General features: G+C 38.6%; 7 protein-coding genes and 1 pseudogene across 9 annotated transcripts; 4 read left to right on the forward strand and 4 right to left on the reverse strand.

Annotated features, from left to right (window-relative positions):
• Nucleotides 1–769: 769 nt before the first annotated feature.
• On the reverse strand, nt 770–30,595 carry glcci1a (glucocorticoid induced 1a). The gene is made up of 8 exons (XM_043217403.1): nt 29,859–30,595; nt 18,425–18,576; nt 9,804–9,893; nt 6,721–6,837; nt 6,481–6,630; nt 5,357–5,567; nt 5,141–5,261; nt 770–4,168 (listed from the first exon to the last, which is right to left on the reverse strand). The coding sequence occupies exons 1-8, from the start codon at nt 30,268–30,270 to the stop codon at nt 3,874–3,876; spliced, it is 1,548 nt and encodes a 515-aa protein (XP_043073338.1). The 5' UTR covers nt 30,271–30,595; the 3' UTR covers nt 770–3,873.
• Nucleotides 30,596–31,433: 838 nt separating this feature from the next.
• On the reverse strand, nt 31,434–41,572 carry umad1 (UBAP1-MVB12-associated (UMA) domain containing 1). Of its 2 annotated transcripts, none has more exons than XM_043217405.1 (4): nt 41,461–41,572; nt 41,062–41,162; nt 37,339–37,424; nt 31,434–33,269 (listed from the first exon to the last, which is right to left on the reverse strand). In XM_043217405.1, the coding sequence occupies exons 2-4, from the start codon at nt 41,138–41,140 to the stop codon at nt 32,991–32,993; spliced, it is 444 nt and encodes a 147-aa protein (XP_043073340.1). In that variant the 5' UTR covers nt 41,141–41,162; nt 41,461–41,572; the 3' UTR covers nt 31,434–32,990. The 2 variants fall into 2 exon arrangements, with proteins under 2 accessions (XP_043073340.1, XP_043073341.1); XM_043217406.1 differs by having other exon boundaries at nt 41,062–41,149; nt 41,461–41,559.
• Nucleotides 41,573–41,980: 408 nt separating this feature from the next.
• rpa3 (replication protein A3) lies at nt 41,981–42,966 on the forward strand. The gene is made up of 4 exons (XM_043218065.1): nt 41,981–42,203; nt 42,398–42,472; nt 42,571–42,679; nt 42,762–42,966. Exons 1-4 carry the CDS (start codon nt 42,105–42,107, stop codon nt 42,842–42,844), a joined length of 366 nt encoding a protein of 121 aa, XP_043074000.1. The 5' UTR covers nt 41,981–42,104; the 3' UTR covers nt 42,845–42,966.
• A 7,686-nt stretch (nt 42,967–50,652) lies between these two features.
• Nucleotides 50,653–64,470, forward strand: col28a1a (collagen, type XXVIII, alpha 1a). The gene is made up of 34 exons (XM_043218150.1): nt 50,653–50,773; nt 51,602–52,167; nt 52,687–52,707; nt 52,916–52,975; nt 53,949–54,002; nt 54,086–54,130; nt 54,223–54,249; nt 54,392–54,436; nt 54,523–54,567; nt 56,584–56,637; nt 56,726–56,794; nt 56,973–57,041; nt 57,178–57,246; nt 57,399–57,467; nt 57,557–57,625; nt 57,752–57,820; nt 58,068–58,136; nt 58,270–58,341; nt 58,622–58,690; nt 59,808–59,879; nt 60,186–60,254; nt 60,412–60,480; nt 60,561–60,629; nt 60,716–60,784; nt 60,860–60,928; nt 61,009–61,077; nt 61,176–61,244; nt 61,353–61,433; nt 61,940–61,975; nt 62,061–62,097; nt 62,187–62,741; nt 62,818–62,972; nt 63,421–63,688; nt 63,854–64,470. Exons 1-34 carry the CDS (start codon nt 50,653–50,655, stop codon nt 64,024–64,026), a joined length of 3,522 nt encoding a protein of 1,173 aa, XP_043074085.1. The 3' UTR covers nt 64,027–64,470.
• Nucleotides 64,471–64,603: 133 nt separating this feature from the next.
• LOC122323412 (glycoprotein-N-acetylgalactosamine 3-beta-galactosyltransferase 1-like) lies at nt 64,604–69,862 on the reverse strand. The gene is made up of 3 exons (XM_043217226.1): nt 69,592–69,862; nt 67,150–67,817; nt 64,604–65,788 (listed from the first exon to the last, which is right to left on the reverse strand). The coding sequence occupies exons 1-3, from the start codon at nt 69,728–69,730 to the stop codon at nt 65,660–65,662; spliced, it is 936 nt and encodes a 311-aa protein (XP_043073161.1). The 5' UTR covers nt 69,731–69,862; the 3' UTR covers nt 64,604–65,659.
• A 1,223-nt stretch (nt 69,863–71,085) lies between these two features.
• LOC122323254 (succinate dehydrogenase assembly factor 3, mitochondrial) lies at nt 71,086–78,202 on the forward strand. 2 transcript variants are annotated; one of them, XR_006246984.1, is made up of 3 exons: nt 71,086–71,552; nt 76,242–76,344; nt 77,869–78,067. XR_006246984.1 is itself a non-coding variant. In XM_043216946.1 (2 exons), exons 1-2 carry the CDS (start codon nt 71,278–71,280, stop codon nt 78,061–78,063), a joined length of 363 nt encoding a protein of 120 aa, XP_043072881.1. In that variant the 5' UTR covers nt 71,115–71,277; the 3' UTR covers nt 78,064–78,202. The 2 variants fall into 2 exon arrangements, 1 of the variants encoding a protein (XP_043072881.1); XM_043216946.1 differs by lacking the exon at nt 76,242–76,344 and having other exon boundaries at nt 71,115–71,445; nt 77,869–78,202.
• Nucleotides 78,203–110,415: 32,213 nt separating this feature from the next.
• On the forward strand, nt 110,416–113,078 carry LOC122323983 (protachykinin-like). Its single transcript, XM_043218135.1, is given in 6 exon segments — nt 110,416–110,798; nt 111,797–111,818; nt 111,821–111,898; nt 112,006–112,032; nt 112,431–112,487; nt 112,613–113,078. Coding segments are annotated over 6 exon segments (345 nt in total). The 5' UTR covers nt 110,416–110,684; the 3' UTR covers nt 112,660–113,078.
• Nucleotides 113,079–113,922: 844 nt separating this feature from the next.
• Nucleotides 113,923–120,557, reverse strand: LOC122323430 (annotated as a pseudogene).
• Nucleotides 120,558–126,797: the final 6,240 nt, after the last annotated feature.

Below are 126,797 nucleotides of genomic sequence, written 5' to 3' on the forward strand. Positions count from 1 at the left end.
CACGCGCTGTCCGTGTCACCCAACAGAAAGTTGCTGTAGGTGCGAATATGACTTTTGTGTGAGCTATGCTTCACACGTTGCTTTTCCGTACACTTTTCCAGCACAGTTGGTTTTTCCATTCGTTTCTCCCATAGAGATGTTTAAGGAAAGCCATCGAACAAACCAGATTCCGACCAGATTCAAGAAACTTCGAAAAGCGAACACGCGTTCGAAAACCTAGCAAACAGACAAACAGCTTTAATGAGGAAAACTACAATCCCATGAAGCATTGCAAATTACATAACTAAATTAAAACGATGGAGACATTGAGAACAGCTGTTGATTATGCATACAGAAATGTAAATTTTGTTTTTTTTTTCTCCGTGAACGGCTCAATGCTGCTCTCTGATGGGTGCGTATTTTCAGCAGAATCATGGGTAATGTAGTTTTTCACCAGGACATCTCGTCTTCTGTTAAACATGATTATTTTAAAATAATGCAAACCGGCGGCTTCAACAAAAGCATATAGCACAGATTCAAAACTTTGGAGCTCACAGTAAATCTGTGGACTAAAATTTCCCTACGAAGACAATTCCTGTAGCATTAAACATTATAAGCATTATAAACGAATCATTGAAAACTTCCATTGCTTGGGTGCATCACACCCTTTCACTCATCTTCTGGCATCTCAAAAATATCTCTTTAGGACTAGTTTACAGCTGTAAACTACAACTAGTTTACAGCTATACTCGTAATTGACATTCTTAGGAAAGACGGAGAGGAGACTGGATTTTATTTCTAATGATTATTTTATTTAAATAAGACACAATATTCCTATTATTGAAGTAAAGAAACAGTTGAAGGATAAAAGTTCAAAGTTGAAGAAAGTGTGGCTTTTGATACTGTCATTCGTATACGGACGCGGACAGTGGGCCTAAAACCTTACGCAAGCTCAGCAGCCTCCGCCGCAGGAAAACAATTCAAGCTACAAGGCTTTAAAAATCATTTTCTCGACGTGACAATTGGCTATAGGCAAAGAGCAATCACTAGGCGGGTGATACGCTTCCAAAACGTCCTCAGTCAACATTGTTCCTCTTCAAATCCATCCACCTCCATTCACAAACGCATCTGGTTTGTAGGGTCACAACAACAAAACGCTTTATTGCCATTGCGTGCGAACAGGTCATCCTGACTTTTCACCTGATCCGCAAAACACCTCTCCCAAGACGGCCAGCAATGTGCTTTCGATGGCTTCATCAACAGCTCCAGAAACACACGTGTACGGAATGGAGGTGAAATTATGCAGATTTTGGAGCATTTGAAAGAAAAGAGCGCGATTATTGCAAACCCTTCACTTGCTAAAACTACTTGGTCTTTATAAGGTGCAGCATAAAAGGTCGCACTGTTACTTTTAAAGCCTTTCTTATCGATCGCGTGATATTATGCATTGGTTGATCTTACGAGATGGGTAAATTAATATCGTTCTATCGATTGCAAAAGCACAATACGCTATTGTTTGACGATTTGAAAAATTCTGCTTTCAGACCAGAAGAGACTAATCATACTTGCCTTGTCATTAGTTCCTGCACAAAACGGCGATTATTATTGACAATCAGTGAAAATCATAAAGGCATGCTTTTGTTGTCACAACAGCCAACAATACTTATAAAAATGTATGTGCAATGTGGATAGATTTGGGGTTTTTTCCCGTTTAACTGCAGATGAAAAAACCTTTGGGCATAGATTGATTTAAATATTTAATGCTTGTTTTTTTTTTTTGATTGAAATATATTCTGCTTGTATTAAGCCAAGCTTTTAGGTGAATCTCACGAAAGCTCTCAATTTTCTATTTAATATTCACATTTCAAAATGCTTAAATTAGTTGAATATTTGTTTTAGGCCCATTAAGAGATGATGAGCTCATTTGCAAACATAGATAAGTCAGCTTTTAACAGTTTTTGCAAATAAGCTCTTCACATTTTGCATTGCGACATTAATGACCAATAAGTTCATTAATCCTCAAATTTCCATGTGAAAAATTTCATTATAATTTTTTTTCTATTTTATACACGTGTTATTTGTATACATGGCATTTTCTTTCGAATCACAATGCAATTTTAATGGTCCTAAAAAATAAAAACATTTATTTGTGAAATTCACCCTTTTATTTTAAACTATCACTAGCAGCATGTCTTAATAGCACGTTAAAGCTGGAAAAAATGTTGACGGTTTTGAGAATAAAGATGTAAAAGTTACAAGACGTTATAAAAAAATAACGTCTCAGTCTTACAATGATAAAATGAAAACATAAAATCAAGAAGTGAAGATGTAAAGTAACAGGAATCATACTCCAGAACGGCCTTTACCATTTGTTTTGGGCCCGGTTTCACAGACAGGGCTTCGGCTAAACCAGGATCAGTCCATAGTTTAATCAGGACATTTAAGTAATTTTTATAAACATGCTAAAGGTGGAGACAAAACAAAGGCACTGATGTATTTTAAAATCAGTCAGTGCAAGTTTATTTCAGCTGAAACGGCTAAGACTTGCATGTTAGTCTAGGACTAGTCTTAAGCCTCGTCTGTGGAAGCCGGGGTTGGTGTACTTTGATTTCATAGCGTTATGATTTCATTCTTGAAACTTAAAAGGTTTATTACGGTGTTTCTAAAAGAAAGTAAAACTTTTATTATCAAAATCATCTCACGATTTCAACATGCCACTCAGGAATAGTTCACCCAAAAAAAGTTTGTAACCAGGCTGTTTTCGGTCTCCACTGAAAAAAAATAAAAATAAAAAATACCATGGGAATCAACGGTGACCCAAAGTCAATAGAAACTCATACAGCTTTCGAACTACCCGAGGATGAGTAAATGATGTTTGGGTGAACTACTCCTTTAAACGGCGCCCTCCAAAACCCCTGATCTGAGCTGCACTTTGTCCTATTAAACGGTGAGTGTGAGGACGTGGGACGCGATGGAGCGCAGAGATGGATGAGGTGGAGTTTTACCTGAGTTTAAACCGCGCGTGATGCGCCTGAAGCGAGGTGGGCCGCAGGCGGACACCGTGCAACCGAGAGTGAAAACAAAACCTTCAGGACGTCGACCCCTGGAGTACAGCTCATTTCCCATAACGCACATAACACAGCAGTACACAGTTTTAAATTCAAACAAGCTTTTTCTTTATATATAGACTTCTCATATATAGATATATTGATAGAGAGAGAGAGCTTATTTATACTGTGGATGTTGAAAGAGAACACGACACATAATTTAATGTTAAACATACGATCAGTTTCAAATGCATGCCCTGACACTAGTGAGACCTTCCTGAAAGCGTCAGTCGTCTTTCCCCTCGTAACTCGGTGGCTTTGCGCTGATTATAGTGCTCGTACAAAAGCCACTTTGCTTAAATTTTAAGCACACGACGAAAGCAAAGCTGCGTTTGCTCGGGATCAACGCGGAATCGAACCAGATGGAGGAGTACCACGAAAAAAAGCAAAACGACCAAATAAAAAGTCAAAATGTAAAGTAAAAAAAAAGCAAAACGGGAATATCTGGAATGTGACCGAACTCATCAATAGGCAAATTTAATAAATATATACGATTTTTCCTATGAGACTCTCACTCGTCGATCGAGATAACAGTGAAGCCATTTGAATTTTGGATTTGCATATTCTAAGGTCCTTTCCCAAAAAAAAACGCATCCCGTTCCCGTCCAGACGCCACTCTTCGGCTGCCTGCGCATTTGCGATTCTCGTTGCTATGCCATGCAGATAGTAAAGATTCAGCACAAAGGTGGGGTCCATCGGAGAGAGAGAGAGGAAGAGGAGGAGGAGGAGGAGGTTTGGGTGCTCTACACGGGGACGAGCGGCGCGACCGAGACCAGCTCTGCCGCGTTTAGCTGACTTCAAAGTTCTGAACGATTGTGGACGATTGTGAGGGCGATTCGGGAGGGTCGTCTGTGCTCGTGCTGGTGGAGACCTGAGTGGGCACGTGGTGGTGGTGCTGTGAGCCGCTGCTGCTGGGGCCGGCCTGGCTCTCCTCTCGCTCCTCGTCCTCCTGCTGGGAGCCCGAGTGCTGGAGCTGGGATCCCGGGAGCTTGACGGGGCAGAAGGCAGAGCCCGTGGGGATGAAGTTGACCTTGTTTTTGTCGGGGCAGGAGAAAAGGGGGACGGTGGCCGACTGTCTGGACCTGAGGAAGACAGGAAAGACATTCAGGAGAACGTGCTAAACACTAACGAGCACGGCATGTACTACAGCATTAAGATGCCAGCCATTGGATGTGGAGTTCTCACGATATCAAGGCTGGAAAAATTTGGATATCTGTGATTTAATATCTCATTTGATTTATTTATCTGGTGGTCCTAACTTTTGGTCACACTTATACTCTTAGGTGGTGAAAAAGATGCCTGTAGCTCTCTGTACAAATAAATATGTATATACAGGGCTGTCTGGATCTGTTTTGCACTCTTGATGAAGTATTTAAACCCTTTATTCATGTGTGTTTTTCTTCTGTTTTTTGGCTGATTTGTAAATTGTACCCAAAAAACGTTTTTTTAATTTCCTATTGATTTCTGATTGCGATCATTTTCACCATGTGTCATTAAAATCTATCTATCTATCTATCTATCTATCTATCTATCTATCTATCCATCCATCCATCCATCTATCCATCTACGAACCACTGGCCTGTAACTATTCATTTATAACTAGAAATACATAACTTTAAATTGTCTATTCAATCATTTGTAAAAGATGTATAATTTTCCATGAAGGCCAGAATGCGAAGAAATCCAAAAAAATGATTTAACTCCGATTGAAAGGGAAAATGAAATGCCCATGATACTAGAATTTTCAAAGTTGGGCATGACCACTCGGCTCAGTGAGTTAGCAGGGTCAGAAAAAAACAGGTGAAGAAGAAAAGACACGTGTTGACTGCAAAAGAATTCAATAATAAGGTGGAAATCTAGGTGAAAATCCATCGAATCAAATCCAATTCCAAGAAAAAATGTTCTTTTTGTGACGATTGATACCCGTTCATGCATCACTCTTGAATTAGTAGGTCATCAGAGCGCCGAACGCAACGCTAATAATGCTAATGCTAATAGTGGCAGAACAGTAGTGTGCCATTTGAGGCTCACTACAGAAATCAAAGTCCACTCACGTCATTTCCTCAAACACTTTGATCTTCTCGCAGCCCTCTGGTGGCTCTCGTTTGAACATGTAGCTGTTGTTGGGTTTCGGGGACGAGGCGAATTTAGGCAGAGGAGAACTGCTGCCGCTGTCTGCAGGACACAATTACAACATCCGCTTGCATTAATATCAGACACCTCTCATGATGTAACACTGCCCTGTCTTGGCCTCGCCGTGCGGGTCTGACCTTTGTCTCTGTCGTCCAGCATCTCGTCGGTGGAGTACGGGCTGCCGTCGTGGGAGCGGGCCGGGCATGCGGGCGAGGGGCAGGGCGAGAGGCTGGAGCAGCTGCTGGAGCGCCTCGGCGCTGACGGCGTCTGAGTGTCTATACCACGACTGCTGCTGCTGCGCTGCTGAGGAGGAAACGGGGCCCGTCGCCCGTCAGGGACCTCCAGAGCCTGAGACACAGGCACACAGACACTCAACAATCACACTTCACTATAGCGGTGTTGTCAAAGTTTTTGTTTTTACATCATATATATGTGTATACTGTATGTGTGTGTGTATATATATATATATATATATATATATATATATATATATATATATATATATATATATATATATATATATATATATATATATATATATATACATACACGCATGTAATTATTAAAGAAAAATTATATTTATATTTATAAATTAAATATATTTATTTATTATTATATGCAGAATTTATGCTGTATATATGTGTATTATATATGTAGATAATAAATATACATAATAATTACACTATGTACATAATACATATAGATAGGACACAGTCATATATTATGTGAAAATTACTTTTATTTTGGCTGCTATTTATCGTGATTAATTGTTTGACTGCACTAAAAGAAAGTAATACTTTTGGTCAGCATGAGTGCATTAAAACTAAACAAAAGTATCAGTATAGACACTTATAATGTTAGAAAAGGTTTCTAGTTCAAATAAATGCTGTCCGTTTGATCTTCCTATTCATCAAAGAATCCAGGAAATAAATCCAGAAAAATACGAAGCAGCACGATTGTTTTAAACATTGATAATCAGAAATATTTCTTAAGCAGCGTATTGGACTGATTTCTGAAGGATCACGTGACTCTGAAGAAAACTCAGCTTTGATCACAGGAATAAATTACATTTTAAATTGTATTTAAAAAGCAAACCGTTATTTTAAATTGCACTAAGATTTCACAATATAATAATTTTCACAGCATTTTCGATCAATTACATAGACCATTTAAAAACAAAAAATGCTATAATAACATAAAACATCTATAATTTTTTTCCCCCCACCAAATTCACTCAACGATATGGATTTTTTGTCTGCACCTTGAGCTCCTCTTTCTCTCCGTTGTCTTTGATGAAGACTTTCTCCAGCTCATGGTTGATGCCCTCCATGCTGCTGGGAACCCTGGAGATGGAGGGCTTTGGCACTGTGATGTTGGACAGTGGCATCTGTGCCGACTTCGACATGGACGACTGAACACAGAGACACAGATTCACATTACACTAAGAGCACAGAACGTGCTGGAGGTGTTTAGTGAACAGACTGCTGTAATGTGTGCGGACCGGGGCTTGGCTGGCTGTGCTGACGGAGGTGGCAGTGATGGAGGAGTGGAGAGTGTCCTTACACGGCCGGCCTCCGCTCGGCTTACTGCGCTGCAGCTGGAGCCGGAGCTTGGCGATCTGAGAGGCAGAGAAACATTCAGTCAAGTGTTTTAAAATGAACACATGTAAGCATGTTTAGAAGAGAGGGGTACAGAACTGGCTGAAGACCTCGAGGCGGGACTCAAACTCAAGCTCGGCTCACCTGAGGCACAGCTGTGTCCATCCCAAAACTATATGGTCATAATAATAATAATAATAATAATAATAATAAAAAAAGAAACAAAAACGATATAACAAAAAAATAAAATAATAAATCAAATTAAATAACTGAACATAAATAATAAATAAATAAAACGGATTTTAAAAAAATGATAAAAGCACAGTATTAAACACAAGCATTGTAAGTAGTATTTGATCAATTTAAAAAAAATAAATTAAATAAGAAGACAAAATAGCTGAAAAAGAAATTCAATAAAACAGGTAAAAAAATGAAAAACTAAAAATAAAATAAAATGACAAATATAAATGTGATAAATAAAATAATAATAAAAGGCAAGGAGTGTTGCCCAAAAGTGTCCTTTGGTCTTCCATAGTGAACAAAATTAAATCTTATATATTTATAGCTAAAATAAAAACCAAGTTAAATATATATATACACACACACACTTTGTTTATTTTTAGCAGTTTTGCCTATAAGACTACATAGTGCAGACAGAATAAAACAAAAAAAAAAGAAAGTGAAATTTTATTTTTTTTTTTAAAAAGACATCTTAAATTAGTACTTAAATGAATCTGACTGCTTGCTGTAACTCTGCATACCACAAGAGGTCAGTGCAAAACAGTCCTTTACTAACACAGGCCTGATTACAAAAAAACAAGCTTCCCTGATGTATTAAGATTGGTTACCCTTAGTAAAAAGAATGACAAGAATTAAGTGATACTGAATGTACTGCAAATGATTTTTTAACCCCAATTCCTCACGTCTCGTTGTGACCTGCTCTGCCTTCTCTTGAGATTTCACTTTTAACCTTAATCTGCAGTAAATTACAACTTCTACTGTCGGTACAGAACAAGTCTAGACTCGTTTGTTCCTACTAAACTATACACTAATCTGATGGCTCTTTCTTCACATGCATGTTTGTCCGCCTCCACCTCAGTTTACATGACAGATGCCCATCGAGAAAACTGAGCAGACATGCAAACGACTTGCAAATGACCCGCTCTTCATTTCCTTCAACCAGGCAGCAAAAATCCTGAAACAAACGGCGCATTTGAAGAGCGCAGCGAGCAGAGGGAAGCGCTTAGCTGAGATGTCGACCTGCGCAATTAACCGAAACGACACCGTATACGCTCGGCTCTAACGAGGGGAAATCCTGAATGTGCTCTCTTGTAAAGCTCTGCTAAGTATGTCAATATACACAACCTAAATCCACTTAAGAGGTGTAAGGGCTTATAAGCCACTAAGTGGAAGCACTTGACGTGAACCTGGATAAAAATATGGATGCTGAGGACGTGAACTTCCCAATCGCAGGGAAGGAAAGGCAGGCCCAAACGGTCTTTTCTTGGAAAACCTCCCAGACTGGAAACAGTGCCGTGATTCAGGCCTTGCAGAAAGAGCTTGCTGTGATGAGCTCCTAAGAAGCCTCTGTTATGAACTCTCTGATATGAACACGGTTTTGTGGCTGGAAACTGACATCTTCACTTAAGAATTTAGTAAGAAATAAAAGAATACAAAATAAGGATGCGTGCATCACAGAAATAAGTTACTTTTGGTGTACAAAAAACCTTTTTTGCTAAATTTAACAAACTAAAAATAAAACTAAAAATAAAATATAAAATCATAAAAAAAAAATCATTAAATAAAATAAATCATTTAATTAAGCTAGCATGAAAACTACTATGTCTATGTCTGTTGTTTTTGTGTGTGTGTATATATATATATATATATATATATATATATATAAATAAAAAAATATATATATATATAAAATAAATAAAAAAATATATATATATATATAAATATATAAATATATATATATATATATATATATATATATATATATATATATATATATATATATATATATATATATATATATATATATATATATATATAAAATTGTGAGGTTCGAAAGGTTATATTTGACCGTCTCAACTTTTGGCATGGTGTTAAAAATAACATCAAAGCATCTCAATTTATTAACGTCTCCAGAGCTTGAGCCCAGTGCCACAGCTTCTTCTTCCCGGTGAAAACCGCTAAAGATCCCCTCCGAGCAGCTTTGCACAGGAAGCGCATCACTCTGCACCTGCACGGCTCTCATCTCAAACCAAACAAGCGCAAGAGACGACGAGGCCTGTAAAAGAGCAGTCAGGCCCTTCCATCAACACGCGGCTGCTAAAAACCTGACTTCGGTGCGAAAGAGCACGACTTCGCACAGACGACTCGCTCTGAGAGCCACACGCCTCTATTGTTCCAGAAGCCCGGAGGTGACAGGAAAGCCATAAACTGGGCGGAGGGGGATAACGCTTGTTGCAGAGAGGGGAAGCGGATTGTTAAAGGGGGAGATAGCCTTATCTCGCGCTTCCCTGAATCGTCAGGGTGGGGCTGAGCGCCCGTGATAAGACTCTGCTGCGGCTAGCGCTAGCAATAACACGCCGCGCGGCGCAGGAAGTCTGAAGCCACACAGGAAGTTATATATAGCAGAGGGTGCATGGGAGGCGGCCGGGTCGGCGTGACTGGCAGCCTCATGCAGAGCCGGGTAACGGGGACTTTATTCGCCTCCGCCAGCGTACTTCGTCAGCCACACAGGATGAGGTCATCGCAAGCGCAGAAGTGCAGCGCTCATCACTTTCAGGACAGCGAGAGCTCTGTTAATAGCTGTTAGTGTGATTGCACTTTCTTGTTCTCCAAACCCAGGGGGAAAAAACTACACAGCTGCCTGCGCAAGACACACTTCGTATAGTGTTTCACTGTTAAAAGGGAGTGTGTTTTCAGCTGTGGGAGTAAGTGCGTGTGTGTGTGTGTGTGTGTGTGTGTGTGGTACCTCTTTAAGATGGTCAGAGCTGCCCCAGGACGCCGAGCGCTGGTGTGTGTTCCCTTTCTCTTCCCTCTCGTCACTCCAACATCCAGGAGTCTGAAACACAAAGCACAAGTCCTTTGTTACATTGAGGAGTTCCTATTTTCTTTATATTAAGCTAATTCTAATTAATATGGACTAACTTTAATGTTTTTAATAGCGCTGGCAAAGGATTATTAGGGATTAGTGGCACTCAGAAAAAAAAAAAGCTTTTGTTCACATAATGTATGTGTACTGTGTATATTTGTTATGTATGAACACACATATACAAAATATATTTTGAGAATATTTACATGTGCATATATATTTACATTCTTGTATTTTTATATTATATTATAAATGAACACTGTAACACTTTATTTCAGTTACAGCAATTAGCTGCTTATTAACATGCATATTACTAAAATATTAGTCATTTATTAGTGCTAATTAAGCACATATTAATGCCGCCTTCTACATCCCTAATCCTACCCAATACATAAACTTAACAGCTTCCTCACTATTAATTAATAAGCAGCAAATTAAAAAGTCAGTTAAGTGTTACCTATTCTAAAATGTTACCATAAATATATCTAATATGCAACGTTTTTCATGAATATTTACATGCATGTGTATGCATTTATATATACATAATATAGAGATAACATGTGCATATACTATATAAACTAAAGGTTTTGTTTTGGATGCAACTGATCACGATTAATCGTTTGACAACACTATTTTTTATAGTAAAAAAAAAAATCTTATAAATACATATTTGTACACTATTGTTCAAAATTTTGGGGTCGGTATGAATTTTGAATGATTTTAAAATATCTTATGCCCATCAAGGCTTCATTTATTTTAGCAAAAATACAGTAAAAGAGTAATACTGTTGAAAAATTATTTCAATTTAAAACAAGCAATTTCTATTGCAATGTATGCAAGTTATTCCTGCGATCAAAGCTGAATTTTCAGCATCAGTGCTTCACGCGACGCTTCAGAAAACTAATAAGTTGATTTGCTGCTTTATATAGTTTGTGCGGTTGTTTTCTGAAACGGAAATCTTTTGTAACATTACGAAGGATCTTATACTGCCACTTCAATACAAATATGAATTAAAAGAAAAAAGTCTCGAACTCCAAACATTTGAACATTAGTGCACTGCACACCCTATTTATTCTTCTTGGTAAATCATCTTTACCTTTGGCGGTCCCACGGGAAAGTTTTGTCAGATTTAATTAACTTCAAGGGAAATCTTTGTGCCCTAAGTGTAGTTAAGTAAACACTGACACACTCTGATAAATCACATTCCTATGCATCCTCCTCCTGACCCACACATTTCACACCGACATCACAAAGACTGCATTGTTCCTGCCATAAACAGTTCCTTAATAAACGGTCATCTGCATTCCTTGAAAAACAACACTCTCGCTTACTAGAGTGAAGTCTGCAGGCACACGTGGATGTGATGTTTGCACCCAGGTATGTGATATGTTTAGTCAGCCCAACATGCAGCACGCACACACACACACACACACACACACACACACACACACACACACACACACACACACACACACACACACACACACACACACACACACACACACACACACACACTGTATAAACTAAGAGGGAGAGGCCCTGAACACGGACCAATGGGATTAGCAGAATATGATTCAAAAGAAGTCTGTAATAAAAAATAAGATGATGGCCTCTGTTTTACTGTAAATGTTGACTGTTCAGTTGAGTTTATGAAGAGTTTATGAAAGAAAGTGTGGCTATAGCTATAGTGACCAAACTACATTTCCCATCATTCTTTGTGGCATCAGTAGAATAATAAACAGATATATCATGTTTCTTTGGCACTAAATAGCTATTTATTAGAAAGAAATAGCTCGACGTGAGCTTTATTCCAATCAAAGTAATTTTATTGGGGTCAAAGACGTCAAGATATCCACAAAAGTGATTTTATGCCCATAGAAAGCACATTAAATGTAAGAAAAGTGACTGCTTTTAATGTTTCAAAATACATTTTTGGAGAAAAAAAACGTCAAAATTTGAAATAATGTTACATTGTCATTCAGTGCGACACAATATTGTAGAAATTGTTAAAAATCAAACAACATGCTTCGGACTTGTACATATTAAAATATACAAAAGAATAAGGGAACATTTTACATTTTATTGCGTTTTAAAAATCTTACTGACAAATAGGCAAAATGGAAAAATGGGATGGAAAAATTTAACTTTATTACACTATTTTTTTTAGACATTTTAGTGGATAAATATAGTAAATCAAGAAAAATGTATACTATGTATTTTTGGCTCAGAAAAACAAACAAGCAAAAAAAATGACCAAATTAAAGGATTACATTACATTACATTATAAATTACATTATTTTCCAAAGACTTTTTCATCTTTGACCCATGTACATAATGTCTAAAAAAATATCTTTTTAAAAAGTTAATAAAAATACTGACATACTGACAGAAAAAGAATAACATAAAACAGAAGTAATAAAAGTATTAAGAGAAGAATAAAAAGAAGTATGAGAAGCCTCAATAGCTTTTTTAAACAGCAAGACTCAAAAAAAATTTTAAGGGCTCCCTGTGGACTAATAGATGTGGTCAAAGTGTGTATGTGAACCTTATATATTTTCTAGAGGAAGATGAAAATGTCTCTTTTAAGCAGATCTGTCCTCTGTGGGTGTACTGCTGTGGTCAAAGGCGTTCATCAGCCAAACAGACGTCACACTTCAAAGCCTGGCCTTTGGAAACAGATCGACACTAGAAGGCCAAAGCCAACAGACTTTGAAAACCTTTCTTCTTCTTTAAGTTCTTTTAAAATTCTAACACTGTTTACTTCCCTCATGTTGTTCAAAATCCAGGATTTCTGTCTTATTGCCATTTAATAAAGGAAAGATTTTCTGCACAAATGTTTGGATTGACTTCATTATTTACGGAAAATGAAACCAATGGCTTTTGGACGTTCAAACCTGTATGATGTGTCCTCATGTGCCATGAACAAATAAAATCAGTTATTTTACTATATACTCACTTATATAGGCCGCTTTAACGACGACATAAACAAACGTTACAGGGCATGAGTGCTTTTGTGTCCCTAACTTAACATCCGGTAGACATCCCAATAGAGTCAATAACAACTACAGCAACAAGTCCTTCTAGAGTAGATCGTTCTTTTTTTGATAACAAGCAAAATATGTTTGCTGCCTAAATCAGACTGATTTATTAAAAATGCTGACTGGGAATAACGGCGTTATAACTAAACAGTGTTGCTAACTGCATTATTTTTTTCAGTAACGCATAAACAAATGACTGTTACAACGCTGTTACCGTTACCGACAATAAAACGTGCCGTAACTATAATTTATTATGATATCATTAGAGTGTTATGTTTCAGTCCATCTGAATGGCTGTGTCCCCACTGATTAATCTCACACACGCAAAGATATAGAGCTAAAGCGAAAGAACGAAAATCAAAAGTTCATTTCATGTAACAGTTTGTAATTGTATTAATGTGCTCCAATTCTAACTTTGGCCTGTTTTGTGAAGTGGAATGTCAGGATTTCGAGTATCTAAATTTGTTTTTCCAAAATTATCTGTTTGTTTGCGATTCAACTTGCCCAAAAAAATAATTACGTTAATTTATTACGATAAATTGCCTGCAACAGGCTCTTATGGCTTGGAAATTATTTCATGTAGGCTATACAATTTTTCTAATTTTGTGAAGTAACACAAGTGGGGAAAAAATATCATATAATATTATTATACAGCGTTATGTTTAACTATGACTGCGATTCATTTTAATATGCCAATAAAATAGCAGACTTTCTCAGAGTATTAAAAACTTTAAGCGAAACAAACGATAAATATTTACTTGAAGCTCTCCCGCCCGCAGGGTCTTCTGGGATTTCTAGCGTTTCGATTTTCTCAAGTCTGCGCTCGATGCGTCCTCGATATCTCAAAAACACATCCGGGCGCTAGCACGAGTCCCCCGCTAGAAACCGAACTGAACTTCGACGGTTAATAGTGATATAGAACGAGAACACAGGGGCCGCAAGATCGCTGAAGAACGCATATTGAGAAAGTGCCAAAGTCACCGCTGTTCACCTGATCTGACTGTGTCACTGCAGAAGAAATCAGAATCCCAGCAGAGCCGTCGCCCTAATCTATAGTGCTTTTGTGCGTGCATCAAACTTTAAAGACGAGCTAAAAATGGGAGTTGTTTGTAGTTCTTTGACACCGGTGAGTAATAAAAGGTGAGACCCGAGATGGCCTGTCCTGGTAACACCCACGCTCTGGCAAGTCGATAAAATTATCCAACGTTTTTTAAACCGACTGGTTATACAAACGTATGTATAAAGAACTCCTTGTGACCTTGCATGAAATTTCACACCGAGGAAATATAGTAAGCAGAGAAATGCTTGAGTATCTGTACAGTATCTGGGTGTAAGCAGAGCGGAGCAGCAGAGAGTGTGTGGCCTCCGTTGCCGTGCAGCGGTGAAAACAGGATGCGGCGGGTCATGTGACGCGCTTCAACTCCTCCGCTGCTCTCATGACCCACCAGACCAAATGAACCACAGCACCTGACCTCTGACCTGCACGTGTTAAAGGAGCCATGCTCTGCTCTTCTGTAGCGTTACAGCCCTCTTACAATGTTACTCGAGGTTTTTTTGCACGATAAAGACGACGGCTGATAGCGAAACGTCGTTTTTAAATCTGTATCTGTAAACTATTTATATTTTGAATGAGCTTCTATTTTTTTGGTATGCGCTTTCACCTTTTTTCAAATATTTTAAAATGTTTGGGTTTTAGCAATTTCAGCACTTTAACTAATTTAGTTGTCAAGACACCTTTTCCAAATTTTCATTTTTATTTTTAGGGATTACATTTCAACAGTGAAAAACAGCAATCACTGCATCGGATGCCCATTTTACACAAGTTGACATGATTCTTTAGGGTTATAAAGTCTATAGGATACTTTGGTTAATATTTCAGCAGCTCAGAGGATTGGGAGTAAATGACGACTGCTGTATTTATTCACACATCTAACACCTACACACTTCGATCACTTAATCTGAGACATATTGTCTTCCCCTGCGTCGGAGACGACACGACACTGGGTGGATTTTTATCATTATGGGATAGATGTGTACACACACTTCCAACACACATTTATGTTAGAAAAAAGGAATAGTTGACGACAGGTCGGTGAATTATTAGAAAAATAATGAATACTTGAAAGTGGTGATTCCACCTCGGGTGTGCTTTATTTTTCTAATACTTCAACAGCCTGGAGTCAATTATTCCGCTTATACTAAGGTCCCCGCACCTCAAGACATCAATCAAATGATATAATTCAAAGTAATTGTCTGGTTTTTGTACTTCAAATGCTATTGTGTGTAGGATTGTTTCTTCTGCATCTTGTCAAAAGCCTCTGTTGTTAATTCTAAAACGTAATTTTAGATCAAGTAACGGAGACCTGAATGCAGTAGATAATAACAGAGTTGTGTGTTTGTGAGAGAGAGAGTGAATTATCTGTGCATCTCTCAAAAGTGTTTGGCTAAATAAAACTTGAAACAAAAAGTGAAACTTTAAGTTAATTTTCTTCGCTAACAGCTTCTTTCTTCCCTAACCTCGCTTGTGAGAAGCCAAGTTGTTTTCAAACTAATGCTACAGATAAAGTGGTCAGAGTAGCGACATTACAGTAACATCATTAGCGCGTGTGTTCATGTGTGTGAGTCTCTGGGGGAGAGAGAGCGGGAAAGATAAGATTATGCGCGTTCAGCAAAAAATAAACAGTCATTTTGTGGCAAGACATGGAAATGAGCCGTCTTTTTTATCATATTGAATACTATATTTATTTGTTAATGTGATACGAAAATAACTGCACACCTTAGAACGTTCGTCAGCCAATCAGAAAAGTGAATTCTGCTCGTTTTCTTAAAAACAGCAATAAACTTCTCTGACGCTTTAAGACCCAACAAATGGCAATTCAACATGTTCGATCGGCCAAAACAAACACAGAGCAACGGCGACAGATGAAGAGTGAGGTAACACCAGCAACTGCGTGTGACGGCCGTTAGTCGTTGTCTGTCAGTGGCGTGTGAAAAGGCCTAAGCAGAACAGGAACATTCTGAACAGATGCACAGTGTAGCCGTCTTTCAAAAACTGGGGTAACGGTGGAGGCCAGCAAACACGGGGAACGACATTCCTGCGGCATCTCGTCTTTCTGAATGGTTAACATGACACTCGCTGCATGCCGGAGCACACAATAAGAGGCACGGCAGAGTCATTACCTTTAGACACACTGCACTCCCGCAGGTGCCAGATCTCACCATCAGCGTCGCGGCAGATGGTGGGTGGAACTGTGGGTTTGTGGTGATTGTGTTCCTCCTGATACACCTGCTGACATCTGAGGGTAAATCAGCACCTTACAGTAGGCCAGGTGTGTGCGAGGTACGGCCTGTTCTCGCTAGGGACATGCCATAGTAATCGACTAGTCGATTGGGCTGCTTGCTTTGTAACTAACGCCCGAGATCGACTGATTACGCTTGACCTGCAATGACCTTAAACGTGTGGAAAATATGTACTGGTTGGTGCCCTGGGACCAAAAACGGGAGAGTTGATGGCTTCATCATTGGCCTGATAGGTCACACTGCAGAGTTATCATTTGAACATGTTTTAACGTCATGCCATTTTGAACAATCAAGTGATTTAGAACCATTTAGGTACAAGACGACATGAAAGAGACATTGTGTCTTTTCCTATGTCTGAAAACAAAGACTCAACTGAGTTCTCCTTTATGTCTTCTTGTGCTTGAACAGACAAATGTAATACAAAATAATGCCTAAATATTGAATATTCTCATAAACGCAGTCCCTTTTATCTGAATGCAAATGTTTGTGAAAGATTGTATCTATTGTTGGGGATAACATTACAAGTACATAATCAGAGTAATTAGTGCATTACTAGCATTGAACGCATTACTTTTTACTTTAATTACTTTAAATAAGTTAAAGTAAGTTGTTGAACTTTCTTCTCCTGCATCCTTTTCTTCATGCAATCCACAATGGCTTTAGCTGTGGCCTCTACTATACAGAGATGAATTTACATTTCCGCAGAAGTAACGCAACACATTACTTTCCGTTAACTAAGTAACTAGGTAACCAAGTAACTAAGTAACATAATTAGTTACTTTTTTATGGAATAAAATATAATATTGCACAGCATTACTTTAAAAATAACTTTTCCCAACTCTGTGTGTATCAGTATATTAGAGCCATGCAGTAGGTCTTAAAGTGACAGCAGCAGAATATACCTGCTGCTGTCTGGCCTTAATGTCAAACAACAAAAAGACAAAGAGAAAGTCTCTCACTGCTACTGACTAAATAATGTGACTTTTTAATGAGGATAATCTAGGGCAATTTGGCAAAAAATGTCAAATTCTTTCAGAACATTTGATGGATTCTCGATTGTTTTCTACGATTTTTAAACATCACAACATGATCCAAGTAACTCTTTATTTATTAACCCTCTAAGAGAAAATTCTATTCCAAGTGTACCACATCAACGTGATGTAAGTGTTAAACAAATCACTGATCTTTCAGAAAAAGATGCATAAACTACATTTTATTTTTTATTCATATTGATTGTGATGATTCTACTGATTTAACTGTGAGTCTTATGTGTGCTTTACAGTAAAAAAGCAAGGCAGCTCGTGTTTGTTAATAAGTTACATAGTTACAACTGCTAATCACTACAACCTTTCATGATGTATTACAGTCTGAGCGATTTCTACAATTCAGCTGTTGGGTCAAACACCAGACCCCATATTTAAGTTGTGAAAGTGTTGGTTACCAGTCTGTGGTTAATGGGTTATTTAGTTTCCTACCAAATGCTAAAGGTAACTACAGATTAACTCTTTGATATACTTCTTTGAAAGTTATTTTTGTGGCTAATCTTATTGCATATGTAGGAGTTTCACTTTTAAAAGCAAAATGAATGAGAGAAGAGTATTTAAATAAATCATGCAGCATGATTACAAGTTTTGCCATAGGCTTTTTACTGGTATTTATGCCATTATTTAAAAACAATAAGCATGACTTAAGCCATTTAGTGTTTGACATAAAATAAATATACTAAAATGCATTTGACATTAATGTACAAATACATTTACATATTTACGTACACCTAATAAAAATACCCTTTAATTGTACTAAACTGGTTTATTTGCTAGATTGAAACAACTACTTTTACTAGACTTCAACAGTGCTATGAAATAAATTTATTTTAAAATATATGAACTGCAATAGTTGCTAAAAGTACTGTGTTGGACATAATTGTAATAATGCGGCTGTAGATCACTGGATCTTTTGAATTTCGTAGTTGCATAGTGAGAGTCAACAGCTATTGAGAATAATCAGTTGGTATCAGCTTACAGATATCACAGAAAAAATAATTCCTCAGTAAAAACCCAGAAGAATGATAGAACTATAAATTCTGTCAAGCTAACGTTCGCAAACACAGCTGAACACACAGGCTGTGAAGCCAGAGGGCAGATTTTGAACATAGAGGCCTACCTGTGTGGACTTGTCTTTCATGCACGAGGGGCTGTGCAGGTGGGATTCACGTGGCCACTGCCCTATCAGGTAGGGCCCGGTGATAGCACCCAGGGAGGAAGTCCGTCTGATAGCACCTGTGCTTCGCACCTGTTGCGACTTTGACCTCTCAGCTGCCATGAGGAACAAACAGAAAGAGAAACAGATGGGTGATGAGCAGTTGGACTGGGGTGGTGGTATTTTCCCCATAAAATACTGAAATAATGACACTCTCAAAATCAACTAGTGTGTTTCCTAAAATGTTTGTCTAAATCAAAATGGTCTTGGATTAATTTGTTCTCTGATCTCATTGCCATGCATCCTGGGATTGCCTTGGGCCAAAGGATAACTGCTGATTCTGCCTTAAAATTTCTAAAGTATACTAAAAGGAATACTATTGTTAAAAAAAAAAGTTTTAGGTAAACAATCCCAGCGTAATTACACTGACTCCATTTTGGAATGCGTCAATCTCAAGAGTGTACCTATCTAGAAAGGCACATCGTAATCAATATCTTATCAGCCCGCTCAGCTCATAGCCTATCTACCGTGGTGGAGGTAGACGGGCTATAGATGCGGGTTAACTTGTTTGCGCTTGGTGTTTAAGCAGAACATCAATCCTTGACGCTCCTGATAAAAATACCTCATGCACATCCCTCAGCCCACAAAGATGAAGGAAGAGGACAAACTGGGTCAAGGGCATGCAAACTTATCTAATCAGTGACAGTCAGAGCGTGACACTTTCCTACAGCAGAGATGACAATATTTACACCTCTCCATGGCACTATGAATAAATCATCAGATTCATGGATCACCTTTATGGCTTTCAGAAGACAAACGCAGATATGTTTGCAAAGTGGCCTGATGCTAAGTTCAAAAGGAATGTAGAAGTTTTAAGCCCTGATGAAAAGATATATTACAGTTCACCAATAAACATACTAGTTGGCATTTCTAATGGTGGTTTCATGACTATTTGACCAATCTCCATTGAACCCCATCTAAAGCTTGACATGCTGGACCACCATTTAGACTAACACTAACCGACCCAATCCAGTCTTGATAAGTATGGCTCATGAACGGTGTCCTTAGAATTGCTGATTCGTAACTTCGCACCCTGTAAATAATCTCAAAAAACAAAAAAAAATAACCACGTAACGTTACAACAGGTAGACTAGCACAAGCCAGGCTGGAGCAGCATGGAAATTCAGGATAAATCCAACTGGTTTAATTTACATCCTTGACCTGCAAGTTTTAGTCTGGTGAATTCATGGTGAATTTCGTTATGTTTATTTGCTTCTGTTCAACCCCACTACCAGTAAACTCCCTAGTTTACCCATAGCCAAGCAGTTGGCTGTTGGATGACTAGGTTGGCTGTCCTATCAACCAGCTTCACTAGCACCTTGACCTTTTAGTCTGATAAATCAGACCAAAAAAGCAATTTTCCATTTATTCATATTTACGTGCTTCTGTACAACTACAATAATATACTAGTCAGATATTGGAGGTCTAATAAGATAAAATATCCCTTCCCTATCAACCAGATTCAACACTACATTTTGAATTTTGATGGTTACCAGCATGTCTATGGTGGTCCAACAGTTAGGCTAGCACAAACCAAGCTGGACCAGCATGGAAATTCAGGATAAATCCAGACCAGCCGGGGGAACTTAGTATCCGCTTTAGTCCAACCCCACAACTAGTAAACTCCCTAGTCAACCAAGTAGTTGGCTGCAATATGACTACTTGTCTGTCCTATCAGCCAGCCTCACTAGCAGGTTGACAAGCATCTTCTAGTCTGGTAAAACATCTCATAAGCATTAAAACATTAGCATTTTATCCATTTCTAGTAACCAAAACTGATATAACAGCTGTTGGAGGAATAGTTGTCTCAAACTAGCAAAGTTTGGCTGATCAACCTGATTAACACTAACAAGCATACCCTGGAGTAGGATAGATATTCAGGATGAATCCAGAACAACACATACGATCTTGACCTGTTGACCAGCAACTTCCAGTCTGGTCCCCTCAAAAGAGCAATTTAGCATATTATATCACACTTATGTGCATCTGTGCGACCTTTCGCCGCAGACTGAAAGTACCCTTTGACAGAAAGCACGTTAAAGTGAGGACCCGAGCCGACTGCTTATTTTACAGCTAAAGTGTCGGTTCACACAATAGGCTGTTTTAAGCCCGATGACATCTCACTTAGTTGCAGGTTGCCAAAAAATGTTCACACCTCCCTCAATTATATTATCATCGCCCATGTGTTTGCATGGTGTGAAGCCCACATCAGACGAGCGAAGCAAACATCAAGTGAAACCAACAGAGACAGTAAGAAAGAAACTGAGAGGAGAATAAAGGAGATGAGAGAATAAAGTTAGCTGATGGGTAAATGTCAGAGCAAGCGGGCAAAACGTAAACCACATGTTCTCAAATATGCGGTGCAAATAATTAGATCTAAGGTACTAAGCAGGATTCACCGAATGTGATTACCACTAAAAGACAAACGTGTGTATGAGAGACGAGAGTGTCCTGTTGCTATGGTGATAAACAGGGTCATTCGGAGCAAAGCTAATGGATTACAGTCCATTCTAGAAGAACATATTTAGACTTGGCCCTTATCTCACCGTGTGCTTTTTAGCAAGTACCTAACTAGAGACTGAGTCACTGGAAAATGTAGGTTAACTCCTTATGAAGTCCTGTCGATCTATAAAATAAAGGGATTTCAACAGCTAGCTGAATAGGTTTAGTAACTTTAAAATCGGTGATTGTCACAAAGTGCAAAGTTTTAACGAAGGCGTTCATTCAGGAAATCATATGGTAAGGCCTTTTAACTTCCAGTAGTAACTTCCAAGTGATCTTAGACCTGCAGTTTATATGCTGGGATCGTATCTGATTTTGATGACATGCATTCATTTAAATGTACATTAAAGGAAATTGCAGGCTATCATTGGTTATAGGAATATGAACAAACAAGAGTGCATTAACAATTAATCATTCACAGCAGAACAAATGCTAAAAATGTTTACTTTGCATTGACCAAAATGATTTTCAGAGGTGTTTAATAATTTAGAGTATTATAGTGTTATGAGTCATTTTAGAGCAGAATACTTACGAAAAGATCTCTACGTTCAGATGTGATGTGTTGGAAAAAACGCTAAAGAGAGCGAGTGAATGACAGCGAGCAGGTTAAGAAAGAAGTTGTAAAACAAGCTTTATGCTGAGTTATTGTATAAAAGTTTGGCTCTGACATCTGGACTCGGGCCAGATATAGCAGAGCATTCACAAGATCTGTTAAAGATCTAAAAACAACCTCACTGCGGACTAACAGAGGAATTGGTCTGTAAAAAAACGTTCAACATTTGAAGCTCGTCGAGTTTAAATGGCAGAATACTGTATGTTTCAGATGATGTTCAGCAACGTGCGAGAGGTACGGCATTAAATGTATTGATTGCTGCAGCCTGACAGCTAAGAAAAAGGGCTAGAAGTTGCTACGACAAAACGTTTATTGAAACAGGAAGTTGGGGTGAGATATATGGTTTGTTTGTTTGGTAGTGCTCTGCCGTCAAGCGATAAAAGGTTTTTTCTTGACATAATATATTTCTGTGTACTGTGTATTTTATGTATAAACACAAACACATGCATGAATATATTAAAAAAATATCTGTTTTGTTTTTGCATTGTATATATTTCAATTTATGATATCAAATATAAGAAAATAAATGTGTTTACATGTAAATACTTTCGAAATATGCACTGTACGTGTGTGTTTTAATGTACATAATAGATAAACACAGTACAAACATATATATTACCTAAAGAAAAGTTATTCGGATGCGATTAGGTTAAACTTGGCAAAACGTCGATTGGCTAGTTAGCTAGCAGGCGACACGTTACTGTACTTTGAGTTTTAATTGTTTTCGATGCACGTTTTTTTAGGAGTGCATTAGTTCATGACGCTCAACAACTTAAAAAGGTTCAGTCATGCTACATATTAGCTTCGTGCCGTATGTAGCATGCATGCTAACTGCTATACCAGAGCTCCAACCTCTAATTACAGTAAAAAACTGTTTTTAAACTACACTGTGCAATGCACACTATAAAACCTAATGCTTAAAGCGGTCAGATCTGTGTGGCCCTCAGCAATAATTCAGTAAAACAAGCGCTCATTGTAAACCCACGCTAGCTATGCTTATTTGCGCGTCAGGCTGGTATTGTTAAACACAAGGTGGCCGAGGTTGACTTGGCGCGTGCTTTGACTTGCCCAAATGTTGCTCAGTGAGTGTGGAAGGCATTTGCTCATGGAGGCCTGGCACCGGACTGCTTCCTCTCAGCCTGTTTTACAGTTTCCTGAGAGCAGATGGAAAGAGGCAGGGCAGGTTTATGCCAAAAAGAGATTCAGGAGAGCACACGGACACCCCCACGGCAGGGCAGGGCCGCCAGATTGAGAGAAATAACTTCACTTTCACCCTGACTGCTTCAGGGCCGCGACTAACCCACTTTTTTCGAACCGATTCATCCGTCTGTTATTTCTTTGACTAATCGATGATGCAGTTTTGTCTTGAGACTTCAAAGTCCAATTGAAACGGCACTTATGCTTTAATATAAACATGAGCAATCAAATTTTGGAACATACCTAAAAAATAAAAAAATAAGCCCAATTAATTCAGAAATACGGCCCAAATGTTTTTTTTATGCATTTTATTTTAATTATTTATGAAGAAATTTATTTTACGTATTTATTGTATAGAATATAACAGTAAATGTAAACAAAACGATACTTAAAGAAAACAAAGCATTAAAGTCTCATGCATCATATTTAATAAGGCTTCTAAATTGAGGATCAAAACCTGTTGAGCGTGTTGTCTGAAAGTCAATATATAAATGACATATCAATAGTACTGTTTTAAGATAAACTGAAACAACCTAGGTTTACTTGATTATACGCGTTTTTGTAAATCATAAAAATGTTTATGATCCATCGCCTGAGGAATGTTTGTAATCTCTCAATCGTCATTGCATTGTATTATGTTTTGCCTCCTATAATATAAAACAAATCATATAAATATCCTACTGCAACATGAGGCTAAACAATTAATCTCATTTCTAATTGCATTCGCAATTACATAATAGTTCAAAGTGGCAATTAATTATTTCAAAATCAACCTATATCATATTTTAGCTTTTTTCTTTTTTTAAACAGTTCACATTTGAGGCTTAATGCTGCACAAAAGCGACATTCGATTTGTTATTAGCTTGCTTATTTTCATCTAAAAATAATTAAATCGCGATTACAATTTCAAGGGAATGATCGACAACGATGATATTAGTCGTAATCGAGCGGCCCTACTAAGACAGTTCAACTGAGAAACGTATAACTGATATTTGTCTGATTCCACATTAGCAGTACGCTATGCCTTTATGAAAATGTATTTACTCATCCCAGTTTACAAGCTATCAAAATGTGATCTCGTTTTAGTCGATTTTAATATCATAAGCTGCATCTACTTCCCTATTCTAGCTGGGTTTTTCCCTCCTTGACCATGAGCTCCATATTCTCAGTGATATATCAAACAAACAATACTCAACAAAACCCTGCTTCACGTGGTTAAAGTAAAGCGATATCGCAAAGACCCCTCTGATGTTGATTACAGCAATTACGACTTGTTATCGGTTTTATCCGTGTCTGAAAGCTGAGCGCGTGGCGTAAGAGGTGACATTCACTAAAATACTCTTGCGCGTGCGTGTGTGTGTGTGTGTGTGTGTGTGTGTGTGTGTGTGTGTGTGTGTGTGTGTGTGTGTGTGTGTGTGTGTGTGTGTGTGTGTGTGTGTGTGTGTGGACGAACACTGAAAGACCTTCTGTTGTTATTCACACAATCACATTTCGACAAACATCATCCCAGTACAGCCAGTTTGGCCCGGAGCTGTGAATTAGGTCATATTAGACGAGGGACAGGTGCTTTAGCTCGCCGCACGGTGGGGAAATAAAACGCAGTAATTGCTTCGCTGCGGAACGGCGGCCCGCAGGTTATGATGTCTTCACACGTTTGGAATTCTTTTATGGCATTGATATGATTTAATGGGAATTGATGATCGCCGCTCCCGGCGTTCGCTCGCGATCGGGTTACCGTGGGTGAAGCGGGCCGGGCAAACTCCGTTCGGCGGGCCGTGACGCGTTCAGGAAGCACGTCGTGGACGGCGAGCGTGTGGGAGTTTTAGGCTTTCGGAGGTAAATACGGTCGCCGTCGGGAGTCGATTTGCATCGGAGAAAACACAGAGCTATTGTGCGACATCCATCAGCGCAGGCGGGGGGCTGTCGGGCCGGGGAGAAGCGTTTCGCGCGAGGAAACAAAAACGAAGCGCGAGGCGCGGGGGGGAGCATGCAAATGTGAACTTTTCCCCTCCACACTCTCGAGCACGTTTCGAATCGCAACAATAACAGCTACAGTATTCAGACAATCCCCGTTCACTTTCGGACCCCAAAGCTAAAAAAGGCTGGGATTCGTAATGTGTCTCTGTAGGAAACGTTTAGGGTTCTGCTCTCCATCTCGGTCAGTCTTATAAGACATTGAGCAAACTTTGTTCAGGCTGTCGGGTTTTGTTCTTCCAGATATACCGCCATTAAAGCAAATATTAAAAAAAAAAGAAACGAACACAAATACTAAAACATCTTTTATCAAATTGCTATTCTGATAATAGTTTGTACCTAAAAAGTTTTTTGAAGCAAATGATCACTTGTTTTATTTAATTCAAACCAAAATGATTCAGATTATGATTTTTATTTACTAGTGGGTGCAGGACACTTTTATCAATTATTTATAAATTTATCAACATTTTAGAGCAAAAATTATTCAGACACTTTGACCTGAGGATGTTTTGCTTATCCTAAGTGTTTTGTCTTTAATTGCTTTTTACAGCATAGACTGAACAAACTTAAACATCGCTTGGTCATTGGTTAAATTGGCTAAACTGGTATTATATAAGCGTACGCTTAAATTTAACAGCAATTCTTGGTTGAATGCAATTCATTCTGACTCTTGTCATTATTTCATTACCATTTTCTAAACCCTGACAATGAGAGAAATGTTGAAGGAGTCCGAAAAACATTTTGGTTTGACTGTATATCATGCATATTGAGGGTATGCATAGCCCACTGAATGTTGTTCACGATGTAAGGTCTACAATAAACTGTGCATTTCATTTGCTTTTTTTGGGGGGGTTGGCGAATAAAGCGTTGAAACAACTAACGCGTGGTATTGCATACGCGATGCAAGATTATAGTCATTAGCAAAACCGGAGTCAGAGCTTACAGCTGCAGAGGTTTATTAATAAATACAAGAGTTATTTTAAAAAAAGGCACATGCTCTTTATCCAGGAAGAATGTATATCAGCCCATACAAAGTACGCTACACTTAAAATATATACAACATATCAAGTTAGCAAAGAAACGATGCTATATTTTCACAATGTTGGCATCTTTTTTATTCATTTTATGGACATATTGTTTGTCAATATGTCCATAAATACACGAATATAACAAAAAACTGTATGATAAAAATACACCGTAGGGGTTGTTGTTATTAAGGGTCAGTGTATTTCTGCAAGTATGACGAAATAATTCCATGAAGTCAGTCCTATCTACAATATGGCAGAAACTGTGTGAAGCAGCTGTACTAAAATTAAATATGCTAAAAGTAGGAAACAAGTCTTTTCTGATGACACCGCAAAATGGTTTATGGTGCAAAAAACACTTATATTCCAGAAATAGCCTTTATTTAATAATTAATGCAAATAAGAAGTCAGGGCAAGAAGCAAGTCGGTCTCGAGTTTAATGTGGAAAACCCTGAAGCCAGAGATATTTTCAAACTCAACTACATATGGCAGATTAATAAATGCAATCGATCAGATATCGATTATATATTTCTATTATATACTAGATAGTGTAATTCGATAATGCCTCAAAGCTAAAAGGTATCAAATAAACAAGAAACACACTGTGTTACATTTGTAACCCGCTCTAAACAGAACAGTTCAAATAATAATGGTTGACATGACCAAAACCATTACTGTAACTAAAACAAAACCATGACGAAAGCCCCTGTAAATGTTTGTGGGCTTTATAATAATTTAATGTGATGAAACAAAATCAGAAAAGCCCTTTACACTCAGTTCATCCTCAAACTCATGTAGACGAGTTCTTTATCAGAACAGATTTGGAGAAGTGCAGCATTACTTGCAGTGAATGGGTGCCGTCAGAAAAAGAGTCTAAACAGCTCATAAAAATCCACTCCAGTCCATCACCTAATGCCTCGTGAGGCAAAAACACGTCTGTGTTCCTAAAACTCAAATGCTGTTTCTTGTAAACACTGCTTGATGCATATTTCTCTCTTGACTCAGACAAGATTTTTAAAGGACAAACCAGTATTTGAGCAGATTTTGGCCAGAAGCAAAACTTATAAGTCTTGATGGATTTGTTTCTTACAAAGAGGCGTCTTTTCGCTTCTCAAGATGCTTTAACGGCTGTTCGGTCTCTCTTTCTGACGGCACCCATTCACTGCAGAGGAGTACAATACGTAACACCTGATTATTAGCCTTTCTAGTACAGTCCTTCCTGGCTCAGACACAAAGGTCAAGATGGAAACTGATGAATATAGATGTTCATTTTTACGTACTGTAATCTATTTCAGATAAGTCTAACATAGGCTGTAGAGGAGAGGAGGAGGGAGAGTGTGTGTTTTGTCATAATAAGGCTCTGTGTGTGTGTGTGTGTGTGTGTGTGTGTGTGTGTGTGTGTGTGTGTGTGTGTGTGTGTGTGTGTGTGTGTGTGATAACAGGCCTGAGTCAGACCGCTGCTACCCGTCAGCTGCACTTCAACAGCGCTCCAAAAACAAAACACCGCTCTCTGCCGAACAAGACAAAAGCTTAAGCACAACAGAAGAAATGAAGTACAACACACGGCGTAAACGAACAGCGCTCCACAACAAGACGCTGAGTTACGAGAGCTCACGGGCAGCACGTCCGAAACGAGAGTTACAACTCTAAAAATACCCGTTCGTTTCACTCGCAGCGAAATTCAAGAATTTAAGGCCACAAATCTTTCGCCGCTTCTGTAATTACGAGAAACTCCTGTTAATTAAAACCCCATTTCTGTCAGTGGCTAGTTAACTCTACGTCTCAAGCGCTGTGACAAGACTATTTCTACTGAGATGATTTAGAAATTCTTGAGTAATTCGATACATTCTGCTTTTACAGGTTTTTCTGTTAAATCAGGGATGGGTCGCTTTTTATATGCGCTTAGAAAGCTTAACTAGTTTATCCAGACTTTCAAAAGATTTCCGAAGAAGTTTCGATAACGCAAAAGTAATCAACCTACTTATGAAGCGCTTAGCTAATTATTAAGCTGCAACGTATAAAAAGTGCTTAACTTTAACAACTGTTTAGTGGTGTAGGATTTTTTTTGGATTATGTGAAGTTTTGAAGCAGAAAGACAAGGAAATACAAAGTTCGCAAGAACTATTCCAATAATAAATAAAATCACAATATAAACTTTCCTTAAAAATACACATTTAACCTAATCTCCTGATGCTGAATATTACAAATTAACAATAAAGTCCATATTATTATTTAATAATAATAATAATAATAAAGTCCAACTTTGAAAATGTTGACATGAATATATATATATATATATATATATATATATATATATATATATATATATATATATATATTTTTTTTTTTTTATTTCAAAATTCATTAAAATGGTGGAAAATGATTTGTTTTTCTTCTCTTATAAAGTTAGAAACAAAAACGTCTAAACCAGAGGAACTTAAGGTTAAAGCAAACATTAGATCTGCTTCCTGAATCTCTGAAACATATTTTTTGTAATGATGAGCGCGCACTAATAACAATAACATTAATAGAAACCAGCAGATAAACTGTCATCAGCCACGGTTCGAGACAACTAAGGAAGCAATGACAGCGTATTGCATTTTTGAGCATGTGCCAATTAACATCAGTCAATTAAAAGTCTTTAGCCATATTCCTCTGGCAATTCAGAGATTGCGTCACAACGAGAAACGTGACCTATGTTCCCTGCCGTCTTGATACGGTTTACTTGGATGTGCTCCTTCTCGACCTCCACAAACCTTATGGATATAATCCAACGCCATGGACAGGTGCCCTCTTCTCTGCTACACCGCCTCACCACACAAACACCTATTCATAACCAAAGATCAAAATAATGTCCACCGATTTGTGACATGACAGTCAAACAGTTCTGCCACATGATTAATATAACTGTGAGCGTAAAAAAAAACACAGATGACTGCTGCAGATGTGAAACCATGGTTTCCTTCCATACACGCTGACCTCAGAAACTATTTGGACTCCCTCTCTGGATGTGACTGCATTATGTGCAAATTATATTTGATTTAATAGAATTAATGCCACGAGTTCACCCAAGCGTCCAAATCAACGTACGATCTCTCAACAGCAGACGATCAGTGACCAAAACGCATTCTTGGAGCGTTTCTTTTCGACGACAGTGTTTTCTAACACCAACTCACCGAGTGGCAATGCAGCAAATATGTTTCTTTCTCTTTTTTCTGGCTGAATATCGATATGACAGTGCAGTATTGGGAATGAACGGACGCGTTCCCAGCTGTCATTCTCATCCATTCATCCTAAAATGTGCACTCAGCACATAAGCAGGCCTCAGAAATTGATAAATAAAGCTTTAGGCGCTCAATTTGCACCACTAATGTTTCATAATAATGTGCTGTGAAGCAGAACAGCGGGGTTGAGGTTGTGTGTTTGTGACGAGGCCCCCTGTGTGGCCTTCACACACACACACACACACACACACACACACACACACACACACACACACACACACATCCACTCAGCCTCCAATTACCCACGTAATTCTTTCCATCCCTCCTCGGTAAACAACAGCGAATTAACTACAACCACGAGAAACATATTCGGCCTCGTATAACACCGGAGACACAGAAACGACGCGAATATTAGCAGTCCCGCGCGTGTTTACGTAGCTGCGGAGCGCTAGCTTTAGCAGGAGCTGAGCCCGCGCGGGCCGTGTCCCGATCCCTGCTTAGTGCACTACATAGACGGCTTCTCGCGGGGGCGTGCGCGCCGGACGTCGCTCATCTGTAGGACACACGTAGGCGGCTCGCTGCGTTTTGAGACGCAACCACGGTCATGATGCACAAACGGCGTTATTATTTACCTTCCACATTAACGCGTCGGGCTGCAGCCAACCGGGTTTACACGCGTATAAACCTGAGAGCCATGTAGCGTTTCTGTTACAATAACGGTTATAAATGCAGAACGGGTGTTGATAAACAGCTTGACCCAATTAAATGAGGTTTTTTAAATGAATGGCAGGCCTGTTGTTTACCTCTGAGGACAGGTGAATGAGGGCAGCGCTCCGGTGAGCTCCCGGGCTCCGGAGGAGAGCGCCTCTGCCGCGGGATCAGCCGAGCGTCCAGCGAGCCGCTTCCTGCCGGGCTGCCGGGACTGGAGCTGCGGTGCGGGGCTGATGCTGTCGGTTCGGTGTTGCTTCCGACTGAGATGGAAGAGGAGGAGGAGGAGGAGGACGCGGGAGGGCGGGTTGGGCTGTGCTGCTGATTTCCACGCAGGAGCTGGTAGGGCACCGTGGCACGAATGGGCTGCAACCGGCTCGTGTTGCCGGCGGAGGATGAGGATGCTAAAGAGGAGGAGGAGGAGGAGGAGGAGGAAGAGGAGGCGTTGATGGGGGACCCGTCATTGCTGCGCCTGACCCGACTTGAGTGCACAGGTGATGCTGACATGACTGAACCTAACTATGTGGTAGTTTCACTGCAAAATAAGCGAATAAATTCCTCCCCGGGCATTCATTAACTTAAGTCATTAATTAAACTTCTTTAACAGTTACAGTGTCGGCGCAGCGCGCAGCTCCGGTTTTGTAGCGGCGCGGCTCCCCTGAACGACGTTTCGCTCCTTCGGTCATGCGGGTGTTTGGCTGACGCTGACTAGTCTTTAAAATGAGTTCATCCGAGTATGGAAAGCTAAAAAAAAAGTTGACGCTTATCCCGACTGTCGTGTGTCTCGGCACCCCTCTCGCGCCTGCTGTTACTCCAAATGACAGGCACTTCAGCGGCGCAGTCAGTGAGACGCGTGGGCGGGAGCGTCCGGCGCCCTAGCGGCCTCTGATTGGTGCATCGCGCGAGCGAAGTAAAAACCGATTGGTCGGTCGAAAATGATGGATTTAGAGCGAGCCAATGGGGCCATTGTGGTTTAGAACGTTTGAGATCCTGCCTTGCTATTGGTTGGGATTGCACTAATCTGAAAGTACAAACATTAGTACTAGATAATAATACAGATGGTCAGCGTAACGGACTTAACTGTAAGCAGTGCGAACAGCGTGAGAGGTGCTAGTTGTCACAGGTGTTGCATCTCTAACTATAACGCTGTTTTTTTTTATACAGCTGCTGGGCAAACAAGTGAACCACACCGACATACATTTAGACAAGAGTCAACAAACCATTTTAACTCGAGATGTCTGGGTAAAAACATCAGGCTGGGGCAAGTTGTCACGTGTTTTACATTTAGATTAGTTAACCTGGTCAACTTTTGTTTGTGACAACAGACCCCAAAACCAGTAGTAAGGGTCATCGTCTGAAAGCTAAATAAACTTTCAATTGATGGGACAATAATTGACCTGAGATACAGGTATTTGAAAAGGTTTTGATCTATTTATACTAGGACATTTACGAAAAATCTTAATGGACCATAATCTTTACGTAATATCCTCATGATATTTGGCATAAATGAAAAATAGTTATTTTTTTAGCTCAATGTATTATTGGGTATTGCTACAAATATACCCATGCCATTTCAGAGTGGTTTGTGGTCCAGGGTCACATTTACATCTGTGATAAATCCTTAAATGTCCTCATCATTAACAAGATATGACCAACAAAACATATCAAAAAAAGTTATCAAACAATATTTTAATGAAACAACACCATATTACATGCTCAGAATTAAACATAAACATCATGTGGGATCAGAATCAATGAATTCTGTTCCAGATATGAATCAGTAAAGAATCCAACAACGTATCTAAGTTGATTTACCTAAAGAAGTGGCATTAAATTATTTTATAGACATTTTTATAGAGCAGACACAACACAATTTTGATTACTTCAGTACATTGAGTCTGATACATAGGAGGAAGCTTAGATGACAGACACATCAAAACAAAGACTAATCAAATAGACTTTTTTTTAATGAACAAAAATGATAAATGAAGTGATATCAAGTAAAGTACAGAGGATGTGAAGGAGACACAGCTAAACTCCTGAGTGCATTGAATAGCAGCACGCACTAAAATAAAACCCATTCATTAACCGAAATTCAGATGAAAGAAACAGTTTGACAACTGCGTGGCCTACTCAAACAGAACAGTAAATCCTACTAAAACCCATGTGCATGTTTTTGCAATCAAACTTTGTTCAAAATACATATCTGCCTCCCAAAATGGGGTGTGTCACGTTCAGGCAGAACCCTAAAAATGTCATGCATTAAAACCAAACACCACCATTCGAGGTATGCATATTCACACGAACTGAAAAAAAAGCACACTTTTACAAACAAAGAGATGTAATATTGGCCTATGTACGATGTCTCATGATTTTAAGTGCAATCCATTTATAAGTAACTTAAAGTGATACGTGATGTAAAAATACTTTATATCCCAAAGTAATATACAGAGACAACTCCAAGTAAGCTATATTGTATCCCGATTCCCCTGAAAAGTGCAAAACTACGTCATTGTTCCGTTTTGCACATCCCAACTAACCATTTGACTCAACCAATAGCAACAGTTTAGAGCGGGACTATTTATCTGACTGACTAATAGCAGACAGGAAGTGTTTTGGCTTCCCCTTTAAGGTTTATAGGTACTAAATGAAGAGTTACTGTAAATAGCGGACTATATAAACATATTTAAATATAACTTGTATTTGAATTAAATACTTCTATTACTGAATTATTCATCTTACTTGTGTAAAGATCATGGAGAGATAGATTACTATATAACTACTTTCGGTCAATGATCTTAAAACCGATTGCAGTGAGTCTTTGCAAAAGTAAGAAAAAACTAAAGGAAGGCCAACACAGAACAACCTTATTTCAGCTTAGCATATCATCTTATGCTACAGATTTTACACCCGTAAAAATTTGAACTACATTTGAAAAATGTAAAGTGGCGTGTCGTCTTATAAATACTTGTCTACTGCGCTAAAACGTGGCAGTAACGCTCATCCCACAATCAAGCGCAAGATCCTGAGAGGTGGTAAACCACCTTGATGCTAACTAAAAAGGACGTTATGTTCGGTTGAGCCCAACACCCTTCAGTAAGCCACTGATTTTTTCTCAGCTAAACTAGATCTTGGTTTGTTTAAGAGGCAAACGGTTAAAGAGAATCCTGACAGCCCAAGGGTCGTAGTTCACCGCGCGCTTCGAGATATAACCGACGGGCAAAGAGTCACGGCTCACAAAGCACGGAGTTCTCCAAGGTGAAGTCGTAACGAAAGTGGGCTAGTTTGTCATTTATGTCGTGAGGCAGGGTGATATCCGTTACGAAGGGCAGGCCCGCCTGCATGGCCACGATGTGTGGCGCTAAAGTGAAAGGTATGTCTCCTAGGAGCTCGGGGAGGGCTGGGGCGGCGTCTACGGCGGGCGTTTCTGACGACGTCCTGGCAGACGTGGGCTGGGAGGTAGGCCGAGGCGTCTCTGCATTTCCTCTGTTCCCGGCACTGGATGGCTGAACAAAAAGAAAGAGAATCCGCAGTGAAAACCGAGAAACCGGATCTGCTGAGGAGCAGCACTGTTATTATATTCATCACAGCATGTGTGACTCCACTATTGTGCCATTTACCAAATTGCCACTGTGAGCAAGCTCTTTAAATCCTCATTATTGCTGCCCGAGTTCAGCGTTTTACTCCGTTTCCATCGAGGTTGGGCGATGCGTGTCAGATATTGGTTACTTTATTACTGTTTTGACTGCATTAATGAGTCGATGAATTTGACGCTCTATAAAATCTGCCTCATATCAGGATGAGGATCTCGATGAAGGAGGTCACATGCTGCACCACGACTAGAGCTCACTTTTAACACAAGTAATGAGGCACTCGTGTGTGGATGATAACTGGCTTCAAACTGTTTGTAAATTGGAGCGAATCATTTTTGAATCAACGTAAACAATTCTTATTCAATCCTGCAAGCGTTCAAAAGTTTGGGGTCAGTAAGAGTTCAATTCAATTTATACACTAAACTGATGTGGCAGTCAAGACATTATAATATAATCCGACAAAAGATATTTATTTCAAATAAATGCTGTTCTCTTAAACGGTCCAATTATCAAAAAACTCTAACTGTTTCTTCATATTAGAGGATCATGTGAGTAAATCCTGGAGCTTTGTATTACAATAATAAATTACAAATTCAATACGTTAAGAAACATTTTTAGTGCTGTCAAAAGATTGTGATAAAGTTTTTTTCTTAGCATGTGTTTTGTGTATATTTATTATGTATTCATAAATACACACATATACAGTATATATTTTGATGCATCTACATGCACTTCTGTATTACTTGCAAGTATTCATGTATATTTGTATAATTTGTATTACAAATAAATATATTTAAAATATAAATGTTTGGTGAAATGTTATATTTATATGTACACACAGATGACAAAAATACACAGCGCACGTACGTATATTATGCAAACAAAAGAAGTACATGACTTTCTTCTTTCAAAAAAGTCATATACACCTACGATGGCTTTTTTTCCCTTTTGGGTGAACTGTTTCTTTAATTTATATTGTAATAATAGATACTTGGCATCGTAGGAATCACTTTCTGCTGACCAGAATCAATTCTGCCTTCACAAGCTGGAGAATTTAAAGCGCTAGATGAGGGTGTGCTTAAAATACACAAAAATAAACTGCTGGTGTGGACACAAATATTGTTATTTCTATATAGTTATCATATCAATATCCTAATATAAATCTTACCAACCCCAAACTTTGAAAATGCAGTAGAGCTTGTAGGTAGTGGCGTATTAATCAGCTCAAAAACACCAGTAAGAGACACGGTCATTCCTGGGCGTTATTAATTCAGGTCAAATATGAAACAAAACGCACAAAAAGATGCTATCGGTGATTAAACAAGCAAAGCTTTCCCTTCATTCCATTCCATTCAAGCTTGGTGAGTCTGGCGCTGGTTGTCGGAGCCGTGGAGGTGGTTTTACACTCTTGCCTTTCCTGTTTGTCTTATACCAATGCCAAACACATATCAGACAGAGAATAATCATCTATTAATGTCCGTTCTTTACTGTAACATGAGACTGGTACAGGAGAAGCAAAGCGGAGCAGAGGGGGGTGAAGCAAAACCCAAATAACTAACTGAACTAAGTAAGGTGGAACTCTGAACTTCCATACAATCAAAGTGGATGTGACCGAAAGCTGTCAAGCCTCAAGGCTACAAGAGCACAATAAACGCAGTCCATGTAAGTTGAGCACTATAATACAAGTTCTTTGAAACCACGTGATGAGAAGCAGAGTAAAATTTGGATTATTTTTATCTGGTACGGACAAGAGTAGCTAGGACATAAACCTACCATCTATGAAAACGTGAAGATATGAAGCTGGACGTGTGTGCTGCTAACGCTTAAAAGCATCAGTTTTCAAATATCCCAGCATAGTACTGTTCTCATGTCACATGATATTCAAGCAATTGTGCGAAGATTGCGCTTTATAAATCAAAATTCTGTACATTCGTGTCAGAGTTTTACTGCCTCTAGTGTTTCTTTTGGAGAGCCCAGCGATAAATTCCACTTTTGTGTAGCTCGTAAGACATCTTGTGGTTCCGCCGGGTCCCAGAGCTGCGGATTCATTTCTGAGGATGTCTTCTGCGGCGTTTCAACGGCTATCCTGCAAAGCGTCATTCTGTTCCTGTCAATGTTTGTCCATGTTTTGCATGCGGTGTCAAGTTCGTTCCCCTAAAAGTCAGCATGGAAAGGAAATTTCAGTCATCTTTTGTTCCCAATCGTGAGCGAAACGGCTTCCCAAACAAGGGAAAAAAAGACGTAGGGTGGGACGATTGGACGATCGGATTGATGTTTGCTGATTGCTGCGATGATAGGTTGCTGGAGAGATTCTTGTTTTTCACTGTGACTTTAACATTAAAGCACTGTGCAGTTTTTGCGGCCAATGTACCTGTAATTCAGGAACTATGTGACCTCTTTGGAACTCACCCAAGTCTTTCTTTGGAAACTCACATAACTGCAAATTGTCTTTTACAGCCGTTTCATTTTTTTTTTCTTCATGTGGCTTGTCCATTATTTTGTCCACCTGATTGTAAAACACGCTTTTCCCATTCACAAGTCGACTCCAGTAACTCCAGGCTTACGGGTTCAGCGAAAGCCCCTCTTATTCAAAGAGAAAGGCTGAGGCCGAGCGTCTTTCATTAGCCACATGTCTCCAGGCGGTGCAGCGGAACAGATTGCTGAATGGCAGAAGCACATGTTGGCGCTGTTCAGTCCTGCCACCTGGCACCTGTCACACAACCGCTCAGCCAGCGTAACTCAAGGGGCTCTTTCTCTCTCGTCCAGCACGCAGCATATGGAAATCACGCCGGCCCACTAGCGCCGATTGCTCTACGAGCGATCCTTAAGATTTAATTACTCACTTCGGGGTCAGAATGAAAACGTAACCCGATAAGCGTCTGGATGATTTACTATTCGCCAGGTCGAAGGTTTGATCACTTGAAAAGTGCAGCTCATTATTTCTCAACAAACAAGCGCGCCATTGGCTATGCTGCCATCCAAAGTTGGGAATTTAACTGATGCACAAAATTATTAGCGAATGTTTGGGGTATGGGAGGTGTTTGGGCTATACGAAAGTTGCTAACATTACATGATATGATGTGCAATAACGTCACTGCACTGGGCCGCATCGCAAGCCAAAGCTGATCGTAGCTTCATTGGTTTTAATGGGTCAAGCTTACGATGCGGTTATCCAATCACCAATCATCTGTTGAGCGAAAGTCGCATGACTTTTTTGACGCACATTGAGAAATTCAAGCCCTGTTACTTTCAAACCATCAGACCCTTTTATTGGTCAACGCTTAAAATGAGAACGAACAACTCGAACCCGTTGCGAAATGCATGTGGGGAAATTTGTTCACATTTCCAGATTTTCTGAATCCCTATTGAAATGACTGGAATTTTTTCAACTGAAATAATGAAGAGTGACTGCACCTTGAAAGACAAATATATGATTCTGACTTATGAGCTTCTGATGCCATGCCATGCGAGTTATTCACTGATAATTTTCCCCTCCGGTGAACTGTTAGCTTGTAAACCTTTGTGACTAGATTAATGAGTTTGTTAATTGTTCGAGTTCAATCAAGCTTTCAATGAACCAGCTGACAAACCAGTTCACAAATCACTCCGAATGATTCTCACTGACTCACTGATCCAGGCACAGAAACAAATATATGGCCACTCAGAACTATTTTAAATCTTGGTCTGCTGGTGGCTAATTCGTAGAAATTTGTACGTTTTTATACAATCCGTTCTCGCCACCCTGACGGTTAGGTTTACGGATGGGCTTAGGAGTAGAGCTACTTACAAACGTTAATGAATCATTAACAAATTCATTAAAAAAAACTCATAGTTTTCTCATGAGATCATGTTGGTAGTTGGGAAAACTATAATAGATGGACCTCGCTATCTGTTTAGTATAATGTACATCAAATAGCTGTAAATGTTTGATGTTTGCTGGTGAATATCACTAGATGGATCACTCAAAGTGAAAAAAACTCACCTTAGATGGTTGTACTATTACATTTGTTGCAGGCTGCTCAATGTTCATGGACTGTATCTTTTGTCTCTGCTCCTCAACAGTTTCACCTGAAAAGCAAAAAAGTCAAAAAGAATGAATCATTTTTAAATCAATCAGAGAAGTGCATTATTCAGCACGCAGCGAACCTCACAGCTAATCACGGACCCTTCCTGGCAAACAGCTTGACTTTCAGAATAATTGATTTTCCTTCTCTGCCAAGACAATAATGTAGATTAACTACACTTAACAGGGTGCTTTTCTGATTACATTAACAGATTATGAAGCATTAGTCCATCTAGGTACTTACAGCCACAATTAACACTGTTACTTGACAGAAACCTGCAACACCTTGGAATCATATCCAGACACTAACAGAACGATGTATGATATATACAGACAGGACCTGTTGTTTACATCTCTTCCCTGTGTGGAGCTGCGGATGGTGCAATTCCTCCCTGAAAACGAAACCCAGCCCCTTCCTGAGAACCACAGAGCTGGATGTCTTGGTGAACGTCTGCTCATCTCTGGGGCCTTTACACACACACACACACACACACACAGAGCATGGCTCCTCCCTGTTATTACCAACACCTGCACAAATAAGTCCCTCTGAGATGCTGCCTATTGTTTATGTTCTGGGAAAAAGCTTGTATGACTTGTGTCTAAAGGGGCGTTCACACTGACAGCGATAGAATCACTGGAGGTCACCGGGTCGTGGTGTTGGTTGCTAGTAGCTGTTCCTCCTGGACTGAAATTTTCAAATGAATCATGAGGTGGGTCAGGTCCTCCGCTCACATTTGTTTGTTTAAAATCGCCATCTTCAAATGCCAGCAAATATATAATCTGCTGCAAAATTCTGTCAGCGTTAATTTCTTTTAAGACGTTTCATGCCAAAAGGAAGTAGTGATGCACCAAAATAAATTTCTAACCAAAACGAAATATACAGCTTCCTTTCATTTAGGTTGATTTTAGCTCAAAACCAAAACTAAAAATACATTTTGAGTAACCGAAACTAAATCTGAGTGACTGAACTCTGCTGTTCAGGGTGTCGTGTTTTCAGGTGATAAATGTAAGGGGTCATGAGTTTATTTATTTATTTATTTTGTACCGTTCTCTGAGGTCCACTTAAAATGTTATCAAGATTTTGACATTACAAAAAAAACATAATTCAGAAGCAGTAAGCTAGGTGTGGTGGGGTGTAGACTTCTCCATTGTGTCTTTTCCCGGGATTAAGTGAACATGCAGAACATGAGGATTCACATTAAATAGTGTTTTTGCGGTTTAATATTCACAGACACTATAAATCACCAGACTCAAGCGTGCGCTGCTGTCTATCGGACTGCAAAAAGATATTCATTTTCAATCTGCTACGTTACAGACTGTACTGACAAACTATGCTGACTCGGGAAATGTGATGTGACTGATGTGATAAGCATGTGTGACATGGCAGTTTTAAGGGGCGGGGTTAACTTTATATTAGGCTTATCTTATATTGAAAAACGAAACCTTTTTTTCTGTAGTGTTTATGACTCTCGTACTCTTTCAAAGCGGTACGTTTCTTATGATAAAGTATGATAAAACTAAAGATGAGATTGTGTGAAACTTGACGATACGGCATATCATATTAGTCGATTTTTTTTTTTTAACGCATGCTCTTCTGGAATGTGCTATTACCCGTTTATGCAGCTTTAATAACTATTGCAATGAAACAAATGAGAGCACGTGGGCACATTTCTGGTTATTAAATTCATTCAGCAGAGCTAATTACTGTAAATGGGTAATATTAAACCGAATTAAACAACAACACTAGGAAACTACTCACAGCAATTGCCTTTATAAGTTCGTCTGTAAGAGCACTAATATTTTCTCACTCGAAATATTTCTTTATACAGCCCATGTTGTTATTGTTTGCTTTTTAATCTCCAAATTTTGCAGTCAAAGTGTAAACGCGAACGGAGTGAGACTGCTTTAAAACGCGACACAACAAAGTGACCCCATAGCAACAGTTGCTATCGTACAAATCACATACGGTCACTGTCATTTGCACTTCAAAGTCGAAAGCAAGGAATATCTTTCCCCAAGAGAAGCGGATCTGTGGCACAGATAAATAATGCAACGTAAGCCTATAGTATCCCTTATGTGCTGTCAGCAAAATCACCTCAGCCTCGTCACCCGGACTGAACCAGAAACCCAGGTCAAACGGGCCCGGAGGCGATCCGAACACATGCACCTGATGACACAGAGACATCACAGACCATTCCATTCATGCAGGAAAATAACCTGAACTCGCTTTAATAAAATACACTGCATCACCTAAAAATTAGAAACGGCCTTTTCGCTTTAAGAAAAAGCTAGTTTCATAAACTGTTTCGTTCATATCCGGTAAATCCAGAGCGATTGAATTTGAGTTTGAGTTTATTTCTACCATATAATTCTATCCTGAAGTACTGAGATTGAGACACATGAAGCAAGCTGCACTCTGGACCGGTTTAATTGCATAATGTTACATCACGTACGTTTTTTTGCGTTCCTGTTGCCAAGCGCACTACTTAAACCCACGATGAAGAGTGAATAAAAGAGGTTTCCAACATTAAAACGCACAACGAGTAATTCACTTAGTTACGAAATGAACCTGAGAAAGTACTTACAACTCAAAAATCGATAGAATAATAAAGTTTTATAATCTTTTTTTAATAATACTGCAACTTTGCTTAAAGAATGAGCAATAACATTGTGGAGTTTAGTCCAAATGCACTCATGAAGTCACGAACTGAGCTTTTATTTGCTGTCGCCGTAGCCTTTCTGACATCCTGACAATGCAGATGCAGCAATTAAGCACCAGTTAAAATGAACGCCACAAGAGTTAAGCGACAATCCAAAACAGCAGGCTTTGAATAAGCATCAGCTTCAAATGAAAAGCGTCACGGCCCCTCCTCCGTTCGTTCCCAGAGCTTTCTCGCAGCACGGTTAGCCTAAAACTGGAGAAGCGTTCTAGTTTGCCAAACATCCATCCATCCTCAAATATTCAGTGGTAATTTTCCGTTCCCCGGTTTGCAATATTTCCTCAAACTGCATGGGCACACGGACCGAGCTATTCAGATTTGGCTCGAGCCCTCAGTCAACATATCCTGCACTTTACGAAGCATGGGATCTCGCTTTCCCTTTGACCTACATTCCCTCTAATATAGTTACAATGCAGATTGCATGCTTCCTGTCCGCCAGAAGGGCAAAGATACGTTACCGTGGAGCTGTCAGACAAGCAGAAATAATAAAAAACATAAACCCAATTACTGCAAGTGTGGTTTCTTTCTGTCAAGGACACAAAGTCAGTTTTTTTGGCGGACGGCTGATCATTGACAATTCATATCAACTTTAGGTAAAGAAAACTGGGGCACAACCTCAATACAGGACATACTACTGCCTGATTAATTAGACTAAGTACAGAATAAGCTTTCATATACTAAATGTGAGGATTGATTTATAGCGCCCTCTCGTGGTATAACAGCATTAACCAAACAATGTGTTTAGTTAGGATTATAGTTATGACCATATTTTCGGACTACTGTCTTTGTTTATAGATAGAAAGATAAATACAATCGAGGGACAGATCGGTAGACAGACATATAGATGCGGAAGTCAAAAAAAAAAAAAGAATAACATGTAGACACTAATAAAGGCGCTTCCAAAAACGATCAAATGACTTACCAATGATGACAAACCCATCGGTTTCTCTCTCGGAGGATTTTTTGGCACCATCATTCTTGAACCCGAAGAACTTCAACATCTTGTGTGTCTGTGATGAATTTCTGAGTCACCCAACAACAAACGTGATAGATAGGACGTTACGAGCAGGTTTCGAAATCAATCGAGTTTTACTGTTTTACTGGTTTATTCTATTATTCTAGTATTCGACAACAGAACCGACGCGGTCTATTTGAATGTATGGTTTGGCATGATTTCTGGTGTTTTGTTTTTCCTGGAGAGCTCTAGATAGACGCAAGTTAGCAAGCGTTAGTTTCAAAACAGTCACACGCTGTGACGACACACACAATGTCCGCTAAAATACCGCAAACGACAAAAATACTGCCCAACTTTAAATCATACCTTAATTATATTTAGCTTCGTTTGTAGTATAAAAACCGAGCTGATGTTACTCGACCGAAGTTTTGTTTACGAGTCCTTCCCACGCCGTGTCCGACTGTTTTTTCGCTCCGTGTGGAAACCAAAGTAGGAAGAGATTTGCGGTTTAATACACACACACACACACACACACACACACACACACACACACACACACACACACACACACACACACACACACACACACACAACAACAACAACAACAACAACAACAATAATAATGTCGCTCAAACAGAAATGTGAAAATCGTGAAAAATTAAGCAACACGCACTAGAACTATGTTAAGCTTTTACGTTGTTTATGTTTGCTCTCTTTTCCTATTTATTGTATATATGCTCAAGGAAATGTTACACTGTATGTTGATAAAATTTCTTTCAAAAGAAACGAGTATGTTGATAAAATTTCTTTCAAAAGAAACGAGTCTGACCACAGCTAGGAACTATAGTTAACATGTATTTTGTTTCTAACGTTTTTCTGCGACGCAACGGAAGCGGCGTCGTCGTGGAATACGTCACTTGCTCTAAGTTTTCCCGCGTCTCCGGCGATAGACAGCTTGTGGATCGTTTCGGGTTTTACTTTTTGTGTATGATTTGTCACAAACCTCCACAATGACAGGCGTTTACGAGTCTCCGAAGCCCAGAATTAACGCGTCGATGCTGGCTCAATACATCGGGCGACCGGTCTGCTTCGTTGGACGCTTGGAAAAGGTGTTTTAATAACACACTGCTAGCCTGAAAGTATTATCAGTCGATTTAATACATGAACTCCTCACAGAACCTTCTTACTCTATATAATGGGAAATAAAAGCGAATGATATATGATAGGAGCCTTTGAGTAGTTTTCAGTATCGTGTGCCTATCCGTGCGCATTATGTTGTGTAACAGAGCTTGTGTGTTGACAGGTGCATCCATCAGGAAAGGCTCTTACTCTGTCAGACGGAGAAGGAAAGTCTGCATCAGTGGAGCTCAATGAACCTGTGAGTGATCGGAGCGGTATCCTGCAGCTCTCTCTCTTTCTCTCTGTTATTTAATTCATTAAGCATGTTTTTCTCTCTCTCTCTTCTGTCCCATTTAGCTGGATGAGGAGCTGAGTGGGATTGTGGAGATTATCGGGATGGTGTCGAACAAAGGAGAAATTATGGCTGTTTCGTACACTCAGTATCGAGAGGACAAAATCTCTTTTGGTACCCGTTCTTATACCGATACAGATTCATTTTAGTCTCACTGCGTGCACTTCGATGTAAACCGTTTTCTTTTGTTTTGCAGATCTGGAGCTGTACAACGAAGGCCTGAAAGTTCTCCATGATTTTCCCCAGTATTACCCGTTTGAGGTGTCATTAAGTGGTTGAACTGCACTTTTTATTCGCCTTTTACAGTTTCTTTATAATTCGATATTTACTGTGTTTGTAAAAAAAAAAATATGTAAACATTGTTTTGTTTTTGTTACTTGGAATAAAACCTTTAAACCCTTGGTTGCATTATTAATTGACCATATGCTGACGATATCATTTTGGAATTATTGTTTTTATTTATTTTTTTAATCATGAACAAATCATGGTTATGAGGGAAATTTTAAGAACTCAAAACAGTTTCTGTAATTGATCTATAAAAGCGAGCCCCCCGATCTCTCATTCGTTCAGCCACTCTCTTGCTGTTTGATTTTACAGATTAATTATGGTTAATACTTGATTTAAATATGAATGTACATCTGATGTGTTTGTTTCTAAGTAAGTTTTGAATGTTTAAATGTACATTGACTACACGGATACAAGAAGGATGAGGTTAAATGCGATTTTGTAGTATATTCTGTATTAAATGATGGGACTGTTCATAGGCATGTGCCGAGTAACTGCCAGATAAGCTTATTAAAACAAGTTGCTATGTATTGCCAAAAAATAATCAGTTTTTATCACTTTTATTGAAAATAATAATATATGATGCTGGTCTACAGACATATTCTACATTAAAAGAAGAATTAATTTCATTTTTTCTCCATATGATTTTATTATATATCCTATGCTTGTCTCCGAACATTTCCTGAAAGTGTCTCCAAGCTCAATTATTTTGGTCTTTTTTTTCCCACACAAATATCTCAATTCTGTTTGATTATGCATATTTGTCCACTAGATGGCAGTAAAATGAAAAACTAAACCGGTATCACGTTGTGACTTCGACCAAGATGGCACTTCAAGAGTTCAAATGCACCATTAACTATTAAAAATAAAGATAAAAATGCACTGCCCCCGGTCTATCCAAGAAGCAGATGAGTTTTATTCATCTGAATGGATTTGGAGAAATCCAGCATTACTTCACAAGCTCGTCGCTGAATCCTTGGCAGTGAATGGGTGCCGTCAGAATCTACGAAGACTCCATCAGTTAACAACACGCTGTGAAGGGAAATAAGAAACAAATCCATCATTAAAACGTGTTCGCTTTAAACTGTTGCTTTTGGCTAATCGCTCCACCCATAATATTGCTTTCTACACCGAAAAATAAGTCTGAATGAGGAGATGCACAGGTCAAGCACTGCTTATAAGCAAAGAAAAAAAAGAAGCAGCCTTAGACAAATATGCTGGTGTGTTTTCATGTGAGAGGATAACACTGTTTCCACCGAAGCAAGCATTAAAGTGTGTTATTATTATATACTCTTATTTTGGCCAGAGGTGAAGAGAAAGGTCGTCTTGTCTGAACTAAGTTTTTTTTACATTCTCAAAACACGGTTTATACAGCGGTGACCCATGGGAAACTAAAACCAGACGCCTGGAATTTCCTTCTTTATTAATGCGAGAAAGAGAACTTGTACCATTACAAAATTCATCAATCAGTAAATGACAAAGTGTCAGAAGGGGCTGAATGAGCCAAGCACCTCGAGCAGTCCCTTCAGTACAGCTATCATACTCCCGTTCGTTTATGACGAGACAAACCATCTCCATCAGCATAAACGCTGCTAGAATAAAAGACGCCTGTTTATATGATGATCAATAGGTGCCCTTTGTAGTGCTCACTGCTGTGGCGAGGAGTTGCCTGAGGTCAAGCAGCTGCCATATTGTTGCAAGTTCACACAGGAGCATGGCGGTATCTGTGGCTGGCTCAGTATGTGGAGAAATATTTAAAGAATTGACCGGTTTTCACGTATTGGAAAAGAGTTACATCACTGTTGTAGTCGGTTATATAGCCGGTGCATTTTTAAACATTCGTTCGGATTCATTGAAGAATCAGAAAAAAAGAGAGACCAAATCTAGAAGAACTGTCTCCAAGATGCTTGAAAGATACCAACTTGCAAAGTTGCACCCTGAAAGCTGCTTTAAATTAGTTTTTTCATCTGCTAACAAGCATTGATCAATACTGAAACCGCATTTTCAAAACCGTTTTCATTACCAACATGAATCTAGACAGAGTGATTCATCTCGCCTTCAGAACTCACTCAGACCAGGGAAACGGTTTTAAAATGAGCTCGCTTCCTCATAACACTGCGAACAATTATCATTCAGAAAACATACTTTACATTTAAAATGACACCAAAAACAGGGAGCATTACATAATTAACTTTTAAATCTTTGACGTCTAAATGATTCGTTTAATTACCGGATAAGAATAACATCTTTTTATTCTCAGCACAAAGAATGAATGAGAAAAGCAGCATTTCCATCCTATATTTCTTTTTATACCAAAAACAAAATCCCGTCAACATTTACAAAATTTACTTAAAAAAATATATTAGTGCTTACAGTTTTTCTCAGATCAGAACTGAAACTCTCAAAGCTATTCCCAGTCTTATAAACTAATTGCAGTTGCTTTTTGTACATTCAAGCATCTGCTCCTACATTTTCATTTTCATTTTCTAATAATCACGTTCAAAATGTATTATATAGTCCTCTGTGCTGTACTGGGAGTCAGACCCCTCCAAACATCTGCCGCGAGTTGTGCGAGTGAATCTTTCAGTAAGGAGAAAAATACAGAGAAACTAATTATAAACCAGTTTTCTAAAATAGCTCAAAGGTGCATCTCACGAATATTCGGCTGGAAAGAATATGTAGACAGAGGACGGCACAGAAGTGACTAATTCTGAGAGCGGACGAACGTCCAGAAAACGATCGGGGTGAACGTCTGAGATGAGGAAGAGGAGTGAAGATTAATGGAGGAAGGGTGACAGAGGACAGAGGCGCATATCAGATGAAATAAGGGCTGCTTTTGTGGACCATGTTGTCAGTCACGGCCTCACAATGGCTGAGGAGCGCAGCTAAATACTGTGAGACAGACCACGTCCTCAGTAATTCAATCAATATCCCACACACAGTAATGTGTATTTTTGAAATGGATATATGACATACATAAGAAATGGCTTCTCCATTTCAGTACAGCAACTGCCGTCTAGAGTACCCTGTTATGTCTGTTATGTCACTGTTATGACTATCTGACCGTCTTATCTGTACACAACCCCACGAGGACCCGTTCGGATTGGGCTGACGTGTACATTAACACAGATTTTTTAATATTTGAGAGATGAACTAAGGATTTCGAGCAGGAGACTGGCTTCTGCAGGTGGTGCTTTGCTATTTGCACGAATTGTTTTGAGAAATGCGTTTACCGTTTTTTGCGGATGTCAAGGATGATTGAGCCAAAGCGATTGAGAAAAACTTTAAACTTTGCAGCTTTGCAGGTAGGTTTTTCTAAATGTCACCAACGGTGCTAATCTGCTTTGCGCAATAGTCTTCTTCATGCATTTTCATAACTGAAACGCCCGTGACCAAATATGTGCAAATCTGTTAAAAGTTCATGACCCCGGTGAGCCGACATCACCTTGACCTTTCAATAAAACACACAACCTGCTGACAGAACGTATTTCACACGCTTTATAACGTGTCGTCCTTTCAAAAAAGGCTTTTTTTCTGGCTCGTCTCGGGTTTAAGTGTTTTCATCAGGGGTTTTTTTTTCGCTCCACGGATGTACTCGCTGCCTCGGGAAGGCTTCTGCATATCATCTCCTGACATGTTTAACAAATCACCCGCGCACGACGTCTTCAAGAAACCCTTCGTAGCCCGTGGTCACGCGTGTAGGTTGCCAGGGCGGTTAAACCCTGAACAGCAAACCTCTGCAGCGCTTTGAAGTCGCGTATCACTTCGCACTATTTACGCCGAACACCCAAAGTTCACGCCGAGCGAAATCGAAGCTCATTCTGCGGTTGGTTTTCTTGCCCTTAAAGGCACGGAATGATTAAAACGCCGCTCCATTAGTTTTTTCCCTGTCGTGAATCCCATCGACGCGCCCCGGGCAGCACATTGGGAATTTGCTTCAATTTGGGAGCTCTACTGAAATGATTAAAAATGAAAAATGGGATATGAAGTAGAGCAGCTGAGAGGAGCCGTCACGTTCTTCTAAAACTAACTTGTCAAACTCAAACAGATGCAATTTGTAGAAGAACTGTCATAACATGTCATTCTCTCGCTGTCAGCAAATGGAGTAAATAGCAGAGTAAATTATGGTAAAATACTTTCTAAATGGCTTTATCTTATCACACTGAAAAAAACGTAGGTTTTAAATCATGCAACACGTATAAAGTTATCGTCTCTCAAAAGAAAGAGTCAACTCTGAATCACTGAAGCTGTTCTTAAAACGAGTCTCAGATACCGATCTATATATGATGTCTGTTATAGATCAGCTGGTGATCTATCTATCTTGCATAACGCTGTCTATTATAGATCAGTCGCCTTCACGCTCACAAATGAAACGGCTTTAAATGAAATCGCCAGTTTAAGAGTCAGTCGATTGAACAAATAAGGTTAAATAAATGAATATTATAGGAAAATTAAGGTGTCTTGTTGTTTGGGACTCCCAAAACCAAATACATTCCTGCAGCACTGAACCAACCCATAGCCCTATACATCAATTTATACCAATAAAACGAACGTTAACGGACTCAATAGCTCTTTACGGTAATAATAATATGCTGGTTTACACTTTTTGCAGTCATAAGAAATTTGTTATGGGCCTGTATTATGGTGTAAAATACAATGACAGTTTAACAGAGTCAAACGTTTCACCTTTAAGGATGGGGACGAAAATCATACGGATGTAAATATAAAAGACATATATCACTTGTATCGATTGTCAGGTTTCTCCGTGAGACATGTTGAGTGCTGTTTAGAAATACGGCTCCTGATGGAGTCACGCTGTCAGAATACTGATCTTTACACACTGAAGCACAGCTTAGATGTAACTACACCAGCCCAATGTCTGAGGTGTTTTTAAGCAGATTTATGATTTTTACATTAGAGGAAGCATATATTTGACCTTCCGAGGCATACCGATGACAAATGAGTTTTCTCGTGAAGGTAAGTGAATGACAGCTGTGTTTGCCGTGTTTTTGTCCACTGATGTTCCTCGGCTCCTCCTCCCTGTAAGTCATTCTGAGTGCCTCGTTGCCCTGTCACTTTTTTGTAGCTTTTCAGGCCGAGAGGTATTTCACTCAGTGGGCCATCGAGAGGGTTTGATAGTCTCCGCATTTTTCAAAGAGCCGAGGTTTATCAGATGGGAGGAGGAATGTGCGTTCATGTTCTTACCTTTAGAAGATGACAAGGTTGGGAATAGGGTATGTGACGTGACCGCTTTCTGACCTGTGTGGAGTTCAAGGAAACACTCGAAACAAGTAGATACCAGATCCAAAGTTCGAACACACCTACTCGTTCTCTATTATTGTTTCTGCTCTGGAGAAAGACAGTCGTCGTGGCTGTGTAATAGGCAAACTGAAGGTGATTTGTAGTTATCGTGTCTTGTGGGAAACGTGTACGTCTTCTGAAGGGCAGTAATAAGTGAAACACACATCTTCATTCTTTTCAGAGGTTTTCACCCCTTACTCTTAATGCATTGTGTTTCTGTCTGGAGCATTGCAATGTTTTAACCTTTTGGAAACATGAGTCCCTCGGTCGTGCGCAGTGTAAAAATCATACAGTAACTGCTGGAAATGGTTAAAATGAGCAAAATATGCTGGAAAACCAACAGTTTAACTGTTCAGGACAAACAAGGGACTCATCAACAAACATCTATTATTTGAACTGCAAAGCATGCATGTGTGTGTATTAATATATATATATATATATATATATATATATATATATATATATATATATATATATATATATACACACACACACACACACACACATTCATATTATTCATATATATATATATATATATATATATATATATATATATATATATATATATATATATATATATATATATATATAGGTGTGTTTAAAAGAAAATCATGTTGTTTTTGCCTTTTTAATGTCTATTCATGCCATTTAATTTTTTGGGGAAAAGTAGCCCATAAAATAAAATATGAATTAAATTTAATTTTTAAAAATGTTCATTTAAAAATTTTTCTTATGCTCTAAACAATGCAATGGCATGAAAAATTCTTAAATTAAAAAACTTAAAATAAATGTATACATATTTGTATTTATATATATATATATACATAATAAATAGAACTAGTATACACAAATATATTATGTAAACAATAACTTTATTTGAATTCGATTTATATTTTACAGTTCCAAGTAATTTTCTGTACATTTACAAAAATCGTCTACAAGTTATCTAAACATTTATTCTCTGCTTTTAATTATAAGCCCATATATTTGTTTTTATACATTTTTTTTCTTTTAAGCTCACGAAAACCCATATTCATTCTAAATTGTGGCGCATCTAAAAATTCTTTAAGAATAATCGAAAACTGGACTATTCAATATTTGCCACAATAGTAAAAATAAATAAATAAAAAGCTATATTAAAAAGCCATTTCTGAGGTGAGAGAGAGGTTCTGTTTCTAAAAGAGACGTTTTCCTTTTTAGCTTGAGGACACTGACAGAAATCCAGTTTAGACCTGCAGATTTTCCAGAGGATTTTACATCTGCCCGCAGTTTTTTTTATTAAAGTCAGAGACAAGCTATTTATTAATACTGTATAAGTAATGCAATTTAATTTAAACAAGCCTTCTTTTTTTTTTCCAGGGTTTTTTTTTTTTTTACACTATGTCTGTGAACTAATGGTTGAAAAGACACACATAAAATGTTTGACAGGAGTACAGGAATCAGAGCTGTCAGAATAATCGCCCTCCCTATCCACCGACAAAAGGGGGTTTAACTCTATGAGTCCCAGAGCAGTGAGCCGGTTACTGTCAGGATACTGGCACACTGAGCTCTGACACAGTCTACAGAGGGTATTACTGCATTATTCACAGATTATATGCCTGGCCGCAATAAAACTTTTTGCAGTTCTCCCTCTAGCTCTTTCATACGGAGATATCGCTCACCATGAGGATCTGAGGGACTGGACCTCGGTCACTGCACTGGGTTATTAAGGACACGGACGGTACAGACAGAAGTCAACATTTTGGTAAGTAACCACCGTGACAAATGCCTAGACGGTTGCATGTCCGGATGACATTCGTTATGCGTCACAGCTGCTGGTATAAAGTTCAAGATAAAATAGTATGTCAATGGCATGATTTGCTAAATAATCGATCATTTTATTACTTTAATTCTCAAACTTCTACAGACTTGACTAGAAAAAATAAAAATACGCATTCAATTGCGGAAAGAAGGATCGCATCATTATGCAATAAAACGTAGATATTTCTCAGTTAAATATTTATGGCACTGAGGTGATTTTGTAGCACCTTCGGGGGTGAACTGGACAGGCCACGTGCGTGACCGCCTCGGGACGGTTCACGGGATGTGCCCTTCCTGACCCCTCTGCATTTCTACAGTCAAGGTTTAGGTTCTCCTTGGTCCAGGTGTAATGCATTGCAGCAGTCAGTCGCTATTAATCACTGCAATAAACTATTATCTACTCATTAATATAAACCCGAGTAAAGAAACGCTGATTATTGATTATTACAGTGATTTTTGTCACGCGTTGAATATTTCACAGCTTACTGTTTTAATAAAAAAAAAGACTGTAACCCACAGCCACACCTGGCTGACTGCTTTAATGAACGTTTAATGAAAGTCTGTCCGGCTGTTATAAGACAGGCTAGTGGGCTTTAGTATGGTCGTGATTTACCATACTGTAAAAAAGAGACTATATTAGGGCCATATTTCCTGTTCTGTATCTGATTGGCTTGCAGAGCGGCGGTGAATGAGCAGGAAGGATGCAGTGTGGTGTGATGCTGTGTGTCCTGCTGCTGATACTGTCCTCTAGTGCTAGAAACCAGAACAGAAGAAAAAACAGACAGAAGCCGGACAACAGTGTCATGCAGAATGAAGTCAAAAGTAAGAAACCTCTGTCTGTCTGTCTGTCTCGCTCATCTTCTTTTGTCTACCTGTCTTTCTGTCTGTCTGTCCATTTTCCTCATCTGTCTCTGTCTGTTTTTCTCTTCTTTCTATGTCTAAATCTTTATCTTCTGTCTGTCTTTTTACTTGTCTTTTTGTCTACCTGTCCCTTTGTCTTTCTCCTTCTGTGTCTCTGCCTGTCTGTCTGCCTTTCGTCTACCTGTGACCCGTCTGTTTACTTTTCTTTTTGTCTGTCTGTCTTTTTCTTCAGTCTACTCTTGAATCTGTCTTTTTGCATGTCTTTCTGTCTGTCTGTCCATTATTCTCTTCTGTCTCTCTGTCTGTTTTTCTCTTCTTTCTACACGTGCATTTTTCTCTTCTGTCTTTTTGTTTGCCTGTCAGCCTGTCTTTCTCTTCCGTCTTTCTACCTGTCTATCTGTGTGTTCTGTCTTCCTGTGAATCTTTCTCTTCTGTACTTTGTACTTGTCTTTCTGTCTGTCTGTTTGTCTATCTTTCTCTTCCGTCTGTCTTTTTTTACTTCTCTTTCTCTCTGTCCATCTTTCTCTTCTGTCTGCCTGTAAATCGTTCTCTTCTTTCTGTCTATTTGTCCATCTTTCTCTTCTGTCTGTCAGTCTTTCAATTTGTCTCCCCATCTGTCCGTCTTTCTCCTCTGTCTCTGTCTTCTGTTTACCAGCTTTCTGTTTTCTGTCTGTCTCTGTACCCGTCCGTCTGTCCATCTTTGTCTTCTTCCTTTCTTTCTGTCTTCCTCTTCTTTCTGCCTGTCTGCTCTCTTCACCTGTGCTATCCTCACTTCTTCCCCTCCTGCAGCTATGTTCTGTCCAGTGGAGTTGGCGTTTCTAGTGGACAGTTCGGAGAAAGCCAAAATGCTGTTGTTTGAGAGGCAGCGTGAGTTCGTGTTGCGCTTCAGCACCAGACTGATGCAGCTCCGGGTGTCGGGCTGGCGTATGCGGGTGAGACTCGCCCTCCTGCAGTACAGCAGCACCGTCTCAGTGGAGCACAACTTCCGCGACTGGCAGGACATCGACGTGTTTCACAGCCGAGTGGATGCCATGACTTACATCGGCCACGGCACCTACTCAGCTTATGCCATCTCTAACGCCACTCGCCTCTTCACCCCCGAGACATCGCCCAGTAGCCTGAGAGCGGCGCTTCTGTTGACGGAAGGGGTGGACCACCCGCGCAGCCCCAGCGCTGTGAGCGCGGCCGCGGACGCCAAGAACCACAACATCCGCATGTTCGTCATCGGGCTGTCAGGATCCGCACGAGACGAGGAGGACAACGGTAGGCTGAGGTCTATTGCCAGCGCACCGCCCCAGCAGCATCTGTTCAGCCTCACCGACCCGCAGCTGGATGACAAGCTCTTCAGGGAACTGGTGAGTGTTTAGAGACAGGGCCGTTTTCACCTAGAGGATGTGAAAGACGGACGGGGCGCTAAAATGGTAAGATGCACATTGAACAAGCACTAATCTAAACTCCGCGGGAGATGTAATGCATTATATATTTATGCCCGGTCTCAAAAGAATACGTACCTCTGGGTACATTTCTGCAACACTGTTTTTATGCAGCTTACGGCATGTTTCGCAGCGGTTTCGAAACAAAATATCCACCGTGCCGTTAAAACAAGTGGTTCAGTTGCGTTAAAATACGTGAAACCGCAGAGATATGTACTTATTGGTACCTGTTTTGAGACTCGAGAAAAAGTGCACACAGGTACATTTATGCCATGAGACCAGGTAGCAGCCCGCTAGCAAAATAAAGGTAGTGAAAAGCTATTTGAAACATAATTATCACATGTGAGAAACATCTCAGTTTCCTCAAAATATGTATGTATCAGGTAACGGTTTACAGTTTTGTTCAGTCCGGTCTAAAATGCTCTCTTTTCTCTTTTACAGAGTGAACTTGCAAACACAGTTGTAAGTATAGTTATTTCATAAAAAAACATTTATGTACGAGTGTACGAGTTTGTTTTTTAAAGTAAATCTGATTTACTTGCAAAAAGATTGCAGTCCTTTCTGTGTACCTCACAGAATATTTATTTGAGCTGAAACTGTTTTGGTACAAAATGTACCGCCACATGTTATAGTGCTGGCGTATCTCTGAGGGATTGTGTTTCTGTTACAGTGTCCTCAACCCAAATCCTGTCAGTGTGAAAAAGGAGAGAGAGGTCTTCCCGGAAATCCGGTGAGTATATATCACACTTTTTGTACATATTATATACAATACATATTTATACAATACATATATTTCTGTAGATATTAAAAATTACAACAGCACTAGCATTGTTAATATGTCTTTTGATATTATAAGGAAACTAAAAGTAGTACATATATATATATATATATATATATATATATATATATATATATATATATATATATATATATATATATATATATATATTTATTTTTTTTTTTTTTTTTTTAATTCTAAGTAAGTTTAAAAATCTCTAGAATCACTAGAACTATGTAAAATTTATGTATAATGTATATAAAAATGTATATATATACTATTTCACAGTATTGGTACTAAAAATAACATTCCTCCTGGCACATTTGGGTTTATATAAAACGTCTAGCCGTATCTGTCAATGGTCCTCTGAATACTCTGAATGGTGTTTCAGCACATAGACATCAGACATCAGGTCTGTGATGTGGAGGAAACACTCGGCAGAGCTGTAGTCATGAACAAACAGAGTTCAAACTGTTTGAGGAAGAAGTGTTAAACAGCAGTAATCCTCTCTCGGAGCTGTGTTTGATGAAGCGGTTAACTCCATCGCCCTGAAAGCTCTGCTTTATGGCCAGAGGAGAGCAGGTGGATTGAGGGCGGCGCGTCAAAGACTAGGAAGTGTTTCCCACAGCGCAAGTGTAGCAGGTGCTGAAGCTTTCACCAGGCCTCTCCGTGTTTCACAGATGGGTTAAAGATCAAGACCGGCGGATTATGTAGAGATTAACAAAACAAAACGCCGCGCATCAGCTCTCCATCATTGTCAGAAATCAATCCGCCCGCTCTTATTGAACTGAATGGGAAAGCCTGCACTGGTCAATGAATATCATTCAGTTGCACAAAGAAAAATGTATCTAAACATGTTCTTTAAAGATGTACAATTGAAATTATTATTACGCCTGCTCATTTAGCAATTTCTTGTAAATATTAGGGTAAACTAGGCGATCCAGGATTTGATGGGCCTCCTGGTCTTAAAGGATCTAAAGTAAGTTTTCAGTGCACTAATTCGGTTTTATTTATGGCACGATGCGCTGTTTTGCAATCTGATTTCCTCTGTTTTATCCACAGGGAGAGGCAGGTTTAAATGGACGTCCAGGATTAGAGGGTCTAAGGGTACAATATCCTGATACATTGCTCTAAGATAGTTATGATACACTTTATAGCTGGGTCTCTGATTGATCGAGCTCTTGCTTCTTTTATCGCAGGGAAGACCAGGTTCAAAAGGAGAAAAGGCAAGTGCATTTGAATTCACTTGTTTTTCTCTACAAAATGGAGCTTGCAAGCTTATCAGCAGACGGTGAGAGTGAATGTTACAGATGATATCAGACAGCAGGACAACGACATGAACTTTCACTCTCTGTCTCCGTTCTGCAGGGCGGGAAAGGAGAATGTAGCGCCCCAGGGATCAAAGGAGATCAAGTAGGTTTTAGGAAACGATTCTCTGATCTGCGGACGGTATGCGGCCCCGCACAGTGTCACGACGATCCTGTTTTTTATTCCCACAGGGCCCAGACGGACCTCCAGGACCACGTGGACCACGAGGAGATCAGGTTGTGATATATGCATGAATTTAGAGTGATTTATCGTTTGTCGCACGGTGACAGTTATTCGCAGTACTGCAATGCAACAAAAATGATTAAAAATATAATGTATTTATTTATTTTAATAAATATATTTATTAAATATATAAAAGATATTAAAAATAGTGACATTTATAAAAACATATTTTTAATGGGTAATAAGAAATGTTTCTAGACCACTAAATCAAAATTAATAATGGTTTCTGGAGGATCATGTGACACCGAAGGCTGCTAAAATTCATATTTTTATAAAAAATATATTATTGCATGTTAAGTATATTCCATTTAAGCAATTTAATACGTGAAAACACATTGTAAATTGTATTATAATTACTTTAAACGCTAATGATATTTCGCGGTTCCTGTTTTTACTGGGGTTTTTATGTAGCCTCGGTGAACATAAGAAACCTTTCAAAACATTTTGATAAATCTTTGGACCAAAACATGACATTTATATTTCAGTTTCTTTTCAACTATGGACGACATCAGCAGGAAGTTACATTGGATTCTGCTTACAATGTCTGTAAATCTGCATGCAGACCGAAGAACAGCGCAAGCTTATGATAAAGTCTATGATTATTGTGAAGAGTAACACACCTCCAGAGCGCAGAGAGGAAACGATCAGGCTCACACAGTGGGACGATCTCTCCTGTCCCTGCACTAATGGAATGTGATCGAGGGATCAGGGCTGTTCTTACACTAATGTAACATCGCCAAAGCAGTGAATCCAGGCCTACAGGCCATTGTTCCTCTCTGACGGCTGTCTTTGTTCCTCTGGATTAGCACAAGGACAGGGGTTGCTCTCTCCTGCCCTCCTCCTTCGGTCTCTGTCCCTGTGCTTTTGGTGTGATGACAGCAGCCTCCCTTTTTTTTGACCCGATTCAGATTTATAGAGCTTCAGTTTCCCACACAGTCCATTCTCCGGTGACGGGGAATCTGTCTGGCTGTCATGTGTCCAATAAAAACACATCATAAGTGATGGCACGGCTAGCTTTACTATGTCTGTTTCAGTTTTTGTGAAGCAGCTACAATTTGTGGAAACAAGCTGACCGGTTTGGGTCAAGGTCCACATCATAGAGTTTATGGAGTCGAATTAAACAGTCTGCACAAATATGCGCAATTCTGAAAATGTTATATTCTACATATTCTGAGATAAGACTTTATATGCATTTATTTAGCACATAAGGGTTATTCAAACTGACAGAAACGGATAGGGACAGATTTGAAATGATTTACAGTCAGAATTTAAATGATTGAAATGAAAAGAATTGGAAAAAGGAAAAAGGTGATATCCCGCAATTACGATTATATGTATATACATTAATTATTATTGAACTCACAGTTGCAAGTTTGTATTAATTAATTTTAAGAAAAAAAGTACATAAATTTCCAGACAAAATCTGAATTGTGAGCTAAAAAAAAGTTGCCGTTCTTTATTTTTTTTTATTTCAGTGGCAGAAAAAGGCTCCTACAAAAAACAGCATCATCGTCTGCTAGTTTTTCACATATTTTGTGCATTTATTGATTATTTGAAGTTAGCTGAGCTATGTTGGAGAAAATATTATCACATCCACAGTACAGTAAATGCCCCACATAGGTACGATTTTAAACTCTGAATGTCCTGTAGCCTAAGTGTGTCATATTTTGATAAGTTTGAGCTAGATATAGCTCAGTTCATGAAAAATTGTCAATGGCAGGCCATTTAATTCACGTTACAGACAAATGTAAATTCTTTTGAACTTTTTACCGCCACCGTGCCTAGCTGTGCAAAATTTGGTAAAGATTGGACGAATGATCTCTGACAAAGTCCTATAAGTAGGCTAACTTAATTTAAGATGTTAAGTGTCTGTAATATGGCCCCTGCATCAGTAATACTTTAATTTTTAAAATTCATCAGAAATGCTAAAACACAAAACACACACAGTTACAGCTAACTCAAGTGAACTATATAAGAAACACTAACACTGGAATATGTGCCTGTTGCAGGGACTGAATGGTAACCCTGGAGACACTGGCCCCGAGGGCCCCATCGGATCTAAAGTAAGGAGACTGCCACGCACTGTTATGACGTGACGCGTATTATGAATGATAAAGATGAAAATGATACAACAGTATGACATCTATGCAGGGTGAGCGAGGACCCAGCGGACCCACCGGGCCCCCAGGGGACCCAGGGATGGGGGTTCCTGGTGCGAAGGTAATCAAATGACAAGATACTCTTAAGATTTCTGATTTCTTCATAATCAAATAAATTAGCCTCGGTGAGCAAGAGACTTTTAAAACATTTCAAATCTTACATTTGTGAATGGTGGTGTATCAACATGCATTTATTATTGTATAATTATAATGAAATCATGCTCTTTGTGCTTTGAAAGGGGGAGAAAGGTGGCCAAGGCAGACCTGGGCCGACTGGGCCTGTTGGTATCGGCGAGCCAGGATTGCCCGTAAGTGATATAATCAGTAAAAACACTAGAGGGAGACACACATCCTCATCCTTCAAGAGTTGCACTGTAACTATCAGACATCTTGTACACTGTATATGTGTGTATAATATAGTAATATTTAGTATCTGTTTGTTAGGGCCCATCAGGACCTCCAGGAGTTCAAGGCAACCAAGGGTTTCCCGGAGAGGGTTTACCAGGACCGAAGGCAAGAGTTAACAATAAAAACCTCGATTTAACTTAAAACTCACAAGTGTCTGAGAATATTACATTCAGTTCACAATTAAGTATACTATGTAATAATCGGGGTCTGCTCATTAGCACTGATGTGACTGGTTGCACTGATACACTGTTGTTCAGGGTGACAGAGGATTTGAGGGTCCTAAGGGTGGACGTGGACCTCCTGGGATCAGCATCAAGGGTGATAAGGTAAAGTATCAACTCAGTTTAATAAAAAACGTGCTGTTGCGGAGTGTAATAAGATCCAGCAACAAGACAGTTGTTTCTCACTTGTGCAGGGTAACACAGGGCAACCGGGTTTGCCTGGACTGATGGGATTTCCAGGAGTTGGGCTCCAGGGTGAAAAGGTAAAGAGGAATTCTTATCTCCATCTTATCTTATATCCATAGGCTGCATGCTGCGTTATTTTATAGGGTATAACGGTGCAGCTTCTGTTTTGTAAACGCTTTTGGATATGGTGTTTCTCCCTGCAGGGAGACCCAGGACCCATAGGACCATCTGGCCCAAGAGGCCCACCCGGAGTGGGCATGGTGGGAACTAAGGTACACTGTGCGCGTTTACTTTGTTATATTTGTGATCTGATACAAGTACTTTAATTCTAAACTATCACAAATATCCCTTAAACCACATTTAAAAGAATAGACCCAAAAAAAGTAACTCAACGGTGATTGATATTAACACTCAAAAATGAAATTAGGTACCCTCATGTAAGTTTTTTGGCTGAATTATTCCATTAAGGGCTCTATGTGTTTATATGTAAACTCACAGTACATTCAAATTTAATCCCAGGGTGACCAGGGCTTTCCTGGAGAAACTGGATTGCAAGGTGAGAGAGGAATAGGAGAACCAGGACCAAAAGTATGTACAATTTTAATTCCCTTACTTATCTAAATCAAATATGATCTATTTCCGTATTTTTCAGTGTACCCTACTGAGTACACAGCACCATGATGTTTTGAATAATGGCGGTATATTGGTTGTATGACTTTAGGGAGAACCAGGCCCAGTCGGAGCACCTGGTATTCCTGGTATCCCGGGTGAAGATGGGTCAGTGGGTCCAAAGGTAGGAGACAGCTACTGAGTCACTGGTTTCTCGTATTTTGATTACCGTTTCAATTAAAATGTAACCTGTGGAACAGCTTTAAAAGTGAATGAATGTCATATGCAGTCATATGCAGTTTTAAGGTGTGGCAAAGAAATACCTTTCTCATCTGTTTTCTCATCTGAGCGCAAATATTGGCAAGCATCAAATAAAGCTGTGGGATTTTACCACAACATGCATTGAATTCCTGTTTCTATGTGTTTACTCACCTGGTATTTCTGCACTGTGTTCGTTATGTCAGGGTGAGACGGGTTTACCTGGTGCTCGAGGTCTAGAGGGCTCAGCCGGGAGAGGTATTCCTGGTGAGAAGGTACAATGATGTTTTCTTAGTTACCACAACTGTTTACGTACAGCAAGTTGTAATTGACATGTGGCTCTTATGATCAAACAGTGATTCACAGAATACATTCACTGACACCAGTCATGCTTAAAAAATGGCCATTTCCACAAACTAGTATTTGCTATTTTAGGTTACAGTGCCATTAAATGTAAGCTTTACATTGCAATTAAGTGAATTTATTGATTCAAAGTGAGTTTAACACATGTTGTAACCATTTCTAATATATATCGACAACAGATATTTGTATTTCACATAAAAAAAAAAAAAAAAAAAAATATATATATATATATATATATATATATATATATATATATATATATATATATATATAAAATTTAATTTTAAGAAATTAAATTGAACAAAATAAATACATTTATTATTAATTGATAATAACATGTTTCTTGAGCAGTATATTATGATTTCTGAAGGATCATATGAAGACTGGAGTCATGATGCTGAAAATTCAGCTTTTATCACAGTAATAAATTTATTGTTAAATTGCTGCACATTTTTGATTAAATAAATCCAGATTTGGTGAGCATTAAAAACTTTTTGAAATAAAAGAATATTTGAAAAAAAAAAAATCAATCATATATTTTATACTGTTTTAAATTTTGAATAAAAATCCTAAATATATACTGCCACAAAAAAGTCCTTAGAGACTTTTAAAGGAATAGTTCACACCAAAATGAAAATTTCTGCATATTTTCCTCATCCCAAAGCCATCCTATGTGTATGTGTATGTGTATGTATATCTTCTTTCAGATGAACACAGTCTCAGTTTTTTTTAAAGATGTATGCTGGCTCCTTTAGATTTGTTAATGCTGGTGGATAGTGACCATTATTTTAAAGCTCCGTAAATCAGATATATCTGCTAGTACTGTGACGTAAACCTAACCTATACGCCTCCAGGGGATTATCACATGTCTTCTGAAGCAGATCGATATTTAAATATTTTAAACAAAAGTGTTTTAAAATTATAATGTAAATAAGAGACTGACTGACTGAGTTGGTATTTCCAACCTAAAATCTGAATAATAGTCATATACTGTGTCGCTGTAAATTTTGTTTGTGAATCTCTCCACAGGGGGACCGAGGGGACAGAGGATCTCGGGGTCTCCCAGGAAGTTCTGGAGCAGCGGGACCCCCGGGGGCAAAGGTGCGTGGGACAGTGACAGAGCTTAAAAACATACAATCTGGTTTTGCATTGGGAATGTGGAGGTTAATGTCCAGGTGGTTGTGTTTAGAGGTCTGGAATGTCAGATGACTTTTAAAGAGTTCATAAAAGGTCTTTAGGGTTTGGCTGTACACTTTTATGGTTGTTCATGATCAGTCTTCTAACAATCATGCTGCGTTGTGAGAATATCCACCCATAAAAACCATAAATCTCTCACTATCCATGTTGTCTTATATACTCTATAAACATGTTTTAAAACTAGTAATAAAAGATCTCTTTTATGCCTAGGGAGAACCAGGACGTTTAGGTATGATGGGTTTACCAGGACCTCCAGGTCGAGGATTACCTGGTTCAAAGGTGCGTAAAAAAAGGAATATTTGTACTAAAGTTAAATATCTGCACAACGATTGGTGCCTTTGTCGACAAGGTTTGGCTTTTTGCATTCTAACCGAATGTTATACATTATTGTATGTATGTTCTTTATATTATGTTGGTTGTGTGTTTTTTTTTTTAGGGAGAGCCAGGACCTGCAGGCCCCCAAGGTCCTGTTGGAGAGCCAGGTGTCGGGACTACAGGCCCTAAGGTTATAGCTTCAAAGACTATTACTGTATAGTTTAATAGGATTTTATTTGCCCTAATAAAATCTATGCTGGCATGTTTCAGGGTGACAGAGGAAGTCCAGGGCCAGTGGGGCCACAAGGAATGAAGGGGGAAGGTTATCCTGGACCACAGGTGTGCAGAGGAGACAGAGTCTTTGCTAAGAACAACACAGAAAACAAAACCAATAACATGCATCTGTATATATGATGTATTCTCAGGGGCTTCCAGGGTTGCCTGGGCAGTCCGGTGAAGTTGGGCCTGAAGGACAAGGAATTCCTGGACCAAAGGTATTTGTCAATATACAATTCATTTGAAATCTAGTCTAGTATTTTGGGTTAAATTGATGTAGTTGTTGTTTTCAGGGAGACCGGGGCTCGCCTGGAGCAACGGGCCCTTCAGGGCCTCCAGGGATTGGACTGATGGGTCAAAAGGTTCAATAAAACTTCCTAAAATAAATTTTGCATAGTCTCAGAATATATTCAAAACTGATTAATGCATATGATTTTTATAGGGTGCAGTGGGCCAGCCTGGTGCTCCTGGTCTTTCAGGACCTCCAGGAGAGGGAATTCAGGGACCCAAGGTAAAAACCCTTACTACAGCTCAATCAACTTGGAAAACAAGCAAAACATTTCACCATACAGAAGCTTAGACCTTTAAATAAACATTTTGTGATCACAGGGAGATCCTGGGTTTCAAGGGACCCCTGGTCCTAGAGGGCCTCCAGGTGATGGTCTGCCTGGAGAGAAGGTACTAGATAGGAAAACACTGAATGACTGTATTATGTATGTCAGTGTTGTTAATAGTATGCTACTTTTCAAATGCAATGACAAAATTAACAAAGTCTGATGGTTTCAGGGTGACAGGGGCCTACCAGGTGAACGTGGAAGAAAAGGAGAGATAGGAGAACATGGAATGGCTGGACAAACAGGAGACAAGGTAATACATAGTTACCAGGACCCCATTCAGTTCTAGTTGACATTTGCATGGCTTTCTGAGCAAAGTTGTAGTCAGAACTGGCTACAGTCCAAGTCAAGGTTCAGACCAGAGTAGAGTCCAAGTCCAGAAAACGATGGTCTGAATGAACCACATACACAATGTTTTAGCACTCAAGATAGGACTTGATCTAAAATCCAAGTTCAAATGAGTTAATGTCAAGACCATTATAATATGGTTCCAGAAACTTGTGAGACTCGAGACAGAATTCAGTTTTGAGCCCCACAAAACTGTTTCTGTTTCTGTGTTAAAAGCATGTGAAAAACCATTAACGTTACACCAGAGACATTAAACTCATTTCATGGTTTACCTCCAATTCTAATTTTAGAATTAGTCTTAGGTGCCCATTTAGTCTTTAAGTCTGCTTGAGAAATCACAGGTAGGTGTGTTGAAGAAATACACTTTGCAGTACTGACTCTGTTAATAATAAAATTCAACTTAAAACATAGGGAAAACCAGGAGAGAAGGGAGAGCCCGGCCTATCTGTGAGTCAAAGATTTTTATTCAAACTTTTTTTCAGAAGACTGACTTCTATTGTATAAATAACATATATTGAACTTGATCCCACAGAGAGACCAGGTGATCAGAATAATCCGGGAAATATGTGGTATGCAATCATCCCTGTTATTCAAGCTAAAACTATATAAAGGTTCTGTTTTAGGTGGGGGGCACTTACTTTTGTGCGTTTTCTCTCAGGATGTGGTCTGAAATGCAGGACAAGCCCTCTGGAGCTGGTCTTTATCATCGACAGCTCAGAAAGTATAGGTCCGGAGAACTTTGAGCTGGTGAAGGATTTCGTGAACGGTCTGATCGATCGTGTGTCCGTGAGTCATGAAGCCACGCGTGTCGGGGTGGTTCTCTTCAGTCACATGGACGTGGTGGTGACCAGCCTACAACAGCTGTCCGACCAGGCAAGTATTAAAGCTGCTGTGCGCAGGATGCCGTACCTGGGCGAGGGCACCTTCACGGGCAGCGCCATCCGTCGGGCCACTCAGCTCTTCAGAGCAGCCCGGCCGGGCGTAAGAAAGGTCGCGGTGGTGCTGACGGATGGTCAGGCTGACAAACGGGATGCAGTGAGGCTGAAAGATGCTGCAGAAGAGGCTCACAGTGCTGGGATTGAAATCTTCGTGGTGGGCATCGTGAACAGCAGTGACGCCCAGTATGCAGAGTTTAAAAACGAGATGAACATTTTGGCATCTGAGCCTGACGAAAGCTATGTCTACTTGATTGATGACTTCATGAGCCTGCACAGTACGTATGCCTGCATTCCTTTTAAAACGGTGTAACTGACTAAACACGCTTATGCTAACGTCTTGTGATTTCGCAGCACTGGAGAGTAAACTGCTGAGTCAGATCTGTGAGAGCGTTGACGGACCGCTCTTCAGTCAGAATGGCAAAACATTCCCTCCATTTGAGCCTGAGCCGGTTCCAGACAGAACTGAGGTTCCCACCAGGAGTTATTTCATCACAGAGGGCAAAGAGGTCATTTTATTTTTATTTACTTGTTGCATCAAATGAAGACTATGTAATATGGTTTTAGATATGACATATGGGTAAGTTTTTGTGGGAAATTCACATCATGTCTTTAAACATACTGTAAAGAAGTTGTCCCAGCTAATTAGAAGTTGTCAAGACCCTTTGTGGTGAGGTGAGGTGATTTAAAAAAGTAACTTAAATTTCATCAATTTAAATGTAATGCATGGTCTCAATTTACCAAAAGCAAGAGAATGATTGATTAAAATATGGCCATGATTTAACTAAAAAGGGAATTAAGGCAAACATGTCCATGAATAAAAAAATATAGGTTTTAATTAATATAAAAAATATATATTAATAAGCAGTGAAGCAGTGAAATTTTTACTAAGTATTAAATGAAAAACATGGAAAGAGTGGCCGAATGGCCAGTTTTTAAATACCTCTTTTTTCACAGGATGCACTTCCAACTGAGTTTGAGACCACTTCTTCTCCAGACGACTATGATGATATGCATATTAATAACAACTGGACGCCCTTTGTTGATGGGTCTTTAAATGAGCTTCCTAAGGTGACAGATGCGCCTGCTGGAGATAAGACGAGACAATCCTCCATCTCAGTTGTGGGACCCCAGACACCCATAAACTGGCGGCCTGCTCCAGAAATCGGCCCACCTCCTCGAACTCTACCTCCACCGGCCCCTCAGCCAAACAATTTCATGAAAGGTAAACACCCTTGCTTACAAAACAAATACAGGCCAAGTGAGGCCTACACCTGGTATTAACTGGCATTGTAAATGCATCTTGAGTGTTCACATTTAAATGTAGATTGAAACCTGATTCAGTTCACTTTGGAGTACTTCAGATGTATGCTGTTTGTATGTGTTTCAGAGGTAGGCTGTAGGCAGGGATTGGATCCTGGGCCGTGTCGGGAGTACAGGGTGATGTGGTACTACGACCCGGAGGCCAACGCATGCGCACAGTTCTGGTACGGTGGCTGCCAGGGGAACAGCAACCGCTTCGAGACGGAAGACCTCTGTCAAAACACTTGTGTCCAGACATAACATACCCTCAGAGGGCTTCATTCAGCAGATTCACATCAAGCTGTGTCGACGCTGCATTCATGCACTATGCAGATACATTTTCATTGGCGTACATGTGTTTTACGAGAACAGTAAGGATTCCTGCTACACTGACTGTAGATCAGATATGTCCTTTGGGTCAACGCTATTTTAAATATCGTTTACTAGACTAGTGCTGCTCCATTTTCTAGAAAATAACATGTATATTCAAAGTAGCACATTTTTTCCTAGTCGCACTGAATGTTTTACAAATTCATTTATTTTTTAATATTCCTTCCATAGAAATAGTAAATATTTCTGTTAATTGTGAGTTCTGTTAAAGGAATAGTTCACCCCCAAAATGAGAATTTGCTGACAATTTAATCATCCACCAGGCCATCCAAAATGTAGATGAGTTTGTTTCTTCAAATGCAGTGGTATTACATCACTTGCTTAACAGTTATACCTAATGGGTGCCGTCAGAATGAGTGTCTAAACAGTCGATAAAAATATCACAATAATCCACATGCAATTCACACCACTCCAGTCCACATCTTGTAAAAAAAAAAAGAAAAGCGGTGTTTTTGTATGAAACAAATCCATCAAGATGTTTTAACTTTAAACCATCAAAAATATCCGCCCATAATCCTCTTCTTCCATTGATGAAGTCCATCTACTGATGTTTGGATCATTAGTAAGTAGGGCATGATTTGTGCATACATCTCTCCTGATTCAGACATTTTTCACTGAGGAAAGCAATATTACGCATAATTTAAGTAAATTGAGTAAATTGAAATAAAAAAACTGAAATAGTCTTTCTAATGCATTTTTTGTACATGCAGCTTTTCACTTCACAAGTTGTTCACTGATGGACTGGAGGGGTATGGATTACTTGTGATGTTTTTATCAGCTGTTTGGACTAAGCTGTGTTCTGGCGGCACCCATTCACTGCTACATTTCATAAATTTAATGCGTAGATACACATGCCTATTTTTATTTTATTTGAACGAATTATACGTGCATTTTAATTTTAACCAACGCTAATGTAAGAAGCTAATAACATGTCCCTGCTTTATACTGTAAAAAAGCACTGCACAGCATAACTAATACTGTGTACAGGACAGCATCGACCCACTTCTAGCACTGATCAATAACATCACACATCTGTGTTAAACTCTTAGGGATAGTATTGTATGTTAAATTTGTATTATATTGTATGAATAACATAATTTCCATCAATTATTTCAACAACGTTTATCCATGTTTCATTACTCATGTTTCTTTTGTAGTAATCAAGACTCCTCAGATCAATTCTTAAACGCATTACAATCAAACATACAGTTTTTTTCCTTTATAAATGAATGACACCCGAAATCTGTATTAACCTGTTTTTCTTGTCTTGTATTTTTACGACTACGATGAAGCAAACCTCTGTGTTTTCTAAAGCTATTGTAATGAATGTTTAGTACAAATAAAGTTGTTAGTCTGTAACTTTGTAAAACTTGTTTTAATATTGTATAGAGCAATAACTATAACATACATTTAATGGTACAGTGAAGTAAAGTATACACGTATCAATAAATTTCACTAAAGATTACATTACTTGTTTTTAGATGTCATTTCTGTTGTTCGAGTGCTAATCTGGCTTAAATCTGTATTTATATCCATATGGGCGTAGGTGATATGTGTAATACTCTAAAGTGTGCATTTGCACTGCGTCTATGTAGTGGAAAGAGATTGCTAAATCTGAACAGCATCCAGGGCCCTAAAAAACAAGAAAAAAGACAATGTATTTAACATAAAGATCAATAATATGATTTCCAGCTGAGGTAAATTGGATTTATTTTTAGTATATTCTGCCTATATTTTTACCTGACTAATTGATCATAAATGTGTGAAAAGGGTTGATTTGTTTCAAGGGGTTTAAAGGTCACATTATTTTTCTGTGAATAATAGTCTTATGCAAATACTAACATAGACACCACTTCTAATGAAGCATCACGCAAGAGTTAACCTCTTTTGGTAAGATGAGACTATAGAATTACCAAACATACACGTTCCTGGATCAACATCCTTGTTAAACTTAACAAATTTGTTAAAAGTCACTTAATATGCCCCTTTTTACAATGTCTCAGGTTTCCCCAGAATGTGTCTGTAAAGTTTCAACTTAAAATACCCCGCAGATCTTTTATATCAATTCATTCATTTTAAAAATGCCTTTTTCTAATGAAAGAAATTAGTGCATTTGCATTTTTCATGCAAATTATGATTAGGGTTAGGTACAGGGGCATACATTACATTTAAACAGGGATGTTGTTTTAGGATCAACAAAGTATGTTTATTCAGGAACATGTTTTAGTTAAAAAATCTACTAGTATCTGCCTGAAAAATCTGATATCACCATTTCCATAGAAGTCACCGTTTTCATTGAAGTCACCATTTCCGGGTCCTTAGGCATGAGACTTGGACATGTCCGTGTTGATAAAAGCAAATGAGCTCTTAATAGTGTTAGCATGTGTGAACAGAGGACTTAAGGGTGAAATGTACGTTTCTTTAATGGGTTAGCACATGTTTTACTCACCCTCAGTTTCTGCATCTTAGGTGCATACGACAATCTGAGTTACATTAGAAAATGTCCTGGTTCTTTCAAGCTTTATAATGGCATGGGCGGTTCTTTTTGTTCAACTGTCCAAAAGTAGCCGAATAAGCACATGCATCCATATTTAAATGTGTCTCACACAGCTCCAGGGGGTGAATAAAGGCCTCATTTGTGCATGTATTGTAATAATTTAATTAGTGCATGCATGGTAATATCACCCGCATGGATGATATTATAACATCATTATGTGAGGATGTAAAAGAACGTCTTGTTTAACCCTCCTTTCCTGAACGAGGAACAGAGACATTAAAACACTGACTGATTATGGGAGTCCAATCCAGTTCTTCATCTAGCAAAAAAAAAAAATTCACCAGATCCCTTACAGTCGGTCACTATGACGAGAAGACCTGGGTTGGACTCCCATAACTCTCTGTTATGGGAACTTCCCTCCAACCTTTCCTGAAGTCCTATTGGCTCACACCAGTCTAATTCTAGTCTTAATCCTACCTTAAACATCTAACTCTTACCTCAATGGGTTGGTAATGCTCATAGAGGAGGTGCCAGGGTCGTGGTCTGAGTGTCTGTCTGGGCAGGTAATGATCTGGAGGGTAAGGATGAAAAGTTTGTCTCCCTAAAACGTCCCTTGAATCACCCAGCTGAACTTTCATCGTCTCCATGCATGTTCCCAAACCAACATCCTCAGTTTCCGTGTCGTGTGTACAAAGGCCATCAGCAAAACCCTTCACGAACCTCCTCAGAGCTTCCTTACTTAGGACGTACCCGGCTCCTCCGCTCATGTAGCCCTGTGCGACAAACGGTGCGAACCTACGTCCAAAATACAGCGGCTCCTCCGTGTTGTACTTTGACAAAGTGTAGCGTAAATTCTCAAGGACAACGAATGTGTCATCGTCAGCTTTGAGGAACCAATCAGCATCCTCCAGATGGTGCGCGTGGATGTGCTGGAAGGCCCGTATGGTCTTCCAGTAGAGTTGACTGCGTCCTTCTGTCACGTTGAGCCCTACCGTGGGGAAATCGGACTCCTCCGAGCTCATGTACAGAACCATGTTGCAGCGCTTGCCCCATGTGGCACGAACATGTTGGGTCCTGGACTGCAGGTGTGTGGGCTGAGTCATTACCCAGCACAGCACTCGGACCTTCTGGCTGGACCCCGGCACAGCACTTCTGTTCTCAGCTACTGCGTAACAATATCAGAGTTTAGATTAGAAACAAAAGGAGACTGGGATCAATGGGATGGGAATAACAGCGTTGCAAAGAAACTGCATTACTCATGGCATTATTTTTATCATAATTTTTACAGTTTCCTCGTTACGAAGTCGTTACCGTCACTGACACTAAAAAGCGGTGTTACTATAATTTATTATAGGCTCAGGTCATTCTCATGGACGGATTTGACTACCATTAACTCTTGTTGCCGACACTTTGACTCCCACATGCAAAGAAAGAAAGATACAGAGCTGGAGAGTCTCGCATAAAAAGCAGAATTGACGCTCTACATATAAACAATATTCTTTGATGTATTTTCCGGTGAAATTTATCAGCTTTTAAGAACTGCTGTTTTTTCCGGTAGTGGGCGGGACTAATGCGCTAACAACAATCTGATTGGCTGGCGCTCACCTATCACCATCCCGGTTTTGATTTCAGCAAATCAATTTTCAGCAAATTTGAGCGAACGCGATTAATATTCATGAACCCAGCCGTTCATTAACCTTAGTGCGTTTTATATTGTTTTTAGTAGCAGTATTTGTAGTATCACAATTTTGTTTGTTATCACAATTATTTTTAATTTCCCCCCTTTTTTATATTAAAAAAAAACTAAATAAAATATAATCGCACCACCAGTCCTCAAAAACATATATTCATGGTTACTCTAAATACTAAAGGTCCCATGGCGTATACCTTGTATCCTTGTTTGGAGTTTTATTTTAACTGTTGATGTCCTTAAGAATATATAGTTGTGGTATAAGTAACAAAAAACATCTCAATATGTTTTTATAGCTCCTTTCTCAGGAGCTCTTTCAAAAACAGGTACGTTTTGTCTAATTAGTATTCATGAGCCTCTCTTCTGATTGGCCTGTTTTTTAACGCGCGACCAGGTCAATGAAACATAAAAACGTCACAATTATTTCAGCGCCAGCTAGATGCAAAACTATGCCAGAATCCACGTAAGACGGCCTCAAATTAGTAATATGTTCGTGTGCTTGATGCTACTGCAGGTAGTGGATAAATTGCATTCATTATCTATTAATTAATGATCCTTTTAGACAGTGAGGTAGACAAAACAAAAAAGTGGCCTTTCAAAATATTTTAATTCTATTTAATTCTCTCTTTATTAATTCCTGTTTGGAATATGTTTCTAACCTCTGCATCGCACCGTTATTAAAGGTGATAGTTGACTTATTTAGTCCCAGGCTTTCAAATGAAGACAAGCAAAGGGGACAGGACCACTACAGAAACATGAATGTTTAAAATATTAGTATCGGTAATCTTCTTACATATGCCTACAGCTTTACTTAAGAAGACACTGATTCAGTAACAGAGGATGTATGACTTACTGAGCTCACATTCACTGAAAGAAAGAATGAATGTGTGTTATATGAAGAGAGAGATAGTTTGTGTTCATCTGATGCATGTGTTTGACCTGCTCAATGCATTTTGATTCGTTTTCCCCCTTTAACCAAACTACCGGGGAAAAAAAAGCACTTCTACTTTTTAATACTCGAGTACAAATTTAAAGCTGTACTTTTTTTTTACTTTTACTCAAGTGTGTTTTTGGCCAGATGCTGGTTCTTTTATTTTGAGTGAAATATTTACAGGGTATCTTTATTTTCACTCTATACAGCGCAGCACGAGTGGCATAACTGTACGCCATCTCCTTTCTCTTTCTTTTTCCTTTACTGAGGTTGTAGCTGATCGCACGTGTAAGAGAAGAGAAAAAGCCTTTGTCTTACCTGTATGTTGCTCAGCAGACACATTGCAGTCGTTCACAGCACACGAAGGCATCCTTAAAACGCGCGAATAAGTCATTGAGAGCACGACACTCACTGCTACGCCACTTAAAAAAAAAAAGTGCCTCCTAAATGACCTCATGTCTTACGCGTGTGTGATAAAAGCTGTTTCTTCGACTCATTTAAGCCAATATAACGTCAATGCTCCAAACGTCCTGCCCTTAAACACACAGATGACTTTACAGATTGTGCAACACAGTTCATTTACATCAGTAGCCTGAATGCCTGAGTTATTTTCCCCCATGCACATTACATTATATTATATTATACACTTCATATACGTTCTGTCATTAATTGCTCACCCTCGTGTCAGCAAGGTTATTATCAGGGCTTCAACCATAATTTTACTAAGCTTTTACTAAAAGAAAGCAATGGATTCTATTTACATTAATTGAAGCGCAGATGGCATTTTCTGCTATTTATACTACATATTGCAAGTGGCAGTTATCTGCAGCTCAGTTTTGAAGAACATTTTACAACAGAATGAACTTACTGAGAGTAAATGTTCATTTTAATTCAAATGATTAAATAGACGGCACGGTTAACACCCTTATTGGGACAATAAAGCCCTCCCTACAGCTGTCCTTAACCCTACCCAATTATTTTCAACTTTTGGATTATTTCCTTTTACTCTCGTTCTCATTGAAAATAAATGCTTTTCTGATGTTATTCGAAATTTAAAAAGGGAGAAAAAACCCACTAGAGCTGATGCAAAGCGCCCGTCGTTTTGTAACTTTAATCTTGAGATTTATTTTTTATTATTGCTTGGCCCTAATCCTCCTTCATATAATTACTTTAACAAACGGTAATATAATTACGAATAGGATTGAAATTCCCTACTGACAGAGAGCATATATATATATATATATATATATATATATATATATATATATATATATATATATATATATATATATATATATATATAAAAAAATTAAAAATAAAAATATATAAATAGAAAGTAAATAAATAATACAAAGGGATTGATCAAACAATACCTTTAAAAGACTACATAGTTTAAGGGCTTTTTTATGAATCATGAGCTTTAAGGAAATTAAGACCATTAAATCTTTTTGGAAAAATAAAAAAGCGGGGGAAAGTACATTATGTCTGAGGAACTCGGTTACAAGAATAAATATCGTTAATAATTTTAAATTGAAAAGACATCAATCTTGTTCAAATTTGCACCACCTCATCCTCAGAAAAATGAAAACCAAGGGGTCTCTTAGAAGGAAGAACCCCTGACCTAAAATCACTTTTGAAGCAAATCAGTTAGGTGTATGTAAACTCATTGTACTTCAGATGTTATCTTTTTGGGGCAGGATAAGCGCACAGCCGCCACAGGTACTGATTTAACACAAAATACAGCCTATTTTTGGTTTATTTATTTCCCTATCACAGGTCAGTGGTTCGGGGGTTCTTAGTTGCAATGCATCCCATCGCCGCCAGAGGGCGGCAGCAGCCCCGATAACCCTGACAGAGCCGCGGTGAAGAAGTCCGCGCTTACACAAGGACGGCACGGTTAGGTAACGCGTGTAGCGTAGAAACCTTTTATGATATGTCACCTCTCTCGTGAGCTTCGGCTTTGAGCTTTCAGCACGCTTTTCCAGTCAGACTCGGCGTGAAGTTATGGCTCACGTGTCGGCGGTGCGGGCTCTGTATAAGAGGATCCTGCTGCTGCACCGCTTCATGCCCGTGGACCTGCGGGCTCTGGGGGATCAGTACGTGAAGGACGAGTTCAGAAGACACAAGACCGCCACAGACGAAGAGGCGACGCGCTTCTTGACGGAGTGGCAGGTAAACAGAGACTCGCCCGCTCCTGTCAGACCGTCCCTTGACCGCAGGCCTCGGCCTCTACACCAGCGACAGAGACACATAAAGAGCTGTGTCCTCCTGAAACACAAGTACGCTTTAGCAGTGAGAAATTAGTTTGGATGTATTTAATTTTTCTTTGTATCCGAACTCGATTTGAATTGCACATCATGAATTTGCAAAAATATAATAACTGTAGTCAACACTTTACACCAATTGTTACACTTGCGTCCTTGTAAAACAATTGTAGACTTTAAACTGAATTCTGTCAAACAATTAATCATGATTAATTGCATCCAAAATAAAAGGTTTTTGTTTGCATAATATATGTATGTGTACTGTGTATATTTATTATGTCTTTATGTAAATACAACACATACATTTCACAAATTTGTACGACTTTTTTAAAATCATATAATATACATATATTTAATATATAAAATTTAAATTACATGCGTGTGTGTAATATATATATATATATATATATATATATATATATATATATATATATATATATATATATATATATATGCAAACAAAAACCTTTATTGTAAAGATTAATCATGATTAATAGTCCGTGGCACTAATTTAAACAATGATTTTTAAGTATAAAATAAACTTTAATTGACATTTTTCTAAGTATGCTTATTTTAGTATTAAGAAAGATATTTTAAAGATATATATATATATATATATATTAAAATTTTTTATTTATTATTCTTATTTTGATTTTGTAAATATTTTATACATTTTTAATCTATACTTTTTAGGATTTAACCTTTTAAGGTTTGAAGTAGAAGTACGCATGTACACTGTACGTATGCGAATTAAAACAGTATTTCTGACCATAGATAAAATGACAGTTAACTTTTTTCTATTTTGTGTAAATACACACCAAAATCATTCATTTTAATGTTACAAGTGAATTTAGGGGATGAGCACGTTGTATTGCACAGCATGAAAAAAAAGAGATGCATTTTGAGGGTTGTAAAAAAAGAGATGAGTGTGCATACATTTTAAACCAAAACCGTTGCATTGCAGAAGAAACCGCTCATACAAGAGGTGTTACCAAATGTCTAGTTCCTTAGTGAGTCAGAGAAACGCAGGCCTTCGCTGAAACCTCCCACACGATGGCAGCACCTTCCTAAATTCTCCAGCAGCGTAAACGTAACGCAATTTACCCATAACCCATAACTAACGAACCCTTTTCTCTCAGGGAGCGCATCCGTGTCCAGACACCATCTGCGTACGTCAATTACACGTCCATAAGGGTCCGTGCTTTAAATTCAGCTCTGAAGGGACCGGCTCGCGCCGTTTATGAGCGCGCTGACGTATGAAAGTCTCCGCGACGAATCCTGAGATCAAATTCAAGGCATGAACTCCACTCGAGCGCGCATTCAAGCAGCAAGGATGCAGATCTTCTCTGCCGCTCCACGTCTGAAAACCGGAGATGCTTTTTTTTTTTTAAGTCAAACTTGCGAAACGCACTACAGCTGCTGCAGAGTCTTCAGAGCTCTGACATGAGTGTGTTCAAAGCTGACTCTCATTGCGTTTTCGCAGAGCGAGGACGCCGTGTTCCTGGATAGATAACAGATATTCTCTAAGAGGGTTAAAATCACGCACTTGCCGGTAATGAGAGTCACTCCGTTCTTGTACAGAAGGACATGTACGCTTCCTGCCAAAATGGGCTGCTGGCTGTCGGGAGGAAATTTTAGTTTTTTTTGCACCGTTTCGGGTACTTGCAGAACAAATACGGCAAACACAGACGAAGAAATAGAATACACAAAGTAGACCCTAATGGGATAGTTCACCCAAAAAACGCTCACCCTGTTATGTTCTCTTCTTCACGTTTATCCAGTGCTGTCACACAACGGCTGTGTGTGAGAAGAAAGAGTTTAAGTCATTGACTAGATCGAGTTGAACTCCAGTACAGATTCACTGAAAAGATTAGATTCGAAAAAACGATTTACGAATTAATCCGAATTACGGCTAAAACGTTTCCACTTCTTGTAGTGAAAAGACCGGCCAGGGTATTCATCGTTTGTGTTGCACAGATGAAAGGAAATTACACGGGTTTAAATTAAACAACACTTTAACATAATCAACTTGTAAAACCAAGTATGAACCCAATCAGGGTAGCGTTTTAAAGCTTTCTACATTTATTCCAAAATAATAATTCAAGGTGGCTTAAACAGTTTAAACATTTTATTTGTGAACGTATATTCAGCTGTTCTTTTAATAGTGCACTTTAAACTATTTTAGATTTACTTGACATTACACCAAGCTGATTACTGATTAAAAACTCCCACAGATCATGTATTCAGGTCTCGTTTTGACATAAGAAAGTGGCGAGTTGTTGAGTTTAACCATTAATGCCATTACGTTGCTCATTCAGACCGATTTATGAACATACTCTTGTGCTTGTGCGTGAACCAGTCACAGCCGAATATCACAAGCCACATCCAATCACCTCACAGAAGCATCGCCTCCTCTCAGGTCACCTGCCCCATTCGCTCTCGATCACCCCACACTCACTATAGGTGGTCTCTTAAAACTCAACGGGCTCAGGGGAGGCAAGAGAGACGCCGACTGCTGCTGCAATTTAATTTGCTGGGCAATTTTTCTTTAGAAAATCAAGTTATTTTTAATACACTCCCAGATTCAAAGACAAGGCTTAAGCCTAGTCCTGGACTTAATGTAAATCTGAGCCGTTTTAACTATATTAAAACATGTCATTTTGTTTTGCATTAAGACACACACTAGTAATGCTTTTTTAAGGCATGATTATAAAAATTACTTAAATATCCTAATTGAACTATATGGCCTAATCCTGGCTTGGGCTAAACCCTGTCTATAAAACAGGGCCTCTTCGTAATATAGTCATTGCTGCATTTTTGTGCTATGAATTTATTTGCCTCCTCTGAGAGACTCGTAGGTAGGATGTAACTAGAGTTTGACATTAGCGTTACTAAGCTAAACAGGTGAAACCCTGTAATGGCACAAATAATGGCTCACTTTTTTATTGGATTGAACGGCGTTGGAATCGAGTTCACTTGTGGCATGGCAAAAATACGGTTTGTGCTGACCACAATGTGCTTTAGTGGTTGCAGAGAGCACGAAACCACTGAAACTCAATTTATGAAAAAAAAAACAAACATTTTAGTAGTATATTAGGTCACCACTTAAAAACGTGAAAAACCTGGGTCCAGAATCAACCGGTTGAGAGCAGTTTTGTTTCAGGAAAATAGCTGATGCCTTAAAGCGAATCTCCACCCAGAAATCTGCCATCATTTACTTTTGTAAGACTTCCCCACATTTTACCAAACATCGGCTTATGTGTTGCTCAGAAGTAAAAGTCATATTGGTTTGAGGGTGAGCAGAAAGCTCCTTTAAGATGTTGTCTATGCAGGCAGCTCAGTAGGTTTTGGAAGAACTTCACGCTCTGTCTGCTCAGGTGTGAACGAAGAAGCCCACTCTGAGATCAGATCTGGGAAGGAGACGTTTTTTTTTTTTTTTTAAGAAACCCTTGCCCGTCCGTTCTTTAAGAGGTGAGTGAATCACTGTAGCGCTGCTGGGGGAAAAAAAATGAAAGGGCGACGGAGCCAGGAACAGACGTAGAGCGAGCTTCCAAATGTGATTAGGAGCACTGAGTGTTCACTTTAATCCAGTTACAGTAGAGGGCCCAGGGGACTTCTCATCGCCTAATAAATCGACCGCATTGCAACAGACAAGCTTTCCCTGAGGAATAAAAGAAAAAGAGAGAAACAGAGAATGTGATGGAGTGAATGGCTTTGCCTTTTTCATTTGATGGATGATTGTTGAAAAAATTCCATAGACCTATTTTGATGGGGGGAGCCAGAAAATAATATTAAAGTTGGATGCGACATGCAGAACACCTTAAAATCTTGTGACAACCTGCAGACAATCACAAGACTCTGTAAGCATTTTATTTAACAAACTATTTTGTTGCTGGTAAACTCATGCTTGCCGGTTCACAAACTGTAAAACAGAACTTTAGTCCACTGCATTTGTGTTTTTTTTTCTCATGTTTAAACTGAATGAAAAAACAAACCAGGAAATATTCCACCCACAAGAAGGTGGAGTGCCACAGCATTATATAATTGCCATGGACCAGTGAAAGTTCAACAGTGTTATTTTGGAAAGTAAACAACCAAAACGTTCTCTAGAACACTTGGTTTTGACCAAAGTTTGCTGTAGACTTTGCTTGACGTATGTTGGTGCCTTCTCCATGAACCATCTCCATTAACCTCCGGTTGCTCCTGTGGGATCGTCCCTGTAATAATTGCACTATATGTCACTTTGGATAAAAGCATCTTCTAAATGACTACTGGCATAACAGTAGTTTCCAGGCGATTTTGTACATACAGAGCGGCAGACACAGAGCTAATCTATTTATCTGTATGGATCCTGAAAGTTCTGTGCCCTTGAGAAAGTCAGGCTATTCCAGACAAGCATGAAACGGGTTGCCTGATTACGTCATCACGATGGGAAGCGAGGTGTTTATATTCAGAAGGTGAGCTTCACCAAAAAGCTTGCCATTCAGTATGCCCACATCCCTTCCATTCTTAAAATATTGCTCCTTGGCAAATGTTCAATCTAATTACATTATGTAGAAGAGGAAGCTTCTCAGACAAATGGCTTTTTGCTTCCAAAATTGAATTGCGTCCAAATTCCAAGACGTTAGGAGAGTGAATGAGAGTTCTTAATGGTTTTGTTTTCAGTGTGTTTTTCTGAATGAGTCTCTCTGTAATGTCTTGTAGGTTTGATCGTAAGCAGTCATGACAGACGTGACGGACAAGTTTCAATTAAGATGTCAGAAAACCCAAGCTCGTGTGATAGAATCTGCGGTACGCTGTAAATATGGTTAGTGTTGCAGTCTGGGACTCTGTGTACTAGAGTCTTACAAGGATTGGGGATTTGAACAGTATGTAACAGATCTGATTCAAATTGCGATCTCAGTCACTGATTCATTTAGGAACTCACAATAATTGGTCTTGTATACTTAATAAAACCAATTAATTAGCAATTTGGTTTTAATGATCAAAATGATTTAATGATTTGATTTTTCAAATAAAGTGAAAAAAAAAACCCTGAAGTCTGGTCAAGCAGCAAAACAAAATAAAGCCAATCAACAATAAGATCATTTACTGCCTGATTTCTTTGAAGGTACTATACCTTGTGTGTTTTGCTGTTACTTACTCAGACTTGTGCAAGCAGTGTTTCATAACAGAGATGAGGACATAGTGGAGAACTTTTTGAAGGTTTACCTATGATCTTCAAAATAGTATTTGAGCTTAACTGAGTCTTCGGTGTTTGTAGACGCACTTGTGTCAAAGCTTGATTTACTGCGGTTTTGAGGTGTTCAGTTTTACTTTGATTTTAGAAAACAAACACCTTCCCACAAATCAGCTGGTTTTATGTTTTCACTGGCAATTGTTAAGAACTATTGCATCTGTGAGCCTACATTTACTACTCTTAAATCATATAAGACATCTTTAAGACTTTTACTCAAGTCGTATTGGAATGGCTTGTAATTGAGTCCCCAAGCACTGATTTTCGCTGTAAGGTATATATACTTCGACTTAAGCATTATTTCAGGTTCTTATTACACCTCTGTAAATGAATGTATTGGACCACACTGGTCACATTGTTTGTTCATTTCTTTCATTGTGGTGCTGTACATTCTGTATAAAACATGGTCCCTGAGAATATTTTGATACAGTGCTTTGTCCACGGCAGCAAAAGAATGTAGACCTTGAAGAACAATATATTTGTGCGTCATGAAAATAGTTTGCTATTAAAAAAATATATATATATATATATATATATATATATATATATAAACCAAACTCACAGAGAATGCACTTTGAGGAGCAAGTATGTGTCGACAGTGGAATAACTTTCCAATCTTAACAAAAAATAAGTCTGATATGTTAAGGCCTGTTTTAGTGGTTGAAGTTGAAGCCTGACGGATTTGTAGGACTTTTTGTAAAACTTGTAGACCTGTGCGGACCTTTCATGCAGACGGTAATCGCTAATACAGAGGGAGTGCTTTCAACAGACCGAGAGAGAGCAGTAGGCATTGACCTCCATTAGACCTTAACGGATTCTCTGATCCTTCACATCCCCCATCAACCCCCGTGACCCGCGTTTCATCATGTGAATTGCAATCAATGTATCTCCAACAAAGAGAAATAAATAATTCTGTCACAGTGCGTTACAGTAAATCAATAGCGCTCTATCAGATGAATACCTCACCTGTGCCTGAGTGTAACATCAATATAAGAAGCAATAACAGGCACACGGACATTGAGACTTTGAAGTTCAACAGGTTGCTTACGTTTTCATAAATAACACTCTTATTTTGTCGTCTTATTTTATTTGCAGAACTACAAAGACACTCTACAGACGCAAGTGCTGGAAGCGGTGGGAAACAAGAAATTGGAGTTTGGCTCTGATTTATCGGAAGAGAAACTCAAAGACTTTCAAGATGAACAGATCGGACAGCTTTATGAGCTTATGCTTGAGTCCACAAAACCCAACCGACAGTTTGATATTCAAGAAGAGGGAACGCCAAAGTAACACACCCTCTGAAGGGAAAAAGGACTCTTTATCTCCTCTCTACGGGGAAGTCGTCCCATTGGAACATGTTTCGACTCTCTATGAAGTTCTTTTGTTCATAACTAAGACCGATTATTAAATTAAAACGCTTCAAAAAGTATCTGTTCTTCTTTTTGATGTTTCTGAGGATAAAAGGATCCTGTGGCTTTGTGATCAGCAGTTATAATGAGGATGCTTCAGCTTTGATGGCAGCACCACCTCTGGTCAACATTTCGTTGTGTTTCCACTCATTGTCTGTATTTCTGTGTCACTTGGAGTGGACCCACATATGAGATTTACAGTGCAAAGTGAAGTCACACAAGTATCAGAATCAAAGTCTGCCTTCGCTCTTTGACGCTTGGCACTTATAATTACACCTGTGTTTTTTCAAGCTCATAACATTGATTTTAGCACTGATTTCTGCGGAAGCATACAATTCAATTATAATCTGAAAACATGTTTTATTCATACCGGATGAGGATCGTGTAAAAGTTCCCTCTATTCATTTCACATTGCACCAGCCACCCACTTTCATGCATTTTGGGGAAAAATGGAGAAATTTACATGCTGTAAAGCTGGCAGAAAGGTTTTTCCGAGGTACAAACTAACATGGCAGCACCTATCATGCTCAAAAATTCAAATTCTGTCATTAAATACTCACCCTCATGTTGTTTCAAACCCATTCATTCGTTTTCAGAACACATATTAAAATCCAAAAGCTTTCTGACCCTCCATAGACAGCAACGCAACTGAAATATTTAAGGCCCAGAATGGTAATAAGGACATTGTTAAAACAGTCCATGTGCGAGAGGTACGGTCTCGTGGCATAAACATGACGCACTATTAGCGAGACACAAAATACGTACCAACAAGTACATATCTCTGCCGTTTCCAAAAGAAACGAACAATAGAGGCAGTGAAACTCTTGACACCATTTATTCCTTTCCACTCATATTTACAGAGTTTCTAATTTATAAAGCAATTTTGGCACAATTAGACGTATATCACGCTATGACTGAATATTAATATGCTGGGAGATTTGAAAACGGATGCTTTTGAAGGTTAGCGTCACGCATATCTAGCTTCACATCTATGGGTTTTCAAAAAGCCATTCCAACCTTCCAACCTCTCACACTCCAAAAATAAAAAAAACATAAAATGCCGAACAGGTAGCGATGCTTTTAAGGTGAACTGAACATTTGTTATTGTCACTGGCATCATGTGCATACAGGAAAAGTTTGCAGACACGCTAAAAAGCCATTCTCCAGATAGTCTTTGCCTTCATTACATCTGGCAAAAAAAAAAGCTTAAATCAATAATGCTTCTTTCGCTCTCTGAATTATTAGATTGTCTGAAAAATAATACCTCATTAGCCCGAGACCGTATCTCTCATACACTTTCACGGAAGCGCTGCACAAAAAAGCTCTCTGCGCTGTCAGCTAGCATCAGCTGATTGGTTGAGAGAGATTTTCCCCATGTTGAACTTTTACCAAATACTGCACTGCAAGACAAGCATCTTTAATCAAGTATAAAAACCAATTTAGTCGCTAAAATCAGTGGCTTGTGAAGAAATCGGTATTCATGTGAGAGCATGCATACAGTCTCAATACAAATAACGGCAAGGAACGGTCCAAAGTGTTTTGAATAGAGGCGTTTAGGCGGAGGTGGTTTGTTTTGTTGCACTTAGCACGGCTCCCTCATCACGCAGATTAATTTCTGAACGCCACTTCAATCATAAAACACGCTGTAATGACACAATACAGCTCCTGTAAGTGTACACGAGCCATAAACGGTGATCTCGAACAGCAAAAACATTGCGCAACCACAGTCACGCCGCAGTCATGCTAGCTTTAAGTTTAGCGGACTAAAACACGCGCAAACGGAAACATATTCACTCCATTAAAATGCACAACCCTTTGTCAAGTTAAAAGTGCATGACTCTTGACTGGATGGCTTCTGGCAGGAGAGAAAGCCGATGCATATCCTTGGGGATTATGGGAAGACTTGGAGGTAATCTTTATGCTTTTCTCTCTGAACAGAGAGAAAGCGATAAATCAAGAGCATACATATGGTAACCTTTTGCTTGAGCTTCTCCAGTCAAGAAAAGCTGAACAAAAGAAGGGAAAAGGGCAGAAATCAATGAAGACACTATTCAACACGTCATCTATATACTCTTCAAAATGATAAACCATTTTCTAAACCTTTACATAATGTAAAAAAACTTTTTTTTTCAAAGAGGAATGGAGCGCTTTTGCAAGAAAACACTATTTTTGGTTCAGAATTTCATCCAATGTTACTTGCAGTTCGTGTATATATTATACAAAGTGGCTAATGCGATCAAATTCGTATGACCTCGTACAAATTCCTACGATTTTTGCCAAAAATTGTATGTTTGCGAGTCGCACAATACGCGTGAATTTGTACGAATGAGCTACACCTAACCTCCGGGCCCCAAACCTACCCATTAATGGGGTTTGGACCATTCGTACAAAATCATACAAACGAAGGTCGTACGAATTGGTCGTAAGATATAGAGGTGGCAATTCTATGCAATTATTAGTGAAATTTACTAGCAATTTCTGAATGAAAATAGTAAAATCACTGTAAACCCTTTACTAAACGTTTTCCGTTTGCAGCGTTTTACTCAAGACACGAGCTAGCCTGTCTTTCCAAAGTTAAATATCAGGAATTGATTACTCAAGAGTCCTTGTTAGATCTTTGAAGACGAGGGTAGCAATTACTTCTGGTGTAACGTATCATCATTGGTTTAAGTGACAAGTGGCCTATTGTGCTGAACTATAACGCTTATACAGTGTGTAATTAGCATAAAAGCTTGATTGAGGCCAAACCTTACAGGGAGGACTTGTAAACGTTATACATACACAACTGTTGCTCTGGAATACTGAGAGTCAACAAGCTATAAAACCAAGCGCTGGAAAGAATATATTCAGAGCCAATGAAAGTTTCCAGGTCATAATCAGGCTGAAGAAACGGAGACATCTGACGCTGTGTCTCGGACAAATCAATTTTCATGTGTTGACACACTGCATTATTCATTAAATGAAGCGCTGTTTTATTCAAACAAACCCGGCCCATCGTAAACAATTTGGCACAACAGATGCAGATGATGCGCTTAATGTAGATTGACACAGATATAATGGAAATGAAATAAGATTTTTTTTTCTTAAATAAAAAAACAAGAAAAGACTAAACACGAGGGAGAAAATGACCTTTTATCTTTTTAAAGTCCAAGACGTACAAATGTACAGTAACCTCATTATGAAATTGGTCAAGAACATGTTTGTTACATTAAAACCCAGAATTAATATAATAATAATAATAATAATAATTCTCACTTGCCTATTTTAATGTGCCATTATTTTAATGACAAACGTACCTTCACCCTACAGTTATACCCTTTATAGTTTATAATACTGTATAAATAATAAAAAAAAGAATTTAAATAATATATCACAGTATTTAAATAATATTCCTATTCCACTTAAGAGTATAAATGGTTACACTTTATTTGGTAACACCTAAAATACAATAAGGTTCATTAGTTAACATGAACAGTACTTCTACAGCCTGCATTAATCCTAGTTAACATTAATTTCAGCATTTACTCATGCATTATTAAAATCATACAAGTTGTGTTTGTTAACATTAGTCAACTACGTGTACTTACTATATGATTACTATATTTTATTAATGCATAATTTATTGCTATCGTAATAGTAGCTACATGTAACAAAGACACTTTAAACTGTCACGGTATTAATTACTATTGGCAATTGCAATAGTTAAATAGCCAAATATAACTTTTTCTTTTGCTTTTGGGATGAAATGCGACCCGACGTGTTTCGGTTTTCATTAGATTCTCCTGATCATTTCATCAAATAAATACATTTACCTCGTGACTCACGTCACATATCATTTCATCCAAAAGTTGCCATGAACTTTCTTTACTCCTTTAAGTGCTTTTGTGCCGTATCTCGGTTGTATTGTGAAGTTGCGTTTGGCTTTGACTCTGAAGAGTACGTTCGGGAGGTGACTCACCGCCTCGTTCAGAGACGGCTATTTAAATCTCAAGAGCTTTTCTACACGTTTTTTAAATATCTTCTGCCATCCACCTCCGTTTCAGAGATGTTTATGCAGCGCTGCGCATTGTTTACTGAAATAAACAAGACCAACCCTGTTTTTTCTAAAGTGTATTTCAAAGCACAATGTAAATGAAACGCATTAAAACACACCGCGTGGTGAGAAAAGCACTTGTGACAACAGCTTTAATTGTGCTTTGTAGGAGCACTCTGCTGTTTTCAAGTGTGCGATGTTAAAGGAATACTTTGCACAAACATGAAAACCGTCATCATTTAGTCGCCCTCGTGTCTTCGCTTCACTTTGCTTCATCGGCACGACACAAGAGCAGCTCGCAAAATGCCCAGCACTGAACAACTACAAATAATTATGGAGAAACTGAATTTCTTCATCAGAACAGATTTCGAGAACGCAGCACCTTCGGGTCACCCCGAGATGTAGACGAGTTTGTTTCTTCATCAGATTTGGAGAAAAGCTCACCAAATAAATCCTCAGCGGTGAATGGGTGCCATCCGGAATAAAAATTAAAAGTCCTAACCAACAAACTGGACGGTTCTTTCTTGTAAATGGTGCTTGGTCTGTGTATGTTTCTCTGAATCAGATCGTTTTTGTGAATATTATGGAGAAAGGACTTTGAAAACAAATTATCTGATGGACTGGCACCCATTCACTTCATATATACTGATGAAATGGTACAATTCTCCAAATCTAATGAAGAAACAAACTCATCTACATCTCGGATGGCCTAAGAGCGAGAACAGATTCATCTCATTTTTATTTATGAGTGAGCTATTTAGTCACCATCTACTTTTAATAGTATGGAAAGGCCAGCTTGATTTCAGCTCAACTAAACTTACTTTTTGCTTTTCCCGTCACACAGGTTTAGAAACAACACGAGTCTGGGTTATTTTTACTCTAGGTCTTATATCGCCGACGAACAATCTCAGAAACAGCCGCGATCCAATGCTCTTAATTTGCTTCACGGTGCGTTGAAAAGAGAAAGGGATCTGGACTGTTTGTTGTTTGACCGCAGTAAAAAATGTTGAAATGTTTTCCCCCGCTTAAGGTCACCCTGATGAAATTCATTCACTGTCTGTATTTTCCATTATGATTCAGCTCTCTGCGCTGATTACAGCTTTTACATTTTTGATGCGGCAAATCTTCACAGCTATTTCTATCCTTTCTTTTTATTCTACTCCTAAATCTGCAACACGGGTTCCAAGCAGCTGAGCAATGATCATTCATCCCCCCCCCCTCTTCAGCCGGGCTCTGCTTAGCGAAGAGAATTAATATAGTAGGTGGGCATAACATGAATTATTAAAAGTCAATTATTTAAGAGAGCTTCTGCACGGAGCTGCTGCTCAAATGTGACCTCCACTCACTTCATCTATTATATACGGAGTCGTATACTTTATGATGCTGCCTCAGGGTCAGTAACTCTATATATGTAGATAAAGATGATTTTGCATATCTGCTTATGTAACATAGACAATAACAAATGCGCTTTTCTGTGTTAACGTTTCATTTGAGAATAAAACGGAAATAAAATGTTGTTTTTTTATATATGTATCCTCCGAACATGAGCTGCTACTGCTGATGGAAGGTAATTTAAGTAATTTGAAGCATCTATAAGACAGACATTGTACATATTAAATACATAAATCCTAAGCTAACTATGGCACTATTTACAAATGCAGTCACAAATATGATTTTCAAGTGAAAAGACGTGACTAAAAGCCTCAAAACCGCAGCTGAAGTATTTATTATATACTGATATTTATTGTAATATTTCTCTCTGTTTAAAGAGGTGCTCTTGATCGTATTGAATAGTGTACTTCAAATATTATATAATTAAGATTATACGCGTTTGTCATTTTGAAAAAAGCTATACTTTCAGATAGCAAATCAAGAAATAAAAGAACACTTAAGTGACTTTCATGACTTTCTTAACACTTAAACAACATTTAAGTGCTATTTTAAATGTGTTGAACTGCAATAACAAATGTGTTAATATAAATGAATAAAAAAAAATATATTATAAATGACTAATCTAATTAATATGAAAATACAGCCCCACTTAAATGTGTTAAAAGTACTCTGGAGTTCAAATAATTGCTATTATTATTAATTTAAACTACAATATTTTTTTAATATATTTTTATATTTTAACTGTAAAGTTGTGATAATTGCTATTAATATACATTTCAACTATAATATTTTTTTAAAATATATATTTTAACTAAATAACATTCAGTTAAGTGTCTGAAACATCACATTCCGTTTGCACTTAAAGGTATAATTGAAGAATGTTAACCATGAATGTTATTTTTTAATATTAATGGCTACCGTCAACTGTTTGGTTCCCAACAATCTTCAAAAGATTGGTGCCTAACAGAAGCAAGAAACACTTTGTGGGAAGACAACCCTCGAAGAAATTGTCCACATAATTGTTTTTTTCTTCACAATAATCTCATACATGATCTTATTTATAGGTATAATGCTTTACGCAGTATATGTAGAAAAGTGAATCTTATGTAATGTTACACAACAGTAATAATGAATCATATCGGCCTACACTAATCTGTCCTCCTGAGAACGGAAAGCATCCAGTTGTTTGCTTTCACCGAGGGCTGAGTCTAATCACGGCTGTGTGACAGGCGGGTCACTGAGGAGGCTGATCACAGGATCAATCACAGCCCCGGCTGCTAATAAGGAGTTTAATGCGAGCAGGCAGTGTGGAGAATAGAGTCACCTACCGGATTGACACGCCGTGACATCCCATCAGCACCGACAGATCAATGCATTCCTCATCTGAATCAACCGCCGATCCACGGAGTCTACTGTAAACCTTCACTGGAAACAGACGGTCCAAGCGAGAAGTGAAGTGGACATCGAATAAATCTGAGAAATGTGGTCCTGCCGTATGACGTGCTAAACTCTCTAATCCACACTAAAACCGTCCGAATAATTCCTGTAGAGCTTTTATAACCTCATTAATTAAGAAAGTACGCGGAACATTTGTTCTTTTAAAAACTGAATTTGTCTCAGCATGGGAGAGTCTGAACGAACCGGTGAAGGGTAAAGGTGATTAAACATTACCAGAAAACAGATATTGGAAATCATTTGATTATAGCTAAAAATTAATCTGAAGGTAGTGCAAAGAAATCATCAAATATACTAGCGGCACAAAGCCAAATTGACTTGCAAAGCCGTTTATTTTTAATTAAATGAAACGGTGGCTAAATTGTCTTTAAGGGAAAAATCTTTGCAGGTGTAGTGTTCACCTAGATGTGGGACTAAAACCCTTCTGATTCTCTTCTAACTTAATTTTCGGATCGTTTTGGGACCGAGGCAATCCTTGAATAATATCTCTGCATTTTAAATGAAATTTTGATTGGTCTGTAATGAGAGGCTATTTTAAAGTATCTGAAAACAATGTATTAATGTATGAGCATGCACAAGGCTGATGAATATTCATCAGCGTATTCTAATCAATCTGATATAGACTATGTAAAATATGCCATTAGCAGCTGTCATCTACACCTGCCTATGGACCTCCCATGATGCAACGCGACCCTGATTTATGAAGATCCCAAACACAGGCTGCTCATTTGCATGTGCAAGAAAACAAATTTGCGAGTGCGCTTCAAATTGCCTGAAGATAACAAAATGGCACATTATCATGTATATCAATTGTAAGGTGACTTTTATTGTAAGGCGCGTTTTATTGTGAATGTTAGTACATTTATAAAAAAAGGTTTAAAAAGAAATATCCACTGAGTGGTGTTAAAACACAGGTTCAATATGTGACCCCTGGCACATTATATTACATTGATATAGGTATGTATTGCATCAGTTCAGAATTAAAATATCCACGGACTGCTGCTAAAAGTCAATGCTCTATCATGTTGGAAATATGTCCTACACCCAATCCAACCCTAAACCTACCTGATAGTGTTAACAAACGCAAAACTGATATAAAAAAGTTTTGTCGAATTGTACTTACATGGGATTTCAACCAGAGCTCCTCGCCTACCGAACAAAGCTACCGTCTATGAAAACCCATAGATGTGAAGCTATGTGTGATGCTAACGTTCAAACGCAATGGGTTTCGTGAATGTGTGTCAGTGTCAGGATTAGCATGGGCTGCTCTGGCATTTCTGTAGCATGGATTTTTGTTTTTCGTGGCCCAGTGACCCTGATTTAATCTAAAACAACAGCTCTGGCAGAGCTTAAATGAAGTGTTACTGTTACACACCTCTGCAGGAAATGCGACGTTATTAATCAAGACTTCATTTTAAAAACCCCAGAAGAGTGGCATTCTCTGAGCCTCGTAAGGACGTTCGCACACCCACGATGGCGCTGAATCAAGGACACAAAAGGAGAAGGAACACAATTAAATAAGAGTGGAAAACCAACAAAAGGAATACGTCAGAGCAAAGCATCAACCCCATAGTGAGTAGATCGAGAAGGGGAATGAAGGAGAAGATATCACGGGGGAATAAAAGTAACAGATGAGAGAGACATGGTAGAGGAAGTACCAATTTAATAAAAACTTAACAAAAAATAAGATGTTTATTAAATACGCTTGAAGTTACAGTGATGCATTTTACAAATAAGTTTCTTGTTAGTAATAGGCTGAATGCTAATGCAGTGAGTAAGTAGATGTGTCACAACGACAGCTTTTTCTGTTTAACAAGAAAAAGGTTTCTGACTTTAAGGACATGTCAAGCATGCTTTGCATATCATAGTGAGTACATTCATTCCACTTCTGACGCTATCAGTATGCAATATTTCAGCTTGTTTTATTTCTGTCAAATTTAACTTCAGAATTTCTGGTAAAAACTACATTATCCATGATTCTACATGTCTCGGTCCAGTCCCTCTGAGCCACTGTCTTAAAGTTAATATTACTTAAATAATTGTATATTTTGCAATAAACACAATATACACATATTTTGAAATAAACAGGGAATATTTTGCAAATTCTAATACTAATTGAATAATTTAATTCCATTAGGTCCTTCAAAATGCTCCATGGGATTGTAGTGCTTTCCCTCATTATCATTTTTAACATAATTGCTTTAACATCATTTTTTTAAAAGCATAGTTTTCACGAAATTGAAAAAAATAAAATTTATATGGAAATGCTATATTTCATATTAAAAACAAGAGTTTTTGTTGTTGTTGTTGCATGCTTTTTCATCAACTCTTGAATGTGGATGGAGAGACAATAACTTTCTGTGATACACACTGCATGAAAGGTCATTGTACGCATGTTTAAATGAACGAGACCCAATGTCTTTATGCGAAGAAGTGTAAAAAAAAGATTGAAAATGATGCGGCTCCATTAACGCTCTCACATCTCATTCAAAAAGATACTCAGCCCTGTAGTATGAAGCAATCGCTGACGAGACACACAAGAGATAATTTCCCAACCAAGGCTAACGTAAGGCTTCTCCTGGCGTGCATTTTTTCAATTCACACACAGAGACTGCAGAACAAGCAGGAAGTGCTTTATGGCAGTCAGAGATGGTGATTGCGCCTATTCCTCTCACAAATCAATCTTGGAATATTAATCCTTTTTGAATAATTAACGACAGTAGTTGTACCTGGCTGTTATATCATGTGTCTTATTGAGAAATGGTAGGTTTAAGGGCAGGGGTTGAGTTACGTGCTCATAAATGTGTAAATGCTGTAGTATCAATAACTCTTTTGTTACTGTTAACGTTGAAAAACCTCTGCACAGAAATGCAGAGAGCAATGCCGAGAAAGCGATGTGTTGCACTATGAATTGCCTTGTTACTGGAAAACAATGACACATTAAATTGAGCGAAGTACTTGCGTTTCGGGCTTAGTCTTAGTCTTGCAGTAGATCTTGACGCTGTAAGGATTACTGCAGATGAAGACTCTCGTGACAGGAACAATCATAGACAATTTCCTAGCTATGCTTCCAGTTACCACAGCATTCGGCCTGTTATCGACACATCAGTGAACCGTAACCTCGCTCCACGGGAGGTCACATTTACAAGCCTTCAGAATATTGATCTACTTGTTTGAGACGTTATCCCAAAAGAAATCATAAAGCAAACACGATCCTGATCCAAGGCAAATAACACTCACCCTTCGCATCTCAATTCAAAACGCAAAAAAGCACCTCTGTGGACGTGATAGATTTTTGCAAAGGTCACAGCATTACAAAATCCCCTTTCCTGTTTGCCAGATGACACTACTTGACAACGGAAAGAGGCCAAGCGAGCTTGGGACGGGTGAAGCATGGCTCCTGGTTAATGTGCTGGCATGCACAATATGATTAAAGATCTGCTGCAAACATTAAGGTTGCAGGTTCAGTCCTCCCAAAGGTTGAGTCCGCCAGTGATGGTTTACTGGATCAATATTGTTTGAGAGAGACGCCCCAGGTTGTCTTATGCTGACCGAGTCTTCAATTAGTGTACTACAAGTTGTTTTGGATACAAAGTGCTGGCTAAATGGCTAGCAGCACCACTCCACTCCCGTAAGCATTCATTACTTTACTTAACAATCAATTAGGCTCTGCTGTTACTTTACACTACATATCCAGGGAGATCTATAACCTCCCTCGACACTTAACAAAAGTTCACATTTTCAGATTAGAGTTTGATAAATGTTGTGACATTAAATGGGCTGAGAGCATTACAGCTCTAACACCTCCCATTCCTATTGATTTTTCCTGCTCTAACAGGTGATAAAAAGACCACTGGGCTGATTTCAGCTCCTCATGAACAACTCCTGAAACAAATGTGTTTGGGAAATTGATGTTCTGAAAATGGTGGAACATTATATCTGAGGAAACAGACATTTTGGGGCAATTTGGACATGCATATTTCAAACAGAGGTGCGGGCGGCAATGGCAGGGCCCTTAGGGTACTGCAAAACAACAAAAAGGCAAAGAACAGAAATGTAGCAAAAATACACTTTCATCACCAACGCGTATGGGATTTGATTGCACAGCCTTCTCTAGTATGGTTCAGAATTACAGGTGACAATGAACAAAAGAAAAAAAAACACCATGAGATTCGAAAAACCCAAGCATAGTAATTAAGCTTTAGTAATCATTCATTTAAAAAAAAAACATCCAGTTTCAATAACTGGTTTTGTGTGTGTGAGTGACTGTTTTTCTGTGTGTTTTTGTGCATGTTTGTGTGAGTGCTTGCCACATTGAGAACGTTGTGTATAGGCTCACCCCTTCATTTACTTGTCTCTATAATATGCATTCATTATTACTGGACAAACACAAACCAAAAAATTGCATATGCTGCCAATGAGCTAGCTGCTTTACATTTAAATGGCTGGTTAGCTTCCACCCCAGCGTTTTGCAGCATGTTTTTAGAGCTTCTCAAAAACTCTCCACCTTCCTCAGCTCCACCTGTATATATCTGCTATGGCTTGTATGCTATTTGTGCAGCAGCAGTATGTCTGAAATACTCACAGACCTGTATTGCTTTATGTAACGGCAGCAGAAAGTTCCTGTACTTGCTTGCAGCAGCAGCAGCAGCAGCGATGATCTGCTACTACAGAAACAACCAACAGCAGCATAGATCTCTTTCTCCAAGACCAAATAAAATAGCTTTATCATATCCATCAGCATGCTAAAATCTTCAGAGTTGTCATGATAGGATAATATAATATTAAGTAATATTATCTTCAAGTAGTTCCTTATTAGTAATATATAAATGTAAAATACACTTGAAAAATGGCATTTTAACAGCATACAACTGCATCCATGCCTTCAATCTTTATTTTTAAACGAAGTTCATGTAAATACATATTTCCTTTGGAACTTCTTGTCTTTCACCGTTTGCAAAATGAATTGCAATTCGACTCGTGTCACCGGTGTTTGATCAGATAATACACTTTTCACTTTTTCGGCTGACCCCTCGTGACCTCCAGCGAGCATCGCACGGATGTCAGATGGATTTACAAGGTAGAAACGGGGTTCAAAAGATTTTCTGAAATGTCCAATATCTTATTTTCAGCAGGTGTATTAAGGTGAAGTGCCCCTGGTGGGCTGAGACCAGACACATGGTTATTAAAGAGCGGCACAGGCAGAGTGAGAGTGGCGGCCTGGGTCACATCAGCCAGAGTACTCCACTTCAGCAACACCATTACAGCAGCACACAGAATTCAAAACAGCAGATCGCCATTGATCCGCTACATGGGGAAATTTTCAGCCGAGCGCATGACAGAAAACTTACAAACACTGCACACTACTGATGAGATCTAAATTCTGCGAATAAAGCATTTACACAGATGAAACATTTGGTGTTGTTTTGTACTAATGCAATTCATTAAATGCAATGCAATTAAAAACACGCTAAAATTTGCATTCGTGATGATCAGTTGTGAGATTAGTGCTTTTGTGAAAATTGCTCAAACAAATCAATAATGTTGTCAAGGTGTGGTTTAAAAGTAGGAGCGCTAGATGAGAATATAACATAACTGATAGTCTTTTAATCTTCTACACACGAAATAAACAATATAGGTGCAAGCAGGCAGGCAGGAAACAAAGCCACACATATTAAAGACAACTCAAACACACAGGGATTATATACACAGCCTAATTGACCAAACTCAAAACACCTGAACGCAATGAGACAATTACGAGCAACGGAAAGTAGGGCACACAGAGCACATGGGACAAGAAACAACAAAACGAGTCCGAAGGTGTGACACCTGTATCCTGAAAAATTACCAATAGCAAGCGACCGAAAAGATTCATGCTAAATAATAAGGAAAGCGGGTTTTTCGTTTTGTTTTTTTTTTTTTCAAATGTGCTTCATTTTTTTTACTAACTATATGTACATTTACATTATTGTCTGTTTATTGCATTAAGCTAAACATTTGTTTAAATCAGATTTATTGTAATATATTGAAAATAATACATGGTGCAAATTTGCTTTATGAGTACATTTGTATATATTTTATTGTCACATTGCAGACACTTTTAGTGTCACAGTTACAGATATTTAGAAATATTGGCAAAGGCAAAATAATGAAATTAATAAATACTAATAAATAAATCCATTTTACATAAAAATATTAAAATAAGGATTTGATGTATGTAAGCCAATAAAACTCAAAACTTAAAAACTTATATATATATATATATATATATATATATATATGTTTATATATATATATATATATATATATATATATATATATAGTACTTACCTTTTCTCTACATCTTATCCTGTGATTTATTCGATACTATGTATCTCATTTATTTACTTTTTTCAGCCTTCAGTTTCCTGTGGTGATATTGCCTTTAACCAATTTTTGAGTTATGGTTAGTGACTGTGGGAATCTGTTTCACTTTTATTACTTCTGTGGCAGTTTCTGTATTTGATAAGGCTGCTGTCATGTACAGGTCAAGTGAAGTTTAAATTAAATATGCAAAAACTTTTCACGGGTGTAAATCCATATAATAAAATAACATCTTTAATAACATTAATTGCTGTATATATGATGTACATTGACGCACAGCACACAGTGCTCTTTTGCTCTGAAATTTTAAACGAAAAAAAGCAATTTTTCACTTTATGTAAAACAAGCTCAAGTAAGAAACGGGAGAATTAGAGGGAAAGATGTTTTGTTGAAAGAGTATATTATCGGCCCTATTTTCACAGCTGCAAGAATAGCAGCGACAGACAGGGACGCGTCATTCTTCTCAGAGAGGAACGCCCATTTCACGTCGAATCTTAAAGACATATTCATTCCGTCCCCACTAATTCTCTTGTATTATGTCTCGGCATACTTCAGGAGCTGACAGTGAGCTGAGTCACATGGTCATGAGGATGTCTGTTCAATTGCGTGAGTAATGTGTGTAATAGCGTGTGTGTGTGTTTGCTCACAGGGAAACCTACTCATTACTGCTCTGAAAAGCCCTGCAGGATTCAACAGCTCAGACGGAGAACTTCGAAGGGGGTAAATTAAAAGACGTGTTCCAAAAAGGCAGCCACTGCAATTTTCCAGTCAAGTTCCCAGCTGGTAGTCACGGGACCAACATATGTGACGATACGAAGAGGCGCCCACGGTAGGCGTGTCAGATGCCGTAACAGCACAATGCGATGGAAACACGGAGCTCATTGAAGAGGAGATTATTTAAAATGCAATCCAATATTTCCAACTGTTTCAACTTCAAAGGCACCTTTTACAATTTGTAATATAAGTGTCGGGTGTCCTGAGACGTCTGTGAAGTCTCGTCTCAAAATACCCCACAGGTCACATGTTATATCATTTTGAAAATGCCTATTTTGAGTGGAAAGCTGTTTTTGTGCTTGCCTATTTAAATGCAAATGAGCTGCTGCTCCCGTATACCCAATATTTTTCAGAATAGAGCTGCGCTTTATATTTTACACCTCAAATACTCTGCTAAAAACATTCGTTTGGATTTGATTATCACGTCTGTCGCGCAGAAATCAATAATTGTAAACGATATAGTGTTTTTTTGACCAAACACATCTGAAAGCACACAGAAAGCAGCAGTCACATGAACTAAGTTCTCTTTCATGTATTTCTGTGCTTAAACTCTCAAATACACACAAATGCATGTCAAAAACACACAAGTTACACAGACAGTCAAGAAAAGATTTACAGTTGATTTATAATATACAGTAAATAAATCAATAACTGTTTTCTCTTGTCTCCTCTGAGGCTGGGAATCCAAACAGTGTTCTGTGCACCGAATAAAAATTACTAGGTTGTTTTTTTTTCATGTTTTCTGGGTTGGTAGATGCAGCAGGGACCAAATTATTGCAATTAAACAACATGAAAAAAATGAGATTTTAATCATATAAAATAAAATCAGCTTGGTTGTGCAAGTCATTTCACTTTAAACTACATTAAAGCAAGCTCTAGCTGAATTGAACATAGTGACAGTAAAATGGGCCTTTTCACGCAAATGTATGTTTTCATGCAGTTTGACGCATAATACAAGGTTATGACCTGAAAACATTTTAGCCACAGTGCATGAATAACTATCGTGCTAAAAATGTCTTTTCTGATGTAAACTTGCTCGGTGGCGCACCCCGTGCAGCGATCTGAAGCACTTGGAAACTGCTGTGACAAATACAACAAAACATTCCCAGATTCACATTACTGTTTTGAATTAAACTAAATGCATTTCAAACCCGGTCCCTGGACTTTTTACTTCGAAATTGTTGTGAAATGTGCAAAACAAAGCTAAAAAAACTGAAATGACACGGTGCCGCTACTAAGTGAAACAGCAAGGAAGCACCACTCGCATTATCAGGTAAAAAAGTTATTTTACAAACATCACCATCTCTTTAAAAGCATAATTTCTCTCTTTCGTTTGCTCATCTTAATGTTGCAATTTTTTGCTGAAGTTTTTAGCAGTAGCAGACAACTAGTAAAAAAACAAGATGTAGCAAGATGACCCTTTTCCATGCAGTTGTTCGCATCTGTGCTCCTGAAGTCAAAAGGACGGCAGGGTCGGGAACACGCTTGGTAGCATGTGGCTTGAATAGAAAAAAAAAGCTTTTAGAGGAGTTTTTCTCAACAGGAAGCCTGGAGCTGTGAGATGGTTTCTTAATGGTATGAAACGTAATCAGTAGATCATTTGTTTTTATTTTATCGTCAGTTTTTGATCATCAGTTGTCTGATGGCTTGTCAATCTTGTTTATTTTCTCTTTAGAGAATGTCTTTTAAATTACAATTCAATTCCTGAAATGGGATTTGAAATGGAATTGGAATTAAATCATAAAGCAGTAAGAAAATCATCTAACTGCTTTAGATCTAGTTTATCGTGACATTTTAGAGTACAAATCACCAGTAAGTGATCATACACAAAGCATTTCCAAAAACATCAGATGATCCTGAAGCGCCATATGTATTGATATATTTATTTAAAATCAATTTGTATTTTATTGACTGTGCGTTCAATATTGCAAATATTGCAAATGCATCTCAATGAGCATCTAACTGACCGGATGAAAAGGTTCGATGTGTAATACGAAATAATCCCATGCAATCACACACACGATTTACTAAATACACATATTTCATCCAAAAAGCTGAGTTATATAAGCATATTAACAAAACAGGTTCTGTCATCATTTAATCGTGACATTCATTAAAAAAAAGTTTCATTTAAAACGGATTAGAAGAAATAAAGCAAAAAGTGAAATTACATAACAAGAGATCTAAAAAAAATAAAATAAGCAACATAAACTGCTCAGTCGAAATAAAATAATGCAGCACAGTGCTTAGTCAGAGAATGCACAGAATACACTTGGTGACGGCGCGTCAGAGTCATAACTCTCCTCTCTGACAGTGCATTAAACGTTCGTGTGACTCATTTCTCAGCAGGAAAGCCAAAATAAAAAACCACTTAATCGCACAGGAAGCATTTTACATTTTGTCGTTTTACGCTCCGCGTGCGCATTTATCTGCTGAATAGAATATGGAAATCTCATGTTCTGCTTCCACGCTGGGTAACTCTGCGATTGTAGGAATTACAGTACGTTGTTCGGCCCATATATTGTCTTAAATGAAGCAATAACCTGATCATTCTGACGGAGTGGTGGGTGTTTTAGAATACAAGCACCACAGCGTCTCTTCTCTGAGAGCTGCGTGTGAGCATTACTACTGAGCAACGACAACCGCCGGTTGAAAGACTGGAATCCTTTCATGGTACGCTCTTAAAAAAAAATAGCTTCTGTCGTTGATGGGTCGATGAGCATTCATGGAAACTTTTAAATGCACAAAGGATTCTTTAGAGTGGAAAAGCATTCTTCAAAAGGTTCTACCCTGAGGTTCTGTTAGGAACCGTTCACGGAATGGTTCTTCTGTGGCACAAATACAGCTCTTTTCCTTTCCCCATTTGAAACCGTGCAGCAAAAAATGAAACCCTGAAGTGAGATCTGTCAAGGTTGTGGCCACACGTGCAGAATATGATATGGCTTGTGTAGCCATATCGCACAAATGCATGCATAATTCGGTCCTTATGGTGTTTTCAGCCCGATTTAGTAGGGATTTTACAGTATAACTGTAATGTTTATGACTGTACAAATGTAACAGCTTCCTCTAGGCGGTTGAGGCACGTGTCCTGTGGAGAATGGGCACAGAACGCAACCCAGCATATATTTGCCATAACTGTTAATGCTGTAAAGTCCATAAAGGGTACATCTAAAGCATCGTATCTCATGTTGTTGTGCATTTAAAAAGTGTTTGAAGTGAAACATGTTCATATCAACAGCCCATCTTAATCTAAACCCTTAGTCTGAGAGTACTCGCTTAATCAAGTTTTAGTATAAACCCCAATTACAATTATACAACGTTTCAATGATTTTGGCCTGTACTTCTGATTGCAATATATCTAATTTGGTTAAGTATTAAATTAATCGGCAATTATTTTAAAGCGGTTAAAGGGTAAACATTTTCTGCATAACTGAGCAAAAGCCAAACGGTGCTGTAATTTCTCCCGCGCGACTAATTTAAAAACCAATTTTAATCGAATAAAACGGCTGTGGACATTTCTTCCTAATTTCTTTTTAATCCAATTACTGCAAAACCACACTACAGTAAATGTTTTTAAAATAAATAGGTCCGATTTGAGTTGATATATACCTTCATAAACAGCTGGAATGAGCACTTAAAGGAAGATCTATCCGTTCCCTCCCACGTTGCTCTTTTAGCAATTATTTTTTCAAATGGAAAATCCCAGGAAAATAGAGTTCTGAGAATTCTGAAGAGAGGCTATTAGAGTTCAGTAATGGATCGGGCCTGTTCTGGTTTTGATTCCCAGAGAGAGCAGTGTACAGAGTAATGCCGGAGCATTTCATTGGGAGTCAGACCCGTGTCCGTCGGGAGAATGTTCTTAAAAAAAACAATTATACAATATAACATACCAAAATTTAGGATATTAATTTTCCGTTATATCATTTTGATTTCTGAAGCTCCATGAGAGTCAAACTTTTAGTAGTGCGCTTTAACCATAAAGTTAAACTGCTGCTAATTGCACATAGGTATTTAAGTCCTGATTAAAAGGATAGTTCACCCAAAACATTTACTCACCCTCAGGTCGTTCCAAACCTGACTTTCTTCTGTTAAACACAATGGCAATCCTCACTGAATTCATAGTGTTTTTGGTAACACTTTAGAATACACTTGTTAACTATTAACTAAGACTTTTCCCTCAATAAATTCTTCATTGCTGCTCATTGATAGTTAGTAAGGTAGTTGTGGCACTAATAAAAGGCTAATATTCTAGTAATATGCATGCTAATAAGCAACTAATAGGTTCTTACTATGGAAGTCAATGTGGACCATCAACCGATTTTGGTTTTTTGGCTGAACTATCCCTTTATGTGGGTAAAACCGATGCTGTATAAATATCAGCTAATTGCATTTAATTTAAATGTAAACTATATATTTTATGCAATTGCGATTAACGTGTAATAAAAACATTCAATTTGATTCACATCACACAGTAATTCGTACATATTTTACGAGGTGGCTAATTCGTTACGATTTCGCACGCATTACTTTTTTTGCTAAATCGTACATATTGTACGCTTTGCCAATTCATATGAATCTGTATAAATGACCCTGTCCCTAAACCGTCCCTTCACAAGGCAATTCGTATAAAATGGTACGAGTGAAATACGTACGAATCGGTTGGTATGCGAGTGTGTATTTATTAAGTTAGTCCTGCAAAACGTAGGCTACTCTTTTCTTTAAAAGTATACTAAAGTGTACCTCTTTTTCACGAGGGCAGACTTTCAGATGAAGCTTGCCAGATCAAGAAAGGTTTACTTTTTTGAAAATGCTGTTTTCTTTATTACACTGATCTGTTTATTAAGAGGAAACAAGAGAAAAATCACTGCTGTTTTCAAAGTGCAGTCTGAGTGCTTGTTGTAACGTATCAGTCAAACTCTCTCATAACCGTGAACATCCTAGTAAATTCATTAGCTTGATGCAGCCAACCATGTTAAGAAATATATTATGTGCTTGCATTTAATGTCCAGCGATTTGCCTTCTGAACATCCCAACAAGAACGTCCATGTATAGGAACTGATTTCCAGAGGCATTTATTTTAACTGTAAAGGTTAATATATCATAACTACCCCATTAATTGTTTTACGACGAGTACTTACACTTGTTAGTTTAATTAATCACAGTACATACTGCTACCAAATCATATCTCCAACAACAAAAGCCGACACTTCAAAGGCGTTAGAGAAGCTGCATCTGATACGGCATTTATGCTTCACAAGGTGGTTAATTCGTACGAATTTGTACGACCTCCCTCGTGCAGACTTGCATGCTTAACGCTAGGACGTCAGTACAAATACAGATGAATTTAGACTTGTAAAATCTGCACGATTTAGCAAAGTGAGGTACGAATTCCCACGGGATGTTCATTTTCAGCCACGGAGCACCTCTGATTGGACATCGCGTTCATAAGCTTAGCAGAAATGCGCGTGATTGGTTCTAATGCTCAACGCTGAAAACCATGCTTAAAAAGAATTGCGTTGCAATGTCAGCGAATGTACTTTAAACGTAAACAACTCATTTATCATGTTTCACTTTAATCACGACAGCTGCTGGATTTAAGGTAGATCGATATAAAACCTACTAATTCTTGTCTTCATTTTCGATGAAAACTTTTACCAGATGCAGATGCATGGTTAGTTAATTGTGCTTTAGTGCATGGCTCTCGTTTGCGTGGTTCGGACAGGGCTGTGCAAAGAAAGTGTTATTATCCAGCATTTCAATAAGAAGCGCTTTCATCTGGTGTCTTTGAACAAAGAAAGCAAGCGGCGTCGACTATGCAAGTGACATGTTAACAGTTTAAAAGCTTCTTGGTTCTTGAGGAGCTGTAAACACTTTGTGTGCAAGCAAAAAGGATGTCTGCTGAGAAAATGAATAACATCATTTAACGTGATTATCATACACTGGAGGGAAACGATATTGCAGGCTAATGGAACCATCGGGTCTACAGGCTTTGAACAAAAAGCATCAGATCTCTGCATTATCGCTCTAATATCTGCAATCGGATATTAGGAACGGCTGTCCCAAATAAAATTCATGGGGTTTTTACAAAGATTTGGCCCAAACTATGTTACAATTTGTATTCTATTGGGTTTGGAAGCACGGAAATGCGTGTCGCTGCAAACATCTGTTTTCATAAAGCAGACTGACTTCCTCTTGCACAGACATGGAAGGCACACGGCCGCGGTTTTCGACGTGAGTAAATGACAAACGACACAAAGCGCGTCTGTGTAATGAGAGATTTATCATCCGCCTTGTAGTCGTGTGCTAGAGAGCTGCAACGAGTCTCTCCGGTGAATGTGTAATGCGTCACGTCATTCTCTAGGTATATGTGCATCTAACCAGTGCACGTCACCGTGATTTACGCCACACGAATCAGATGCAGAGGTGCGTGCGTGTGCACGGGCACTCAACATGTTACCGCGTTACGCTTCTGTGAAGTGCATGAGAGAATTAAATTATGCGAAGCTCACAAAACCGTAGAATAAAAGCAGCAGGTTGTCTTCGGACTGTCGGTGTTAGACTTAGCACATCAGACCCTGTGGTTATAAGTAATATATCAATGAATAGTACACTTTTTAAAGCAGAAATCTGGTGCTCTTTTTATGCGAAGACTAGATGTTGACCTAGTGTTTAAAATAGCTCGTTTTAAATGTCTGCTGAATTTATATTAAAATCGTACCTCGAGGCCTTAAAATCGAGGCCTTTTAAAGATTACCGAGACCTCTTATATTGATTTGGCCCACAACCCTGTTACTACGTGATTATCCACTGCATGCTAATCTCAGTTTCTACACAAATTGTGTAAAAGTATTGACTTACATTTAGGTCAGCTATTCAACCAGATACTATTACTACTACTACTACTACTATTAATAATAACAGTAATAATGATTCACCTTTATATTAAACCAAATATAAAAACTCATATTAATAAATATAAAATATTAATAAAATCAGACAAATCTGTATTTTACACTGTGTTATTTAAAACCTTGCATGCTAATTTCTGTTTTTTAAAAAATTGTAAAATGTGTTGACTTGCATTTGTTCAGCTCAACTATGCAAAGCTGTTACCAAGATAAATAAATAAATGTTTATAACCCGTCCGATTAAATTTTTTTTTTTACATTTTCAGCCCTGTTACTTGAACCCGTTTCAGTAATATTTCATTTCTATTTATTATTCATTTACTGACAGATAATCACATAAATCCGAATTTCCAGCTTTTTTTTAAAATATTTTTTTGTTTGTTTGGTGTGAAATGTGTTGCATTTATCAGGCTCAAATAATCAAACCTGTAAATAAAAAGAATGAAAAAATGCTAAAAAAAAAAAAAAAAAAAAAAAATAAAGAAAACAAAATCACAGATTTAGATTAAACTGTATTTAAATTATATCTTTTTGGAAGCTTTTACTGCATTTTTTCCACAAGTGGTCAAACTCGACTATTTAATAACAAGGTTGCAAAAACTAAAATAAATAAATAAAAAAAGATTTACAGACCATCTGTTGTAGTAAAAAAAATCCTTATTTCCCCTAACATGTGCCCTATTCACGGAAAGTGCCCTCTGCTCATTGATAGTCCATTTCACCTTGTAAATCAAATGAACTGAAAACTGAATCAAAGTTGAAATTCTCTTGAGAAGGGCAATATTTTAAAAGACATGAAAAGCTTTCCCAGTTCCTGTCCAATCCATCAGCGTCATGCACACCTCTGCATCCCTCCCCTAAAGCAGTAGCCAAAGGAAACAGTGATTTACAAGCATGATTCATCAGCGCAGCCTCATTAATTAACAAACAAGGAGATCTGCTCTGGTCAAGGGCATGATCAACAGCACGCATCTGCCATTATATCGATACACTCGTTCCTGCAGAAGTAATCAGACAAAGACGAATCTTTTCTCAGTGGTTCAATATCCCTAACAAAAGTAAAACTCTGCATCTTTATAAGCAGTAAAGCGATAAAGCATTAATGCAAGCGGCCTCTTTAACCGCGGACACTTAAATACATCATCCTTCATCTCAATCAGAGTAAAACCTAATAGCGCCTATGGGTTCCTGTTCCAAACTCCGCTGTCATTTTATCATCCTGCCCACTAATGTTTATAGTTTTAATAGTTGTTGGAGTGCATTGTTTCATGCTGGATTCCCAGAGAGTCTTAAACTATATTAGTCATAATCAGCTGAGAACACATCTAGTTGCTACTGGCTAGATGTAATGCTAACAGACAAGACAGATTACAGCAATTAAAAGATTGTGGGCAAATAGTTAATTTTAGACCATTTCGTTCCATAGCCGACTCGAGCTCTACGGGGGCCCATTATCGTCGTGTGTTTGACTTTATTATATTTGCACGGGCTCATTTTGCACTCGAAGCGCTGATGATATCTGATTCATGCAATCTGCAGGTTTTAGAGTGAGCCAAATATGTCGCAAAACATCTTGTTTTAAGGTTTGTTTTGCCGTTTGATGCCGTTTAGGAACAGGCTTGTGTTTATATTACAAAAGACTAAATGGATGGAAACTCCGAAAGCTCGGTATGTCAAAATAGATAGGGCCCGAAACAACACGAGGGTGAGTGATTAATGAGAGTTTGAAATGATTTTGATTCTGTGTGAACTATATCCTTTTAATCAATACCCCGCAGCGTTGACTGTCCGGTAACAAACATCTGTCACGCCCCGGCTTCGTCTGTCAGAAGATACACCTCAAGGACTCGTCGAAACGTCAATCATTGTTATTGCACCGTTACTTAATTTGTCCAGTTTATTAATTATCCATAACACAATAGCTGCTGGTCGTTTTAATTTCGGCCCGGTCACACAGTGCTCCGTCTTGCCCGTCACGTGGATCGAATCTTTAATCTGATGAAGTGACGAGGGACTGTCCTGTAATCTGTTGATGGCAGAATAACATCACTGAAGACCAGTTTTCCACGTAAAAAGCCTTCTGAATAGTGACTATACATAACGTTCAGCACAAATGTTCTGGCCTGGTTTCTTTTCTTGTCTTGATCTATTTTCTTTCAAAGCAGAAAGTTGTGTGGAACAGTTCAAAGCACTTGCCCTCTTTACAACCATCTCTAATTATCCTCAGTAGTGAATGGGTGCCGTCAGAACGAGAGTCCAAACGGCTGATAAAAACATTGCAATCATCCACAAGTTATCCCTTACGCTCCAGTCCATCAAACATTTTAGCTTTCTCACCAAAATACCAATATTATATGTTTTGAACTGTTTTTGCTGATAAACTGCGCATATTTCTGTTCTTATTCAGACCAAACATTTTTCCTGTTGTTGGAAGATAAAAACTAGAATCTTAGGGATGGACTTGTTTCTTACAAACGTTACAAGACATCAAACGTTGAACCGGAGCGGTGTGGGATTATTGTGACGCGTTCATCGGCTGTTTGGACTCGTTCTGACGGCACCCATTCACCGCACAGGACCCCAGAAGGGTTTTGGTGCGATTGGGTTGGAAAAGCTTATTTCGTATGGCAGCGCTAATAAAATCCGCTACTGTGTGCTTCCGTTACAGGTAACAATCAGCGATGACTAAACTGCCAAATTCAGATTAAAACAATCCTCCGACAAAAGGGTTCAAATGATCAGATGTGTACTGGGTCATTAGACGAGGAACAGACGGCATTACAGTCCGCTCTCTAAAACCTAATCACCTCTCCATTTTCTAAAGCCCTCCTCTTTTCCATAGCTACGCTTTATTAGAGACTCACGTGAACAATAAGCCGTCATTTACGTATTTATCATTTTAAACAAGTCATTATCTTTCGCTTGGGTTGCCTCCGCTTCATGAACGGTAAATTACACGCAATTATACATTACATAAGTAGCCCCGGTAGCCTTTTTTTTAAAGAGAATGTGATTTTGTTGAAGTGAGAGTCTCTGATCCTCCGCTGATTTCTTCCTCTCTGAATGTGATGATAAAAAGTCTCACAAATATGATGAACCCTATTTGCGACATTCTCGATGCCTTTGCATACTGATAATTAATAGAAAAATGTTTTTCATTGAAATTTTTAGCTTTGCATTTTTATTATTATTATTGTTTTTTTTTTTTATTAAATTTAAAATGAATCATTTTGCAGCTGACGAGAGAGTGTTATTTTTTTTTCTGGGATTAAATGCTAACAGGTTAATATGGAAAAACAATTTGGTTCATTTAAAAGATGAAATGGTTATATATAAAAAATTTTAAAAAACCAAGGCTGAAACTGTTATTGTCCGTTTCTATGGAGGACAGAAATCAGACACTTGAATGCGAAGAATGATCTGAATTATGAGTTACGTTCTGCTGTCGACCTTGTGCGGGAATAGAAAGTGTAAACAGTTTCTGTGAATGTTTATTAATATAAGGCCTTGATGAAAGACGTTAACTCACCGATAAGGACTCGGTGTCTCTGGCAAAGTTTTGTGGCGCTTTTCAGATCTCAAGGTGACATTTCCCTCCAAACCTGAAGACAAAACACAGGCACAAAATTCATTTTAAAACTCGGCGCATATCCTTGGCTGAGTAATTACTTTAAACATTTAGTGAAAACAACATATAAAAACGGGTGAATGAAATTTGAGAGCTTGTCATTTACTCACTCCCGCATCTCTCGCAGATCTGTGTGCCTTTTATGTTCTATGAAATTGCACGCCTTTTATGTTTTATGGATCATAAAATCAGGGTTTTTTGCATTGACCGCTTACACATGTGATTGTTCCTTACCTAAACGTCATTTTAGAACAGATTATTGTTTTAAATAAATGCTTTTCTTTTGAATTTTATATACAGTTAGGTCTGTTTATTTAGACACAGGCTCAGTTGGTATTAATTTAGCTGCTGACCAAAGAGTGCAGAAGCATACGCTTGAGATTTCATTTGAGGGTACTGTCATCAAAACTGGAGGAAGTTTGAGGAATTATAGCTTAATATGTATCCTCTCTCTTTATCAAGAAATGAGTAATTGGACAGTTGGCTCAAAAGCTGCTTCACGGACAGATGTGGGCTATTCCTTCGTTAGTTCAACATCGATTGCACAAATCGCATGCGTCACATGACCATTCACGCACGTACAGCCCTATTATTTGTTATTATTTTGTTGCCGCAGATCGTTTTCGATCTAAAACGCCATTTTAAGACCGAAACGAACTAGCGCACAAATGGGGGCCTCAGACATTTGTTACGCTTTAAATCAAAACAAATCCATCGGAGAGACAGAAATTAAGATCAGCGTGCACCGGAGTGACGGGAAGAGAAATGTACGGAAGATGATCCAAAGCATACGACATCATCGGTGGCTGTGTTTAGTGATGAGGGAACAGAGGAGTGTAACCTGGGAGTTTTTCAAGGTAAAAAAGCGCATTACTGCATAAGCTGCATTAGACAAAACTAAAGGCGGAAAGAGCTACAAGCTGGCAAAGCAATACAAAAGAGGAAAAGAGGCTCTGGGGATGTCTACGAGTTTGAGACATAGGTTTATGTTTTATTGTTATTATTATGATCATTTATATAACTTTATTTATGATTATATTTATTTGTCCAATTACATTTGAGCCACTGGAAATCGGGGGACTGTCTGTAATAATGGTTGTAATTCTTAAGCATTTTATATTGTATTTTTGTCCAATATAAAGTCCGCAGTTCGTTTTCATCCTGATCCTATTCTGGTGGCATGCAGAGCCGAAATTATGAAAATTGTGTCAGTTTTATGGAACTAAACATATAATGGCTTCCATAAAATGTTTTTAACGCTGAACAAATATTTCTTGGGAAGCAATTCAGCATATTATTATGATTTCTGAAGGATCATGTGATACTGAAGAGAATATGTATATATATATGTACAATATATATATATATATATATATATATATATATATATATATACACACAATATATGTACAATATATACAATATATATATATATATATATATATATATATATATATATATATATATATATATATATATATATATATATATTGTACATAGAATTCTTCCCATTGCTAAATAAAGGAGAAAAATGTGGCACTGCACATTTTGTCCTCTTACTTTCATCCTTAACCTTTTATTTATTAATATATTCATTTCAATTTCATGCGCATTCTCAAATGGAAGTTATCGAGTAGATGAAGCAACATCTTGGAGCTCAGAAGTAACTGCAATTCACACTTAATTTGCACTGACAGGTTTCAGGTTTCATCCCAATTATCACAAAGCATGTCCAGACGCCTTTATATGCAACCCCCAAACAATAAAAGACAGCAATGGTTTCAACAATCACAGAAAGGAGGCGGTCAGAACTCGACATTCAGCCCAATTATTGTGTCATAGCAACACAAAGAACCGTAAACAAGCTATCGGGCGAGACCCGCCGCCTCTGATAACCACTAAAGCCTCAGAAGATGCTGGTTTCACCTGTAACCGTAAGACAGGTGCCCTGTAGGGACTCCTCGGCGGCACAAAACACGAGGAGAATGAACATGTCACTGATGGTTCTCCACGGCGAGGATAATTGGGGCTGGTTGACGTTCACCGTTGGCTGATGGCCACCCCTGTGACGCAAAATGAAAATACGAACCAGACCACAGCATGTGAGAGAGATACGTAACATGCCCTCCTACACACCCCCACCGAGTCCACACACACACACACAGAGCTCAGTGTGTCTGGGGTTGATTGATGGTGTTCCCGTGTAGGACAGTAGTATAATCTCCCAGTGCATTAGCAGAAAGAGACTCCATTTAGTCATGTGTGCCTTCAGTCTGGGAAGGGGACAACGGCATCATATTAAATACTCCACGGCAGGCCTTATCAATCACACTTTTCGAATTAAAGACGTCAAATTTAATTTGATTCATGGAGGAAGACCAAGAAGCACAGCCGGGAAAGACGGCTGGACTCGCAACAAATTGGATCTGCAAGAGTTCGTATATAAAGATGTGCTCATAAGTTTACATACCCCATGTAGAACGTGTAAAATGTTAATGATTAAAAATAAAATGAGAGGGATCATGAAAAACCGATGTTTACAAGTATTTCACGCTGCCGTCAACGAGAAAGGCTCTCAACGAGAAAGAGTCGACTCTTTCGAACGACATTAACTTTATGCACGCTACACGCTAAACTTTGAAGGATGTTTTTATTCGCTTAGAGCTTTCCTGATATTTGAATTTTGAGCTGTCATCTGCAAGACGGATTATTTTGAGTATTTGCTCATCTGCAATACCTCTACAGGACGTTTCCTTTTAGACAGACCTCTATTAAATGTCGTTAAGATGTTTATGATTTAGAGTGCATGTAAAGCTGACATCTGTAAGACGTCTGCCAGATGTTTTTAGACATCTTGCAGACATACTTGTGGCAGCTACACACTGCATACCGAAGCGTCATTTTTAAAGTATGCGACGAGTTAGTAGTTGTATTTAGCATTACTTGTTTTTTTTAACAGTTTAAAGCCACGCGCGCGCATCTGTAAATACACGACAACTAGATCTAGAAAGGTTTGGTGTGTTTTTGGGTGAACGCTCATTGACCTCTGGAGTGATCAAAACGGCAAAGGCAAATTCTCTGCTACAAAAGCACTTCAGCACAGCGGCTCATCATCACTGCATTCCAGTCAGGGAGTAATAAACATGGTTTAGGGTGACTGAAAGAGCTGCCAAACCCCCTCCCATTACACTTGGCAGGGTCAGTCCCATTCAGCCCGCTTCGGGAGTGCAGCGTAAGTGTACTACCTTAATTAAAAAGCCGCTCTAAATGGGAATGTCTCTTCTGCCGAATGGAAATAGGAAATTCAATAGAGCATCCAGAGGACATGAGAAATAAGAGGGAAGTTAGCTGGCCGTTGACATAACAGGACTCATCTTTTCCGCGGGGGAGACCGGACGGAGTCCCATTTGCCCGATTGCTGTATTTTCAGTGAATGCCAAGCATTTCGGGACCTCACCTGAGTGCTCAATGATGCTGTTCTTATTCACGAAAAACACTGCACTACCGCTGTAGCTCTTCATTAACGGGATGTATATCTACCACAGAGAATATATTACTTGAAATGAGGTCAAGAGAAACCGAAGTGGGATTTTTTTTTTCACAGTTGTCTTGTCAAGCAAACAAATCAGAAAGAACCAGCACACCTTTTCTCAATAAGCCAACGTCATATTTTTATGCTACATAAGGGTTTTTGAAAATCAGCTATATAATTTCCAGGGAACTGAGTTAGACAGGAAGGTCATTTAAATTTGAAAAAGATCCTTAATTGGCACAGGACGACTATAGCGAGAAAACAGACTAATTAAATCATTATATAAGCCTCCAGGTGAATAATTATTAGTAGAATGATCCAGAAATGTTGTACTGGGTTTTAAAATGTGCAGCGCCGAATTATATGTCCACTATAATCAAGAGAATTATAAAGAATATACACAAAATACCAAGAATCTCTGAATGGAAACAAAAGTGCGTTATTACATTACAATTGGTTTATAGCTCGATTGCTCACTTCTTACATTGAGGGAAATTGGAGCAAGATTTTGCATCAGCTATAGATCCTCTCCAGCCTTCTGGACACAAGAAGGACAGAGTTCTTAGGAAATATTATTAGACTTCGGTTTCGAAAAGTATGTTTAGCCATGCTTGCGTGTCCATGTTTAAGTCATGATGGTGGTTCTCTAATTTCATCCTAGCACAGCTGCATTTTGTTGCAATCTCATAAAGTCGTGATTGCTGACAAAAATATCCAATATTGCAAACTCCGATGATTGCTTTGAAGGAGCAAAAATAGAAAAACCGAACAAAAGATGACCTGCTGCAGATCAGAAAACTTGGCAATGGTAAATCTTACAAGGTGAAACATTTCTTCCCTTTCTGTTCGTTCAGTTCAGTGCTTTATTCCCATGCTGTATGACAGAAGAACACAAGACTAGAAATCAATGACAGATTACGACAGCTTCACTCGAACACAAAACAAGCTGACCTTCCACACAACAACAACAACCTGCACGCGTTACACACTGGCTATAACACTTGTGCAAACAGATGATCTGAAGCACCAGGCCTTGCTGCCAATATTTGCGTTTGTTACATACTACAGTGTGCTGTGTTGAGTCTGCAGACGCTGTAACGAGAAATAAACTTGTAAAACACAAATGTAATAAATCCCTGTCAAATTAAACGTTGGGCTATGCTTCAGCATGGACCTAATTAAAAAGAAATATAAAAATAATAATAATAATAATAGTCAATAAATTACTGAAGGGCTGGTGCATGTGTGTGTGATTTAAGAAATAAGATAAAAAAATTAAAAATAAAAATAATAATAATAGTTATCGCTTTATTTACCTAGTTGATTGGTTACACTGATAATTGTAAAAAAAAAAATTGTATTACAAATTTATTGAAATGTTAGGTTTAAATATGCAAATGAGGGGATATTTATTTAAATTTGTGCATACATTTCTAGAACACAAATCTAAACACTGGATAAAGTCAGTTTTAAAGCCTTGTTTACATTTTTTCTCTCCTGACTTTTGAAAAACCAAAAACTGACAGGTGCATTAAAAAACGGGTCTCTGCTTAATGCTTTCATTCATTAAACTGATCAAGTTGCAAATAAATAGTCATTTCGACCTTTGCATTCATCAAAAATCTGTTTCCTGAGATCTTTCAATATTGACATTAATAATAAATGTTTCTTATGCAGCAAATCGGAATATTAAAACAATTTCGCGTGACACTGAAGACTTGTGCAATGACTGTAAATGGTATGTAACATCCCACACAGAAAACTCTCATTTTAAGGTGTAATAATATCTCGTGATTGTTGAAATGCAACGGCTTTCAAAGCATCGTACGGACTCTGAACCTACACTCAGGCTCGAGGTATCAGCGCTAGTCAGAACGAACATGAGTCAACATAAACAAGTGAGAAAGTGCCTGTTTCACGCTGCATCGCTCCCATATAGAGTTAGAATTAGAACGACGTCTACAAAGTTACAGAAACACGCCAGGCCTTCAGACGCTGTGAACGGACGATCAAAATCCAGAAACTGAATTTTGTAGTTTTTGTGGAATATTTGGGGCTGGGGGGGGTTTTGTGCTTTGAAGTGGGTTGTTTTTGTGATGGCTGGACGTTGCCAAAAGTGCGTGGGCTGTATAAAATTGCGCTTTATAAATAGAAATAAACGCCGCCTCTTATTCTGGTTTAACAACATAAGCAGAGTAATTTGACCTGCAATCTTCTTTTTTTAAGTCTGACAGAAGGGTAAAAATCAAACCTGGCGTTGTTCAAACGAAAATGAGGTGCACTCGAGCTCTTGTGGGGTGAATTATTTTCTTCGTGCACTGTTTCTACTTTTGAAGTCAGACAGTGGTCATCTGGGGGTAAAACTGAGCAGTGCGTTCTTGTATACAAGACAAAGCGCGTCCAAACCAATTTGTGTGATCCTATTTTGATCTGGATTCATGTATGGATTCATAAATATCGGCGTAGAGGTCTACTGTATAAAGGACTGCGTTCATCTTCTGTCTCTTCTTGAGACACACTTCTTATTAATTCCCTGTCCTCTTGCGTGCTCCATCATCTTGCGAGTGTTTGAGAGTTCGTATTTCTGAATAAACGGATTCAATATAAAGCGGCATTGGGAGCAAGAGTTCAGTTCTCTGTAAACACCGGGGACACCAAACTGTACACAGACACACAGAACGTACCCGAAAAAGCTTTTTCTACACCCAGAGAAATAACACCAAAAGGTGTTCGTTTGATATAACCCGGTTCACAATGGTTACAGGAACAGTTCGTGGTTATTTACTCACCCTGTGGTCATCCGAGATGCAGATGAGTTTGTTTCTTCATCAGGGCAGACCGACCTGGAAAAAAATAGCATTACGCGGTTTGCTCGTCAATGGGCAATGAATGGGTGCCGTCGGGGTGAGCGCTGATAAAAACACCACAGTAACCCACACGATTCCAGTCCATCGTTGTAAAGTAAAAAACGGTTTGTTTGTGCGAAACGAATCATTTTTAACTTAAAACCACCTAAAATATGTAACCCGTCTATAATTCTGCATCAGGAGAGAAATACGCACAGCTCATAGCACACAGCAGACGGACCTTGTCCACGGAAGTAAGCGTTATTATGGATTATTTACTCGTGTGAAACGTCTTGAGGATGGATTAGGTGGGTTTTTCTCTTCACGAGACGTTAACTGACGGTCCGTAGTCGCGTGTGTTATTGTGATGTTCACATCAGCTGTTTGGACAGTTGTCAAAATTGTGAGGAAAACCACATTGATCTGTAAATGAGGCCGGCGCTCACGGCGCCGCTGGGAATTAACCGGCGCGTCAGGCAATCTTAGCAAGAAAAACATTTGCATAGGATATTAACACATGATTAAATAAAGAGACATCATTGTCGCTGATAAAGGCACTCGAGGTGTGAAGGGCCGCTGGGGCTGTATAGTCTCTCTGTGCGCCGAGACGAGTCCTTTCTCATGGAAATCAGCCGCGTCTCCACTTCTCCGGGGTCACCCACCTCCGAGTGTCCTCCTCCTGCTTTCCATCAAAAACACGACCCGACCCTGCCTCCATCAGAGACTCGGCGCTGAAGCGGCACGCGAGCTCTGTGGGACGGAGAAACGTAAAGGTCCTGCTTGAAACCAAAGGGGCTTATAACCTGACGGAGGAGGTCATCACAATTCATTTTTGGGGGTTCCTCCGTGAATCTGAGGAGCATCTGAGGCATTATGAAGAACACGTCGACCTCTAAAGACCCCAAACCCGGTTGTTTAAACACAAAAAGTGGAGGTTTTTCAAAAAGAAAGCTTCATTTTTCTTACCACAAGTCCTACAGAAGCACGTTTTTAATCTCAAAAGAGTCGTGCAAACAAAAAGCGGGCACTTTTAAGAAGGTCGAGACATAGCACTGTATTTCCGGCGCGTCCTGTTTAGTTGCATTTATTTGCGCGCGTCCAAGACCTTTCTAGAGTTGCTCAACCCCCACCCCCTTTTGACGCAAAATAAGTCCTCGCTACGGGACTTCGCGAAACCTGCGTCGAATCAGCCAATCATAACGTCACCTGTCTGCGGTCTACATACTAATCAAGCGCATAAAGTCACGGACCGCCCGAACCGCGAGCGCTTCGACTTCGGCTGCTTCCTCTAGCAATGAGAGAAATATTAAACAGACGAGCGCCATTCGTCACTGCGCGTTTTTGAAGCGGTCTGACTAATACATTTATTTGTTTTATCGATTTTAAGCGTCGGAAGGAAGCCGTCGCCTCCCCGTCGCTTCGCTATAAAGGCGCGCGCGCGCGAGTCAGTCCCGTCGCGCAGGACGCAGTGAACAACTGTTTGTTGCGTGCGGAGGAAACGCGGCTTAGATCCACATTTACTCTTTAAAGAGCTCCGGGGAAAGAATAAGAGGAGAGTTACTGGGTGCAACATGAAATTTCTTTTACCGGCTGCGGTGGCTTTTCTTGTTTTGTGCCAAGTTTTCGGAGAAGAGTTGGGTCCAAAAGAAGACCTTGATTACTGGACGGGCAGCAATCAGGTTCAGGTGAGGTTTTCTTCTTTTACTGAGACCGGACATGTTTTTTTTTAGACTAAACAAAATCTAGCGCAACAGTTTTAGGGCTGGTTTTAAGGACCTTTCATTAGTAGGCATGCCAAAACAAAAATCATTGCGCATTCGTTTTTGTTTTTAATCTCACTGCACTGACTGCATTTAGTATATATTAATAACTGCAAAACAACAACAACGATAATAATAATCACATTGATAATAATCACTTAGTTTTTAACTAGAATGTTTTTTTGGATGTTTTAAATCTCAAAAGAGACAAAAAGTGGCTACTTTTGAAAACGCGGTAGCTGTTAACCACTGATACTGATAGCGTTGAAGCTAGTTATATTATATATAAATATCATTACGCTATTTTTATTACATCTCAGCTTCATAGAGTTTATAATTGACGTGTGCATAATGCATTGCAATTGCTAATTAATTACTGTTTACTACCTATGCACAACATTATATAGTTATCAAGTGGTTGTGCATATCATTGCGCGTTGTTTTTAAGGATTTGGGAGGATATAGAGACACGCATATTTGGTACTGAAGAGGACTAAATTCAATAATTTAGTACTCAACCAATATATATGTATACACACACACACATATACATATATATATATATATATATATATATATATATATATATATATATATATATATACAGTGTAAAAATTTAGGAGAACAATAGGCTCGTGTCGCTGTCCAGTGCTGAACTGCTCGTTTGAATGGAGCACACGTTTCCACTTTGACATTGCGGGTTGGAAGACAGCCAAGCACTTATGTCTTTCATGCATTTTGTGCTTATAAACCGCATCTTTGCAACTGCTGTATCTCGCAGTGCATTTCTGTGCTCAAAAAAACGAGGCCAACGACCATTAAGCGAGGCGAATTCCGCATCGGGCCGAGTGTGAAAGTGTACCAGCGATCTTCCAGAGCGAGTGGCACCTGTCTGACGGTCCATAAATAAATCGTGTTTGCAGGATGAGTGGCTGCAGGCGGATCCTTCAGAGAGATACTAAGACGCATGACGAGGAAACCCCGACCTCATCAGTTCATCGGTCTGATGGGGAAACGGTCCTCCGGTAAGACCCGACGCTAAAAACTCAGATTCAGGATTTTGAGATGTTTTAAGCGAATTATACTGGTTTTGACCTACAGCTCCCATCTCTTTCGTTCTTCCTCCCCACAGCAAACGCACAGATCACACGAAAAGTAAGTGATCTCCACACTAGACGCTTGCATTCGCATAAAAACCCTTCAAGAGATTAACACACACGATTACACGAAGACGCTTAGAGTTTTTTTCCCTAAAAAACAAGTTTCTGCAAAATCCTTAAGCTTTTTACAAATCCTTGATCCTTTGCAGGTGTTTACCAGGATCGGTCGCAGCTTATTAAATATGGAAACTGAAGAGTTTCAGAGACCCACCATCCCTCTTAATACAAAACTCACCTCAAGGTCTACGTTTTCACAGTAGAATAAAGCGATTGAAAAGAAATCAAATCAAGTCGGCACTCTAGACCTCAACAGCGCTGCGTATAAACACATGTCTATTCATCCCTCCCTCTACATACAGCATCTTAAACTCTCGCTTGTCTCTCTGTTGTCTACCAGGGCATAAAATCAATTCTTTTGTTGGGCTGATGGGTAAAAGAAGCCAAGAGGAGCCAGGTAGGAACGGCAAAACCTCTATATAAGGTTTATAATAGCAGCTTAATCAATAATAACAACAATAACTAGTAGTGATTTCAATGTGTGTTATGATGACCTGTAATCTTGACCTTCTCGCTCCACAGACTCGTACGAATGGGGAACAGTACAGATCTACGACAAGAGGCGTTAACGGATAAAAGCGTGGTCACATCCGCTTCCTAAAGGATCATTTCATTCTGTGATGTTCATCGATTCTGACTTTTGTTTCTTTTTTTCCAATTCAGGCCAGAAATAAAAATGATTTGGCGTTGTGGTATTATGGCCGACTCGCACCTGTGGCAGTTCTTTTTAAAAAGGATCAAACGTGTTTTCTGTCACGACATCTCTCCCGGTGTTGTGGAGCATTAAAGCGAAGCGGTGTCCTTTCTAAGATACTCAGAGATTTGTGCTCGATACATAGTGCCTCATAGTGTTTTCACCGTGACTGATGATGTTGTTTTAATAGCGCCGGGCCGGGTGTGATGTCATGTCCTGTCACCGCTACGAGCAAAGGTTTTGCTACCTTGATATCTGTGTGATTGTAGCTTGATATTAAAAATATTTTCTTTATTGGTGGAACTTTAATTCCTTGTCGTATCGTTGAGAGTGAGCGGTGCAGGCCTCGGAGCCCTCAAGTATCCTCTCAAAAGGTGGTTTATACAGAAATAACAAACAACTAAAAAAATCCCCACACATCACGAAAGGCTTCATCAATACCACGACCAGATCGTTTAATGTGATAGCTCAGAATGTTGCACATTAAAGTCTAAAACTTTAAACAGTCACACTACATGCACCATCCTTTACTCGAATTCAGAGCACATTTCTAGTTTAAAGTGATGCTGCACCACAGAACATACAAAAAGGGGGTTGGGGAGAATAAATAACTGCTTAAAAGCAGCGGGAATGTTTTAAATAGCCAAACAATAATTTACTTGGGTCAATTAGCACACAAATACAATCATTAAAGTGGGAGTCCCACTGCAGGAATCTAGGAGAAGTGCATAGTCCAAGGTTTTCAGTCCAGATATTATAAAAACAATTATTAGTTCATTCACCAGTAAACCCAAAATACATGTACACTACCATTCAGAAGTTAAGGGCAACTCTTTTTTTGGGAAATATAACTTTGTAACATTACTACTTACATTTCAGCCTAACTATAAGTGCTTAAATCGCTCGAGCAGCAAATCAGTATATTTGAATGATTTCTGAAGGATCATGGGACACTATGAAGAAAACTCCGTAATGATGCTGAAAATTAAGCTTCGATCAGCAAATTATTAAATGTGTTCAACTAGTAATATTTACAGCAGTACTGTATTTCACAAATAAACGCATCTTTTGGGATTTGGAGAGGGCTTCTTTAAAACTAGCGATCCCCAACCTTTGAGCGGCACTGTATATATTCCCTTACTAATGTGACAGGATAACTGAATATGGAGTCTACTTCAAACTAAGAAGCTTTCTGTGTTTTTGACTTGAACTTACATCATATTAGGTCACCATAGCTTGACTGTTGTGACAATTTGTCTGTTTTTACAAGAAACAATTACTGTGCAATTTATTTTAACCAACAAGCCACGCTAGCCTACTCCTGTTTTGGTTAGAGAAAAGAAAAGCTCTATTTCTATATTTTAGAAACCTATAACCTGATAAGAGGATACAGTAACACGGCAACCTCGAAAAATACCTCGAATATAAATTCTATTTGGAAAAAACCCCTAAAAGATAGTCTAGTAAAGGGAACAGAGAAAATAAGGCAAAAAAAAAAAAAGCATTTAAATAATGGCAACATTGTAGTTGTGTGGTCTGAGGCTTGATGGGATTACTGGTCTTTATCGGGTCTTGTAGATGGACAGGGTTCTGGCCGAGGGGTCTGTGGCCTTGATCCAGCGGGGCATCCAGTAATGTGGGGTCCACTCACAGCGGCCGGGGTAATGCTTCTCAAAGATCGTCCTTATGAAGAAGCCCTCTTTGGTTGTGGGAGGATTGAAAGGGAACTTCTCACTGGCTTTCTCCAGCTGACAGTCGCTCACCTGAAGGAAAAACAGAGAACTTAAAAAGACGAGAAGACGGGGAAGAGGCTTGCAAGCGCTCCTCACGCGGCAGTACCTCATCCTCGATGTGCTCCTGAAGACTGAGCGTGCCAGGATTTCTTCATGGAAGTCATTCCGTCACTGAAGGCCTCCTTCCTCCTCCAGAGTATCTCATCTGGGATGAGGTTCAGCCCCTTTAAAACGATTCCCTCAAGAGATGCTTCTCCACACCGCCCTGAGCAAGTCAGACAAGTTATTCAGTGGGCTTACAGAAACTTCTTTCGTTTATGATGACACGGACTCACAAATAAGCAATTTTCATGCAGATTACATAATCCAAGCTACATTTGATTTCCATTTAAAATGGCTCGCTTAAGTCACAGATTTTAATGTCTGTTTCGCGCTTTTAAGTTCACAGACCGAGAAGACACGGTGCACCCTGTTCGCAGCTTTCGTTAGTTTCATATTGTTATTATGAGCGCACACAAACAAATGCTTAATCTTTACTAACTTGACAGATGCATTACGCATGTATATACATGTGACCAAAAAATGAAGGAGAAGTCTATTTTAGGATTAAGTGAGCTTTGATTGAGGTTTTTGGTCGACTAACAAACAGTCAACTATCAGGGGGCAGCCCTACGAGACCCCCAACGAAGAAACACACATGCAAACTTGTTTAAATTGTAAAGTTTCATTTTTACAAAAACTCCAATCCGCTTTCGTTTTATACGTCCGGCTTCACAGGCTTAAAGGTTTGTCGAATGCCCAACTCCAAGAATTAAATTAGAAACGGGAAGAGCAGCAGCTGCAGCAAGAACGGACACGAGAACGGATAAATCAGTAAAGGTGTGAGGAAAGCCCACCTTAGGCACTCTCATCTCCTCAGGCAGAGAGAGGTAGTATGCTGTGAACCTGTGATCCAGGAAAGGCACTCTCAACTCCAGTCTAACGAAGGCAAAAAAAAAAAAAAAGTTCAGTATTTTCATCTAAGCCCAATGACTAGGTGAGGTAAAGGACATGCGGTCTTACCCGTGTGCGGCTGTGGTTCTGTCCGCTCTCAGCACGTCAAACAGATAAAGCTCTTCCAGCAGACGCACACTGTCCTCAGCAGCTGCTTCCAGGTGTGGCGCCTGATTCAAGAGACACGGACAAACGTTCTCACCATATACATGACTGTAAAAACTCACTCGACACAAATGACAGATAAGTGAAGTTATGATGCTTATTTTGAGGTACTGATTAACTAAATACCACAAAGTACTTTTTTTTCCAATATTACTTTTTGAAACATTAAATGGTAAATACACATTTATGATGGTGCTTTTGATTGCAAGTAGAAAATAGAAATCCTGTTTACATGGCTAAAATGTACGTCAGTGTATTGGCAGTACATTTCAAAGACCATAAAAGTATGAAATTGGATAAAAAGTGTGCTTCAGTCCTATTGTAGTGGGTCAAAAATGTAATATACATTGAAACTATAATATATTTAAAGGTAAAATGCAAATGAATTGTCCAACGACGTAACGTCTAGTTTTAAGTTGATCATATGCTAACACGTACCTTATGGAAGTAGATGTACCCTTGTGTCAATTCATCTGAACCTTCACCTGAGAAAATCACAACGCTGTCCGTCTTCTTCTCACGGATGTACTTTGATATCAGGTACATTCCTGAGGACAAACCAAAAGATCACGTCCTTTCTTTTTTCTGTCATCACACAGCTGCCATCTAGTGACTAAGTTCAGACTCCACAGTAAAAATGTATTATATCTACTTCTCTATACGCTCTATCTACATATATACCCCTCAACATTTATGAAACTTCACCCTTCTTGAATGTACAAAAGAGAATGTATAAATATATTTTCCCAAGCAGTTGAAAGCAGCCTTTTAATAACGAGACAGTTAAAAGCCCCTTTCCCGAGTCTTTGTCCTGCTAACCAACTAAGCGATTGCAGCGCTGATGATGCAGTTTTCCGTTTCTCTAATCCAGAGAAATTCCTGTGGTCACATGAGCAGAGTGTATGGTGATGAGCTTAGCTCCACGGGCTCGGTGACAAAGAGCTTTATCAACACTTAGAGAATTCATTTGTTCTTAAATGCGTAACTACAGTGAGTCTCCCTCATTACGTGGACAAGCTAATACAAAACTTGTCTTGAACTTTATCCATTTCACATTTGTTTTTCCTTTAGTTCAAACTTGTGCACTCACCGACAGAGGCACGCACGGTGGTGATGTCGTAGCTCTCCAAGTGAGCGATGACTTCCTCCAGCGCACGGATGCCCTCCTCAGGAGTGAAGCTCACTTCATGGTGTTCACTGCCACTGTGCGCGCCACCTGCCCGAAAGAACACTAGGTGTAACATCTGCTACCGATCACATGAACAAGACACATCCACTCACAGAGACTTGCAGAACACACACAGCCTTCACATTTGAATTGATTTTTGGGGCTTAATATTTGACAGGCGCTAATCCATAAGCGCAAACTGTAGGCTACACTCCATTTTTAAACTCTATTCCGGACGCTTTGCATCATGGGAAATAACGGGCCGTTTGTGTCAAGATCCGGTTAGCGGGATACTCTGTTCCACCAGCGCCGTGAGATTTTAATTTTCAGTTAGCAGATAAACAAGAATGATGACTTATGACGACTTTCTGTTTTCCTATCAGTGGGAAACTAATGTTAAAAGCCTTAAACAATTTGCTCAGCATTCATCGTTATATGAAAAACATTACGGGATATTTGGTTTGTGCCGCATGACAGAGATAGTACACATGAGCACAAAGCTTCATTTCTCAAACAGTTGAGAGCGTGAAGTCTTTAAAGTACAGTCTGCGTGAGGACCATTTTTGATTGTTATTGGTGACATTTGATGAGATTAAAATGTGCTCTTATCATGGTTTTAAATCAAAGAGACTTAGATTATGTCTCTAAGAAGTTAACATTTCTATACTTGTAGCGTTCGGGCTAAGGAGAGGCTTCACGCTGGGGTCACTGACCTTCGCGAGCGGCAGCAACATCTGGGCTGTCTCGGCACCGATGGAAAATGTCTGGACGGGATACGGAGCTGCTTTTCTTTGGCCAGTTTCACAAGAGTAGCAGCAACCAGACTTGAATCGAGACCACCTGGAAAAAAAGCCCCATCACAAACAGGCTGAACGTGAGAAAATAATCCATAGGAACTCAGCTATAAATCACAGTAAAAATCACCAAATGAGCACAAGCACCTGAGAGCAGGCAACCGATTCTTCTGTGAGCCATCAAGCGCTTTCTTTACCGCTTTCAAACAGGATCCTAATGTTGCTCTTCACCGTCTCCAGTTCAAAGCCTGATGAAAAGAAAGGAATTAATTTCTCTTTAGATCGACACCACAGTACATGGTTGTGTCGACAGATGTGTGCGCTAAAGAGATCGGGAGCTTCTAGAAGCAACTTCATCCATCTACTCCAGGAAAATAAAACTCACACACACATATACACACATATATATATACACACAAAACAAGACAGACATAAAATATTATATAACATTTTATTCATTAATTTTTGGTCATTTCATTTAACTGGTTAAAAATAAATAAATATATATTTTTTAATTTATTTTAGCATTTTTTATTTTATTTTCACATTTAAAGAAAAATTTGACTGTCAACGCTTTGATTATTTTGTTTGTTCTGAGAAAAGCTCCTGCAGCAGACGACATTTCATCGTGAGATTTAATCAAAACTGACACACCTGCAAGTTTCAGAAGAGTGTCTACATACTTTTCACCTGGAGTGACAGGCTGTATTGTTGGCACATCAACAGACAGTAAAACTAATTCAAACTTGTTGTGTTGAGGTGTAGCCGTAATTAGGCTTGTGACTACACCTCAACACAAGTTTGAATTAGTTTTACTTTGTCCTAGTTGGTAAAATAGGGTTAAATGGATGCACACTACTGCTTACACGCTGAATATGGCACCTACCTGTGCCAAGTCCCTCCAGGATGTTGTAGGCAGCATGCTTGGTTCTTCTGTGCAGCAGTGAAAGCGATCCATCTGAACAGACTCCACTTTTCCAGAGGTCTTCAGGTCAAACACCTCAAAGTGTCCCGGTGGGAAGGGAGTGATCTTTGCAGGAGTGGACATGGAGGTTTTAAGGTCCAGCAAACCTGTTTGTATAAAATAAATATAATGCTGTTAAAATTAGGGCTGGAAGCCATATCATACCGCCACGATAATACAGAACCAAAAAAAAAGTGCCATATAGTGATATTAATGACAGAGCTGCTTGATGGTGTATTTCTATGGATGTACCAAATGTTGCCGAAAAAAGCAAAAGGCAGAATAATATGCACCAAACAAAATCGTTAATGCAATCAAATTATTACAAAATTATTATTACAGCTTACAGCCAGAGACTGTTTATTACTGCATCGCATGTCTTGTGTGTGAGAAGAGGAAGGGCTGGTTTCTGGTTAATAGTCTACTCTGTATAATGATTAAAATGCCCTTCAACAATTAAACGCACTGCAGAACGTGTTTTTTTTTGTTTTTTAATGAACTGCCTGTGTTCAAACAGTGCTGCATGAGCTTACGGAAAACAGAAATCTGCATTCGCAGCTGCTCATTTGTTTTTAAACAAGGCATGTTATATGTGCATCTTACCAAATTAGTAATGAGAACAATTTATAAATAAATTTTAACAAAAAAACCTGGAGAACTTGCAGATTTCTGTCACAATACAAGCTCCATCAATGTTCATTAATGTATTATTATTGTTCTGTTAAAAAAATTATAAAAGACTATGATAACAGCAGATCTATTAATACATTTATTGTTCACACGTGTTCAAATTAGATCTATAATATTTTTTTAAAAATATCCTTCTGCTCAGCAAGAGGTCTCAAAACTGGCCACAAAATATTAGTTTATATATTACCATCTTATTTTGTTAGTATAATGTCTGAGTAGAATGTTAAAGTGTTAAATAAAAACACTTCAATTGTTTTGTATTATGACAATTTTAATTTAAAGTAACTTGCCCAAAACTGCCACTATTTTTGCTGTATAATGCTGCAATCAAAAAGAAAACAGTTCTTTAAATTTGTAATTTTTTTGCATATGGTCAATATCACCATTGCAAGTATTTTTGGAACAGCGTGATATAATTGAGGCTACATCGCCCAAACCTGGTTAAAATCATTTTGTAATCCAGTATTTAAAAAAAGACCATAAGCGGTAGTTTTCTGTAATTGATTATACCTTTGGCTTCGGAACAGACGGCCAGAAAGCCGTTGTCGGTGAGCAGTCTGAACAGCGGTCTCCACGCCAGACGCGTGTCTCTGCCCAAGAAGACCTTCCCTGTTAGCCGTGGTTCAACAAGATGAAGGCAAATACGCCATCTAGCATGGAGGCCATCTTCTAGATTCCAAAGCGATCAGACAGGTGCAGAAGGATCTGCGCCTGTCCACTTTAGTCTGATACTCAAACTTAAAGTGGTTCCTCATCTAGAAAGAGAAGTTTGGAAGAAGTTATGAGCGTGATATAAGAGCTGTCAGCAGTACCGCAGTATGTAAAATAAATAAACGAATACCTGTACCCTCCAAATAATAAAAATATGCTCAGAATATAGCAAGTAATCAAAACTATTACTCTAAAAATGTAACTCGTCGCAGCAAGAATGCGTGTTTGAGTAAATTGAATACATTTTGTAAATCTACCAAAGCTGAATATCAGGCCCAAAAGTGGAAGAAACATTATGAATGGATGTAATCAGTGAACAAAAAATGGTGCAGGAACAGTAACTAAAGGTTAAGCTACTTACCCTGGTGTGGTTGTAGATCTCGCCTTGGTTGTAGCAGAGCCAAAGGTAGGGGAACTTCTTGACTTCGCAGAGGCTGCATGCCGTACAGCTGGTCCACGATGGCGAAGTGTGGAAGCGAAGCAGCAGTTGGTGAAGCTGCTGACATTCTCGAAAGCGAAAGCGTCCGGTCCACGATGAGCGATTTTCATAGCATTGCTGCACACTGAACCGAAAGCACTCATCGCCTCCCGAACAGGCCCATATACACACATTCTGATCAGGCGGACCAATAAGAAGACAAAACAAAAAGCGTATCGTAATCAAACTGTAATCCACATGAATTCACAAGAGCTGTATTCTGAGATTGTGGTTATCTAGCTGCATTTATCGTGGGCACTTCTGAAATACCTACAATAATTTTAATGCACTTTAAAGAACACTTTCCCCCATTAACTAGTTAAATGCACAAAGGCACTGTAAGCTGCGTCGAAGTCACGTGTACACTAATATAAATTAATTATCAGCTCATCAGGGCTTAGCCAATTAGTTCTTTCTAAACGGTCATTAATCTTAGGTCATTCAAATATTTAATAGCATGCTGTTAAAAAAAAGCCTTTCATAGCCTACAGTTTCTTTCATAAACGCTTTCTGCTTCTGAACAGAAAAATCTGATCGACATCCAGTGCATGTATTTGAAGCTAGACTTGATTGGCCGAGAACTTTTGGCAAAACACTGCCAAAAATAGTGACTGGCATTGATGAATCCAGACACACCGGTAAAACCTACCCGTTTAGCCTAGCTTTAAGATCATGTTTTATATATATATATATATATATATATATATATGCTCCTCTTGTAAATATTAAGAAAATGAACTAGAGTTCACAGTGCTTTGACAATTAACTTCACTGAAATACACCGTTTACGCTTTAAAAAGTTAGCACTGCACAAAACCGAATAAAAACTTCAATGAAAGTTTTGCCTACAGTTGTCCACCAAGTCACATTTACGTTTCCTCGTCCTTTAAAGTGACAGCTGGTTATCGTTAGCTGCTAATCATTAGCAGCAGCAGCGGCGTTAACCGAATTAGTTGCGTCAGCGCGCGCTTAAAGGAACACGCCACTTTTTCTGAAACGGGCTCACTTCTTCATGGCATTGCCGCGAGAGTTTAGTAGTTATCAAATCGCAACTTTTTTAATTTCCCGCCGGTCTTGCTACACGACGCAACTACAAAACAGACAATTTCAAAAAAAAAAAAAAATAAATTAAAAAAAAATAAAATCGAAACTCTGGTCATTTTGAAAGCTGATGCTACAACCGGTCTAATTGGATTCTATGCTAAAAAGTTATTCTAAAGAAGTGCTATCGCTAGTCCGGGAGGTCGACTGAATGGATTTCAAAACGGTAATATCGTATTACACTCCTGGGAGCGTTGGAGAACGAACCCCTAATGTAACGTTTTATCTGTGAGGAATAGTTGCAATTTATCCTGCAAATAATATAGGCTACTTGACCGGCAAAACCGGTCCTCACGTGGTCTGACTTTGATCGGCAATACGGCAATCTTTCGTAAATCTTACAACACCACCGGACTTTGCAAAGAAGTATATTGGTAACATATGCTAGGTTGGTTGCATTTAGAAATACCACGTTATTACAGCCGTAATGCATATACAACGTTAGCAGGAAAAGTGGCTGTGATTTGACACTTGACAGCTAGCCGACCGTTACGTGTTGTGATGGCACAGGCATATTAAAGGCATACGCCCATCGCACCTACCTAGTAATGCCTGTAAAAAGACGCTGGATTTGGTCTACGTTGGCTGGGATGGGAGAAGCTTCCCGTTCTTTCTTCGGCGATGCTCGGCTGATGAAACACACGTGCGGTGTTCCTGGCAGATTCTTGTCGTTTCCCGCCTGGCGCTGATTAAGGCCAAAACGTAACGACGTTGCCGTGACAATGACCCTTCTGCGTAGCGTCAGTAGATGCGCGTATCACGTTTAAAAGTGAGTCATTCTTTGGCGTGTTCATTTTAAAAAAAAACCAATAGTGTCGCTAACTGCGCCACTCAGCCAGGTAGCCCGCTTCGTCTTCTTCCCAACTTTTTGTTGATTTCCACCTCCAAAATACATACAAAAAATACCCATACACTTTTAATAAAATGAACTTATTCCTTAACACTAGTAAAAATCATCACACTACTAGCACTAACATAACTACTTTACTTTAATTTAAAATAAGGCTACATTAAGCTTTGTTGTGGAAACAAACTTATCACTATTATAAACTTCTCCCACCCACATGTACAAAGGTGTTATTATTATTAACATCATCATTATTCAGTGTATAAATGAAGTTCCCTATAGTATGGACTATTAATAAACATCATTTGAGGGGCATAACGCCTGAGAGTTTCAGGCACACCAAATATTTTTGGTATTATTTTTAAGATTTATAACTATAGAAAAATTTATGAAATTGGTGTCTTTTCTTTATTAAAGGTAAAGCTTGGGACTTAAATGCTGATGTCAAAATTGGTGAACTTAAGTGTGTAGATGGGCCTGCAGTTGTTGGGTGGTGACTGCACCAATTCCTTAAACGTAAAAAAATATATACTTGCAGTAATTTTTATAACCAATATAAATATGAATGAGCAGCTCATTTAAGTAGTTTCTTGTGTCTTTAGAGATACAAAGTGCTATATGTAACTGAAGTTGTTAAGCTGTTCTATCGGACTTTCTACAAAAGGCGTTCAGAGGAGCTCCTAGAAACATTTGATGAGTAGCGATGATAATTTTGTAGTAAACTACATTTGGGGAAATTTATTACAAATAGACAATGCGTTAGTCACAATTATGTATTAAAGTAGCATAACACAACTGGCCGCTGGATATTAAAAGAGATAAAAAGTAAATAGTCTATGACAAACAATGCTTCTTTTAGCGATTGTTTGGCTGGAGGAGTCTGGCACTCAATGCTACATAATAACCAAAAGTCGCACACTGATTACGTGAATTCATCTGGGATTCGCTATCAACATGTGCCAGACACCCAATTTGTAGACCTTAATAAGATAGATCAGTGATAAATAGCAACAGGGAAAGTAGTGCAAATAGATCTCAAGCACTGGAAGAAAAAAGACCAGGAAATGTGCAAAAATTATAAAGTTGTAAAACTATGTACAAGTAGTAAGTAATCATCATGAAGCGTTTTCAACTAATGTTCTGACACATTTTTTCGGACAATACTTTCCCATTTGTAAGAAAACGGCGCCAGACTTCCTGGAGAGGCACTTCAGTAAAAAAACAAACAAAAACTCAAACAAACGAGTCATTTAAAACCAAAGCTTCTGCTTGTTATAAAACTACAAGCATTAGACCGCCACTAAATAACAACAGAGAACATTCGTTGAATAAAGTTGCGATAAAGCGACCGTGAAATGTTCGTGGCATTAGCGATCCCGGTGTTTGCGTCTGAAAGCAGGCCGCTGCTGATGTCGGAGAACCCTGGTCTTGATCGGCGCTTCATAAAGTCTCTCTTACTGCTCAGACGGAGGTTTGAAGTAGTCGTCTGTCCTAAATACACTGGGAAGCTCTTGATGTTTTTGTGACTGCCTTCTTGGGCTAGCAGGTTTCTGTAGGAAATCAAAGAAGAGGACGCTTTGTAACCGTGATACATTTCAAAGTATGAAAAATAATATGGTGGGTATGTACTGTATGTGTGTGTGTGTGTATATATAAAGAGCTCACATTTAAAAACCCGGTACGCCATTGTGCGGAAGAACTTCTTGAAGGTGCCTGGCAGGGTCCCGACTTCGCCTTCTCGACTTGAGTTACTTGTTCCTCCATTGCGCTCACATTGGCTCCAACCATTTTTGACAAAGGCCTGATGAATAGAGCGCATAGTTGAAACGACAACGACTCTCGCCTCCTTCTTCATCGCGTGAAACGATAGCATTTAATCGATCATTACCTCCAATTTGTCAATTTTTCGTAAATCTCTCTCATCTCTTCAGATTTTCTGTATTTGTGGCAGGTTGTCATTGACCACCCATGTAAGTGTCGCTTCAATCTATTAAAACAAAAAAGGTCATGTCTTTGCAGGTTCAACACCTTTGGTTATTAAAGCAGGGCTTTATTTGAAAATAGGCTCGCTTTCCAAATCCTCTAGGGTTGAACAGCTGACTTTTACAGCTTCTGAATCCATTCTGCTGACCTCTCGGCTTGATCACTGAATCAACAGATAAAGGGTTTAGATATTTTGAGCCTGAAAGTAGTGCCCAGCTATTTCAGGAGCTGCGTAATATCATTGCGCCCGCTTATATCTTTCAGAAATAAAGATATAAAAGCTGTCACTGGAGCGGTACAACTTTAAAAGTACACTTTTGTAACTATTAGCTTCAAATATGTACACTTTAAGTACTAATATGTACCTCTCAAGGTACCAAAACGGACCCCTTAGGTACAACGTAGCTTTCAAAGTGACAGCTTTTGTACCTTTTATTTCTGAGATTGTACAACAGCAAAGTTTCTTGATTTGTAAAATTGCAAATTGTATTTATTTTTGTTTGTGTGTATATATATATATCTGCCATTATTAACGGATTTGAATACTTTTTTTTCTAGAATCTAGATAACGCTTTTGGAGCATTTGTTGTAGTTTCAGTACGGTAACAATATACAAATATATAGACATTTTCACATAGATTTAATAATGTTACCATACCATACTGAGATAAAACTACAAAAGAAAATAAAAAAAAATAAATAATAAAATATATATAAATATTATATATATATATATATATATATATATATATATATATATATATAAATATAAATGTGTATATATATATATATATATATATATATATATATATATATATATATATATATATATATATATATATATCCAATCATTGTGGTTAAATTTTACATCTCAATTTTTCCTTTTTGAAGGAGGTGCAGGAGTTTGGGAGTTTAAAGAAAAGAAGAATTAGGGAGAATCAATAAATAAAGAATAATACATCACATAATAAATTAAAAGTATCTCAAAATGTAATATAATCTAATAACCCTACAAGTATTACATTTTTGGAAATTGGATTGATTGAAATACTACTATAAATGTTTATTACCAGTTTTTTATTTTAATATTGACTTTTTGTTAATTTTGCTTTTTCTAAATAGATTTTCTCTACTCTGTTGTTATTTTTCCTTTATTTACTTTCGCATCTACATTAAACCACATTTCACTTAACCGACCAAAACGCTGCTTTCAAATATCGTTTTAGCTAACAAAACTGCTCAGTGGTTACATGCCGAACTAAAAACATTTGTGTGGCTTTGCATTGAATGCCTTCTTCTGTAATGAGTTAAGACAACGGAAAGAGAACGGCAGAAAAAAAAAATATTGATCCTACCATATCAAGCATACCTAACAAACTCATCCACTCTTGTAAGCATTTCTCCAGGCTTTTCTCCAAGCACAGGACTATGGGCAAACAAATGATGAGCATCAAGAAAAACACATGATATACTCTAAATATAATGCCATTTAAAAGGCCAGAAGCATCTAAAAAGCGATGTCGTGGTGTGAGTAATTTAACATAATTAAGTCAGCAGCACAAGAGCGAGTCGGTTATTCTTGATCCCGTAGCACACTTAACACATTAGGCCTGATACAGTGACTACATCTGTGTTTCCAAAAGACCAGGACGGACTTTAGTCGGCCATCAAAAAACTTTCTCTGTATTCTGCGCGTCAAGGAGCTGGAGAAGCCAGCGGACGCCACGCTTTTTGTGATACGATCCGCTTTTTGTAGAGCGTTCGCTTAAAAAGCCACTCCCAAGCAAAGTGACAGTGGTTTTAAATGTCTTAATATTGTTCTCCATTCAATTCTATAAAAGCTTCATAAAGTTTTGCAACAGTTCACAGCCAAACCCAGGCTCGAGTTCTCCGACAGAGCAGAAGCGCCATTTAGCGCAGGATTTTTATTTTTTTAATCGTAAACAACCGACTTCAATTATCTGACAGTGTTCGGTTCGCGTGCCTTCTCAAACAAACGTGGGCTTAAAATATGAGATCTGTCTGAAGGGAGCATAGTTCGCTTTTTGGGTTAAAAGGTTTTCTGAATGAAATTCGAACGATGTGGCAATTAGAGATTAGACTGTACAGAAAGTTAAATCTACACGCTTAACACACACTATACTCATAGTCCTGCAAGACTGGGGTTGTTAACATTAATAATTTGCTGGAGCACAAAACTCGGCAAGGAACTGCAATGACACGATTTTAAACTAGATGGCGACAAAGAGGCCAAAGACTTCACTCTCTTTATCTACATACATGCATTTCTACAATTAGCATTATAAAGTGTTATTCGAGGAACCTGATATTATACTCATGGGAGTCATTTTATACTTCGATGGCATTCAAGATATGTAATTTATCA

The sequence above is a fragment of the Puntigrus tetrazona genome, chromosome 19, assembly GCF_018831695.1.
Source record: "Puntigrus tetrazona isolate hp1 chromosome 19, ASM1883169v1, whole genome shotgun sequence".
NCBI classification, from domain to species: Eukaryota; Metazoa; Chordata; class Actinopteri; order Cypriniformes; family Cyprinidae; genus Puntigrus; species Puntigrus tetrazona.

Excerpts from the sequence above, each read along its gene's own strand:
- LOC122323254 (XM_043216946.1), top strand. The coding sequence starts at position 71,278 with ATGGCTCACGTGTCGGCGGTGCGGGCTCTGTATAAGAGGATCCTGCTG. Across the intron at positions 71,446-77,868 it reads GCTTCTTGACGGAGTGGCAG|AACTACAAAGACACTCTACA; the intron begins GTAAACAGAGAC and ends TTTTATTTGCAG.
- glcci1a (XM_043217403.1), bottom strand. The coding sequence starts at position 30,270 with ATGTCAGCATCACCTGTGCACTCAAGTCGGGTCAGGCGCAGCAATGAC. Across the intron at positions 6,631-6,720 it reads GCACAGCCAGCCAAGCCCCG|TCGTCCATGTCGAAGTCGGC; the intron begins GTCCGCACACAT and ends CTCTGTGTTCAG. Across the intron at positions 4,169-5,140 it reads AAAGTGTTTGAGGAAATGAC|GTCCAGACAGTCGGCCACCG; the intron begins GTGAGTGGACTT and ends TGTCTTCCTCAG.
- rpa3 (XM_043218065.1), top strand. The coding sequence starts at position 42,105 with ATGACAGGCGTTTACGAGTCTCCGAAGCCCAGAATTAACGCGTCGATG. Across the intron at positions 42,204-42,397 it reads TCGTTGGACGCTTGGAAAAG|GTGCATCCATCAGGAAAGGC; the intron begins GTGTTTTAATAA and ends GTGTGTTGACAG. Across the intron at positions 42,680-42,761 it reads AGAGGACAAAATCTCTTTTG|ATCTGGAGCTGTACAACGAA; the intron begins GTACCCGTTCTT and ends TTTGTTTTGCAG.
- umad1 (XM_043217405.1), bottom strand. The coding sequence starts at position 41,140 with ATGTTGAAGTTCTTCGGGTTCAAGAATGATGGTGCCAAAAAATCCTCC. Across the intron at positions 37,425-41,061 it reads CGATGGGTTTGTCATCATTG|GTGAAACTGTTGAGGAGCAG; the intron begins GTAAGTCATTTG and ends TTTGCTTTTCAG. Across the intron at positions 33,270-37,338 it reads TAATAGTACAACCATCTAAG|CCATCCAGTGCCGGGAACAG; the intron begins GTGAGTTTTTTT and ends CTTTTTGTTCAG.
- col28a1a (XM_043218150.1), top strand. The coding sequence starts at position 50,653 with ATGCAGTGTGGTGTGATGCTGTGTGTCCTGCTGCTGATACTGTCCTCT. Across the intron at positions 50,774-51,601 it reads CATGCAGAATGAAGTCAAAA|CTATGTTCTGTCCAGTGGAG; the intron begins GTAAGAAACCTC and ends CCCCTCCTGCAG. Across the intron at positions 60,630-60,715 it reads AAGGTTATCCTGGACCACAG|GGGCTTCCAGGGTTGCCTGG; the intron begins GTGTGCAGAGGA and ends ATGTATTCTCAG.
- LOC122323412 (XM_043217226.1), bottom strand. The coding sequence starts at position 69,730 with ATGAGGTCATTTAGGAGGCACTTTTTTTTTTTAAGTGGCGTAGCAGTG. Across the intron at positions 67,818-69,591 it reads GTCTGCTGAGCAACATACAG|TAGCTGAGAACAGAAGTGCT; the intron begins GTAAGACAAAGG and ends ATTGTTACGCAG. Across the intron at positions 65,789-67,149 it reads AGCATTACCAACCCATTGAG|GGCCCTGGATGCTGTTCAGA; the intron begins GTAAGAGTTAGA and ends CTTGTTTTTTAG.